This window comes from Artemia sp. Qi Xiang Cuo, chromosome 20 (assembly GCF_049724085.1).
Source record: "Artemia sp. Qi Xiang Cuo chromosome 20, ASM4972408v1, whole genome shotgun sequence".
NCBI lineage: Eukaryota > Metazoa > Arthropoda > Branchiopoda > Anostraca > Artemiidae > Artemia > Artemia sp. Qi Xiang Cuo.
This window is the reverse complement of record NC_142813.1, coordinates 46,027,884-46,164,233: the sequence shown is the minus strand read 5'-3', so window position 1 is coordinate 46,164,233 and position 136,350 is coordinate 46,027,884. Positions and strand designations below refer to the sequence as shown.

The 136,350-nt window shown below is 35.0% G+C and overlaps 2 protein-coding genes and 1 non-coding gene across 3 annotated transcripts; all 3 read left to right on the top strand.

Annotated features, from left to right (window-relative positions):
- The first annotated feature begins 6,814 nt into the window (after positions 1–6,814).
- On the top strand, positions 6,815–36,380 carry Arl8 (ADP-ribosylation factor-like protein 8). The gene is made up of 5 exons (XM_089106375.1): positions 6,815–6,856; positions 13,715–13,858; positions 18,165–18,319; positions 27,074–27,235; positions 30,430–36,380. Exons 2-5 carry the CDS (start codon positions 13,736–13,738, stop codon positions 30,560–30,562), a joined length of 573 nt encoding a protein of 190 aa, XP_088962501.1. The 5' UTR covers positions 6,815–6,856; positions 13,715–13,735; the 3' UTR covers positions 30,563–36,380.
- A 3,039-nt stretch (positions 36,381–39,419) lies between these two features.
- Positions 39,420–112,276, top strand: LOC148940278 (ubiquitin carboxyl-terminal hydrolase 36-like). The gene is made up of 13 exons (XM_089106458.1): positions 39,420–39,629; positions 61,577–61,712; positions 63,913–64,131; positions 67,816–67,929; positions 72,089–72,197; positions 80,235–80,302; positions 89,020–89,164; positions 91,888–91,974; positions 95,386–95,738; positions 100,667–101,550; positions 103,204–103,282; positions 104,684–104,799; positions 110,609–112,276. The coding sequence occupies exons 1-13, from the start codon at positions 39,501–39,503 to the stop codon at positions 110,906–110,908; spliced, it is 2,739 nt and encodes a 912-aa protein (XP_088962584.1). The 5' UTR covers positions 39,420–39,500; the 3' UTR covers positions 110,909–112,276.
- TRNAR-CCG (transfer RNA arginine (anticodon CCG)) lies at positions 107,263–107,335 on the top strand. The gene has a single exon. It is a non-coding gene; the product is annotated as a tRNA-Arg (tRNA).
- Positions 112,277–136,350: the final 24,074 nt, after the last annotated feature.

Sequence of the window (136,350 nt, the reverse complement as noted above, 5' to 3'; positions counted from 1 at the left end):
TTTCCCACAAGTCGAAACCTAATATCTATATGACCCACCAAGACTTCCTGGAATCTTCAAATAGGTTCTCCAAGTCATTCTCTAGATATTTCTGAAAGCGTCTTTTGCTTTCCTTAGGGACAAGTATTGTTTCAAGGGTATTAACCTGGGAACTGGGTACTGATCACTGATCAGACAACCACTTTTGTTGGTATGCAGGTATACCAATTTTTGGAATCACTTGGAACCAAATTCATTTGTACTTGAGATTTAGCAAGTATCTAGAACTAGAAATAATTCTAGAAACTATTCATATTGGTGAAAAAGATTTGAAGATTTCCACTGGAATTAAAATTCACTAGTTTTACAATTGCCAACCCTAAAATCAAAATGTTGTCGTGGAAAAAATTAGCAGAAGTACTAATGAAATAGTTATAAATAAAAAATACGTTTTTGATATCAATATAATAATCGCTATGTTCTAGATTGAAGCTTTTTTTTCGTTTTTAACTAATATGAAATTATCTTATAAGGGAGAGTTGACTTTGCGAAAATCATTATTTTTCTAACCTGGCAAGATTTCCTTTAGTGGTCTGTAATCACTAAAAAGAAGTAACAGCTCCATTGTCTCCTTTTCACTCAAAAACCCTCTTCACGAGTATTTGCAAATATTTTGCATACTTGTAAAAACACTTCCGTACATCTTCAATATACAAAGCAGTAAAAAGAGCCAGAATGGTAGGGCGAATAAATATGGTACAACAAATGCATTATACACACTAGCTAGGATACGGTGGTTATATTCGGATTTTAATGCAACTACTAAACTGTACGCTTTTCTCAACTTCCTGGCAAAAAATTCTCTCAGAAGTTGACGCGTGTCAGGAAGGTTTGATCCAATCGGTACACCAAGGTACGTCAGTGTATCTTGTGCCTTATTGATATGATTACCAAGCTGAACATTTGGCGGGCAATGTGAGTGGTGATTAAACATCAACAACTCGGGCTTGCCTCCTTTAAATTGAAGGCCAAATCGCTTATACTCGCTATTGAGGATTCGAAAATTTTCCTCAGTTCCAATCGCTGGTCTACTGGTATCGAGGATTTTGTCCCATAGTTAACTAAGGAAACATCAATACCTTCAAAAACACACGTGATTTGACCTTTCTCTTGCCGTACAATGACAATATTATTGACTTTGGACATTCTCGCACCACGAGCCGATAACACATGCTACTCAAAATATTTGCACGACTGCTACTGTCATAAAAAAGGTTACGGTTCATGTCACCAGCAAAGATCACTGCCAAGTTTTGTACTTCACAAACTGACACGAAGGAATTACGGTAGTCGGTGGGTAAATATACTGAAACCACCACAGAATTCAGAGTTTTGGCTGCCGGAATAGTCACGGTCTTGAAAGTATTTGGGTATGAAGATACTTCATGCAACGATAGCAGTTCTTTCACTCGGCAGACCAACCCCGACGTGTCTAAAGGCATAATTTATTGCGACAGTAGGAATAACAGTGCTCAACAAACTTTGAATTTTAGCTGTGATTTTCTGTGAAACTTATAAAATTGCCTACGGATTGTTCTGGGTACCCGTTTGACTGACCGTATATACCACTTTCTTGGGCTATAGTGAAACAAAGGCAGAGATGGCTAGGGCACGTTCTGCGGATGAAGGATGACAGATTTTCGAAGATTTTTCTTTTCGGTCCACCGTCTAAGGCTAAACGAAAAGCCGATAGTCCTCGTTTGGGGTGGGAGGATGTCATAAAGAAAGATTTAAAAGAAATGGGAACCTCCTGGGAAGGTGTAAAGATGGAAGCTTGGAACAGATTGATATGGAGAAGGATCGTACGTAGCCTCCTCCTTGTAAAATTGTCTACGGATTGTTCTGGGTACCCGTCTTACTGACCGTATATACCGCTTTCTAGGTCTATAATGAAAGAAAGGATGAGATGGCTAGGGCACCGTGCTGCGGATGAAGGATGACAGATTATCGAAGATTTTCCTTTTCGGCCCACCGTCTAGGGCTAAAGGGAAAGCCGGTCAACCTCGTTTGGGGTGGGAGGATGTCATAAAGAACGATTTAAAATAAATGGGAACTTCCTAGGAGGGTGTAAAGAGGGAGACTTTGAACAGATTGGGATGGACAAGGAGCGTGCGTAGCCGTATTGGCCTCAGGCGGCTCGGTGCTGAGGTGAGTTGCTGGTAGTAGTAGTAGTAGTAGTAGTATAAGTTTCTGTGTGAGTGTAGCTGTAACAAGGGTTTTCAGTTTGCTTGCATAGTGCACACTGCGTTCATTTTGACAGGGGTTGTCCGGCTTTTTTGAACGCCTAGTCTGCGCGGAGCGTCAGTAGCAAGTAAGAGCTTTACAGTTCTGAGCAGTGTATCTGTAAGCTTGGTGGTTGTAGCAGCAAAGAGGGAGAGAGAACGTTTTTTGTTATATTGAAACGGTTCCCTTATGCTGTAAATAATATTAATAATTATAATTTATTTATAACCCACTCCACAAACAAAGTGATAAAAAGTGGAGTAAAGAGAAAAAGAAGAAAAATAAACACACACAGCACTTAAAGTAAAATAAGAAAATAAAAAGAACATTCAGCGAAACAAATAAATAATAATAATAAATTTCTTATCACTTACAAAAGGGAAAAAAGTGAAATACCAGGAAAAAATACAAAAAATTACAAATAAGCAAAAAAATACACGAAAAAGAAACAACAAATTATCAAAACAGGCGAATAAGAGGATGGTTAGGACCAAGACGGATTGGCGCATCATCAATTAATTTCTAACTTAAATTTTCCACTGAAAGAACAATATATGTTGCCTGATAGCCTACTGACTAATTAACCTCCGGTTCCGGAATTATCGCAGTAAATAAAGTAAAAACTTGCAATAGCGATAGTAATCCGTCTTGGCCCTTTTTACGTCACATTTGTTCAGAAGCACATATATACCAGAGCAAAATATCACGGAATGGTCAAAAAACTCGAGTATAGCTTTGTTAGCGCTTGTCGCCGGAAATGTCCCCGATTTCCAACAATTTTAGAATATCCCAGTTTAAGCTTATTCTTAATAGCACGAATTGTCTGAAACCGAAAAGAACTTAGTAAATTGCAGACAGAGATCCCGAGCCGTTGAAAAGAGGTGACTTGAGGTATAGAAAAAGAGATGCAATCAAAAGGATGGGACGAACTAATCCCATTAAAAATTAGATATTCACATTTATCAATATTTAGGAATAAACCAATACTTGCAAATGCAGGGGCGACGGGTCGAGCAGAACGCGCTAAACCAAACTCAGTTCGGCTAATAAGAAGCAAGTCGTCATCATAAGCTAAGTATGATACGTCTCTGAATCCCGTAAGGTAAGAACTACAATATACCAGAAAAAACATGTTCAATAGAAGCAATAAAGATATGGGGAGAGAGAACTCCCCCTTGCCAAACTCCACACTTAACTTGTATATATCCGAAAAAATCTCAACTTCCTGACTTTAATCTTAGATATGAATTTGAATACCAAAACTGTAGAACAAGAATCACAGACGCATTCACACCGAGCTGACTGAGAGCATAAAAAGCTTGGGCACGGCAAATACTATCGAATGCTTTAGATATATCAAGGGTACAAAAATGAAGACAATAACTATTTCAAGTGGCGTCCTTAATAAGCTGCGCTAAAACGTGGTAAGCACGTTGACAACTCAAACCTGACCTGAATCCAACCTGGTTAGCCTCACAATTTGCAAATTCATCAATGTATGGAAGCAATACATACTCAAATAATTTACTTAGAGTACAGGCGACGCTAATCGACCTATACAAATTACATGAATGTAAATCTTTTTCTTTTTTTAGAATAGAAGTAACGCTTCCAAATAAAAATGAATCAGAGACAATAGACCTAGAAACGCACATTTGAAATAAAAACTGGAGATGCAATACTAGTTCATCGGAACGCGGATCAAGATGAGCCGCACAAATACTATCAAGGTCACAAGCCTTAGACTTCAACCATCGAAGAGATTTCACAATATTAGATTTTCAACAGTATTAATATGTCTTTGGCTCAACCTTTTAGGAATAACCTTTGCTAGTAAAGCCGAAAAACGACTATGAACAGCATAATTAATCCTGGAAAAGAAGCGTATGTAGTAATTAATCTACGACAATCTTGGAATAATATCACTGGACAAAAAAATTTTGAGTTTCGACACATTCAGTACACTTTTCCACTGTTTACCATTAAACGGGAATTCAGCGCCCGGAAACCGAACTGCACGAAAGATGACGCTTATAAACCGATTTTGTTTTCTGCTTGATGTTAAAAACTTGCCCACTAGAAGGTCTACCGAAAACAAACCTCAACTTTAACCAAAACTTGGCTTGGTTCTTAACTTTCTCAAGTTCCTGATCACACTTCCAAAAAATCTTGCGGGTGTTAAGTCGCACGCAAATAAACGGAACAGCTATTGCTTCAGCTTGTTTAATTAAAGAGATGATATTTTTATAGTAAGGATTTAGCTGACCACTGACATCACTGACATAACCGGTACCAAGAAGATGAAAAGGCACAGAGATATTGGATAGTAGCAAAGCGAGAGTCGAAAGATAGAGAGACCAATTTGCATTACCCTAACCACGTATGCAAGTCCATCTTTGAGGCTTAGGAGGTGCACTGAAGCTGATTGTAGAGCTAATACATAGATAAAAATAAGAGGGAGGTGGTCATAGTTTCTCTCCTCATCGTCGACATGAACATCAGTGGAATGAAGAAGGGGCGAACACACACAATGTGGTAAATCAGAAACTGCACCATTATTATGGATATATGAGAATCTGCAATCTTTCTTTATAATCTTATGCGCAGCTGATAGAGTATTTAGCAGGGTCTCAGAATGACTGGATGGTAAGTGAATGTTGCAATTCAGATCACCGGCAAGTGACCATGTGTAGCCAAGAGATTCGATGCCACTAATTAGACCTTGTAGCTTATCACAAGACTTGGAAAAGCTCGAGAACAACTGTACCGACTTTTTATCATGCGACAGGTAAGCATTTGTTAGGACAGTGTACCCAAGTCTTACAGCTAGAAAGTGCTCAGATGAGTCGTAGCACACCGGGGATAAATCTGTAAGAGTCCGTCTGATATAACACACGAGACCACCAGTAGGCCTACCCTGACTCCGTCTAGCGTTGGTACTAAACACAATGTGATTACGATTCCTTTGCAAAAAGTTCATGCTATAGGCAGGAAGCAAATGTTTCTGCAGGAAAAGGATATCAAGAGGGCTAAACTTTTCTTCCAGGCTTGGCACTTTATCTTTTGTCCTGTTAATGTTAAACGAAGACACAGAGATTTTGTAACAGTTCATTAATGAAGACACCCAGTAACGTCCTTAACAAGAGCTTAGAGACGGGGGCAGCGAAAACTAAATGCCACATGATCACCTCCACAGTTTGCACATTTTATTGGATTCGTACAAGGGGTTTCCTCGCGGTACTCATGAGGACCGGAGCATCTGGAACATTTATGGGAGGTACTGGGACAGTTAGCTATTAGATGCTCAGGAGACTGGCATTTTCTACAGCATCTTGGGATTTTCTGAAATTCGTAGACACAGATCAGTTCATATTCAACTTTCAGTCCCAATCTAAGAGCCGAAATAGAGATCCTTGATCACTAAAAGCAATCTTGACACACCGTAAATTGCCAATTCAGGTTGCTTCAATAACCCCAGAACGGTTCTTGAACAGAGATAAATCAAACGAGTCACCAATTTCTTTCGCGATTCCGTAAAACTTCTTATCCACATTCTTGACATCCGATCCGCGCAAGACCAAACGGGCTGAATCACAAAAGCCACTTGCCACGACACTGTCAATATTCATTATTATTCTGTCCCCCGAGGCATGAATATACTCAACATTAACATGTACGGCAATTTTATCAATCGCAGCTTTTTGTTTCGACGGATTGTCAAGATCACGCGGTGTCTTCATGATAACGATTGTTGCTTGGTTCTTTTCAACTGGAATAGGAGCACCATCGTCCCTTGGTAAACCAGGGAAATGTAGATCATAAGCAGTGACCTTATCTTTAAAGGCAAAGTCTGTTGCAGAGTATTAATTTTTGTCGTGAGCTTAGAATAGGCTACTACAGGTAAAGATGGAGCCTCTGTGGGGAACGTATCACGAAAACGGGCAGGATAGGATTAGAGTCAGTTTTTTTTTCTCTGAATCAGTTCAAGCACGTCCTTCAGGTGATTCATTGGAGCATTTGGTCCAGTACGTGTAGGACAAGCTTCTGAAATCAACAGCTTTGCCCACAGCAATTTCTTCCCTTTCTCAATATCTGTCAGCTCAAGAAAGTCTACAGCTGATTTCAGAATAACTACATCTTCTGCTCCTCTCTCCAAATTATACTGAAGAAAGTTCAGAACAGGGGAATACCTAATAGCATCAAAATGTAAAACACAAATGTTTTCAAGCTTTTACTGACTCAAAAATATGTGGGAACATAGAGTTAAAATGTTTTTCATCCTCAAGTCAAAAAATTTCAACACAGGGTTAAAATATTTTTCATCCTCTATTCATTCTTAGCTAATAAAAAAGTTGTAATTTGCTCAACTAAATCCAGAAAGTTTCTTGTGTTCCCTTCTGTCTTAAAATTAGGTTTATCTACTGCACTATATGTGGTTATTATTATTGGGGAACTCGATGTGAAGGGAGAAATGAACCGCCGAAAAAGTTATCTAACATGGACGGCAGAAAAGTGCTGTTTGACTGCGTTGCTAAAGAGTATAAACGGTGTTTAAGAAAGAAGTGAATTATAACTAGGCCACTATTTAATTTGGGTAAAATAGTCTCAAGGCTTGTTAATTAAACCAAACCATTGTGCACCTAAGAAATAACTTGTCACCTTTTTTTAAAGGAATTTTATCAGATAGTATTAGGCCTAAACTAAATTTGAAGAATTTTAGTTAGGCTAGGCTATAGCCTTTACTTGACTTCTTAAATTCAGTGACAAATTTTTTGTATTAAAAAAACCTTGTAAACTAGCTGAAAATGTATTAAATAACCGAAAAATAAACATACCATTTGATTTGCCTATTTCATATCAATTTCAAATAGCCTAGGCCAATCACAAGCCTGCCATTATAAATAGCCTAGATCACAGAGTCCTCCCTAAAAAAACTGTTTAATTAAATTAACTCAAAAGATTACTTTTTGGTTCTTCAAATGTGTCTTGGGCCTATTTAAAATAGCCTGTGTTTATATCCTGCCCCCCATTTAGGGAGAGGTAAAAAAAATTGGTGCTTTTATAACACCAATTTGTAGGCAAGAGGTAAATTGCTGATTACAAATAGAATTGGCATATATAGGGGGGGAATTCATTTCCAATAGAAATGATTATTATATTTGTAATCAGCATAAAAAAAAGCATTGAGTAGTATATTCACTTTATGTGTAAGTCAATAATATGATTTGGTAGATATTTACCATAAATGTTTCACATATTGACTTACAAATAAAGTAAACATACCAGTCAATGCCTTTTTTATGCTTTTTCCAAATATAATAATCATTTTTTCATAAGTGAATTTTACCCCCACCCCTATATATATACCAATTCAGGGTATATATTTGCAAATTATGGGGGGGGGTAAGGTAAAGTTTAAACCTACCTCTTATTTACATCAGAAATAAATTTACCCCCACCCCCCCTAATGTGCAAATATATGCCCTTAATTGGTATGTATAAGGGTAGGAGTAAAATTCATATCTGACAAAAATGATTATTATACTTGGAAAGAGCATACAGACTGTAATGGATTGTATACAGATTTACATATATCAAAACCATCACTCCAATAGCAACACCTGTTACAAGAGACATTTTTTTTTTTTTTTAGCCTTTTCACTTCTCTGAATTTCTTCCTTTCCAGGACTATCATGGCAGATGCACCATTTTTCTCACCAGTGATGCATTTTGTCATTGGGGTGTTGGTTAGCATTTCTGACTTCTTAATACTGTTTTTCTTCTTATTTTTTCTAGATATATCTTTTGAGAAGGGGATTATATTAACAATCTCTTAAAACAAATCATCTGCTAACCTTTGCTCCTCAGTTGGAGATGCATCCAGTGCTGCTTCAACATTAGCATCTATGTCAAAGGAGAAGTCTAATATAGGATCTGTACCAGGCATAGAAACTTCATTAGTGGGTGCTTAATTAGGTGTGTTTGACAGTCTATCTGTGATGTGCAACAAGATGAACTCATAATCCTTGAAGATATGTCTGTTTATGGGGTAGATCCAGCTTGCTCTGAATCCACTAATGATATTCTAAGGAGTGAAAGCTTTTGGATAGGCTTTCATCAGCAGTTCAGCAATAGTATACATTGATAAAGCTTTTCATATATGAGTGGTTATAATATTTGTGGCTTCTTTGGTGTAGTAGGCCTTGACTGACCTGTCTAGAGATTATAGTATTTGAGTAGTGTGGGAAGGAGCAATCAGAAGTACAACACAATTATCTTTATCTCAAATTATCTAAATTATCTCAGCCAGATCAATCAATTCAGTTGTGTGTCTGGTTCCCTAGTATCAAAAGTACAGGTGACTATATAGAGGATTTGACATGATTGACAGAAATCTGAAGTAGAGCAGAAAAAGGGTAAAAAATTTCTTCTATAAAAAATGTGTAAAAAAAAAACTTGCATACAATTTCTGATCACTGTTTCCTGGGGAAAATAAGCAGAGAGAGACTATTTTCCAATGGCATTTTCCCAATGCCCAAACTGATATAATTGATCATTCCATTGAAGTGTCATTAATTTGGTGGACACTTGTTCCCAGGTTTGTAACAAAAGGACAAGGAAATAATTGACTTTCCTATGAAGCAATGCATGAACTTACATTGTGAAACTTCTCAAGCTGAAAGTGTATTTATTCTTTTTTAACTTCCTTTTAAAAGTTTTCTTTTTACCTTTGCTTATACCTTGCTATTCTTTGTCTGAAACTTCTTTATACCTCTGTCCATTACCGAAATGCATCACATTTCTGGTGCCATCATTAAATCAATTTTAAATGCAGTTGAAAGGTATGGCACTTGCATCTGGAATGCAACTGTGTCCAAGCCAACAATGATCAATGGAATATCTATCTTCAGTGCAATCTTCTAAGTGCCAGAAACAGGAATAGGATATTGATAGAAGCTTGAGAATACCCCCCTAATGCATAATTTGTGCCCTGTGCCCATTCCTGAAGGTTTTATTTATATAATTCAACTACTCTCTTAGATAGTAACAAAACCTCTCATCAAGATTTACATAGCTCTTAATTTTACAGCTGGAAAAATCTACTAAAATGTCTTAACTTTCTTATTCAATTGTATCTGTTGGATTAACAGTGCTTTTTGACCTCTTAAAGTCCTTGTATTGGCCCTACAGTACATTGCTACAGCTGAGTTCAAACAATATGTTCTTTATTACCAAGCTGAGATCAAACCCAATGTGCCACCACAAGATAACTTTTCTCATTAAAATGTAAAAAAAAAATCTCTTTTGGATTTAACAAGGCTTTGGATTTAGCACCCATTTTTGACCAAATTACAATAAATTGCGCCATTTTCCATAAGCTGTTATATTATTAAATAACAGTCCAAAGTAGTTGTATTTATTACCTTAAATCACAGCTTGGAGCAAATCTAAGGATTTCCCATCCTTGTAATGCTCTGTTATGACTCCTGTAGGTTGTTTGATGTAGTTGCTTGCTACATTTTTGCTGAGTACTAAACAGCTTCCCAGTTGTACAGGAATTCTTGCTGTAGCAATTCTTTGTAAAGATTTTGCTTGAATGCACCTGTTGAATCTTACTCTATATGCTGTGGGACCAGACATGAAGACTTTACCCAGCAATCTAGAAGACTCCTTATGGTTGACTCCCATTTGTTGCAATCTTATGTCAGCTCTTCAGCAAACTGGAGCCAGCAGCTCTCACACTTTGCCAAACTTCCAAATCTACCAATCATATTGAGGTCATTTCTGACAGTTGTCCACCAATTTTTCAAATGAATGGCCAGGCCTCTGTATCAATCTGACAGAGGAGCAGCTAGAAGTACTTGCTTGATGATGTGGTCATGTAAACAGCAGTAGTCAAAAACTTCCAAATCATGGAGATGAAGTGCCTTCAGTGGCCAGGTCTTGACTGCATAGAATAGAACAGACATAACTGCTGCTTTATAGCACTAATCTGTTGAATTAGCAGCCACTGTATCTTCAGCGACTTGATTCCACAAATTTGTTACTCAACTGGCTGAATAAATGGCTTCTTTCTTGGATTAAGGAGTGTTTCTTGAAGATTTTCTTGGAATGTCCTCTTGTCACAGAACATTCTGGGGTGACAAGGAGACTGGCAAGAGTATTTCTGGAAATGATTTGGCAGGCCATAATCATGTTGCCATGTTTTCTCTGGTGTGTGAGAGTGGGAAACTTTAAGTGATGTAACTCCTCTTCATATGGCATTTGTTTGAGGCCTTCAACCATTTTGGTTGCTCTTTGCTGTACTCTTTCTACTGTTTCTTTATCCTTCTTGAAATAGGGACATTCCAACTTCTAGGGGCTGGCTAACTAGTGTCTTGTAGAGCATCATAAATACACTTGGGTACAGATTTTGCATGGGTGCTAAACTTAAGTTGATGACCAACAATGACTCCATGATCTCTTTTTCCAGAGACTGCTCCAGAAGTGGGTTACCTTGGAGACGGTCCTGCTGACGTGTATTATGATTGCCAAAGTTGATTACATGGTATTTATCAGCATTGAAAGAGAGGAGCTTTGTATCAGCTCAAGTCCCAAGAATGTCAAGTTTTTTTTGGATAGATGGCAGGTCAGAAGGTGTAGTTGCTTTACCAATAAGTTTTGAATCATCAGCGTAAAGAGTGAGAAGGTTCAAGAGAAGATTGGGTACATCATTTATATAGAAGTTGAAGAGACTAAGCCCAAGAATGGTCCCCTAGTGGATGCTGCTTAAAACAGTTGTAGACAAGGAGAGAATAGGGACACCTTGAGAGTCATGTACTTTTACAACTTGTGTACTTTCTGAAAGGAAACTCTGTATACACTGGACAATAACATCATCAACAGCTGCTGCTTTTAGTTTGGTGATGAGATATTTATGACAAACCCTATCAAATGCTTTTGAGAGGTCCATGAGCACCATGTTGAAAGGAAAATCTTTGTCCAAAGTGATGTAACATCCTCATATGTCCATATTAGATTAGTATCAACAGACCTTAAAGATTTGAAGCCATGTTGAGTGGAAGTGAGAATGTTGTTAGTTTCCAAGTGCTGAATTAGACTTCTGTTGAGAAATATTTTGAGCACTTTTACAACTGCCATCAACTAAAATTTGCTTATAATCGTTGTCCAGATTTCCAAGTGCTGAATTAGACTTCTGTTGACAAATATTTTGAGCACTTTTACAACTGCTGAAGTGATGCTGATCAGATGTCAATTTTCTGCATGATCTTTGGGGCCTTTTTTTGGATTGGTGGATTGGGATGTTTTCCAATTTGATGGTAGTCTCCCAGATTGTAGGGCCAGCTGGAAGAGTCTACACAGGGGAGAACTGAGAACATTTTGGCAGTCCTTGAGAAGCCTTGGATTTATCCCATCTGATCCTTTGGATTTGTTAACATCAAGTTTATCACCACTTTCCAAATGCTGTCACATTATTTTGCTGTAGAAAACCAATTTAAATGGCAGTCCAAAGTAGTTGCACTTATGGTGAACACTATTCTAATTGTGATTTGCAAAATTATTACCACTTAAGGAATTGTATGAATGCATAAGCTAGTGCACTGGTTCAAACTTTGGTGGGCTTAGAAGTCAAAGTTGCTCCTAAAATGCTACTTACAAAAGCATGCCTCTTTACAGAGTCATACAGCACATAAATAGTGTCACTTTCAGAATATTGAAACAATAAATGGTGTGTTCTGCTTCTCTAAAGATCCCCTTTCACCTTCTTCTAATTTTATAACATTGTCATGCACTCAGGCTTCTGCCATATAAACTCCTTATGTTTTATGTTTTAAAATAATGTGTTTTAAATATTTTTTACTTAAATATTTTTTAAAAACTCTTATGTTTTAAAATATTTTACCTTTTATACAATGTAGAAACCTTGTCAACCTTAAGTTTTTTTTTTTTTTTTTTTTTTTTTTTTTTTTTTTTTTTTATACCAAACAACCCTCTGCACATTTGGGCCACTGGTTTTAATTTCTTTGTAATCTAACCCCCATACTCCTACCTGTGTGCAGGTAAGGTTTTATATATGCATCTCTTTTTGTTGAAGATCATTCAATAAGTTGTGGCCTTGCTTGGCATTTCACCCAAATTTTGAGATTGATGTTTTAATTACAATGTTTGAAAGGTCTTATAACCATACCTCTAAGGGTGGCAGGATGCCTACTACTCTAAGAGCAAGAGCAAAAAACTATGTAAATAGTCTATTGAATCAACTCTTACATTTGGGTTGTAAATCATCTACACTGACAGTTCAACCTTGTCAACCCTAAACACAGAGAGTCAACAAATATACCTTAGACAACTCAAAACACGCAGCTGAAGCTTTGGTAACTCAATGCTTCAAAATTTCTGGGGAAAAAACGAAATCATCAAAAACTCTACCTAGGAAACCTAATTTGAAAAATGCTATATTCATAAATCACAGCATCACAGCACAAATTCAACTCAGGAAATGCAAGACTGTCAACTGATTGCAGAAAACTTGACATAGTCAATACAGCTAACTCAACATCTTAAATATCAAGGCAGTCCACTTTAAATGTGAAAAGCAGCATGTACAACTTAACATAAGAAACAAGAAAGCATTAATGCAGGTATCACAGTGCTAACAATTCAATTTAAGATGAGTACACAATCCCCACATTCTGGTTCCCAACAGGGAATCAAATCCAACAACATACAACTCTAAACAAACAACTAATTAAAAAACAAAAACAAGAGAGTATCAATACAGGTGTTCAGCACAAACACCTCAATACAAAATGAGTGGACAATCCAAACACAACTCATAGGAAACACGAAAGTATCAGTACAGTTATACCAGCATTAATAACTCAATACAAACTGAGTACACAATCCAAACACATACAACTCTAAACAAAATAACTCAATACAAAATGAGAGCACAATTCAAATACATAAAACCAAAAACTAACAACTCAATAGAGACACCTCAAAACATTCTACTTAGCAATTAGGTAATTAAGAAATTAATTAATCTTTATATAATTAAAAAAAATTAATCTTTATGTGATTAAAAAAATAGCAGAGTTTTACATTTCATCTCCTTTTTATTCATAGTATGGCAATAATTTGGAACATGTTTTAGTTTTTTAAGTGGTCAAAAATAGTTAAGGTTTTTTAATACTTATGTAGTCTATAGACATTCCAATTTTTCAGAATTATCCCAAATAAATGTGCGTACTTGTAGCTTGATTAATTTAGTTTATTTTTTACTTTGTTTGTACACACACTTACCTACCAGAAGATTTTGGAGATGATAAGACTAGGGGAATAGTGCTCTCAAGTAGCTTCAAAATGTATTATACAGGTTTGTTGACACCCTGAAGGTACTGCCTTGACATGAAAGTTCAATTAAAGTGCTGTTTTTTTGTTTTTTCAGGACTACTGATTTGAATTCAAGATGCTGGCTATGATAAATAGGATTTTGGATTGGTTTAAGAGCTTATTTTGGAAAGAAGAAATGGAACTAACTCTTGTTGGACTCCAATATTCTGGGAAGACAACATTTGTCAATGTCATTGCAGTAAGTTATTTGGAATTTCTGAATTATTTCTCTCAGTTCTTATAAAACACTTTGCTTATTTTTCCCTTAGAGATTTTCCCTACAAAAAAACAACAACAATAAAGCAAATATTTGGAAAATCTCTCAAATCTGAAGATTTTGGGTAGGATGAGTGCCTCAACTACTTTGCGTTCACCCCTGATTCTAGCATAGAGAAATATTTTTAAATTAGCAAAGTTGTCAAATTTTCAAATTTCAAATATTTTTAAATTAGCAAAGTTGTCAAATTTTCAAATTTCAAATATTTTTAAATTAGCAAAGTTGTAAAAAAAATGTCAAATTTTCATTTCACATAGTGCATAAAACTAGATCTAATCTCCTTCCTTTGAAATTTGGAGTTAATTTTATCACAAAAACGTAATTTGTAATTTAAATCATGCTATAGACCCCCTCCCCCAACACTATAACACTATTTTGTTAATCCCCATGTGTCTTTTCTTTATTAGCAGAATGCACCTTGTAGACCTTAGAAATAAAAAAAAAACATTAAAAAAAATAATGTAGGCTACCCATATAGCTCACTGACAAATTGTGATTCTAGAAAATACTTCAACCATAGGGAATTGAAACCATCTCGTTCTCAAAATAATTTTACTCCGAAATTGAGCTTGGTAACACGAGACAAAACAAGGTTTATTTTCAGAAAATGACCATCACAAGCCTTGATGGCTTAGCACTTGAGAGTCAGTAAATAACAACACAAAAAAAAATGCAAAAATTTTTTAAATATAAGAACAAATAAAACTTGCAGAATTGATAGCAAATCTAGCCAAATAAAAACACAACGACAATTTTGTTGTGTAAGTAAAATAAAAACACAATTTAGTAGGCTATAAAAAGTGAGTTCAAAAATTCAAATGATTGTTGTATGATGAGTGCTGAATAGAGGGATGAGCAGGAAACTCACCTATTCAACATATCAACTATGTACAGTAAGAAGATTCTTCTGTATGTTTCTGTTCGAAGTTTTATTGAGCTAAAAATGGGGACTTTCTGTTAAAGTTGAGCAAGTAAGGTGAGGTCAAAGGGAGGAAAATTGACTAAGGAAGAAGGAATTTGTATGGGTGTTTGTGGAGGACAGTGTTGGCAAAACACAAGGAAACTTTTGTTCCCCTTTCCTTAAGGGTAACTAAATTGGCCCTCAAAAAGAGGGAAGTATTGGGTACCTTACCCTCATTGGAGATAATTATTAATCACCTTTTGGGACTGTCTCTATTTGGTCTGAAAATTCATTATAGATGTCAGGATGCCAGACAAGACAGGTGTACTCAAGAAATGGGCCTACAAATGAAGGAAAATTCTCAGAGGGTGTGGTTTAGGACATATAAATTTCTTAAAGAGTTTAAGAAGTGAAGGTGCGTTACTTGAATGCTTCAAAATATCTTTAATTTGTGCTATATCGACGTCATTTTGAAATTTCATTAGTTTAAACTATTCAAATCAATTAGAATATAATTGATATCTTACCATTAATCATTTTAAATAGTTTGAGATAGGAACACCCAGTAATTTCATAGTACTAACAAACGTTAGGGGGGGGGGGGGTAGAACTATTGAAAGAAGGGCGAGCCTTAAGGAAATTAATTGCTGACTGTAAAAGATTGTTGAGAGAGAGAAATTCATTTATTAAAGACAAAAAAAGAATCATTCAAATAGACCTACCACGTGAAAATCTGTACGGATTTGTTTATGGCAGGACTCAATATTTTACTCACTTACTACATATATATTGGATAAAAACTAAAAAAGAAAAAAAATGCAGTGTCTTATTATTAGAAACAGTCTCATCTGTTCTAGGATATCCGTTGGCCTACTTTTTAAATTTTTGTCACATGCAGTTACATCATCAAAAAATTTGCATCTTACCTAAAAATCAATTTTGATGTTGTTTATTATTGCAAGGTATAAAATTGGACCTAATAAGGCTCCCTAGGGTACATCATTATAAACTGAGAGAGGATCAAAATATGAGTAGATATTTGACATCTTGTGTTCTATCAGAGAGGGAAGACGTAATTATTTTAATTAAACAGGGATCAACTCAAAATTCATCAAAAATATTTTGAGATAATTTCATTAAAGAGTAAGGACAAAGGTTACAAAAGATCGCTGGCAAAGGCTTTAATTCCATTGGAATGTTTTGAGGGCAAGTGCTGCAATGTTTTATGTTCTTAACTTTTTTTTTCTACATGCCTAAGGGGAGAGTAGAGAGAAGTAAAAAAAATGAGAGTTGTCTGGATAGAGTGATGAACCCTTTTTGCCATGGAGGAAAGGAATCTGTTCGGATCTTAGGCTGTATCTAAGGGCTCTTATTGAAGATGGAAATCAGTATTATCTTTGGTTTTCTTCCAAATGTTTTTATTCTATTGTAGAATTTTCTTAGATTAAGAAAATCTTTGACTTTGTGTTTGTAATAGAAAGATGAAGATTTATACATGTCTTTATATGCTTACGCTGTAAGTTGGGCTTAGACATTTTGTCATGCTCAAATAGACTCATTATCATTCTAATTAATTTTTTAATTGCCTGGTAATGTATGGCTTGTCATTAGACCAAGTTTATACTTTTTTCTCAGGGAAGGAGTCTGTATTTTTTTTTAATTAGGTTTTTAAAGCTAGATATTTTGTCTTTAATAGTATCATTTCCCATGATAGCCAGCCAGTTTTCATTTGTGATCTAAGATTCCATCCCGTTGCAAATAATAACTTCTCTTTATTATTTGGTAGGGGCTAAATAATAGCCCCTGGGCAAAGGGGCTGGTGGGCCAAAGAAAGTATGCAGATTTGTGCAAATCAAGGGTAGAATTTCCTTTGGTATTTAATATTTTTATTATGTTTTAAGTTAAAAGTATCACAAGGGGCATTTAACTTTAGTTTAATAGTATTAACCTCAAGTAAAAAACCAGTATTCGTAAATTTTCAGAGGGCAAGGTAAGGACTACTAAGAAGTTGCTGGCAGAATTGCTGTCTTTGTGCAGTGTTTTGATTTGGGGAATAATAAAAACAAAATCAAATTAAAAGGACACGGTAAAAAAAATAAAAGTTCATCGACCACATACATCAGTGGTCGTCATCAGCAGATAAACTTAATTATTACAGTTAAAACAAACTGTACTTAGACAGAATAAAATAATTTCTTCTAGGTCACATATCATTTCTGGACCTCTCTCAGCCAATGAACCGGAAATTATCTGTGACTGGAAGTAATTTTTCATTCTTTATAAATATAGTTTGTTTTAATTGTAATACTTCAGTTTATCTGCTGATGATTTTCACTGATGTATGTGCTCGAAATAACCAGATTTTTTTGTATGTGTTTTTCCCTGTCTAATAAACGGACTTATCCCTTGTTGGACTACCCTGGCGGAAAATTGGCTGAACTACCTAACAAAATCCGGCATAATTATAGGTAACACTTAGATATGGAGTTGAAATGAGGAGGGGAGGCAGGAGATGGTCATAAGGATCTTTTTCAGCGTTTTGCTGGTTTAGTAGGAACCAAGTCATATTTGGGGAGGAGAGCTAATCTAAACTAAAGTTTCAAGATAGTTATTGATTGAAGGTAGACATGTTGGGGATATTTCCGTTAGCAAAGGGGGATTAAATAGAGAATACTAGGGTGGAAAGGAGGAGAGACAAACTGCGATTGGAAATGGGAGGGGCAGATTTCCAAGACATTCTGCTCAGTATAGGGAGGAGAGGTGAGTGGCTGGCGGTAGAACAGTGTCAGATCAGGAGGAGAGGTGGTGCTTTCTATGTCGCACTGAAATATCATTTGATTTAGGCAAGTTAAAAAAAAGTAAAAACTTCAGTGTCAATGAAAGAGATTTTCATCTACCAGGAATTATGTAAACACCCAATTGTGTTTCAAATCTGCAACCCAATATTAGGAAACCTAACAATCAACTGACTGAGCTAATTAATATTTATGTCTTAATGATGAGCTTAAACTGAGTTTAATTAATAGCTATGTCTTAATAAGGTGTTTAAACTGAGCCTAATATATAGTTGGGTCTTAATAATGAGGTTAAGCTGAGTTTAATCATAGTTATGTCTGTAACAAAACCTTAATATGCAAGGATTTAAAGAATTGACTGAAACTTTCAAGGAATGTGAATGAAGTAATGCAATAAAGCCTGAGGCAATGAACTTGTGTTGTTTTGTTCTGTTTGTGAACCACATGGGTTGTTCCTGTCGCGGTTGCCAGATCTGCAGTTTTAGGATAGCACAGGTCCTTGATCAAAAATAATTGTCTTTTCATTTTTCAGTCTGGTCAGTTTAGCGAAGACATGATACCAACTGTTGGTTTCAATATGAGAAAAATAACCAAAGGTAACGTCACTATCAAACTCTGGGACATTGGTGGCCAGCCTAGATTCCGCTCAATGTGGGAACGATACTGCCGGGGAGTGAACGCTATTGTGTAAGCAAAGTTCTAGTATTCATCATCTAAAAGCTGGCCTGTGGTCCTCCTTATACTGTTGCTGTGACCGGGGCCGCCGATTCTTTACCCATAGGAAAACGTCTTTTCATCACCTACTTTCCTTTGGTAATACTGTTCCAAAAAAAGATAAAGGTGTCAGGTCTCAGGGGATCTCAGTGTTCTATTTCATTTATTTTCAGTGTTCTATTACACGTAATTAAGAAGTCATAAAACGTTGTGACCTTTAAAAATGTTTCAATTATAAATTGAATTAAAAAACAGATAAAAATCGAGGCTGAAATTTCTATATTAAGATAATATTCTTTATTAGTCTCACTATGGGTATCTTTGAGACTTAGGTTCCAGGGATCCCTCTCCATATCTTTTCTTTCGGTAGCCTAGATTGTAATATGCACGCAGATCTAATTTATGCCTATAATTGTTAAGTGTCTCTTATTTCAAGTAATTACTTATCTTTAGCTTTGAAAACAGTTGCGTGGCGGTATACAACAGGCATGTGAAGCAAGTGTTTCTTGCACAGTAGCAGGTATGTTCCCATTTTCTGCCAAATTTTCCCCATTCTCTGGGGACAATTTGGTATTGTAGTGTAATTTAATGTGATTTTATATTGAGTGATTATGTCTGCCTTAAAGTATTCAGTTCAGTTTGTCAACAAATCTAAGGAAACATCTTAAAGCCTTTTGATGGATAAATACCACTTATCCATTATTTGGAAAAAACGATATATTCGTATAGTTTGCATTTGGTATACAGTGTGGTCTAAAAATTTATTAACTGCACTAGGTTTCAAGTTGGCCGGTAAAAGTAATCCGGACAGTGTTGCCGGACAAAATATAATTCGTATAGTTCACATTTTGTATACAGTGTGGTCTAAAAATTTATTAACTTCACTAGGATTCAAATTGGCTGGTAAAAGCAATCCGGACAGGGTTGCCTTAGTAAAAAGCCTGATGGCTCCTATGTATTTTTTTTCCTTCATTATTTTAACAATTTGTTCTACTGTCATCATGATAAAAATACAAAAAAAAAAATATTGATTAAGATTGAATATATAGCGTTACAGAATGGTATAGGACCTTCCTTTTGGTTTACCTTACAAAGTTTGTTGTACTAAAAATCAGAGACCATTCAAAAATCTCATGTTTTTTACAATAGAAAATGGATTTCATCTACGGTTTTTAACAAATACCCCATTAAAAGTTCATCTTTTCAAATATTTTCAACTATTAAAACATAAAAATTATACATCAGGAAAACAATTAAAGTTGTACTAATTTGTGGCAAAATATATCATAGGCAGCGCGCTAGTGCTGCCTAAGTAAAGAACGATGTGGGCACAATGTGTTTTTTTTTTCTTCAGCCGGGCACTTCGTATCGAAGGAGTTGTCGTAGAAACTTCGAAAAGGGCTCATTCGATTGGAAATTGGAGTGGCTAGTGCCCTTTTTAATAGTCGAAAGTGATTGGAGGGCAACTGGCCCCCCGCCCCTTACGCCCATCATTCCCCCAAACACATCCAATCAAAATTTTGAGATAGCCATTTTGTTCAGCGTAGTTGATTTCCAGATTGAAAATATGTTTTTGAGGAGGACTTGAGGACACTCCCGCACAACCCTTAGGGCAAGGATTTTAAGTTTTGCCCTGGGGGCATATAAGGTTTTTATTGAAACCTTTGTCGTAGAAACTTGAAAAAGGGCTGATTCCATTAGAAATTCGAAGGGATAGTACCCTTTTTAATAGTCGAAAGTGATTTGAGGGCAACTAACCTCCCTCTCACGCCCACCTTTTCCCCAAACACATCCAATCAAAATTTTTAGATAGCCATTCTATTAAACGTTGTTGAAAGTTTTGAAATTTAGGTCCTAAAGAATGACAACCATTCCCCCACAGCCCTCAGGGTAAGGGTTTTAAGTTATGCCCTGGGCCATATAAAGTCTCTATTGAAAGCGTTGTCATAGAAACTTCAAAAGGGCTCATTCAATTGGAAATTGAAAGGGCTAGTGCCTTTTTTATTAATTGAAAGTGTTTGGATAGCGACTAACGCCCCTCTCACGCCCACCATTTTCCAAAACACATCCAATCAAAATTTTGAGATATCCATTTTGTTCAACGTAGTTGAACGTTCTGGAAATTATGTCTTTTAGAATGATAACCCCCTCAGAGCCCTCAGTGCAAGGGTTTAAGTTATACCGTGGGGGCATATAAGGTTTATATAGAAAGTTGTTGTATAAATCATCGCGCTGCCTAAGTAAAGAACGGGGACACTCGAGAACTAGACAAGAAACGGGGACTAAATAAAGAGGAGGACACTCCCCCACAACCCTCAGGGCAAGGGTTTTAAGTGAAAACAAATGAAATATACGTATACTGATATTAAGTAATCAAAATGTTAATATTATTGGATTTATTAAAGTTATAAAAGTAAAAACATTTATTTTTTTTCAGTAAAGTGCAAATTTTGTTCCGGCCTTGGGAAGACATACGGATTTTGCGCCCAACAAATATTAATTTCTGCTCGTTTTGAGTTTGACTCGGTTAATTATTGTAATTTCTGTTCGTTTTGGGTTTCATTTATTTATCATTGCTGATTTGTGGTATTTTCACGCTTTTGATTTTATTTTTGCTCATTTTTTGTTTAATGGAGTTCTTTACTTTTAGTTGAAAAAACTATTTTGTGGAAAAGGTTTTTTAAATTAATTTCGAGAAAAATTCAACTTTTCACGTTAAAGTTATGTTCAGTGCAAACACATACGCTTGATTTTTTTTTGGGGAGAAAGGGGGCTTATAAATAAAACAAATTTGTTTTCTAGTTTGCATAAAAAAAAAATCCTTAAAAATAAATTTGGTATTACAAAAGGGCCCGGACCCAATCCTCTTTTGTGTACGTCCCTTGTTCAGTGTCCTGTGCAACTTGTGCATTTCAACTTAGCGCGGTCTTTGGCATTATTACCATCAATTGCATTTGAATTGTCCATTAGAAGTAATTTGGATAAGACGAAAAGCTCAGCCTCATTTTGCCTGTTCTCTTAAGTAATTGACATCTTTGGAGAAGAAACTAAATAACTCTCTTAAACTTTTACATATTTTAATTGAAGAAATGGTCACACTTTTATTGTAATATATACTGTGACAGGTCGAAAGCTTACCATTTACGCTAAAATGAAAATTTAATAAAGTAATTTAGAACTTTTATACTTTTATCTCTTAAAAATCTAAATAAATATATTAAAGTGCAGCCAATTCATCAAAAAAGGATTTTGTGTATTAGCGCCCTATTTCCTTTCCCTTTCTATTTTGTGAGCACCCTATTTCCTTTCTCTTTCTATTTCCTTTCTATTTTATGAGGACCCAATTTCCTTTCCCTTTCTATCTCCTTTTTCGTACTGAAAGAAAAGAACATGGAAACACAAAATTGTGTTTTAAGTTTAAAGAAACGGTAAACGATCTAACAGTTCGTGGTAACGACCTCGTCCGCTGAGAGCAATTTTACGGAAAATAACAATTTTCTTGAAACTAAGCTACAAACGCTATGTTGTGTAAGAAAATCTTTCGAATGGCCTGATTGACATTCCTGTGCGAGGTCAGCACTCTAGATACAGCCGATTCTGAGATACAAATGTCAAAATTTTCAGACTCGTTTTTCTCGGAATTTTGGAAAAACGGATTCGGCATAACTGCTCTCAGCAGACGAACGGTAAGCAAGGAACGACGCGGCTCAATAGTAACCGAACCTCTAAAAAACGGAATTTTTATACTGATAGATATATCAAAAGAATTGGCTGATTATGCGGATTCCAAATATGTAAGTTTCATTAAGTTTAGTGTCACACATCAAAGGCTACGAACCGGAAAAAAATTTGCCTGATTTTTCAAAAAGGGGGAGGGGGAACACCCCCTAAAATTTGAAGAATATTCATAAAATCACATCATTAGAATCAGCGTATCAGAGAACATTATTTCAGAGGTTTCAACCTCCTATGTGCAAAAATGTGGAATTTTCTATTTTTTGCCGGAAGACAGATTACGGATGTTTTTTTTTTTTTCTTTCTTTTTTTTTAGGGGTGATCTTATCGACCCAGTGGTTCTAGAATATCAAGAATCAGTGCTCATTCGAACGGAAGTTAAAAGTTCTAGTGCCCTTTTTAAGTGACCAAAAAGATTGGAGGGCAACAAGGCCCCCCGGCCCCTTTTTGCATCAAATCGTCTGATCAAAATTTTGAGATAGCTATTTTGTGCATCGTAGGTGAAGGCCCAATAACTATACCTTTGGGTATAACATGACCCCACAACTCCATGGGAAAGATCTTTAAATTATAAAATTTGTCCTTTGTTTACGCATATATTTATTATTGGGGAGTATGCATACATTTTAGGGTGGGGGAGGTCGGATTTCCTGTTGGGGTTTTTCCATGGAGAGGGAATTTTTCAGGGGGTGAACTAGTCAGGGGAAATTTTACACTGGGGGATTTGTCAGAATTTATGTACAAAATTATTTTTATATGTCTTGCTTTCTCTTTTCCGTCTCAATTTTACGCGTGGGGTTGTTAAGGGTAACTGTCCGGGGTAAATTTTCACCGGGATTGAATTTTCCAGAGGATATTTCTGCGGGAGGGGGATTTTTCCGTGGAGAAGAAGTTTTTTCAGCTGAGAGTAAGGAGCACCTTTAAAACTTAAAACCAACAGAAATTATTGCGTATATGACGGGGGTAGTTCCCTTTTCAACACCTCGCTCTTTACGCTAAAGTTTGAATTTTGTCCTAATTCTTTAAGAACAACACTTGAAACACAAGGGTCGTTTAATTAGAACAATAAGAAACTTTTTTGAAGGTACTAAAAAACTTTTGAGGTGTTGAGGAGGGGGCAACGCCTTCATTGACGTAATAATTTCTGTTCGTTTTAAGTTGTAATGTTGCTTCTTACTTTCACTTGCAAAAACTTGTTTTTTTTTATTTAATGTAAAACCAAAGATTCGCATCTAAACCTTGCTTCTGTGGCAATAATTTCGAAAACTTAATTTGGAAATTCTTAGTTTCGAAAATTTAATTTAAAATTTCATACTTATTTACTTAAAAATCTAAATAAGTATTTGAAAGTGCAGCCAATTCATCAAAAAAGTATTTGCTTTTGGGCTCTCTATTTCCCTTTCGTTTCTATTTTGTGAGCACCCTATTTCCTTTCTCTTTGTGTTTCTTTTCTATTTTGTGAGCGCCCCTTTTCCCTTAAAACGTGAACGAATGAACAGGACTTACGATTAAACCTACGATTCCGTCTGATTAATTTATCTTGACCAGTTTCAACATTTGTGTAGAACTGAATTGAATTGTAGAATTATTTTTGTCACTTTTGACAAGAACGAGTTGAAAGATCGTTATATTCTTTAAAATTTGTTCCCGTTGCTGGGTCGGATAATTTTTTTTTCTTAGATTAACAGTCTTTATTTGTTTTATTTTTTACTTAAATTAACCTAAAATGTGTAGCCTGGATCTAACTTTATTTAGAAATTAACAATAACAACAACAAAAAACCCAAATTTTAGGTTAAACTAACCGTGGAGGACTAACCCACTTGTATCGCTGACCTCGTTTGGGGTGAAATGCAAGCATAACAAATTATGTTACATTGCCCATTTTTTAGCATTCATCACTCAAAATGTGCGTTTTTGCTACCGTTTACGGTTTACCAAATTCAGTTAATTTCAACGGGCCTAGTTTCGGTCATTAACAACAAACAATATCGAGTTTTAAGTTTAAATAAAAACGGTAAATAGACTTGCATCTAAACCAAACTTCTGTGGCAATAATTTGTTGAGAATTTCCTCTGTTTATCACAATTGTATCATTTCAACAAATTATAGATGAAATACATTCATATAAAAATCATACCTGGTAAAAGTGTCCTGAACCAAAATGAATACCACCGTCTTTTATTTAAGTTGATGGTTTATGGTCACAATAATTATGTGCACCTCCGTCTCTTATAATGAGCACCTCCGTCTCTTATTTTAGTTGATGGTTTATGGTCACAATAATTATGTGCACCTCCGTCTCTTGTAATGAACACCTCCGTCTCTTATTTAAGTTGATGGTTTATGGTCACAATAATTATGTGCATATCCGTCTCTTATAATGATCACCTCCGTCTCTTATTTTAGTTGCTGGTTTATGGTCACAATAATTATGTGCACCTACGTATCTTATAATGAAAACAACAGTCTCTTATTTTAGTTGCTGGTTTATGGCCACAATAATTATGTGCATATCCGTCTCTTATAATGAACACATCCGTCTCTTATTTTAGTTGATGGTTTATGGTCACAATAATTATGTGCACCTCCGTCTCTTATTTTAGTTGATGGGTTATGGCCACAATAATTATGTGCACCTCCGTCTCTTATAATGAACACATCCGTCTCTTATTTTAGTTGCTGGTTTATGGTCACAATAATTATGTGCACCTCCATCTCTTATAATGAACACCTCCGTCTCTTATTTTAGTTGATGGTTTATGGTCACAATAATTATGTGCACCTCCGTCTCTTATAATGAGCACCTCCGTCTCTTATTTTAGTTGATGGTTTATGATCACAATAATTATGTCCACTGTTTTATCTATTGTCCCTTTGTTTTTCTCTTTAGTGGCGTTTATTTGAATTATTTCTTTTTTAATCTAGTCGTTTGCGTAATACTTTCCTTAATTGTAAATATTTCTTTTTGTCATTTATTTGACATTTTTATTTCAATTGTTTGTATTTTTACAGTATTTGAATTGGAATAGAAATTCGGCTATTTCTTTTTCTTTTCCTTTTGCCTGTGATAGTTGTTTGTCATAATGTATTATCATTATATTCCCCCCCCCTCCTTCTGTCTTTTTTTTTCTTTGGCATTAATTAAATGTTAGTTTTTGGACATTGATTTTTTTTTTAATACTAATTTGTAAAAAAATACGTAAAGATAAATGCTTATGAGCGTTTTTACGCTTGATTGATACGTTTAACTTTTGTCTTGCTGTATCTATTGTTTTGATTTATTTTACCTGACATATGAAGCGAATTCGGCTCTAGTAGAGCTTGCGACAGCCTTTTAAAAATACGTAAAGATAAGATAAGAATAAAATACATAAAATAAATAAAAATAAAAAGATAAGATCATGTTATCTTAAATACATCGTATGGAATACATTCGAACCGATATATATATATATATATATATATATATATATATATATATATATATATATATATATATATATATATATATATATATATATATATATATACATATATATATATATATATATATATATATATATATATATATATATATATATATATATATATATATATATATATATATATATATATATATATATATATATATATATATATATATATATATATTGATTTTCTGCCGTACGAAAGTATATTTTTTTAAAAATATATTCTATTAAATATATTATAGAATATCTTTTTTCTTTTTTAGTATTTCGTTTGCTTGTTTGACTCCGTTATTTATTCTTTTATTGTTAGCAAATTATAAAAATAAAAAAAATATTTTCAGGGAAATTCTGTTATTGTTGAATCTGATGATGTTCATTGATATTGTACAGTTTTGTTACATAGAAACCGCTTGGCTGTCCTCTTGCCAAATCTAATATCTACGCAAAAAGATCGATTTTGAATTAAGGTTGAACTTCTACTAATCCCATCACCGTGGATTCAGTGTTGGAGTCAAAACTTTTTATCTACACAAAAAGATCGATTTTTGAATTAAGGTTGAACTTCTACTAATCCCAACACCGTGAATTCAGTGTTGGAGTCAGAATTTTTCAGTCTGTCATACTTTCCTGCAATTTGGTCTAGGAGCTGTGGGGGAAAAATTTTCACATTTTTTCCATGTCACCACCTACTAGTTAAGCCCGGCTGAAAACGGACAGGCAAAGATGGGAAAAAAACAGAATTAGAGAAAAACTTGTTGACAAAAAATTCGGCATCTTTATCCATTTCTAGCCCTCCAAAAAAAAAAAAAAAAAAAAAAAAAACTGTTTTGTGATCTTCTCCAAAAACCTGTAAAATACACATGCTAGGTTTTGGCACGAACAGCCAAGCTTCTCTGCTTGCTTTTGTCTTTTTTTTGGGGGGGGGGAGGGGCTTGTAAGTATTGCTTATATATGAGAAACTACGTTGATCAGGCACGTTTCTAGCATTTATTACTATCTTACTGTTACCACAACGCAGAAATCTTTTGCGTTGTCCTGCATCAGCGACAAAAACCAGACGTTTTTAATATAATTAAATATTTTTTAGGCTTCTAAATGATAGCGCAAAAGTCCCTGCGTAAACTAACATAAATGTTCTGGTTCTTTTATATTTTGTTTTCCTCAGACAACTTTAAAAATTAATATTGAAGTTATTTTATATTTAAATCAGTTATTTAATTACATATTTAACCATATTATATTTATGATTTTAATTTAAATTATGATTTTAGTTTTAAATTTATTTTGTTGATGAGTTCTTTTCAGTCATTTTTTTTATTATATTATTTTTTATTGTACTTCTCTGATGACAGTTGTAGCATATATAGCTGAAATACCGCTTAGGTTGTATACACTGTGTTATTCGCAAATTTCCTCGTCGTCTTCTCTTGTTTTGTATTCTAAATCTTGTAATTTTTTGGTGCTAAGATGTATCTAATAATATTTAATGATTAATTAATTAAATATTTAATGTTTCACAGATATATGGTTGACGCAGCAGACCATGACAAGATAGAAGCCTCGAGAAATGAGCTTCATCAGCTGTTAGAGAAACCTCAGCTCAGTGGAATACCGGTGCTGGTTCTCGGAAACAAAAGAGACCTTCCAAACGCTCTGGACGAACATGGACTCATAGAAAGAATGTAATTTGGCTTTTTATTATCTAATCCCTCTTTTCAATTACCTCAATTTAATTACAAATTGCTTTATTTTGAGTGCTGAACAAAAGCCTTATTAGACACAATACAAAGCCTAAATTACACCTCAAACAAAGCTTCAGACAAACTAGGATGAGTTAGAATTAATTAGGATTTTTATTTGGTAGTAGAGAAGTTTCTGAATTTGAGAAGTTACATGACCATTATCTATTTCCAATGACCCTGATTGAAAATACTTCCATGAATGAATGAATGAATGAATGACATTTTATTTACAAACTAATTTTCATAACATTAAACGTCGTTTTTTTTTTTTTTTTTTTTTTTTTTTTTTTCAGGTACATTATAAAAACAACGAGTAGATATTGAAAACATAACGGGCAGGATTATTCCCGAAATTAATGCAAAGAGTAACATGTCGGGCTGCCAAGGTTGGGAGATGGGATTCCTTGAGGTGGAGAATGTAAGGCACTTTGCTCCGCCCTTAAATAGTACTCAGGACTCTGTTCTGGATAAATGGTTATGGTTAAGCTCTGTGCCAGTTTGAGGCGTGACAGTGACACTTTTCATCGTTCTGAGAAATTGCGGTTGATTGTTGCTAAGATTGGGTTTGTGTTAGGTTTCTGTAGCAAACGAGGTCAGTTTCAGTTTAAAGATAGACAGTGACACTTTTCATCGTTCTGAGAAATTGAGGCTCAAGGTTTGCGGTTGATTGTTGCTAAGATTGGGTTTGCTCTAGGTTTAAGTTACAAACGAGCTCAGTTTCAGCTCAAAGATTGACAGTGGCACTTTTCATCGTTCTGAGAAATCGAGACTCAAGGTTTGCAATTGATTGTAGCTAAGATTAGGTTTGCGCTAGGTTTTAGTAACAAACGAGCTCAGTTTCAGTTCAAAGATTGACAGTGGCACCTTACGTAATTCTGAGAAAGCGTGGCTCGGCGTTTATGGTGGCTTATTGCTTAGATTCTATTTCCGCATTGTTTTCATGGTGGAAAAGCTCAATATCAGCTTAAGGCTCGAATGACAGTTTTCATTTTTCTAAGAAATCCTGGGCTCAACGTTTATGATGGCTTGTCGCCTAAACTGGATTAGCACTTGCTAATTCTGGAATTTGATTGAATAGGGGTATGAAAATAAGTATTTACAATCAAAAGGATTCTGTATTTGTTAGTTGAGAAGTTTCTGAATTTGAGAGGTTACATGGCCGCTCTCTACTTCCAATGAAGCTGGTTGGAAATACTTTCACGATTACGGTTAAGCTCAGCGTTAGTTTAATATTTGAAAGTGGCCCTTTTCATCTTCCTGAGAAATCATGGGTTCAACGTTAATGGTGGCTTATTGCTCAGCTTGGATTTACGCCTGCTAGTTCTGGAAATTAACTTTGTAGGTAAATTATAATAGAGATATAGGATTTGTAATGGATTTCTCATTCGTTATTTGAGAGGTTTCTAAGCGTTGTTATTGTGTGTTGACAGTAATCTTGTGGCACATGATAGCAGCAACAGTTTTCTTGTTTATGATAGCAGCAGCAGTTTTCTTGTCCTGATAGCAACAACAGTTTTCTTGTCCTGATAGCAGCAACAGTTTTCTGAAACGCTTAGTAGCTCTCTTGTTCAACTCAGCAAAATTCTTAAACAGGTATAATGGGTGTTTATTGATCTTTTCATCAAACAAAAGTCATCTGAAATTTGCCGATGTAAGTCATTTATAGAGAATTTAAGCAAAGGAACTGAAAGTGGTCCTTGTGGAACTCAAAATTTTGTTTTGCGAGAATTTGATGAATAATCATACAGCAGAACATATTGGCTCCTATCAGATAGAAAACTTCTGCCATTGAAAATTATTTCTTCGGATCTCATATACAGGAAGCTTAGATAAAATAAATAATCAAGCACGTCAACAACCTTTTACGTCTCAAAGGGTGTCTGCAGGGAATGCAATTATTAAAATTAGAAATCAGATGACAATCCTCCGACTTATTTAACTGCTGGTTCGTTTTGTTTTGAGTGAATGAATTTTTTCTTTTATTCTCAGTTATTCGCTAGTATCCGTCGATGGCAGTTCTAATTTTTGGATTTTGTGCAAATCGCGGATATTGGAGAATGACTCGCTTTATGGTTGTTAGTTATTTGGTTCTAATTCTTATAATATTTGGCTTTTATTGAATCTTATTTATCTTTTAATTTTTGTTTTTTTCATTGGTTTTTTCTTCGGCATTTTCCTTAATTATATTATTTTGTACGCGCTGAAGAAGAGAGGCGGTTGTCCTCTCGAAATATTCGCTTTGTGTGTTTTTACAGTATTCTCGTTTGGCCTAAAACCCACATTTTTGATCGTTTTCTTTCTTTATAATAAAAAAATTCATGACTAACCACATCAAAAGCCGTCATCAAATTTACTTATATTCATTGTCCAGATCATTGTTAATAATAACAGTCAGATGGATCAGTGCGTGCTTTGCCTTCTTTTTCTCTGTAACTAAAATGGATAATTTGTAATTTATAATTTTTTTAACTTTTCTTTAGAATGAGTCAGTATATTTTGTTGTAGGGTCGTTCATCAAATTACGATAATACATCATTTAGAGCTCCACAGGAATCACTTCTAGTTCCTTTGCATTTTCGACGCAATATCTTAAATTAGGTAATCTTTTCTAAGACCACATTGCCTTTCTTAAGGCAGTGTGAAAATCATGGAAAGGCAGTATGGTCTTAGAAAAAATTACCTAATTTAAGGTGTTATGTCGAAAATGTGTCGCATATATCATCAACCCTGTTGATAAATTCTCTTAGCCAGATCTAGTCTATAAACCGGAAACTATTTCTGACCCGAAAGTAATTATTTTGATCTGTATAAATACGGTTGTTACAATTGTAATGCTTTAGTCGAAATATCCGGATTTTTTGTATCTGTTTTCTCCGTCTAATAAAAGGACTTGTCCCCGTTTGAATTTTTATTTGTTATTTCCTTTGCTTTTCATTCTCTGTAAATGAGTTACATAGACCTTTTTTTCGCAGATTTTCTTGCTCTGTCCTCTTTTTTCTATAACTAATTTGGATATCACTTATTAAATTATGATTTTCTAAGAGTTCATAGGTCATAGCACAAAAAAAAATATCTAATAATCTAGACTGGCCTGTAATATTGGTATTAGAAGACTGTATCTAATTTTTTTTTAGGAATTTATCAGCCATTCAAGATAGAGAAATTTGCTGCTATTCAATATCGTGTAAAGAGAAGGACAATATTGATATCACCCTCCAGTGGCTCATTGCGCATTCCAAATCTGGCGGTACAGGAATTGGTCGTTAACGATCTTTTTTTACGACTTTTGATTTTTAATTTTAGGTTTTTGTTTAATTTTGAGCGTTTGTGATTTGTTGTCTTTTAATAGTTTGACTGCATTTTATTGCCTTATTTTGACGATTTATAAACGGTTATTTGATTATATATGTCTTTGTTTATTTTGGTTTATTTTCTACGATTATAATCATTGTTTTTTGTCTTTTAATCAGGGTTGCCATTGGCCTTTAAAAATCACGTGAAAATTCGTCCAAAAATCACTAAACTGGGGAAGATACACTAAACAAAATGCACTAAAGCTGTTTCTTAAGTATGAACTTTTTTCAACCAAAAAAATAGATTTCCAGCAGTTCAGAAGGCTTTAAGTGAATTTTTTTGTGGATGGGGGCTAAATTGTAACTCTGATAATCTTCTAATCTAAAAAGTGTGAAGTGCTTCAAATTCAGAAAAAAGCCCCCTTGGCAGTGATTTAGTTACTTTATGGTCACGGATATGGTTTCTCGTGAAAAATGCGTTTTCTTGCACAACGTTTTGTATGACATGAAGTAAAATTTCTCTGACGAATAACACATTTTTCTGTTTCATTGACACATGTCGGGTAAATATAATATTTTTGTGTCACTGACGTATTAGCGAAAGCCAAACAAAAACAGAACCAATTGAGAAAATAAAGAGCGTTATTCCCAAGCTTGGTTCGCTTTCTATCTGATATTCCTGACTAGCAGATAGATATTCGCAAGAACACAAAAATTACCTAGCTTTTAAAATGAATTCTTGCTACTAAACCGTTCCCGATTAGGTTTTTTTAGCGCCAAAATCAAATCACAACACTCATGGCTTTAAAACAGCCTATAAATTTCACTGTTTTTTATGTTTTGTAAATCATTAACTTCATAAAATGAATGGTATTTTTGAAAACCTTGCGGAATCATAACTGCGACAAATTATTCATGCCAGTTTATTGAGAAAATTTGATTGATATTCGAAGCTTGGCCGATTTTCAAACATCTTGTTTGTCAGTCGATATTCACGATTGTTTTCACTAACCAGTCTGATAAGAAGTGGCATCAATTGGGCCTTGCCCCCCGCCAGCGGTTTCTTGGGGTATTTAAATTGAAAAATACCCTTTTTTCATTTCGTCGAAAGGCTAAAAACGACCCCCCCCCCCCCCCTAGATATTGAAAGTAACTCTTGTTAACGGGGGTAAGTTCACTAGAATACCACTACTAATAGGAACTTGGCACAGCACCAAACTGCCTGAAGCCAAAACAGCTGCGCATGCTCCTCCTCCTCCCAAGTCAATTCAAAGCCTCATTCTTAACCCTCCCATGAATCCCTAATTTTCTTTAAATGCTTCCCTACTTTCCTAATAAAAACGGGGCTTTGTTCACTAGAATACCACTACTACTAGCAACTTGGTGCAGCACCAAACTGCCTGAAGCCGAAACAGCTGCGCATGCTCCTCCTCCAAAGTCAATTCAAAGCCTCATTCTTAACCCTCCCATGAATTCCTAATTAGCTTTAAATTCTTCCCTACTTTCCTAATAAAAACGGGGCTTTGTTCACTAGAATACTACTACTACTAGCAACTTGGTGCAGCACCAAACTGCCTGAAGCCTAAACAGCTGCGCATGCTCCTCCTCCTCCCAAGTCAATTTAAAGCCTCATTCTTAACCCTCCCATGAATCCCTAATTTGCTTTAAATTCTTCCCTACTTTCCTAATAAAAACGGGTCTTTGTTCACTAGAATACAACTACTACTAGCAACTTGGTGCAGCACCAAACTGCCTGAAGCCAAAACAGCTGCGCATGCTCCTCTTCCTCCCCAGTCAATTCAAAGCCTCGTTCTTAACCCTCCCATGAATTCCTAATTTGCTTTAAATTCTTTCCTACGTCCCAACCCACTTGGGGCTTTTCGTTTGGCCCCAGATGGATTGCCAAAAATTATAATCCTTGGCAATATATGAATCCTCAGGGTTGCCGGCCGTTGAAAAAAATCACTAGATTTTAGTGATTTTGTGGATGATTTAGTGATTTTCTTCAATAAACTATAGATTTAGTGATTTTTTACTTTAGGCAATATGAAAAATCTCTAGAAATAGTAATAAATCACTAGGGGTGGCAACCCTGGCCATCCTTCATCCATAAAACCTGACCTAGCCGTCTTAGCCTTTCTTTTATTGTAGCCCTAGAAAATGGGATCGAACCCTATTTTTTGAACAGTTTACTGTTTAATATAAAGCCGATTCAGAATAAGATTTTACTCATACTGAGAATTAGCGAGCTCTTATTTGAGTTAATCAGAATTTTTCCGCTAATCAGAAAATTGTATGAAAAATATGATTGGCTACGTTTTACACCATTATATTGTTGTATGTGTGGTCTAGAATTCAATTATTGTTAATGATAATTGATTATTTGTAATTTTTCTCGTTCCAAGTTAACGAATGAAACAAAATAATAAACCTGTTATTATAATCGTACAACGGCCTGCACTGTTATTTCCTCTTTATTATAATCATTTTAGCGGCTAATTCTGTTTTAACTGTCATTTTAGGCTGGATTAATTAATGATAATTTAGTTTTGGAAAACAACCTCTGTTGCTGTCGTAAGCATGAGGGCATATAGTCTCGACCCCGGTAGGGATTCAGATTTTTACAAGGATTGGGGTTTTACGGTTAAAGGGTGTATTTATTTACCTGAATTGTTTAAATTCTCCTAGGCAATTCCCCTTTTCTTTTTTTGTACGTAAGGCTTTGAAATTCACAAATTATATCGTAAAATAGAAAACATATTCCACATCCTTAAAAATTATATGTCAGGTATGTTATAACACATGGCCAAGCCTGATGCACCAGTATGACCGAAGGGCCCTAGAAATCGATAAAGGAAAACAAATCGCTGGACAAAAGAATAACCTGCTAAAACTGATAAATCACTCAATTGGCAACCCTGGTTATAACTGGATAAGTTTATGAATCAAGCATAGGTGCTTAAGAGATTGATTTCAGAAATTAATAAAATTTAGTTTATTGAATTTAGTTTTATTTATCTATTCAAAGTAGAGCTGGTTTTTGTGCTGTTTAATACTTAGTCGGTTTAAATTCTGAGCTTCTTAGTTAATTTAGTCTTTCTTTTGTTTTATTTATTCACTGTTCCATTATTCATTCATTGGCTATTATTTATTTATTGATTTTATCTTCTTTGCGGCAACTATTGACAAACTTCGGCAAAAATTTCTTATCATCTTAATTAATTAATAATAATTAATGACAAGAAAATTGTATTAATAATATTATTTAAGTATATTAATTAATTATTAATTAGTCATTATTAATTATTAGTAAACTATTTAATTATAATAATAATTTTAACAAAATTCTCAGTAGTGTTCATAATACCGAGAGCATACATAATAAAAACATTTTTTTTAAGCTCTGTCAAAATTAAGAATCTTATGGCAATACCCCTTTTCTCTCAGTGTTGTCAGGCGCCTGAATATTAATTGCCGATTCAAATATTTCAAGTTGAAGCTTAATGTTTAAATGAGAAGTTAAAAAATTCATCAAGGAAGATGCTCAGGATGAACAGAGTACCAAGGACATCAAAATAAAAACCTTTTGCCCTTTGGATCTATTTCAGGCTGTCCATGCAAGAAAGTCTCAACTTTCTAAGATTTTTCTTTTATTTGTTTCCAAATTTTGAACCTGTAGAACATTTCTACATTTACATTTATACTAATAACGGGGGAAGAGGGTATCTAAAGGCTGGATCCAGGGGAAGGGTGAGAGGGGCGTCCCCCCTAACATAGTCTAAAGTAGTGTAATTTACTTAATTAACGCAAGTTTGTGTTAATTAAATTTGCTCCTAACGCAAGTTTATCGGATCAACCTATTTTGCGCCCTCCCCGCCCCCTAAAAAAATCCTGGAACCGCCATTGCAGCCATCCTTCCTTGGCTGTTGCCTCCCCCGATAATATAACAAAATAAATTGAATATAATGAGCCTAAATGTAAAAGGGGTAAAATTTATTATTGTACATTCTATCCTTGGTATATCAATTCTTCTTGAATGTGCTTGAAATCAGGGATTCGTCAAAATCAAAGTGAGGCCTTTGGCCCCATGTGCATGACTATGTTTGAATTAATTTTGACTATTTAACTGTTTTAAAATGAAGTTGTGTGCTAATAAGTCATTTTAATACTTTAATTTCATCTTCTTCATGTATAAGAAATTGTAGGTGATGTATGGGTCTTAACCCTTTTGTATTTCAAATGCTGCGGACCCTTTTGCGTTTCCTAGGCCGTTTTATATTTAAGATAATTCTTATTTTTTGTGCCCGTTTTGGGATACTGGATTGATCTCTGTTTGGAAATTTGGAGCCCCCGGTTTGGTCCCAGGACTGATGCAAAGATCTTGGTAGTCAAGAACTGCCGTCAATCCATGGACTAGACTCTAAGAAAATTTATAAGCAGCGATAATAAAACATGTTATGGTATGCTTTATGCAAGGTTTTAGCTGAGGGATTTATGTTTTCTTCGAAGTTTTTGGGCAAATTGGAAATTTTTTAGGAAATTTTGTCGAAAGCTTAGACATAAACCTTTGTGCTGAGCCCAGAAAAATTGAAATACTTGAAATTTGTCAAATGTTGTATTTTTCCTTCGATAATAAATAACAAATTTTGTGTTGATGCAAATATTTTCTTACTGCAGTGTATTACGTATTTATTTTTATTATTTCTGAATTATTCAATTATTTCCGAAAAAGTATGCAATATAGTAAACGCCCTTTATTGATGTCCCCTAGTTTTTTTTTTTTTTTTTTGGTTTTACTATACGTTTTTTATAACGCATGTTTTCTTTTTAAAAATTTCTAAGCCATAATCTATGGATCACAGAACGTATTCAGCTTGGACGATATGCTAGGATGTTCGTTGTGTCAGAAATGTCTTTTCCTGAGCGGGGGATGGGGAGGGGGGGGGGATAAAATAATAAACTTGCATATTGTAAGTGTGGCTGAATTTATTTCAAAAGGCTTCAGGGTGGCATTTGTAAGTTTTGTGCATGCTTCAGACAGAAAATTCATTTCAGTGAAAAAGGTCACACAAGATTCTCTTCTTTTTTTAATTTCTTGCTTTAAAGAACTTTAGAAGAGTTAGGAACCAAGGGTGTATCCAGGATTTTTGTTCGGATAGTGTATTTTTTCGGAGGGGTTTTACAAAAAAAACGCATTAAAAATTTGTTAATATGCCTTTTTTGTTATGTGTTTGAGTCAGACAAAAATTTCAGTGCGGGATGGGGGATTCCAACCTGTTAGTCCCCCTCGCCCCCTGGATAGGTCCTTTGTAGGAACACAACCTTTCGGGATTAGTCCCACTCTTTGAGGATGTTTTATGAAAAAATTATCGTTAATAGTCATATTTTATTGGGTACTAAATTCCCCCTCCCCAAGATCAGCAACTTGCTAATTTATCTACTTTTTTTCTTGGAAAGAGCTCTTCTCGTTCCTCCAGTGAAAGTTTTGTTTTTTGTTATCTTTGGACAGCTTGACCGTTCAAATTATTGAGAAAAGGTCGTGAATTAGTAATGGTTAATTACATTGAATGCTTAATAATCCCTCTTTGTAATAGGTGGGTGATTAAACCAAAATAAGCCCATGTCTTTACTCAAAATTCTTACTAATGACGCAAAAGGTTTTGTTTGTTTCTCGGGCAAGAACTTTAGAAACTAAAAATATCTTATTGTTCTTTTTAAGCCCAATAATGTCATGTGTTTATATGTCGTGTTTTTTTTTTGTTTTTTTGCCTGGTTAATTTCAAATAAATAAGCTTTTTAAAAAAAATGCTTCATAAAATTTGTTCGAGATTTCTTGTGCTGTAGGATAGGAGAATTTCAAAAGTGTCTTCAAAAAATTGACTTGGCGATCTTTGTAACTGGGATCATAAAGAGATGCAGGCAGAGCATCCCCTGGATTTGACGTGCACCCTTGCTGAATAAGAGGGAATTCCGTATTTTCCCTACAGTAATAGGAGTCATCCCGACATCATTTGATAATTTCTGTAACTTAGGAAAAAGGCAAAAACTAGGTGCATGAACCCAGAGGTGCCAATGGAGGGGGGATTATTCCTCTTAATTTGTTCCCCTGATTTCCTACCTCCCCTGACTTTGAAAAATATCTTTTTTGCTATTTTTACTTGAAAAAGATTTTTTTTATTGTTAAAATGTTTTTTTCTGCCCCCCCCCTCCTATATTTCACGAATTGGAGTCTTTTGACGAATCCAAAGACCCCATCAAATAAGGAGAATAAGAAATCATATTTCAAGTTGAATGTTTTGTCATATGTTGTTCCCTAGAAAAATAAAATCGTTCCGTGGTGATACAAAAACGGCTCTTTACCTAGACTGAATGATTCCTCTTAACTTGAAGGACTTTTTTCGCTAAAAAAAATAACTTTACAATAATAAAATAGATCCTATAAAATTAACCAAGATAATTTTTATTTTGGTAAATATTTAATGTGATAAATCCTATTTAGTAAATAAAATAAATAATAATAAATGAATGACAAAAGCTTTTAGTCTTAAAAAAATTAGATTTTTTTTTATTTATGTGTTTTTTGGAATCGTTTACTTAGTCATCTCCTTGTTTCCTCAGTTAGAGAAATCCCCAGGTGTTTGAATGACTTACTACTATAATAAAAAATTCAGATTTTGTTCTTCGTCTTCAACGAGGGTGCCACAAAGAGCTCAGGGGATTCACTATTAATATATCTTAGTCAATCTGTACAAATTATTAATACCGTTTCAATGTACTTTCGTTTCGATTTGAACGGGAAAATTTCAATGTGAAGAGACCCAAGTAAAATTTCGTACCTTATGCTACTTAACTTAGGCTACTTAGAGCGATTTGCATCCGGTATCATACCGACCAGATTCATTTGAAATTTTGCTGTCAAACAGAGAGTCCCTTAAGAAGAAAAGAAAGGAGCATGTAGATGGTTGACATTTGGCCAAAGTGTAAGCCAAGTTTTAAATTAAATGCAGTTGGTAAACATTGTTTGTCCCTTAACCATATGATAATAAATGCAAACATCCGACATTTTAAAAAGACATCGGAGGTGTTTTTAGTAAATGAAGTGGGAGGGCATGTCTAAAACCCTTATAATTCAATTTTGAGTCCTAAATCTTTGAATTTTCTCGGAAACGCTTTCTACCAATCAGAGAGACTGACTGTCTCGTCCTTTCTTATGGAACATAAGAAAGGAGGTCTCCGGACTGTCTCCTCCTTTCTATGCGGAATATTTTTTTTGTATTTTTGAAACTACGCTTAAACATTTCATAGCAAGCCTCTAGATTTGTTCCGCCCTTCCCGAGATTTTGCACACACCCGCCTAGATTCTGAAAGCTTTCTTTTTATCGTGTTTCTGCCAGAAGAAATTTGAAAAACGACAAAATTGTCCTAGAACAGTTGATCCTTCTAAAGTTTTCGTTTTCTTAGTGAGCCCTTAAACCAAGGAATAATTCTTTTTAAAAAGGAGAAAAGAAAGAAAGAGAAAAAAGTGCGCTTGCCTTGCTGCTGGTCGCAACAATCCCTCCCAACGACAATGCATTCCACTTGCCAACTCATCCCAAAAACTCTTATTTCCATCCAACACAAAAATTAAATAATTTATTTCCTTTTTTTCTTTTTGTGGGAACTTGAGAGTAAATGAAATTCAATTTGACTGTTTTTCAAAAGTCATAGAACCGGAACAAACTGTTTTAAGATCCTTACGAGAATCAGACACATTTGCCGAATTTTTCAAAAATTCAGACAATTTATTGTAAACATTTAGCCCAATATGACGTATTGACAATAAAGATCTGGTTGTAACAAAATAAGATGTCTTTACGTCCTGTAGGATAATTGTGTATTTGATCACTTGAAGTAAATAAATTTAGGAAACACTAAGGAACTAGTTTGGAATTATGCTTATACATACTAGTATACGAAAGTGTCAAAGGCAAGATCAGCAGCAATATATATTCAATAATATTTTGATCCTTTGATCTGCATTGCCGATCCTCCCCTAAGCCTTCAGAATTGAATAAGATCTCTTATGCTTAATATTTGATGAAATTTAAAAGCTGAAATCTGCCTTTCAACTGTCTCCATGTTCTTTTCTTTCACAATCCGTAAGCGTTTTAACCGCTTCCTTTGGATTCTTTCAACGCATACGGGTTGCGGAAAATCGCACGGATGCGCGGCAAGAGACGCTTGCGTTTTTCCACAAAAAGCAATCCAAAGCGGTTTTTGGCAGATCCGTGCTCTGTGTGAATAGTGAGTTAGTTATATTTGAGCACTACTTTAGCAACCCTGAGCACGGGCTGCAGTCTACACATAATAAAATAGTGCTAATATAGCACTTCCGTGCTACCAGTGGCACCCTGTCCACAACTGATCAGCTAAAAATAATCCAACAGTCAGAATCAAGTTGAAATTCTTGCAGACCTTAAGTGAGTCCGGGCAATGGACCTAGCCACAGACAAAAAGTAGACGATACAGTTGTCTATATATCCTATTTTTCAGTGTTAAAAAAAAGGTTGGGTATCCGGGTGCCTTTTGGCTGTATACTATATGATGAGGTCACTGTGTGCTAGAAGCTTGAGAAATCAAAGATAGACAATCCACAGTATCAAATTGATTGGTACCAAAAAATTATTTCAGTTGGACGTCTGCATTACATACATTTTGTCGGTGTCATGGAATAGTTATGATTTGTGCTTTGGTTCATTTCGGTCATTGAATTTTAGTACCTTGAAAATAGCGAAAAACGCTGTCAAAAATAACCGGTAGATGAAAAGAACAAACAACACGGCGTGACTTGTTTTCCCTTTTTAAAAATATTTTACATGTGATATATTTTAGAACTGAACCGTAGCTAAGGGCCAATTGAAAGAGATTATCAAATGCCAGCTCTTATGAGCAATAATGATATTCTTGGTTCAGCCTTGAAAAAATCATTTGGAAAGAACAAAAAAGAGGAATTTAGTGATGAGCAAATTACTCTTTCTAGCAAGCTAATTTTGAACACAAAGGTAGTTTAGATAATTGCCGGTTATTATCAAGTTTTTTGGGTAAAATTCTAGTTTAGGGGCTTCTTTCTCTCTTGAAAAGTAGGCTAAGCTAAATTATTTTTATCACAATTCAGACAGGAAGTGCTTTGACACCTATAATTTCTGCTATCTAGGCTACTATGCCCTAGAAATAAAATAAGCATAGACAGTAGCTTGGTAAAACCTTTGTGGGGGAAATTTTCAGGTCACCTAGCCTACACCCATGTTTGACCCTGGATTCATTCCTAAAAGTTTCATTAGGCCTACCTCAACTAGGCTAGGCCTAATTTAACTTTAACAAAATGGATCTGGTAAAGTTCTACAAAATCATATTATTGAGTTAGGAATAAAGTGAATACACCATTTGATGCCTTTTTTTATGCTGATTACAAATATAATAAGCATTTCTATCGGAAATGAATTTCAGCCCCCCCCCCCCTATATAGGCTATACCGGTCAATATCTACAAAATCATATTATTGAGTTAGGAATAAAGTGAATACACCATTCAATGCCTTGGGCAAATTTTGTTTCTGATGTAAATAGGAGGTAAGTTTAAACTTTACCCCCCCCCCCTAATGTAGAAATATATACCCTGATTTGGCATATATAGGGGGGGGGGGCTAAAATTAATTTCCAATAGAAATGATTATTATATTTGTAATCAGCATAAAAAAGGCATTGTATATTCACTTTATATTCACTTTATATTCAAAGTATATTCACTTTATGCATAAGTCAATAATGTGATTTAGTAGATATTTACCATAGTAAGTTTGAAATCAGGTAAAATTCTACTTTAGCTACTTTTGACTAGCCTATCTTGGAAAGGGGTTAGGGGTATTTGTTTAGCCTTGTGTCATCTCATAAGGAGACATGTTAAGAAGACAATTCTTACTTTGAAATATGTATAATTATCCTAGTTCTTATATTATCTAACGGGAGAACCTTTATCATCAAGTCTGTCCTCTAAAAATCCTTTATTTTTCAAGCTTAAAAGAAAATGTTTCCAAAACCCATGCTAAAAGTACCACGTTGCTTAAGTCTTTTTAAATTGCCCCTATAAATTGCCACATAATAAGTTGTTTTATAGAGAGCGTTCATGTCGGTCTTTTTAAAACTTTTTTTTTAAATAGTAGTGGCGGTGGGCCAAAATCAAAATATGAACGCTTAAGAACGGCATGAACGCTCTCTAAAAAACAACTTATTAGGTTGCAATTTATAGGGGCAATTTAAAAAGACTTAAGCAACGTGGTACTTTTAGCATGGGTTTTGGAAACTTTTTCTCTTAAGCTGGAAAAAGAAGGATTTTTAGTGGAAAGACTTGATGATAAAGGTTCTCCCATTGGATAATATAAGAACTAGGATCATTATACATATTTAAAGTAAGAATTGTTTTCTTAACATGCCTCCTTATGAGATGACACAAGGCTAAACAAATACTGGGTTAGGTTAGAATAATGAGACTTTCAGGCATGGGTCTAGAGGTAAAGTATGTCCCGGGAAGGCATTATGAACTATCTACCTCTACTCCTTCTCTCTGTAGAGGATCCTGACTTTTGATGACCTTTAAAAATTATTTTGTTGTAAAAGTGCAGCCATGCAAAATAGATTTTTTGATTCAGGGAACTAAAAAAAAGTTGTTTTGACCTCCACAACTTGGCTAAGTTCAAATTCATATGGTTTTAAAGACATACAAATAGCCTAAATTTCCTAAATTTTGAAAATAAACACCCATATGGCTTAAAATTCTACTCAAATAACAGAAATTGTATTTTCAGAACTAAACCTAGAGAAAAAGAAACTGGTAACTGAAAATTTAGGTAAAATGTTGTTTTGTCAAAATTTCAAATTTCAGGACCCTCTAGAGGGAGAAGGAGTGGAGGTAGGTATTTCAAAATATCTTCCCAGGCAAGCTTTAGCCTGTAGACCCATCCCTGAAAGTTTCATTTTCCTAACCTGACCCCTTTCCAAGATAGCCAAAAGTAGCTAAAGTAGAATTTTACCTTGAAATCATTGTTTTAATCCTTTTTTCGTACTAAAAATTATAGACAGAAAGTATGATTTTCAAGGGTCCAAAAAGGGCTTAAAATTGAATTTGCTCCAAAAGTGATTATTATAATCAGAAAGAGCATAGCCTAAAAAAAGGCATTGAGTGGTATGTTTACTTTAGGGCTGTTGTTTTGCACTACACTAAGATCTCACATCTTTCTGCAAATGTTTCCATTCATTTAACTCAGCTTTGTTCTAAGATCATACAGCTCACTAATGTTAGCAAAAAGTGTGAAGGATGCCATCTTTCTGCTATACAGAGCAATGATGAGAGAACTTTGATGATATACTGATCATTGTTTTTAGACATCTGATCAGAGCAGAAAGATGAAAGACATTTGCAAAAGAACACTAGAAGATGTAAGATGTAAGATTTCACTTTTAAGAATTCTTTGTCAAAAGATGTAAGATCTTAGCACAAAGATGAGTAAAAGAATAGCCCTTTTATTTGTTGGTCAGGGCTGCTCCATATTTACCTTCAAACCTTATAAATAGAGATTAGGCTGAGCAAAGATATGAGGCTCAAAACATGGTAGCCTAAATATTAAGCAGTTCATTATATTGCTCTACAAATAATGTGGACATTCCACTAAATGCCAATTATTAGGTAAATTTTTTGCAAATCATATTATTGACTTACAAAAAAAGTAAACATGCAACTCATTGCCTTTTTTATGCTCTTTCCAAATGTAATAATCATTTTTATCAGAAATGAATTCCCCCCCATCACCCCTATATATACCAATTCAGAGTATATATTTGGACATTAGGGGGGGGGGTGTGGTGGTGGTAAATTTTATTTCTGGTGTAAATTGGGGGTAAGTTTAAGCTATACCCCCACCCCCCTGACTTGCAAATATATACCCTGAATTGGTAAATAGGCTAGAGGTGGGGGTACAATACATTTTCGACACAAATGAATTTTACGTTTGGAAAGGGCATAAAAAGGGCATTAAGTGGTATGTTTACTTTATTCATAAGTCAGTAATATGATTTGCAAAAAATTTGCCAATTTTATGCTCTTTCTGAACATAGTATTTGTTTTTCTTGCAAATTTGAAAATAGTAATTTTATCCTATATTTATTTTTTTTAGTAAATTTCTAGGTGGCACTATAATTTTATTATTAATCAGAAATGGAGTAAGCCATAGGCTTGTCTCATACAGCACAAATTACATACCATGAGCAACACTTGTAAACAATGAAAACAAAAACTATAAACTTCCTAATTACCTTAAATCGCACTAGCCAGCGATAAGGACAAATCCTGTAGACGCCGGTCAATGATGATGGTGGCTCAGCTCATCGGGCGCATCCCAAACTGTGCGCCATGGCTTGCTGCACCAATCTCTATCAACAGCTGACTTGAAGGCTTCAGTATTAGGGGACATGACTGCATTCTGGCTAAGGGAATTCCATAAGCCAACAACATGGTTGGAGAAAATTTTTTTTTGCAGCCTGGTATTAGCACATTTCCGGTAGAGCTTTAGGGGGTGCCCTCATGTTCTTGACAAACTATGTAACTGGACTAAGTCAGGGATGATATTGTGGTTGCAGATCAATTTGCATGTCATCAATACATCCCTCGCTTACGTTGGTATGTGAGAGATGGTATATTGAGCCTCTGGAGTCTGGTAGAATATGGCAAATTTTGAAAACCCTTCATGCACTTTGTTGCTCTCTGCTCCACCGATTCCAGAATCGATTGGTCAAGCTTGTTAACTGGTGTGGTAATGGACATCCTAAATTCTAATTTTGGTCGGATCAGGCCCTTTAGGAGCTTAGTAATCACTGCTGGAGATCTACTTCAGAACGTTCTCTTTATTATACCGAGAGTTAGGTTGGCTTTGGCTACTGCAGACTGCGTGTGTAAGTTGAATTTGAGCTTGTTATCAACCAAGACTCCCAGATCTTTTTCGCAGTGACTGGTTGTAAGTGGCTGTTTAAAACCACAATTGGATTCCATAAAATACTGGCTGAGAGGGTTGTTTGCTCCAAAGTGTATGACCTTGCATTTCTGGATATTAAATTCTAGTCGCCAGGTTTTTGCCCACGTTGAGAGTGCGTCGAGATCTGCTTGGATGTTTTTGGTACTTTGGGGGTCATAAATCGGACCTATTATTTTGGAATCATCAGCATATAAGCAAATCTTATTCTTTATGATTGAAGATGCATCATTAATATAGATGTTGAATAGAGTTGGGCCCAAAACCGTGCCTTGGGGTACTCCGCTTTCTACATCTGCTGATTCTGAGAAGAAAATTGATCCACCATCCCCAAATACTCTTACCGCCTGCTTCCTGTTGGTAAGAAATTGCATCGTCCAATTTATGACTTCATCGTGGAGGCCTATTGCGTGAAGTTTAGAATTTAGCCTCCTATGACATACTTTATCAAACGCTTTCGCTAAGTCTAATAATATCATATCAACTGGGGATCCCGTGTCCATAAGTTCTGTGACATGCTCGTAAGCATCAATGAGGTTAGTATCAACTGATCGACTGGGGCGGAAGCCATGCTGGCTAGGAGATAGTAGCTTGTTCGCATTTAGGTGTTCAATAATGGCTGAATTAACTATGCCTTCAAGAAGTTTTCCCACTCCCGAGGTGAGCCTAATTGGTCGATAGTTGCTGGCTCTCTCTCATCTCTGCTGCTTCCTTTATGAACAGGTGTAATGTAAGCTTCCTTCCAGTCTTGTGGAATAGATTTAGTATTTAGGGACTTTTGGAATAGTAGGGTGAGAGGATGTGATAGTACTGCATACGTCTCCTTTAAGAGGTGAGGGGGCACTCCGTCAGGTCCTGTTGATTTATTTGGGTTAATCTTCTTTAGTCGAGTCTCTACATCTACTTTAGTAATATTAATGGGCGGCATACTTTTTTGAATTTCGTACTGTGGGGGGTCTGGAAGTGGGGCATTATCTGCAACTGTGAATACTGAAATAAACTGCTTATTTAATGCATTAGCTATCTTCCTTGGGTCGCAGATTTTAGATCCATCTTGTGCAAGTTGAGTGACAGAATGCCTTCCAGGCTTACCCGATGACACATACCTCCAAAATTTCTTAGGGTTAGTTTTTGTTGCAGCTGCCACTGATTCCTCATACTTCTCGGTGATATTTCTGGAGAGACTTCTAAGCTTGTTACGCGCCTGCTTATATTTTGTGTAATAGTCAGCCTGGTTTTGATTCTTTGTGTACAGCTTCCAGTATTTCTTTTTTCTGTTCCTAGCCATTTTTATTTCTTTTGTAATATACAGGAGGGTTATTGGTTTCCTTTTCCATTTTGTAGAAGAGTGATTTTCAATAGCCTTCAGTAATATTCTTTTCATAGTTGTCCATGACTCTTCCACATCTGTATTCTCAATGAAAGACCAATCACATTGAGTCAGTTCCTGACAAATTAGACTGTAATCAGTGTACACATGTTTTGTAAATTCTAGTCTTTGGAGATACAGTCTAAAACTGCAACTTATGACAATGTGGTCACTAGCTCCAAATGGTGGTAGGGGCTTGATGCTTATTATAGACTCTTGGTCTTTTGCTAGTAGTAGATCAAGTAGCGAAGGGTTCTGGCTATTTCTATATCTTGTCGGGAAGTTAACTGCCTGGTACAAAGAATGATTAAATAGGCACTCCAGGAATGGTCTTATTAAACTATTTTCAGAAAAACCAAATCCGTTGACCCATTGAATATTTGGGAGATTGAAATCACCAACAATAATTATGTTTCCTCGTAGCTTCATTTTAATATCAATTGAAATACTCATAGCAAGTAAAGAGGATTCAAGGCTTGGGGAACTGGGGCTTCTATACATGCAACCAATGTAAAATGGCCCACAAGGCAGGAGGACAGATATCCACACTTGTTCAATATATGGTTCATAATCTGAATTAATATCTATGCTTCCTACCTTCAAAGAGCTTTGGATGTACACGGCTATTCCTCTTCCTCCTTCTCTAGATAAGTTGGTGACCAAGGTATAGTCGGGTATCTGGATCTGGGTATCTCCAAGAGGAGTGTTGGTCCATTTAGGTTTAATCTCTCAGAAAGCGTAAACGTCTGCTTTTTCCGTCGAAACGGCATATTTTATCTCATGGAGCTTTGACATTAAACAATCTACGTTACTGAAGACAACTTTCAGACCATTGTTCATCCAATGCGTGCAACTTTTATTTGGGCTATTATCCAGATCATTACATTCCCCAGACTCTATGCTGCTGTGGTTTGAAACGTCACTCATGAAAACAGTCTGCTCGGAAAGGATACAGCTTACTGATCTCGCACTGTAAAAAGATTCACTTGATTCATCAATAGCACTTATTTCAACATTAGAAGACACAGGGCTATTTACACTACTATCTATTTTTCTTTGAGAATCATCTAGTTCGTTTCTATTGAAGCCGGTGCTGCAGAGGTGGGCACGTTTTTTTGAACAATTCTGTTGCCTTAAATGACTTGGTTTTATTCACCATTAGCTTGTTTCACATGAAGTACTTCATACAGCTTTGTTCTGTTTATATGGTCGGCTTTTGAAACATCATTTCTAAACTGAACTTGGCTTGTTCCTTTTCTCTCATATGACTTTTGCAGGATCACTTTCTTAATTTTTAATTCATCAACCGAAAAAATAATGGGGCTCGCCTTACGCGAATCATTTTCATTCCTGGAGTTATTGGGACTGACGAGGCGCCGAACATTTTTTACAGCTATCCGCTGTAGTCCGTATTCGTTACATAAGAAGTCACTAATGAATGTCTCATCATTGGGTAGCGGCAATACTCCGAATGCTAGGATATTTAATTTGCGTCTTTGTTTGTCTCTATCTTCAGCGATCAATTTTCTCACGTGGCTCTCGAGTTGCTGGTTCATTTCATCTTTAAGAGATTCTACTTGAGATTTGATTAGCTTTTGTAACAGATCAGGATTACTAGCAGCCCCCGGGGCTTCTTCAAGTGAAGTAATACGAGTCTCCACATCCTTGAACTTGGCATCAATGTCTTTCTTGAACTCTTCTTTAAATTCATTAAATGACTGTTTAACTGCATTCTTGATTTTAATATCTAGGTCCTGTACAGCAGTTATTGCAGGTTCAAGTGGTTCAAGCGTTTTGTTAACTATGGCTTGTATTTCAGCTGCACTAGCGCCACTATGGGCGTTACCTTTACAAACAGGACACTTCCATTCGCAGCCTATTCTCCTTGTCATTTTTGTCAGAAGATTATACTCGGGTTTGCTAATTTCAAGGCAATCAATGCAAAGCCATTGTTTACAAATGTCGCAGTTCATTGCACTAGATTCTTCATCCAGACTCTCATCACAAGCAGCGCAAATGTCTTTGCCTTTTTTGGGCTTTCTCGAAGCCTTTTTGGTGGCAATCTGCAACTTTGCAACTTTCAGGCACTGATATCAAGGCGACACCAAATAAAACGCAACTCAGGTAACAGGTAATAGAACGCAACTTGGATAACAGAATGCAACCAGGAACACGAGAATGCAGCGCCGCTAGGTAGCGTTAGTGTAAAGTCCAAACTTTAGGATAAATTATTGACAAAAATCGAAATAAACTTGACACAATTTGCTGCAAATGATTTGCTCTTGGACAAATAACTCTCGGCAGATACCACTAGAGCACTTGCCACAGTTACTTTCAACTCTTCTGCTAGCTTCTCCTCTCCTGGCGCTCAAATGAAAGTATTATATCTCGTCGATGCTCAGAACGCTAAATTTATTGCCTTGACAATTTTCGAAGTAGACAGAATGTGGGAAGTGCAATACACAAATCACCTATTCCCAGCAGTTTAAGGATTAAAATCCCGCTGGTACCAATTGGGCCTCTTGTTTGTTTGCTATTGCTCCCTTCTGCTCAAATTATCCACTAAAAATACGCGAAAACGGACGAGCCAACGTAATCACTGGTGGTTTTAGTATTTAGCGTTTGGTAACTGCGCTTTATTGCTGGCTGCAAATTTGGAAGAAGAAGAACACTAAATTCAGCCTGGCCTTATTTACAAACAAACAAACAGCTGTTTATTAGCAGACAAAGGACAAGTCCCTTGGGAATAGAAAATAAAAATTTTCTAACACCAAAAAACAGGTAAATAAGTGAAACACCAGGGAAAAACCTTTTAAAATGAAACTTAATATCAAATATAAGCAGGTATGGTAATATATGGGTAGAAATAAATGTTCTTTCTCACAGATTTGGTCAATAATCCTTTATTCACTTTCACACCTCCCAGTTGCTAATAAAACAAAAAAGACAAAAACAAAGATACCCTACCACAAATATACACTTCATGGTCCTAAGTACTGTCTTTCATAAAATGAGGTCTCAACTAATGCTGTTTTGAAAGCTGCAACATCATTCACCAGAACTACTTGGTCAGGCAACGTGTTCCATGATTTTACTGAATGATTTACAAAGGAACTCTGTCCAACTTTCCTTGATACCCTTGGCTGGTACACTTTTAAAGAGTTCTGCCGTGTAGATGGATAAATGACTAAACTTCTGAATTGCAGAGATGGTAAGCTCAGGCTACTCATTCTCTGCTCATAAGGTAGGTATTTCAGATAGGGGACAAATTTGGATGCTTGTTATTGCACCTTTTCAATCAACAGTGAATCAGATTTTCTAGTTGGATACCACACAGATGAACAGTATTTAACAACAGGGCACGTCAATGTCTTATACAATGTGGTAAAACGTCTCAGATTAAACCTTCTGAAAGCTCTTTTGATGCAAAGCAAAGCATAGTTTGCATTATGCAAAACAGCTGATGCTTGCTTGTCAAACCTCAGCTGATCATCAAAAATAATACTGAGATCCCTAACAGAGTTAACAGGGCACACCAACACGTCACCAATGAAGTACTGGTATGCCACATCCTTTGCAAAGTAATGCATCACATGACATTTCTTCTGAATTTAAAAGAATTTAAATTACACCATTCAAACAATACTTCCAAATCTTCCTGTACAAGTGTCACATCAACCGGGGAGGTGACACCTCTGTACAGCTTTGCATTGTCTGCAAACATTTTAATGGTGCTGTGTTGGATTTATAAATGATTTACCTGCAGTAAATCATTTATAAATAAACAGAATAAAACTGGTCCCAGGCAGCTACCCTGTGGGACCCCACTTAGAACTCCACACCCTTCAGATAGTGCCTCACCAACCTTCACTTTCTGTGTCCAATTAGTTAGGTAATCCTTAATCCAAGTCATGCTTCTACATCCAATCCCATACTTTCGATATTTTTCCACCAGCAAGGATATTGAAACCTTGTGAAATGCCTTGCAAAAATCAATATAAATACAATCAAACTTTAGGCCTGAATCAGCCATCCTTTGAAAATCATTGACTACATCCATTAACTGCATGTTACATGATCAATTTTTTTGAAAACCATGCTTTGCTGTGCTCCACAATTTATTTTTTTCAAAATAATTTTGGATCCAATGCACAATTACTTTCTTTTTAATTCTTGAAAAAATTGACATGTTTGAGATAGGGCAATAATTCATGAAATCCAACCTTGGTCCACCCTTATGAAGGGGTTTTATGACTGCCTTTTTCTGCACAGCAGGGCACTCACCAGACTCCAAACAATAGATTAAAAAGAAATGCAAGTGGAGCCTCTAAAGAAGAAGCCAGTTCTTGCATAATAACATTTGAGACACCATCTATATCAGGGGCTTTATCAACAGAAAGCTCATGGATAATTTTTACAACAAGCTCAGGGGCTACATCAGAGTCATTATATTGTGACTCATTCTGTAACACAGAAGCTTCTGGTGCCAGTGAAAAAATTAGATATCTTATGGGTAGCAAGATTAACAAAAACAGATGAAAAGGTTTCATTAAAAATAGCTGCTTTTCTTTTATCATCATCAACAGTTTCACCAGTGACTGGGTCATTGAAGACTGTGGACAATGGCGACTGCTCTTTTTTGCCCCTGTTCACATACTTCCAATACCTTTTTGGACAACTTTGTGTGCAATTAATTATTGATGATTCCACTGACTGAGTGTGTGACTGCAGGATCATCATTGCCCTATGTTTCACCCTCTTGTAAGCATGCCAAGATTCATCGTCCCCAGCTGATAAATAAGCTCTCCAGTGTCTATTTTTTGCAGATATTGCTTCAAGGACAAATTTTGGCAGATTATTAGGTTTCTTCAGACCCTCTCTAATAGTATACCTTGGAATAAACTTCTCACATGCTTCTTCTACTACTTCATGGATAAACTCAAAAGCTATATCTACATTTACAGAACTACGCTGAAGCTCACTAACAATATCATCATAGTGTACACAATCTCTAAATTTGTCATAACTACCTCTAGAATAATCATATAACAATTTTGACTTGGGATTTAACGGAATGCTCACTTAACACAGAAAGACAATACCAGGTGATCACTTTTACCTAGAGGAGGCAGAAATTCTAAATTCTCTAGGTCAGCTGGGTGCTTAGTTATAATAAGGTCTAAGGTAGATGGATTTTTTCCAGTTCGAAACCTAGTGGGGTCAGTAACATGTTGATGGAGAAAGCTATCACTAAGTGTCTGTACTAGTTTATGCCTGAAACTCAAATCAGATAACATTGTACTGTGTGATAACCAATCTATATCAGGAGTGTTAAAGTCACCAATGATCACAATTTTAAACGAAACTGACAAGAAGGTAAGTAAGGTAGCTGAGTAGGCCCTTGTCTTTAAAAGTACTATCAATACTCTTAGACGGGCTCTGGTAAACCGCTACTATACACACACTTTGGGACCAACTTGGGTTTCTCAGCTCAAAACTAACTACCTCATGTCCTTGGCTTGTAAACTCAGAATCAACTTCTTTATATTTTAAACTTAGGGAAGAACAAACATAAACACAAACTCCTTATTCATAATTAATATAATGCACAGAATTGTATCCACTTAGTTGCCTAAAATGGACAAAGGGGTCAACACAATTCTTGGGCAAAACTTTGGTCACAACAATTACATGGGGTTTCTGGCTTTGAACAAGTGCAACAAATTCATCCCACTTTGACAGTAAACAATCTGCATTTGTATATGCCACAACTAACTCTTCACTATGACATCTCCAATTTGTTTTGGGGACAAAAAAGCCTCTCTTTGTGCACTAGTTCTGGCCCATTTTTCTGCATTTTGATTTTCCAACCAGTTTCACTTGCAGCTACTTTCCCAGTGAGCTCTTTTCTAAGTTCATCATACTACTTCTTCCCAGCCAACTCTGCATCACTTCTGTCATGTGCAACACGGAAGTTTGGTATGTTAGCCTTAATATTCTCAATCCTGCTCACAAGGAAAAAAGCTGCTATATCACAATTAAAGGGGGACTTGAAAATCACCTTTGCTGGTCTACTTCTACTGCCTTGTTTTCGTCCAAGGCGTACAGAGAATGCACACTTAGCTGGACACTCATTCAGCAGAACTTTATTGGCATACTTAAGATCACTTTTTTTCTGAGCTTTCTGGCTTAACGCACTTGTCTCCTCCAAGCCAAACAAAATGGGGTTTTTTTCTTTTTGTACTAAGTCACCAAGTCCATGCTGAGTTACTTGACTTGCAACTACAGAAATCTGCTGGTCCAAAACTGAACCAATCTGGCTAGAAAGTTTGTTGAACAGGTCAGTTTTTGCTTTAGGGATAACTTGTGATACTGCTAAGGTAACCTTGTTCTTCAGATCTGACTGAGAACACTTTCCCTGTAGTTCAGTTTCCAAGACCTGAATTTTTTCACTTAGAGGTTTAAGAAGCACCTGAAATTAAGTGTTCAAGTCCAACTGGAATTTTGCAAAAGAGTGAGTAACAATTCTCTGAATAACTTCCGGCAAAGCAGCTGTTCCTTTTTGCTTACATATAGGACAATACCAGGTTGATCCTAAGTGACAACTCATTTTCATGAACAGTTTGTCTTTGGGGTCTGACATACTCAAACATTCAGTGCAAACCCACCTTTCACAACTGTCACATAGAAGTGCATAGCTTTCATCTTGCAGGCTAGCATCAAAGGCTGAACAAAGATCGACTCCTTTTTGGGGCAACTGACGAAGTCTCTTTGAAGCAGCACTCATTTTTTGGCAAAAAATTTTTAGTCTGATTTGGCTATATTATGGTAACTTTGTAAAAACCAACATAGCAACACTGCACTTCTAATTTTGGCATCAGATAAGATATGCACAGAAATGGTTGCTGGCAACCCTGCGCATGGGAGAAATTCTTTGGAGCTTTTATGTCAAGGAAAACAAGGGAAGCGTAGAGCCCCGCTACCTATTCCCTGCAGTTTAAAAGTCAAAAGACCCAGCAGGTACCTCAATGGCCATTGCAACAGGTGCCCTCCCCTCTTCTGCTCGTTTTCCTCCCAAGAAGAGCCTCAAATCCTGCTAATACAATAAAATACTGGTTTGTGCCTTGACCTCTAGATGGCGCTCCGACATAGGCCTTTGTAGGAGAGGTGTACCATAGGTGAATGAAACAGGAGTGATATTGATGGGGAAGAAAAGTGCTTAAAGTTGTTATTGTTTGGTGTTTTACAGATACTGGAAATTTTGGTTAATGGTGGGGATTTTAATTTTAAACAACAGAGAACAGTGTCCTGAAGATGTTTCTTTACTCTAGCATCAGATCTTCACTTTAATTATAGGTAAATTTCACTATTCAAAGACTATATATATGTATCATAATATGAACGCACTCTAGAATCCACTATTGAGATTATTATAGATGACGCTGTTTTGCTTCCAAGCAAAGACCATAAATTAGTAATAATGTTATAAGGCAACTCCAGTTAAATAAATCTATTCTTTAACACAAATTATATGAGAAGAATTGAAAAATATATGTTCTTACTGTTCCTGGGATCACAGAATCCAAATTGAGCATAACCTTGGTTAAAGAATCAAACTATTTCCATATAAATTTGACTTATTTCAAACTTGGTATTTTATTTGCTTCCACTGATTAGAAAGTTACTCAAATTTAATTTAGATAGTTTTATCCAATATCTTCCAAGACCAAGTCACATTACTCTCTTAACTATTAGCTTTCCACTTTGGATTACAAAAAGCATCTTGAGCCCTTAAAGGGGCCACAAAGGTATTAGTTTTTGTAACCACGCAAAGACATTATAACCTAACCTTCAAAATACTTGATTTTCAATTTAAACCATTTTCCTACTGTTTAAAGTTTTTCAAAAGCCATCAACAAAAATAGCACTGAATTTTGTGATTTGAAGTGTTGTCAACAATTTAGGGTATATTCCAATTCAGGGTATATATTTGCACATCAGGAGGGGGAAGTTCAGGGTGAATTTGCAGTGGGCCAAATACTTCAGCTAGGATGAAAGTGAAAACATCATTTGATGCTTTTTTATGCTCTTTCATAATTCATATAAAATACCTTCAGGGCCCCTTTAAGGGCTCAAGATGCAAATAGCAACAAAAGTGATTGTTGTATTATGAAAGAGCATAAAAAAGGCATCAAATGATATTTTCACTTTAATCCTAGGTAAATTATAGTGCCACCTTTCATCTGTTTCCTTAAAAATTCTTGTTTTTGGTGACTTCAAAGCACCTGATATTAACTTGTCATCCCAAGCTACATCAGGGACAGACCAGAGTTTTGTGTTTAAGCTTGTGCAAACCTTACAGGATAGTTTTCTGTACCAACATGTTGCTGATCTCACAAGACTCAGAAGTGATTCCACTCCCCACATACCAGACTTGGTGATCATGAAATCTCTAGATGATATAGTAGGCCTTAAGAGGCTGTCACCTCTAGGTAAAAGCAATCATGTAGCTATGTCTCTAACAATGAATGTAAGTGCAGCAGTGAACTCTAGTTCTAAATTTTATTATGATTACAGTAAGGGTCATTACAATGAAATTCAAGACTTTATCCATTCTGTTTCTATTGTTGAGGAGCTTTAGTCTATTAATGCAGATGTAGATGTTGCTTTTGAGTTTATCCAAAAAGTTATAAAAGAAGCATGTGATAGGTTCAATTCATGTTATTACATAAAAGAAGACAATTGTCAAAATTTGTACTTGATGCTATTAGTGATAAAAATAAGCAATGGAGACAGAATATATTAGAAAAAAACAAAGACTCATGGTGTGCTAGATATTTGAATATTTTGAAGCTAGTCTCTTTGACCTTCTTGGATGCAGTTCATTAGTGTTAAATGAACTAACACTTGGACAGAGGTTAACTACATTGGGTGAATTGAACTTTACTCTATCAGATTTTAATAAATCATTGTAGATAAAGTTCAAACCAAATTCACCTCTGTCAGGATTTAAAGCTATATTCTTGAATAAAATTTCTTAATTTCAAGAGTTTCATGAAAATTTTGCTTTAAACCCCAGTCCCTAGAAATCAAAGAGACATAATTGAATAAAATAAAATGGTTTGGAAAATTAAAAATATGTTTCAAAAGGTTAGAATATTGCTTTAAAACTGATGAAATAGTCTTTATGCTGTAATAATCTCATTTCCAAATTCTGGTTAGTATGTCCCACATATGAGCTTCTGCAAGTACATGGGATCTGATAGACCCCACTTAGTTGCCCCTATGAAGTTACATCCTTTCAAGAATTTAGAAAACTACCCAAAATATTATTACTCTTTAGAGCTACTTTTAGACCATTACTCTGTAAAATTCTTTTAAGTTTTTCACTTAGCCCAGGTACATATGGTAAGGAACAAAAAACAGCCTTCTCCTGAGTTGTCTCCAAGACTTCCTTAGAAATCCCCAGAAACTTTTTCCTTCTTTTTGAAAAAGTCTGGTTAATTAACCATTCTGGATACATATTGTTTATTAGTATTTTTCTTAGAAAAGACAACTTCTCCTCAAAAAATTTTGGAGAGCAAATACTAAAGATCCGGTCAGTTAAGGAAATGATCAAACCAATTTTTACTTGGCAAGCATGAACAGAGCTATATGACAAAAATGTATTGTAATTTGTCGGTTTTCTGTAAATTTTAAAATCCGGACTATTTTCATTTTTTGAAAGAAGAACATAAAGAAGAGAAAGTTTCCCTTCCTCTTCTAATTCAACAGTAAACTTTAAATCCCCCCCTCCAAAAAAACAATTACAATGTTCCAAAAATCCTCCCCATAATCCCATACTGAAATTATGTCTTCCATATACCAGCCCCAAAAAATATATAAAAAAATGTGAATCTAATGCAATTGTTTCAATATTTTCCTCAAAAATACTAGCTAATAATGGAGATAAAGGGGCCCCCATTGGTAAATCATTTAGACTTCTTGTTCAAAAAATTCTCTTCTGAATTGAAAAAAATAAGAGAACTCATTGCACAACCTTACTAAATACATAATTACAGAAACTTCCAAATCTGTTTTGCCACTAATCAAGTCCAAATTTCTTAATCTGTTTTGCCACTAATCAAGTCCAATCAAGTTCCACAAAATAAGTTTTTCAAAGGAAAGTAAAGAACTCCATTAAACCAAAAATGAGCAAAAATAAAATCAAATAATCTACCAAGCATGAAACTACCACAAATCAGCATTGATAAATAAATAAAACTCAAAACAAACAGAAATTACAATAAATAACCAAGTCAAACTCAAAACGAGCAGAAATTAACATGAGTTGGGCTCAAAACCCCTATGCCTTCCTAAAGCCAGAACATAATTTGCGCTTTACTGAAAAAATATAAATGTTTTTACTTTTATAAATGTAATAAATCAAATAATATTAACATTTTGATTAATAAATATAAGTATATGTATATTAAACTGACAATGCACATTCATTTATATTTTTTCAGTAAAGTGCAAATTATGTTCTGGCCTTGGTAAGGCATAGGGGTTTTGAGCCCTACCCATGTTAATTTCTGCTCGTTTTGAGTTTCATTTACTTATCGATGCTGATTTGTGGTAGTTTCATGCTTGGTAGATTATTTTATTTTTGCTTATTTTTGGTTAATGGAGTTCTTTACTTTTCTTTGAAAAACTTATTCTGTGGAAAAAGTTTTTTTTAATTAATTTCTGGTTTTTTTTTATATTGTCTTTTCAGGGAAAAAGAAAATATTTTTTAAAATCTTCTTTGTTTTTTAAGACTTTATAGTTTGGCCAGCTATTTGTATGCTGGAGAAAAATTTTCAGCAATTTTTAACAACATACACCCTTTTAAAAATCTGGACAGAAATAGTGGTGTTTAATTTAGTTTCATACCTCCTCTAGTTGACCTGAAATAGAAAACTGGATACCATTTAGAAAAAAAAAATCTGTTTACTTTCTTTAATAGCTTGGATACACTTATGCTATTTTAATTTGATTAAATTTTAAAAGCAGAAGTAGCCCCAAAAGTTAGAACATAATAACCTGGATCATTCTTGCGATACTGCTGAGGTGCCTTATTGGGAATTAGCATTAACACAGTGCATTTTGATTTAATCTTAAGGCAACATTTAGTTTTTAAACATAATGGGCAAATGGGAGGGTGAGCGTGGGAGGGGGACCACTTGCCCTCCAATCACTTTTGACTATTAAAAAGGGCATCAGCCCTTTCTATTTTCAATTGAATGAGCCCTTTTCAAAGTTCCAAAGACAACTCCTTTGATACGAAGTGCCCTAGTCTAAGCAAAAAAAAAAGAAAAAAAATAATAATACATTGTACCCACATCAATCTTTACTATAATAATGTCAAGCTTCCAATCACTTTCGACTATTAAAAAGGGCACTAGCCCTTTCAATTTCCAATCAAGTGAACCCTTTTGGAGTTTCTACAGCAATGCTTTTTATTGATGTGGATGTGTTGGGGAAAATGGTGGATGTGAGAGGGGCGTTAGTTGCTCTCCAATCACTTTCAACTATTAAAATAGGCACTAGCCCTTTCAATTTCCAATTGAATGAGCCCCTTTGAAGTTTCTACGACAACTCTTTCTATAAAAACCTTAATTGCTCCCATGGCACAATTTACAACCCTTGCCCTGAGGGCTGGGGGGGTGTCATCCTCAGAAACCTAATTTCCAGAACTTTCAACTACGTTAAAGAAAATTGCTATCTCAAAATTTTGATTGGATGTGTTTGGGGAAATGGTGGGCATGAGAGGGGGGTTAGTTGCCGTCCAATCACTTCTGACTATTAAAAAGAGCATTAGCCCTTTCAATTTCCATTCAAATGAGCTCTTTTTGAAGTTTATACAACAATGTTTTCTATAAAAAACCTTATATGACCCTGGGCATAACTTACAACTCATGACCTGAGGGCTGTGAGAGTTTGTCATCCTCAAAGACATAATTTCCAGACCTTTCAACTACGTTGAACAAAATGGTTATCTCAAAATTTTAATTGGATGTGTTTGGGGAAATGGTGGGTGTGAAAGGGGGGTTACCTGCCATCCAATCACTTTCAACTATTATCTACAATTAGCCATGTTTTGATGCAACCTACCAAAAAATACTTGATAACTTCAATTCAAAATCATCAGACTTTTTAACTACATCAAACAAAATGGCTATCTCAAAATTTTGATTGAATGTGTTTGGGGAAATGGTGGACGTGGAAAGGGTGTTAGTTGCCTTCCTTTAACTTTCAACTATTAAAAAGGGCACAAGCCACTCCAATTTCCAATCGAATCAGCCCTTTTCGAAGTTTCTATGACAACTCCTTTGATACAAAGTGCTCCAGTCTAAGACCAAGAAAAAAAAAATACATTGTTCCAACATTGTTCTTTACTTATGCAGTGCTATTGTGCTGTCTATGATTGAAACATATTTAGACATTTCCTCTTTTATAATTACAACTTAACATAAATGTTAAGATTACAAGGAATTTATGTTGTTATATGTTAAACAATCGATGAAATTTCATCAGTTCTTTCTAGTCATCTTCATTTTTATGTTGATATTTTTATTGATAAAAACCACATGGCTTAAAATATATCTTGTTTTTAATAAAACTCAATAGACCCTCAGGCTCAGTGGTATTATTATTTTGTGGTGTAGTTGTTGATGTTGTGACAGATAAAGAAAACTACACCAAATAATTTGCAAAAAAATATTGGTGATCAAAATATGGTGTGCTGAATATTAGATACTATACTACTGGGGGGGGGTATGTAAATTTGGGTTACTTTGGGTTTATATGTGAATTTCATTAAACATCCATGAAAACAGTAACAAAAATTGGATTGATTCCTGTAGGTCAAAGCAAAGAATCTGAATGAAGAGTTATTCTATTTAAGATCAACTAGACCATGTTAACCATAGTCTGAAACTTTGTAAGGTTTTTCCTTTCATTGATATAAAATAATGTAAAATTTTAATGTATACTTAGGCCCAAATTCATGTATATGGATTACTTTAAATGTATATTAAGTCGTCTTCATAAGAAATCATACCCTGCCCAAGTTAGATTGTAAAAAAACGCATTGTTTTGCTGTAAACCTAACAAGATAGATAAAGTTTTATCACCATAATGGCTTTCATAAGCAAACAACATTAAACCTACATTTCATGTTGCAAAAGTGTGAAAATACAGTAACTTAAAAAGGGGGTAATATAAAGTTGATCAATTAAAAATCAATACAAAAGAAATTTAAATCAAGTGCAGAGATATAGAACTTAAATTGATTGTGACATGCTGGAACTTTCTTTCTCTGCAAGACTACTTAAGGTGAAACTCCCAATCAGATATGCAAGAACTTACAAAACAGCCATTAGCTGAACTTAACAAAATTCCTAAAGCTGCCAACAAATTTCAGGATAGTAGAAGCACTGGCATTTTTTAACAAAATCTGCCATCAAATTTCAGTAGGCCGTGAAAACTGCCAAGTAGCATGACTACCATCTTACTCCACTGTTTGCATGTCAACTCCCAATGCTTTTGTATAGGAGAAATAGAGGTGATGCCATTTTAACCTACAAGCCTACAATGAAGGCCAACACTCAGCATTATTTCCTATTGTTGGTTCTGATTCAAGAATTAGTGATCATTATCTGAAACTTGTAAAGCAGTCTGCAACAACCAGGCCCTATGCACAATTCTTTTCCTATAGGATTGTCACTGATTGGAATATATTTTATGGAGATATATTTACTGCTGACTTTGTTGGCTTTTTCAAACATAGGCTGGATTTTTCAAACATAGGCTGGATGCTGAGTGGTTCTTTAGAGAGTGGTAAACTTGACTGGGAAGCTATTGATCATTCAACTACATATGATCACTAAACAACATATTGATCATCAACCTATTGATTGTTTTAGTGATTACACAGCTATTGCACTAACACATGAGATAAGGTGATACTTTACTGATAAACAGCTATCATAAGCTATATCCTAAGCAAATTTGTATATAGGTATATAAGAATGCTGTTATTGATGTTAAAAGTAAAGATCACCATCTAGTAGTGTCAAGGGTTAATTTAAAGCTGAAATATTGGAAGGGTAACTACCTCCCGGGAAGTTATGCTGTTGGTAGACTCCAGGATGAGAATTTGAGGGAAACTTTCCAGGAACAGAATACTAACTTCAGAGTTTAAAATTTGATAATTTGGAAGATGGTTGGAATAATTTTAGAAAAATATTTGTGAAGTTGCTGAAGGTGTCTTAGGGAAGAAAGCTAGAACTGCAGCTAAGAATATTAGTGAAAAAGCTTTATGTTTAATAGAAAGGAGAACGGACTTGTACAAGAATTGTCTGAGTAATAGATCATATGAAAACAAAAGGAATGTAAAGAAAGTGGAGAAAGTATTAAAACATGAACTAAGGAGGTGTGAAGTGGAGGCCATGGATAAAATTGCCGAGGCTCTGGAAGATGCAGCTAGACGGCATAATAGTAAGTTGTTGTACTGGCATGCTAACAAATGGAGAGGGAGTAGTCAATCCAGACTTGGCCCAGTTAAAGATAGGAATGGGGCTGCAATTAGCAATAAGAAATAGGAATGGGGCTGCAATTAGAAATAACTAAAGAGAGATGGGCTGCACATGTTGAGAATTTGCTCAACCAAGATAGAGTTGCAGGAAAAGGTATAGAGGAAAATGAAAAAGCTTGTGATGCATTGGATGTGAAGGAAGATTTATTTTGTGAGGAGGAATTAGCAACAGTACTAAAAGATTAAAAAATAATAAGGCTCCTGGTGCTGATAGGGTGGTAAATGAGTTTAAAAGATGGTGGGAGCAGTGAAGACGTTAAAAGTAGAATAGCCAAGGCTCAGGGTGTTTTTTTCACAGTTAAAAAAAAGTTGGGAAGAATAGGAAGATAAGTCTGCAAACCAAGATTAGAATATTAGAAGCTACAGTGATGACAGTAGTCAAATATGGCTCTGAAGCATGGACATTCCGAAAAGCAGATGAAGATTTGCTAGATGTTTTCCGGAAAAATTGCTTAAGGATTGTTCTGGGTACCTGACTGACTGACTGTATTTCAAACATTAGGCTATACAATAAATGTGATTCAATGCCGCTCTCTAGGGCTATAATGAAAGAAAGGTTGAGGTTGCTAGGGCACATTGTGCGGATGAAGGATGACAGATTGCCAAAGATTGTTCTTTTCAGCCAACCGTCTTGGGCTAAACAGAAAGCAGGTCGTCCTTGTCTGGGATGGGAGGACGTCATAGAGAAAGATTTAAAGGAAATGAGAATTTCGTGGGCGGGTGTAAAAAGGGAGGCTTTGAATAGATTGGGGTGGAGGAGGAGCGTGCATAGCTGTGTTTGCAAGCGTTCAAAAAAAAAATGTCAGCTAGAGTGCAGAGTGTGCTGTATCAAACTTCACTTGCAACAGTGCTACGAGCAATTCCAAGCCTAACTTGGATTCATCTTTTATACTGATTTTCAATAAACATGACAAAACATATGTATCCATATATTTCCTTCAGTTCCAAAGACAACATTACCGCCCAACGTTCCCATATTGGAACATAGGACCATGGTTACACCGTTGGTGCAAAGAAATTTTTGGCACCACAAATCTTTAAGTTAGAACCCTATTTCACTGCACTAAAGCAAGCACCGCAAAATTTTACCGGTAACTAGTCTTGGGCATTAATGGATTAAACAAGGAACAAACATAAAGAGATAAAACAATGAGATATAAGTAAAAATTAGGCAAAGAGACAAAATAGTAAAATAAATAGTCATATTAAAGGCTAAAATTAAGTAAATAAAGAATCTGGGAGGAAAACAATAAATGGGAAAATTATGATAATTGGCTATTAATACTTTCTGTTATCTTCATGACAAAAGTTTCCTTCATGAATCTTGAGCTAAGGCAAATGGAGGGGAGAGGTGAGTAATATAGGTACAGACTGAGAATTACTGCAAGGAAGACAGATTCTGAGGGGTAATGTTTACTGGGGAGATATTTTAGCCCAAGGTTCAAGTTCTACATAAGATGCCTTTTAACCATTAATAAGGTTCTTTTTTTGTTCAATAATGATTAGGATTCAGGCACTTTAAGTGGGGAAAGGCGGAAATAGGCCCCTAGATTCCCTCTGTACATTTTGAAATATGCTATTTTTTTTATTTTTGGTTGAAGAAATAGAAAAACCTGCAAAACTGGTTTTTAAAAGTGCAATTATCCCCCTCCCTACATTTTCGTTAATTGCCGCCCCTGTTAGGACTGCAGTCCAATTAGTATTTTGGTTGAAATACATAACCTGTTGGATATTACCTTTAAACCTACTTTATATGGGATTTCACTGGGTCTTGCCACTGAAGGTTAAATTAAGCAACACTTTTTATAATAGGTAAAATTTTCAGGTATATTTTAGACCTTCAAGTGAGTGTTGAAGTTTACTGAGGTCTTTGGGTGTTCTGTATAAACTGTGTTTATAGATATATTAGTGGATATATTTATTAAAGTTTTCAACTTTCTAGGTTGAATATGTTGCAGCTAAGTCAAGTCAACATTCAGTTTTTTCAAAGCAGCTAAAAGCAAAATATATTGTTCTTGGCAAGTCTGATCTTCCTGACAAACAGTCAAAAAACATGACACAAGATGAAGCCTCGTCCAGTAAGCTTTATTATTTATCACATTGTTTATTATCATTATTACTTTTACTATTATTGTTACATTATTATGCAATTTGTATAATTATTATTATTCATTTATTGCCCGTCGAAAAAAAGGTACATGAACGGAGTAATCACTAAAGTAACAAAAAGATAAAAAAAAAAAAAAAAAAAAAACACAAACACACATCAAAACCCAAATATATCACACAAAAAAAAATCATTACATACATTACATTAATACAAAGAAGCTATTGTGAACAAGTTGGTGACCAAATTAGTGACCATGGATGATTAAACTTACTTTGAAAATGGGATAGGGATTTATTAATACTAATGTTAGGGTCAGCTAGCTTATACAAATGAATGATTTTACTGTTTCTTAATGAAGGGGGCAAATGTAAAAGATATTTAGCAAATCTGAAGGAGTTTGATCGTATTAATAATTTAATTATCGTATTGATAATTGTATTCTTATAATTTTACTATTTATAATGGTATATATATATATATATCTATATATATATATATATATAGGCTATAAATAAATTATATATAATTATAAATTATTCATTGTTATTATAACATCATTATTAACATTACTTGTTATATTATTATTATTTATGCTATTATACTTATTGATATCTTATTATCAATATTTATTATTATATTATTATTTATCATATAGTTATATTTTTTACGAGCATCATTCAGTAAGTATATTTATTATTTAAGTTATTTTTCTGCAGTCCTAACAAAAATTGTTTTTGCATTAGCTCTGCAAGCTAATAGAAAATTCTCACAAAAACAGCTGGGGATTTTTTCAGCAAAACAAAAGGTTGGAGAAATAGTCTATATGTTTTGTACCTAAAAACAAAAGCTTCTTAGAAGAAGATCAAGATTTTTTCTGCATTTTCTGAGTAATGCTAGTTGGCACTGGTCCCTCTTGGAGACAGAGGTGCCAATTGGGAGGGGGAATCGCTTTCTATATTTATCACTCTATACTCTTTGGAATTGGTAATATTACCCATCAAACGCTACAAGCCTGGGAAAATGTGCCGGATTTTTAGGAAAGGGGAAACAACACCAAAACGTCAAGCTATCTTAATAAAGTACACACCATCAGATTCAGCATATCAGAGAACCGTGTTGTAGAGGTTTCAAGCTCCTATCCACAAAAATGTGGAATTTTGAATTTTCTCCAAAGATGTCCAACCAAATTTTTGGCTGCCATTTGATTCAGCAAAAGCTCCAGTAACTATGCCTCTGGGGATGACATGACCCTCCACAGCCCCTGTGGAAAGGGCTGTAAGTTATGCAATTTGACTATTGTTTCCAAATAGCATTTTTAATTGGGAAACATACGGAATTGTTTGGGGGGGATTCACAGAGTGGGAAGAGGAGTTTTCCTGCATGGTTTGAAAAACAATAAGAAATTAGATAAAAAAGCAATTTTTTTTAATTGAAAATAGGGAGTTACATTAAAACTTAAAACGAATAGAAAATATTCTGTATATGAGGGGAGTTACCTCCTCCCTACCCTTTGCTCTTTATGCTAAAGTTTGACTTATTTTTCTATTTCTTTAAGAATGACTGCTGAAACACAAGGCCTTTGAATCAGAATAATGAACTCTTTAAGTCACTGAAGAGTTCTAAAAAAGGAAAATTTAATAACTACATAAACACTTCAAAACACTTGAACTTTAAAGTTTAACAAAATTAAGCTTAAATTAAAAAGGAAAAAAAGTTGATCCATCAATCATATTATTAGTTCTAGAAATTTTAATCCATGGTCTCTGGAATAGGAACATTTTATTTAGATGATTAGAAATACTTCTTCTAAAAATGTAGATGGCAATCCTTGTAATTTACAATTTGGCTCTTTGACATGCTTATTTGAAAAAAAAAACAAAAAAAAACAGTTGATCATTTATTTAACTTAGGAATAAAAAAAAACAACAACAAAAAATAAAAAACTCGCAAATATTAAAAAGAAAATATTGATAATCTCTTTGAATTTGTAGTTCAACGAAATTGGGCTGAAACTAAAAATGAAGAAGATTAAATCACCATTGATTTTGTTCCTATGGGAAATTTTAGTTCATGCTCTGTTGAATAGGAGCATTTTAGTAGAATACAGTGTGTACACAGTGTACAAAAAGTGTACACAGTGATCCTTATAATTTGTTATTATAACACAGGTGTAGCAGAAGGAAGTTTGCCCCCTCCAAAAGTAATTTTGCATAACTGGACTGATATTGAGCTCGGGTGGAAAAGGAATATGCCGGTTGGAGCAGGAATGATCAATATGGGGAACACATGCTATTTAAATTCCACACTTCAGGCTCTTTTCCATGTCCCATCATTTGTAAACTGGATACTCAATGAAAAGAAACACAGAACAAGGTGTAATCAAAGAGGTGAGTTTTTTTCTATTGTATGGATTTTGTGTTTTCTGTAAAGTACTAGTAGATAATTAAGGGCAAAGAGATTTAAACTACCAAGAACATGAAGATAAAACTTCCGATGCTCCCTTTCACCATTTTAGGTCTATTCATGCCTGAAATCCTAATTTTTTAAGATTTTTCTTATGGTTGTTTGAAAACTATGAAATTATTAGGGTACTGTCACATTTCAGTCAGTGTTGCTACGTCAAGTCGTGAAAATAAACAAGTAAAACTAATCAGCTAAACTTGTCAACGCTTTTTGTTTGTAAGAATTCGAGATTTAATAATCTGATGATCCTAAACACCTTCAAACAAATTTTCACCTTCTAAGGCTGTGATGCCATATGTTTATAGCTTATTTTTTTGCTGATTTTTAGACGCCTTTTCTTTTTTTTCTTTTTGTTAATTTGCCACTTGGCACTGCCAAGAAGTGCCTGATTGCAGATGGAGGTCTTCTTCATTAAAAAATGAGGTCCCATTATTTTGTGAATTTTTAAGATATATGTGGTTGTATAAATTTTCACTTAACCAATTCCAACTATCAGATTAAATTTTCACTGTCCTTGGTACTTAAGAACAAACAGATTTTAACAATAGAAGAAAAATCGAAAAAGCAAACAATTCCTTCCTATATTGATTAAACAGCAAACATGTGCTTGAATGAGGGTGTACCATTAGGTGATTACACAACTCATTTTTTAAACCACCCGTTGCTCTAGATTCAAATGAGATATAGGAATGTAGATTAGATTAATCTGTTTTTAAACACACGTGGTATGGGTCTACAGCTATTATAAGTTTCATTTTTTTTGCTACCCCAAAACATTTGAAAACATTTTTTCACATTAAAGCCATTTTCAATCCAGGTTATAACCTCATCAAAATTTTCACATTTCCCTAAGTTTTCTTCCCAGCTTTCTATTCTAGTTGACAATGTACCAGCAGCATATTCACTTCTGTTCAGTAATTTTATCTCTGGTAAATTTGACCGTGTCGATGTAAGCAAATTCCCCATATTACGTTTGGGATATACAGGATGTCTTCACCCACCAGAAATCATCCATGGATCCCTAAAGAAAATGACAAGTTTTTGTCCAAAAATCAATATGAGTGCTCCTTCATTATAAAGAGACATTTTTAATCTTGCTTCCTTAGTGTCTACTAATCTAACAAGACACATTTTCTTTTTTCGAGTCGAATTGCAACAGTTTTTTTTTGGAATAATAGTAAAATCCCTTTTTTTATTATTTCTTTCTTTTTTATATTTTTTGATGTTGAGATAAAGCAGTGGCTCCTAATCGATTTTGGGCCATGCCCTACCTAAGAAATTATAAAGTCCTGATGGCCCCACTCGTAATATTTAAATTTATTTTTTATTTATAAATTTTTTTATTCAAGATTTTACATATATTCCCCTGAAGGAAGCGTTGGGAATCACAGAGATAAAGTAACTTAATGCTAAGTTTTAATTAAATTAAAACTTAATTAAATTAATTAAGTTTTAATTAAATGGTAAACATTACAGTTACTTTGTGTAGTTTACTTTTGGTAATCAATAAGCCTACCTGATTATTTATTTGTATGTTGATATTCAGAATATGTAGAAACTAATCACAGTCTGTAATGACTGAATAAATTGTGAGATTTAGAACCTATAAAAAAGTCTAAAAATAGGTTTTTGAAGTTTTGATAAGATGTATAATAAATATTGTGGTAGTGTTCTGAACATATGAATAAATAACGATTTTCTGAGCTTACGAATGAATTACGATTTTCTAAATATACAAATGGATTATGATTGTATGAACGTTTAAATGAGCCACGGTTTTCCGAGCATACGAAGGAATTATGATTTTCTTAGTTTACAAACGAATTACGAATTTTTAGACAGGCTGAGCATTCTGTTTTCTGAACGTACTGATGAATTATGATTTTTGAAAATGGCAGGTTTTTGACAATACCGTTGAAAATACTGTTGACCTGACAATACCCCCATTAAAAAAAACATATCACTTAAACTCCATTATTTTGGCGCTTCTCCATATTGATAGTAAAAAAAAAAAAAAAAAAAAAATTGTGTGTTGTGTAGCCAGAGTTAAGTTTTCACTCTTTTTTTTGAAATTGTATTTCTATTTATGATCTTGATCCCCAAATAAGCTATAAGAACGTAAATTAGGTAATTGTTTTGTCAGTTTTACCTGATTTGATTTCGAGGCAGAGTCACTCCAATGAAAACATTAGGTGTAACTTGGAGTCTTCAAAACTTTTGAATACCTTTTTTTTTAAGATGTTGTTCAATTTTCTGAACATCCAGTTTTTTTTTATGACCTTGATGCCACAATGATATATACTAACGCAGTCTTCTCCATTTAATAATTTGTTCCCTATGGAGAAGTTTTTCCTCAGGCATTATTAAGTCAGTGAGAGTCAATAGGCTCTTTGGAATTTTGAGTTACAGAAATGAGAAGCTCGGACTTGAATTTTTTTTTTTTTTAATAAAGGTGTTATTTAAAATCTAGTAAAAGTATACTTAGTAGTACACAGTGACGAGTTTTAGTTAGAGTAAGTTTATTAGAAAAAAACTAATAAAACTTTTTAATTAGAGACCACTTTAAGTAGTCCCTAATTGGGACAAAAATTATATAAAAATAATATTAAGTAATCTACTTAATATGATTTTTATATAATAAGTCAATAAATTTTTCAATAAAAAATCACCCAATGGATGCCAAAAAGGAAAATATTCAATTTAAGCCTACCAGTGTCAAACATAAATATATAGGTCCTCTTTTTTATTTTAATTTTGCCGGTTTTATTTAAATTTTTATTAAAAAAGTCTAACTTTTTATAATTTCCTTTGTGTACATTTTAGTATACTGGGTCCCGAACTGGGGCACTCTCATAGAGCACCCCCTCTCCCCGGAGAAAGCTTGTGTGACAAAGTTATCCTGAATATTACCAAAAAACTTGCAATTTACGGATTGCTTTACTCTTTGTGAAAATAAATGCTCATGTGTTGCAGATTTTCTTTTATATGATGCATATCTGTGCAATTGTCGACGCCTTTGTGACATTTATCTTACCATTTTGGAAAAAATAAGTGAAAACTGCACAATAGCAACTAGAAGTCCTCCCTGAAAGCACCCTCTCCCCCTCCAACAAGTATGTCCGTTTACCCTAAATATTTGACTTGAAACCATAGACTTAACATCTTGAAAACATTAAAAAAACAACAACAAAAAAACATTGAAACTTGAAAACATAAACATAAAATTTGACAATTCTGTAATTTATTAATTTTTATTATAAAATAAACTTATTTCATTATCTCTCTATTTTATTAGTTTATTTTTCTTTTTTGATGACGTAATACAATACAGATTTTTTACTTAGAATGCACTTATGCAATTTCTGCTACAGCGATGAATTTCTTATCAGCAGATTTGTGGAATAGAACAGAGATGCGCCCTCCCACTGTTCTTTTTTGCTTGTGCTTGTTTGCCCATTTTTGTTTGTTCTTGTTTCTCCTTTTGTTTGCCCATTATTGTTCTTGCTTGTTTTAGTTTTGTTTCTTTGTTTTTTCTTATGTTTCTTCAATGTTTTTGTGAACATATTGTTTAATATTAATTTGTTAATGCATAATTAAAATATTATTAGGCCCAGACGGCGCTCCCCAATGCGTGCTGTGTGCTGTTGAAATGACGCTAAAAACTAGTCACGACAAATCAGGTGGTACCATAAAGCCATCATATGTCTATCGGCGACTCAACGGTAAGTACCTAAACAAAGATTATTGTATTGATTATTACTTATTATTGCAATAATAAAAATTATTATTGTATTGTTGAGATTATTGTAATATGTATAAGTATTCATGAAGTTGATGGTTTACAAAGATAGGGTGATAAATATTGCTTCACTCCACAAACAAAATATATACACACACACACACATATATATATATATATATATATATATATATATATATATATATATATATATATATATACATATATATATATATATATATATATATATATATATATATATATATATATATATATATATGTATATATATATATATATATATATATATATATATATATATATATATATATATATATACACTATATATATACTATGTACGCTATATATATGCTATAAAAAGACATTAAATTACTTAAACAGCAAAACATTGGTAATTGCAAAAACATTTGTGTTACATTTTTATTTAACAAGGGATTACAACAATTCAAAAACCCTAAAAAAGTAAACCAAAAGCTTGAAGCTTTGTAGATATTGTTGTTAGAAACCGGACTTGCTTTAATAATCAAATATCCTTGAAAAGGCAGCCAATTGTCTCAAATTGTCTGCGGTTAGAAGACAAGCGACTATGAGATTCCATATATAGAAGCCTGCCGCGTGCCGAATGCCAGGGTCCAGCTTATTGAAGCCGCCCGGTGGCTTCAATAAGGACAAATCAACAAGATCAGTCAATTGCACCAGGGACAATATTCCCCTTTCAAATACCAGAGCTTGCCCTGAATCAGTTGGTCGAGCCCTCATTGTCGGTCCGCATATAATATGTTGTTGTTGTTGTTTGTTTGTAGCACTCCTGGGCAAGCTGCCCATTGTGCACGTCTCCATGACGCATATAATATTACCGGTCTTGATATTATTTGACGATGAGACTGCCATCTGTTAAAGAAACCATAATACCACCTAACCTTCTACAGGAAGTCTCTGTGGACAGAATCGAACGCCTTCGGAAAATAAATGTCAGTGGCAATAATCTCAGTTAGAAACTTGTTCGATTCATCAGTTAGTATTCTCAAACTGAATATCAAATCACCACGAGATCTACTCAGCCTAAAATCATGCTGATCATCTCTTAGTATTGCATCCGACTGAAGACTTTTCTTCCTATGGTGTGTAGAGTGATATCCCATCAGCTATTGCAGCTGATTGACCTACCTTTTTTTAAACAGCTTCAACATGATTTATTTCCTCCTGACAGTAGGGATATTTTCTCCAATGAGAAAGGACCGGTAAGTTCTCAATTCTGAGAGAGAACTTTGTGAAGCAGTTTGTTCAAAACTTGGGCTTTATACTTAAGCAGGTTTCACCAAACGTACGTACTTCTATGCTGAGTGGTCAATTTATGTTACGTTAAGTGTAACCTTTCACACTTCAACAAGTCCTTTCACACTAGGCTGACATAAAAATCCGTAAAACCATCATAATTATCATATAATATCCTCACTATCGTCATAAGCAAACTTTAAAAAAATCTAAACGTGGAACGGAGATGGACATTAAAGGTCTGGTCAAGCGTGAGGCTTTTTTAAAAGGCTTATCAATTTCTTATGTGAATTTATTAATTGCTCATTCAGTCTTCACACTAGACTGACATAAAAATCCATAAAACGATCATAATTATCATCTAATATCCTCACTATCATAAGCAAACTTAAAAAAAAAAAAATAATCAAAAACGTGGAACGGAGATGGAGATTAAAAATCTAGCATGAGGCTTTATAAGAAAGGTTATCAATTTATTTTTTTGGATTTATTAATTGCTCATGCAGAAATTCCATTTTATTGCTGCTATATTGAACTTTTCCCTAACCTAACGTAAACTTACGAACGTAAAATTCTTGGTAGAACTTGAGTCTACTCAGTACTACCTATGTTGTGGACTAGATTTCCTCTGTAAGATTCACACTTTCTTGTACTTGTTGCACATTTAAGTCGCATCCAGGCTCATCGTGGCGCCCAGCAGACGACGACATGTCTCCTTCCAGAGGTTTCGCTCGAAGGTGGCAGGATCTAAGATCTCCAGCCACTGACGATCCTAGCGACGGCCGTATTTGCTCCTAACGACGGCCGTATTTGCTCGTAATGACGGCCGTATTTGCTTCTAACAACGACCGTATTTGCTCCTAACGACGGCCGTATTTTCTGAACCCTCCGATTGGCTCCAGATCAAACTTCACTGTCGCGAGCAACGTCTTCTTTCAGCCTCCTGTTTTCTTCCTCCATGCTAGTAGTGGTAGACATTAGAAGCAAAGATGTATAAAGTAACATAAAGTCTTAAATTATGCTAATGGAAAGGTTTTATTGGGTAGTGTGAAAGTATCATTAGAAAATTAAGGCTACAAGCCGCCAATTCCTGCGACTTCACTGTTTTTAAACATATTTAATGTTGTCTTTAATTCGAGCAAGCTATGGGTTCGGTCCTTATACCAAGCTGAAAAAACTGGAAAATTCATTCGGAAAACCTAGAGGATTTTTCGGATGCGGGAAGTTCAGCACCTCTTTAAAGTACTCCTTAATCCATATCTTCTTTAAGTCTCTAAATGCTTGCATACAAATCAGGTGGATATTTTGAAATGTTGCCGTGTAACGACATCTATGATGGAAATGTCAAAATATGTTGCCATCTAATAAAGAATCTCATTTTTATCTCAACACTAGCAACATTCACAGAATATTGCAATTCTTTGTAAGCGATAGATGCAAATCAAAACTTGACAAATATTTTCGTATGTCGACTCTTCAGAACCTCAATACTTACGGTGAGTTTACTTTCATTATCTATTTAGATATTGTTTTAGTGCTTCCACAATCCATAAGAAAAGATTGTAGAAGCTATATCTTCTACCATCATTGTCTATATCTTCTTCTTTTTGTTAATAGTTCCCTGTCTTTACCCTCGATAGTAGAAACCGGCTTTCGGAGCTCCAGCAATCTCTTCCCTGATACGATCCACTGTCCTTTTATCTCCTTTAGTAGGGTATAATAGTATACATTTGAATAAATATGCACAAAGTGTGTGATAAAATGTCCACAAATATTTGTCTCTTCTTGTTTTTGTTACTACTATATTTCGGCTTCATGCGTAACTTGGTTTTCTATAAAGTATTATTATTTGATATACATATGAAACATCTGAAAGCTATTCGCCAGTGATTTACATTGTGGAACAGTGCTGTTTCTGACCTCTCTTGTGGTTAGTGCAAATTCTTGATTATTCCCCCCCCCCCCGCCCGTGTCTCCCACAAAATTTTCAGGCCAAACTTTAACAAAGTTTCCACTTATTAACAACATTGTTTTCAATTTATTAATTAGCTAATGATTTAATTTTGATTATTGTAAATTGTTATTCAAATTATATCATTACTATTAATTGTTTTAATCATTATTATTTAATTATTTTCAATTATTTTTTATTTTATTAATTAAATAACAATTTATTAATTATTTTCATTTATTATCTGCGCCCTCTACTTTATTTTAATAAAAATAGCATTTCAAAAATTACTAAATGATTATAACCGCTAGATTATTTATTTGAGATTTTGCGCCCCTAAAATTTTTGCGCCAGGGACAAGTGTTCCCTCTGCCACTCCCTAAAACCGCCTCTGTCCTGGAGTGCCTGAGGGCATTCTAAATGTCAGGAGGTAACACGTCTGTGAATAGCTTCAATTGTAAAATTTGCTGTTGATCCTTTGTCCTCCTTTTTAATTTTGCTTTAGTCTTCTTTTCTTTTTCTACTTCGCCTGTTTTAGTCTTTGTTTTGGTTATAGTTCTTCTTTCCCCTTCTTTTTGGTGCTCTTATTACTTCAGAAAAAATGAAATACACTGATTAAATGAGCCGGAAAATTGGTTTAGCAGACTCTTTTATCTATCGTAAAGCTTGTGGAATAGGTTGAGTAGTATGGGTGGATTCACAGTTTAAAATATTTGCCATTTCTCGTGATGTTGGCCTTATCCTTTCGTATTTATTGTAAATTCTGAGATTTTTTTGGTGTTTTTTTTTTATTGCAGGAAATACACTCACTAACTCATTCTTACAGGGGTGATACTAAGCTTAAATATTGTTGGTTATTTCTGACATTTTGGAATTATTTTATTCCATCACTTTTAGCTATATGCAAACACTTGGTGCATGGTCGTCAAGAAGATGCTCACGAATTTATGAGGTATTTAATTGAAGCAATGGATAAGTCATACCTCATGAGTTTAAATGTCAATAAGTAAGTCTCATTTTTTTCTTTTTCTATTTTAATTTCTTTGTTTAGTTCTTACTGTACTTTGATCTTCTATTCTACTAATGCTCTTCATCTACTGTTTCTGTACTCTACGCTTTATCTACTATTATTTTTTTCTTTACTCTGTGTCTTATTCTATATCTGCCTTTTTTATGGTTATTGGTTGTGAATGACTGCGTAAGGGCTTTGGTGTAGAGAGCCTAAAGTTCTTTGTCTGGCGTTGCTTAGGGATTAGCTTGAAAGCTTGTCTGACTGCCGTCAAGACTTCTGTCGAAATCTTCATTATTCCTTTTGAACAAACACCTATTCACCGAAGTACCTTTTTCCCCTCTTATCAGGCGACAGAACTTTTCCCCTACTACAGCCAATTTAATTGCCACTTTGGAAGTGCTAGTTTTTTTCTTTTTTCATTCCTTTCTTTTTTATGTTTCTTTTGGACGGCTATGAGACATGAGTGACTGCATAAGGGCCTTAGTTATTTCTTCTAGGGATCCTAAGGTTCCTTGTCTGGAGTTGCTTAGGGACTAGCTTGAAACTTTGTCTGACTGCCATCAAGATTTCTATCGAAATCTTGATTATTTCTTTTATACTCACCAATATTTACCGAAATATCCTTTCCCTCTTTTATCAGTCCCTCAGACCTAGACTCTTGCCTAGCGGCAGCACTTTTTCCCAAACTACAGTCAATTTAATTGCCACCAAGTAAGTGCTACTGATTTCTCATTCAATTCTTTTTTGTGTTTTTTTTTACGGTTATAATGCGTGAGTGACTGCAAAAGGGCCTTGGTGATTTCTTCTAGGGAGCCTAAGGTTCCTTGTCTGGTATTGCTTAGGGACTAGCATGAAACTTTGTCTGACTGCCATCAAGTTTTCTGTCGAGATTCGGATGATTCCTTGTGTTCTCACCCCTATTCACAGAAATATCCTTTACCCCGTTTATCAATCCTTCAGACCCAGACTCTTGCCAAGCGGCAGTACTGTTTCCCAAACTACATCCAGTTTAATTGCCACTAAGTTAGTGCTAGTTTTTCAATTCCATTCTTTTTTTATGTTTCTTTTCCCTGGCTATGTGGGGTGAGTGACTACGTAAGGGCCTTGGTGGTTCCTTCTAGGGAGCCTAAGGTTCCTTTTCTGGTGTTGCAAATTAACTTTAAGCTTAAAACTTTATCTGACTGCCGTTAAAATTTCCACCGAAATTCGGATTATTCTTTTGGACCACCCTATTTACCGAAACATTCATCCCTCCTTTGATCAGTCTTTCAGACCTACTCACCAAGTGGCAGCACTTGTTGGCAAACTAAAGCCAATTTAATCGCCATATTTTAGATATGAGCAAAGTTGTGTTCCCGCTTTCGTTTTAATTCTGGAGTATGAGCGGAATTATGCCTTGTGCTTTTTAAGCAATATAGGTTTAATATCGAATTGAGTGAATGAGTTAGTTGCTTTGCTTCTTTGCTTTACTTTGTTTTTCTTTGGATCTCATTACTTTGCTTGTTTGTTTCTTTTTTATTCTAATGGGTGAATATCACTGAATGGGCTAGTTATAATTCTTGAGTTTAAATGCCACAACTAATCGCTAGTTTTTTCTTCTTCTACTTTAAATACTCTATCTATCTACCATTTCGTATTTTTCTTTTTCATGATTATGTGTGACTATAGAGTGTGACTGACTGCTTAAGCCTCTTAGTGATATTACATCTAGTGAGCCTAAGATTCCTTCTCTGGTGTTGCTTAGGGACTTAAAGCTTGAAAGTTTGTGATGCTATCGTCCTTTTGAGCCACCCTATTCATCGAAATATCGTTTCCCTTTTGTCAGTTTAAAGCAGCGTATTCACCGAAATATTCTTTACCACTGTTCTCAGTTCCTTAGACTTGCACTCTTTCGGCAGCGGCAGCACTCGTTTCCAAACTACAGCCAATTTGCTCGCTGCATGTGAGATACAAAGTGTTGTCCCCGCTTCTATACAGTTTTATAATTCTGAAGTGTGAGCGTAATTATGCCTTGTGCTTTTGTAAGCCATATGGGTCCAATATCGAATTGACATAGTGGGTTAGTTAATTCGTTTTTTTCTCTCTCTTCTTTGTACATCAAGCATTTGACGAACAAAATTAGTTTTGGCGTATGACTAGTTTTCGTGATTTTATTGTGCGTTTTGGGTATTTTTCAAAGATTTTCCATATTAAAAGGAAATTAACTTTGTCAAATGAAGTCTGACCAAACCCATACATCACCGTATCCACAACGAAGGTTGATATTTTATAAGAAACGAAATTCTAAGATCTAACAATATCCAAGGCTTAGCAACTAAAATCTATTTTCCTAAAAATAAGGACTATGACGAAAAATAACAAAAGAGTTGCTATTGTTCTGCTAATATCCATCTTCAATAAGATCATTCTACAATGAACTCATGAGCATTCACATAAAATATATGCTTTCCTGTTGTTTATTTATGTCTCACCAATGATCGAATATCGAAAGTTGCGAATATTCAAAATATTCTTTAAAGTATGTATTTTTTTGTTCTTTTCTCAGTCCTACGAGGATACTTCCAATCATTTAACTTCTTTGGAAATGAATTGACAACTCATTATGAATGAATTGGAAATGACCAATTAGATTGGATCTAATTAGATCAATTAATTGAAAAAGAATCCAAATTATTATGGGCTTTAATTAGCTAACTAACTTTAATTAGCTGGTTCTTCCTCCCTTTTAAGACAACTTACTAAATAAATCAACTATAATGACTTTATATTATTATAATAACTATGCATATAACTATGTTGAGTATATCTACTATATATTTGCAAACTAAATTGTATTAACTTGATAGAATGCCAACAGATTCTTACTCCAAGAGAAATTTGTTAGCGAGTCAAAGTGATCAGGGACAAAAGTATTTTGACCTATTTTTAGACGCCCTAACGCCCTCCTTCCCAACAAAATGTATGTTCCTCTTGGCCAAGAGAACGATCTCTGGAATTTTTTTGTCAATTGGACGGCTAATATGTTAAAATTTTGCATAATTTAAGGCCCTCACCCTAGTGGCTGTGGGGGTCAATTTGACACCAGAAACATGCTGTAGTTCCTTTGTACAAGATTTTATTCGTGATTTAAAATTGCAGTCAACAATTGTAGAGAAGAGGTTGTTTCCCACTACCTTCTTGTATTGTATCAGTCAACAAACGAGGTTATGAAATATATTATCATCATTATCATCATATATCATAATCAGGGACGTACGCAAGGGAAGGGGCTGAAAGCCCGAAATCCTAAATTTCCCAGATTTCCGGACCAACATTGCTATATTGAAAATAGCAAATATGTTCTTTTTGCTATTAGACCCCCTCCCCTCCTGAAAAATTCTTGTGTATGTACCTGATTATAATCACATTCTTGATTTTAAGATTTGATTTTATTACTTGATACCTTCTGTTAAAAACCAATAGTGCAGTCAATCTAAGTTAATTTTAGGGTTTACCTTGAACAAATTGTATTAGTTTTGATTTTGGTATCATTCGAACCGGAAAAAAATTCTCTACGACGTATAAAAAATCGGTCGAGGCGAAATTGACGTTTTTTCGTCTTTTCTTCTAAAATAAGGACTTTAAAAATTAGTTAACTTGCACTTTTAAAAAGTCGGTGATAGAAAAATCTGGTACATAGATCACGAATATGGACTCGGGTCAGTGTTTTGACCATCCCTGAGTCGTTTGATCCCCCCCCCTCCCTTCCATCCACCCACACACACGCGAGATAAAGCGTGCATTAATATACGTTGGATATTACACGAAGTCGGATCCACGGGGAGAAAATTTACACTTCCTTTGCCAAAATGCTAGGAAAAAATCATGTCCTAGTATCTTGCATATTTTGTCCCCCCCCCCATGCACTCTCAATCAAATAAATGGTTTTGAAAACAGATCAAAATTATCCCGTATCTGCAATGTTCTTCAATGCTCTTGGTGAGAAATTATTCAATAGATGCGGTGATGTGCAAGAACAAGCTGGCCAATTTTGCCGACATTCGAGTTTGAAAAAACGTGTACGCTGTATGCTTACTGATCAATTTTGACTTTTAGTTAACTTTTTAGATGCATTCAAGATCCAAGGTAGCCAAGCTGAAATCGGGGCATAACTAAATAGTGAAAGAACGTGATGGATACATTTTACTTTGAGCCATCAAAAGTAAGGATACATCTTATTGTCAATAAATACTGCTTCTCTACTAGAATGATTGAGATGTACGGGGGATAACCACAACTTTATAATTATACTTACGGGTATGACAAAAATGTCTTGTGAAGTTGTTAAAAGCATCTGAAGGGATTGGTGTTATTCATAGTATAAAGCGACCAGCTTCCAATGCACGTGAAAACCGGTTTTACATAGGGGGGTTGGAGTTGAACCGGAGGTGGATTGAGCCAGAAATTCTCAATTATTCAGACACTATTTGGTGAAAAATTGTACAAAAATTAGTAAGTGTGTCATCTAGCCTTCATGTCTCAAGGAAGAAATCCTATTTTGATTGATTGATCCTTTCAAAAGTTAAACATAAAAAACTGTTTTAGGTAGGTCAATTTTTTTCTGGCAAACATTGGTGTTTGGAAACTTCATTTGCAAACAATTTCTGAAATTCTCCCTCACCTCGCAGCAGCTGGTCACAGCAACTACACAAAGTCGGCAAGATTGTACCTACAGCAGATGAACAGACTTGAACATACAAGCCCAGCACTTTTCCGGTCTTTCGAAAAGGGCTTACACGTTGTGAGAAGATTAGACAAATTTTGGGTCGGCTTATCTACAGATTTGGTCATAGAACAAGAACTGATGAGAAGTCTGAAAGCGGCAACCGGATCGACTAGAGGTAGAGGAATGACGGAGGTACAGAGACTTCAATGGGAAATAGGACGTTCAGCCTGTGCTCATGTTAATCTTCTGATACAAGAATTCAGGGATGTTTCGAATCACATAAGCGACAAACACAAAGAGTCAAAGACACACAAATAGTTATTGACTTGGTCGAGCCGTCGTCTCCTTTCGAGGGTGATCTACAAAGACACACAAATAGTTGTTGACTTTGTCGAGCAGTGGTCTCCTTTCGAGGATGATCCACTATCGCTTCGAAGTCTTGCTACTGGCATGACTGCTGCAGAAAACGTGACCACCGACAAAGCATTGGAAATCAGGAAGAAGATTCTTGACGGAATGGTAGGGAAATCTCCTAAGGAGCATTCGTTCAAACGGAAGGATCAAGCATTCCTTGTGATGGCGAAGCAAAAAAATGGTGGAGAAATCCATCGTTTAGACCCTTCGTTGCTGTTTCAGCGTCTTATTACTATACCCAAAAGACTGAATATGGAGGAAGAATCTTCATTTAAATATGAACTTTGCTCCTATCCTGCGTCGCTTTTAATGATACTGGCACGTTCCGAAAGCAAAATAAACCAGAACTAGCAAAAGCTATCAAGCGAATTTCAGAAATTGATACTATTAGATAAAAACATAGGCTGAATTGCACCTCCGTCTTAGAAGAAGGCGCTTTGCTTCACAGGATTCCCTGGGCGAAGAAAGAAACATATTAGGAGATTTTAGACCGATGTTGGAACAACGTTTTGGCAAAATATTCAGACACTATTAATGTTTTGGTGGCTACAACAACGCTACTTCGACAAAAGATATGACTCATCATAAGCGAAACCGTGTCACTGGACGGGAAGCACTTTTTAGCCGAGAAATAAGACCGACCAACGAAAAAGAGGAATTTCTTTCGTGCAAAAAAATAAAGGCCGTTTCGTCAATGTACTTTCTATATACGAGGCAAAGGTCTTAGAACCATACAAGCTAAAGCTGATGCTGACTTGCTTATTGTGCTTACAGCGTGTACGAAGACTTGGGACACTGTAGTTATCGGTGACGATACCGACTTGTTCGTGTTATTACTTTATCATTGTATTCCTGAGCACCGCAAAGGTCTATCTGCACCAAAGAGATTGCGCTTAAGCGGCTGAGAGACAACGAACAGTTTAGGGAAAATCATTCACCGTTTTCTAAGATTGATTCTTCGAAAGAAGAGAATAAAGTAGCGGGAGAAGCAGCACTTTCTATATCGTACGGTGGGAAATCTACTGACAATCTTGACAGTTTCCGACACCGAGTCTTTCAGCAGAAAGTAGCAACGTCTACAACTTTCTTCCGTCCCGAAGATCTACCTCCTATTTCAGTATCAGTGAAATTTCACTCTTTTTGACCCTATCTTTAAGTACAAGATTAGACTGGGCTTCAAAGCCCTACCCTTGATCCTTAGAATTGGGGATGGAGACTTCAGAACGGCATGCTGTACCCTATAATCACGGATCTTCCAGCTATACCTAAGAAAATTCTCACCGTCGTGAAACGTGGTTGTAAGGGATCCTGTCAGCGCGGCTGTCATCGAAATGGCATCGAATGCGACATTACTTGCGAATCTTGCAAAAGGACTAGTTGCTCTAATGCTCAGGTACGAATCGAAGATAAAGAAGACACGTGATTAATTAGATAAATGTAATGAAGCTGCAGTCCTTTCGCAATTTCAAATTATCTGTGATCTTCTGTTCAAATTAAAATCAAGGATTTAGCATAGTTATGAGAAGATGATTATTGGATTGTAAGAATTGAGGGTGGTCACGTTTAGAGTGGGGGAGAGGGGGTAAAATGACATGGAAACGACTTATTTTCTGCATTAGCAGTCCATTTTTTTGTTGTATAAATTCACCTTCGCGTCATGTTGTTCTCAGACCAATATCGACGCCTGATTTAAGGGTGGTAGGGGGGGGGGGCTGAACATCAGCGTTCAAAACAAAAACAAGATGCTTATTCGTTATCTACGTACCAGATTTACTTATTGCCGACTTTCTGTACGTGCAAATTAAGTTGTTTTTAAAAAGTCGTCATTTTAGAAGAAAAGACGAAAAACCGTCAATTTTGCCTCGTCCGATTTTGTCCTGGTGCGTAATTTCGTCAAAATCCTGGGGGGGGGGGGGGGGGCAAAGTTTGAGGCAACCTTCCCAAATCAAGTGAAAATGGCAGTAAAAACTAAAAAATATAAGCCGTTTGGTACCATAAATGTACTATTTAGTACTTTAAAAGTCTTATAAAGATACTTTATAGTACTATATAAAGGTAACTTATAGTACTATAAAGGTAAATATGTACTAAAGTACTGATCTGTTTCCGTTGATGCCTGAATTATGCAGGTTTATCTTAGTGTTGACAAGGTTTTGGAACAAACTAAATTTCAGCTGGGGGGGCAAACTGGGGTCTGGGAGGAACAGTTGCCCCCACTGCCCCATAGCAAATTATGCCCCTGATTTTGGCCGATATTTTTATGTTGTAGAAAATTTTTGGCGGTTCGAATGGTACCAAAGTCAAAACTATTGCAATTTCTTTGAGGTTAAACCTTAGAGGTTAAACCTTAGATTGACTGTATTACAAAGAAAGAAAGGGCACAGTGATACCCATGCAAAAAATTGATTTTCATTTTTGTTTAAGGTGTGGGGCTGTAACTTTCTTGTATGGGGGTTTCAACAATGGCTATTTCAATGGTTCTGTTCTCATCTCGATCTGACACCATTTTTTTTTAAGGTTTTCAGGCTTTCTTTCGAAATTCCTATGAAACTGTTCTCGCAGTAAACTATTGATTAGTCGAAATCATAATTACCCTACTTGAATCAGCTTCAAGTGACAATTTTTCTCACTTGATTTGTCACCAAATTGGGTTTTAGTCACTAAATTTGTCACCAAAGTCACTTGAAAGTTAGTCACTAAATTTTTGGTTACTATGGGCTGAACTTTGTGCTTTACTGAGTTGCAGTGATCGCTGCTCGCTGCAACCATGATCTAATTGCGTTGACTTAAAAGCAGTGCTTGTTATTTTTGGATATTGTTTTTGGCTCATCTTTGTTTGTTTGTTTTTTTTTGTGTAAATTGACATGTTGGTTTTCAGTATTTATTATGCATTTATATTTATAAATTTTTAGGTTAGACGCCAGAAGTAAAGAAACCTCGCCAATTAACCAAATTTTTGGTGGCTACCTTAGACAAGAAGGTAAGAATAGCTCTTATAAAAAAGAAAAATGTTAACCTGGGTTTAGGTTTCGGGTTTGGTAACTTGGGGTTTCGGTGGACATATGCGTGAAATGATACTGAACAAAGATTTTTATAAAACTTTGAAATAAAGTCCAGGATTGAATCAGTTAAAATTGGCTTAAGTTCGACAGAACTGACAGGCAGCTTAAAATAAGAAGATGAAATCTCAATTTAAGCGCTTTTCAGATAAGCGAGTATTTATGGAAAATTGAAATAATAACTCATTTGGAAGCGCCATACACGTGGCCAATCAATTTTAATCGTTCTAAAATTTATTCCGCACCAGTCACGCTCCGTGAACAAATTAGAAATACAAATTTAGCGGGACGGAAAGTCAATATTTTAGGCGTTTAGAGTTTTCAACTTTTCAGCTATACCCTATATTAGGTACGTTAGGGTACGTACGTTAGTGTACTCTACGTTAGGCTATGGTTCAGCTTTATCCTACTAGTAGTGCTTAGAATATTTCTTAAGGCCATTTGGCACCTTGAAAATCATTTCGTAAATCTCAGCGTCGGCTGACCGTCTCAAAGTTAAAGGGCCTATAAGCGAATTTTCCCAGCACCACAGGGGACTTCCAAAGCAATGTTTGTAAAGATTTATAGGGCATTTTAAATGTGTCAACAGTTGGAAAAGCTAACGAGAGGCTTGTTTAAAAAAAAAAAATATATAATCTACTAATTGTTAAGCAAAGTGCTGTCTATTCAATGTACCTACAACATAAATAATACCTCCAATCGAAGCAGGTAGCACCACAGGGAACTCCCAAAGCTGTCAGATTACTCGATTGATGCTTCTTCTGAGCTGATTTTTAATATTTCAAGCAGAGTATCCTATAATTTTTATAGAGACTCCCCTTTTTTTTAACTTCAAAAGACAATTCTGCTATATTTAATCGAAAAAAACAAAATAAAATAAACAGATAAAAAATCAAGATAAATTTCACACTTTCTAAAGATGAAAGTTTCATTAAATCTGAATATATTTATCTATAAAATGGTATATAAATAATATAAAATGTTATACCTTAAATGGTGTTTCTAAGATATCCAGGGCAGTAGATGTCGGCTTTTAGTTTTCTGGCGTTTTATTCAAATCAAACAGTTCGTGGTAACGAACTATAAGTAAGGAGCGACCCGGCTCAATAGTAACTGAAACTCTCAAAACCGGAATTTTGATACCCATAGATACGTCAGTAGATTTCAGATTTTTATGCTGATTTCAAATATATAAGTTTCATTAAGTTTAGTTTTACCCATCAAAAGTTACGTGCCTGAGAAAATTTCCCTTATTTCCGAGAAAAGGGGGAAACACCCCCAAAAAGTCATAGAACTTTAATTAAAATCACACCATCGGATTCAGCGTATCAGAAAACCCTACTGCGGAAGTTTCAAGCTCCTATCTGCAAAAATGTGGAATTTTGTATTTTTTTTTTTTGTATTTTTTGTCAAAAGAAAGATCACGGATGCGTGTTTATTTATTTATTTTTTTCTTGATTTTCTCAGGGATGATCGTATCGATCAAGTTGTCCTTGAATATCGTAAGAGGGCTCATTTGAACGGAAATTAAAAGTTCTAGTGCCCTTTTTAAGCGACCAAAAAAATTGGAAGGCAACTTGGCCCCCTCCCACGCTCATTTTTTTCCCAAAGTAACCTAATCAAAATTTTGAGATAGTCATTTTGTTCAGCATAGTTAAAAATTTAACTACTATGTCTTTAAGGATGACTTGATCTCGCAAATTTTCAGGGAGACGGGCTGGAAGCTATGAGCTTTGCCCATTGTTTACATGTAGTATTGGTTAATGGGAAGTATAAGGATGTTTCAGGAGGGATTTTTTTCTGATGAGGGGGGGGGTGTCGGAGGAGGGGGTGACGGGGGAGAATCCTTCCATGGAGGATGTTTCCTTGGGGAAAGGGACATTTCTATGAAGGGGGTGCCGGATTTCCCAGCATTATTTTAAAAACGATCAGAAATTAAATAAAAAAACTAATTTTTTGAATTGAAAGTAAGGAGCAGCATTAAAATTTAAAACAAACAAAAATTATTACTATATGAGAGGGTTTGCCCCCTAGTCAATGCCTTGCCCTTTTCAATAAATTTTTTTTTAGTACTTCCAAAAAAGTTATCTATTCTAATTAACCGGCCTTTGTGATTCAGGGGTTTGTGATTCGAACAAAATTCAAACTTTAGCGTAAAGAGCATGGAATTGACTAGGTAGCAAACCCCTTTATATTGGGCTTACATAATAAAAACATTTGAATATAGAAGTTCTTTAAGTAAATTAATTTCTGAGTTACGTCAGGGCAAAATTTCGAGAAAGCCATTTATCCAAAAAAAGTAAAATTAATATGCAAATTTTGTTTTAATTATTCCATGTACGGTGAGCCAAAATCAAAGTTGCATTCACTCAAAAAAGTTCAGAAATTGACTAAAAAAACAACAGTTTTTTTTATTTGAAAATAAGGAGCGATATCAAAAATTAAAACTAACAGAAATTATTGCATATATGAAAGGGGTTGTCCCCTCCTCAACGCCTCGCTCTTTACGCTAAAGTTTGACTTTCTCACAACTCTATTTTTTTAAGCAATAAAAAACTTTAGCCTAAAGAGCGAGGCGTTGAGGAGGGGGCAGCCCCTTTCATACACGGAATAATTTCTGTTCGTTTTAAGTTTTAATGTCGTTCCTTACTTTCAGTTAAAAAAACTTGTTTTTTTTATGTAATCTCTTATTAAAGCAATACTATTCATAATAAAATCCCCAGCCAGGGAAAGATAATGCATTTATTAGTGTATTAAAATATGGTCGCACTGTCTTTCTGTAGGGATAACAATACTAGCATTTGATTCTTCACTCCTCGAATGTTCGAAAAATTATTATCTGCCCCGTTTCAGAGGCAACGCTGTAGTGTTGCCTATAGTAAAGGCCATACGGCTCCAATGTTTTATTATTATTTTTTTTCCCCAGAGGCACTTCATACGGAAGGCGTCGTCGTAGAAACTTCAAAGGGGGCTAATTCGATTGGAAATCGAGAGTTCTAGTGCCCTTTTTTATAGTCGAAAATGATTGGAAGGCAACGATAGCCATTCAATGCATGGCATGGGCAAGATAGCCCATTCAATGCTAAATAGTTTGGCTACACAAACTAAAAAGTTTTTTAATCGACGAGATCGGGTAATTCTTTATGGTACTCTTAAAGATCTCATCCTTAAAGATCTCAGCTTAGAAGATCTTTAAAGTCGAAAGTTTTCAAGACTTCAAGTTTTAAACGTGTCTATTTTCTAATTATTCTATTTTTTTAATGATGAAATTTTATGCGTATAGATCAGTTGAGAATAAAGTTTGTTTTCAATTTTTTTGTCTTTAGCCTATAGTACTGGTATTTTATGAATAAACTATGTATGAATATACTATATAATGAATACACTTCTTTATGAATATAGACCATTTATGGCTAAGTTTATATTTTAAAATAAATTAAGTTTGGCTTAGCGTAGGTTTTCCTTACACATAACCCATGCAAATTTCTTATGTAAATGGCGGGTATCGGTCCTATATCTAAAGATACTTTTCATATAACTCGTCGTTTTTCCGTGTTTTTTTTTTTTTTTTAAGTCAAATGACCCCCAAATAGATCCCTGAGTATATGAGATAAGATTTATTCATATTTAATTTTTCGTGCAATGAATACATGGTACTAATCCCCCCCCCAAAAAAAAAAACTCTTAGGCCTGGAAATGTGGGGGGGAGACATGCGATTTAATTAAGCACTAAATCAAAAGAAATAATAAATATTGTTTACAAAAATTAAAACATCACTCACTTAATAAAAAGCAAAAAGAAAGGTAAAAAAATGAAAATAGAAGACAACATTTAAATACATTAAATAAACTGAATAGACTCCAATCCATCGTACACACACACAAAAGAAAAAGCAAAGAAAATAAGAAAAAAAAACTTTTAAGAATCCAAAAAATTGACTTTATTTTAAAATAAGGTTAACGAGTGGCACCCTCGAGCTGATTCAGAAATCGTATTCCATACAATATGACTTGCCGTTATAGCATTAAAAACTAACCTTATGGAGGGAGCAGTAGGAATTTGATCGTGATTTGTACTGCAAAAGATGATAATTATAATGTGTCTGTTAAATGGCAAGTAATAGCTGGGGGGGGGGTATCGAATAAAAAATATTTCTTGAAAGTTTTGGTATCAACGATGTATTTAAAAATATGTAGGCAAATAGGAAAAAAATATGTAGGCTATCTGGAAAAAAAGACGAAAAATCAAGTTTGGCTTAGAGTGTGCTGTTTTCATTTAGGTTATGGTGAAGCTGTTCTCGGAGTTGAGCTGAAGTTTAGGCCTATTCTTTTTTATTTAGCCTATTTTTTAAGAGAAACTTTGAGGTGTTTCTCTAAGTTTGCACATGGTTCGTTAGTATAGGCATTGCTCGTGAATTGTATCAATAAGTAAGTTTAATTCTCGTTATATTTATATAGGATTCTTTTTTGCATAACTGTTTGGCTGGTTTAGGAAAAAATCTAAATAAAAATTAAAATATGTCTGTTGTTCATGCGTAGAAAAATTGTTTAGTTACCCCATTAAAGTCAAATCTTATCAATTCAATTATAATTGCTAAAAATAAGAAAGCAAGTAACCAAGAGCTACAAGTAAGAAAGGAGAGTAGGCTGCAGATTGAACACCCGTTCCCTGAACATGGCTTAGTGGTTGGCACAGTGGTTTGAGAATTTTTTGTTCTAAGGGGCTCGGGTTCGATCCCAGGCAAAGCCAATTATTTGGCTTGGGACGGAGGTCAGTGGTGTGACTCTGTAAGCTCAGCCTGAGTCGACCCAGCTCTAAATGGGTACCTGGAGAAATCTGGGGAAGGTAAACAGGAAGGGTGTGCGAAAGCACAGGATGGTTGGCCCCCAACCCCCGATGCACTTCCTGGCTGAAGAATTACGAAACGGATATCAGCATCGCCGGTTTGGACCTTAAGGGTCCATTGCCATCTTACTTGCTACTTACTTACGTTCCCTGAACCAAATATGGGCAGTTTATCCATGGGTTTAGAGCTTTGTTTTTCCCATTGCAAAAAGATTCACGCAAAGCAGCTGCGACAAAAATGCAAAACTGATCATGTCAAGACAATTCAATCCATCTGATCAACCATAAACAGCTAAGTGCAATGCAATTTTTAATGGATCCCAGATGATTGAAATATTTTCAATGGCTAGGTTGAAATATTACAAAACAGCTGTTGAACCTTCATGACGCGTATAGTTGCAGCATAAAACAGACGAAATAATTACGATAATCGGAAAAAAATTGTCGTTTTCCAGGAGGACACAGCTACTTTTTTCCCGGCGCAAAACGGTTCACGCAAAGTAGATGCGAAACTCATATTGAGTCGGTTCAATCCATCCATTAAACCGTAAACAGCAAAAAGCGATGTGATTTTCAATGGCTTCCAGATGTTTGCGATTTTTAATGATGAAGTTGAAATATTTCAACGCAGTCGTTGAAAATGTCATGACGGATAAACTTACAGCAAAAAACGGACGATATAATGAAGAACATCGTAAAGAAAGGCTGTTTTCAGGAAGACAGTGCCGTTTTTTTTCCCGACACAAAATGATTCAAACAGAGCAGCAGCGACTTAAATGCGGAACCGTTTGTATCGAATTGATTCAATCCATCTATTAAACCATAAACATCTAAGTGCAATGCAATTTTTAATGGCTCCCAGATGGATGAAATATTTTCAATGGATTAGTTGAAATATTTCAAAAGAGCTTCTGCAGCATACTTGCAAAGAGATTGCAAAAGAGATACTTGCAGCATAGAATGGAAGAAATAATTACGATAGTTGGATAAAGTTTTCGTTTTTCAGGAAGACACAGCTGCTTTTTTCGCGGCACAAAACTATTTACGCAAAGCAGCTACGAGAAAGATGCGAAACTGATCGTATCAAGCCGGTTCAATCCATCCATTAAACCTTAAAAGCAAAAAGTAATGTGATTTTCAATGGCTCCCATTTGTTTGTGATTTTTTATGGTGAAGTTGAAATATTTCAATGCAGTCGTTGAAACCTCGTGACGGATGAACTTTCAGCAAAAAACAGACGAGATAATGACGAAAATCGTACAAAAAGATGCCATTTTTTGGAAGACGCTGCTGTTTTTTTTTTTTTTTTTAACGATTCACGGCGAGCAGCAGCGACACAGATATGGAACTGTTTTTAGCGAGACGGTTAAATCCATCTATTAAATCATAAACAGCGAAATGTGGTGCGATTTTTGATGGATCCCAGAAGGGTGCATTTTTTATTGGCTCGGTTTAAATATTTCAACGCGCTCGTTGAACCTTCGTCACGCATAGGCTTGCGGCAAAAAACGGATGAGATAATGACGAAATTTGGAGAAACCGCCATTTTTCAGAAAGACACAGCTGCTTTTTCCCGGGAACAAAACGATTCACGCAGAGCAATAGCGACACAAATGAGGAACTGTTAAGTCCATCATATCATGTCGGTTAAGTCCATCTATTAAACCGTAAACAGCAAAATATAGTGTGATTTTTAATGACTTTTAGATGTTTGCGATTCTCAGTGGCGAAGTTGAAATAGTTCAACGCAGCCGTTGAACCGTCATGACGGATGAACGTGTAGCAAAAAAAAAAAAAAAAAGACAGATGAGATGAGTGACGAAATTTGAAAAAAATAGCCGTTTTTCAGAAAGACACAGCTACTTAAATCCGGGAACAAAACGATTCACGCAGAGCAGTAGTGACATAAATGAGGAACTGTTCGTAGCAAGAGCAGTAGTGACATAAATGAGGAAATGAGGAACAGCAAAATGTGGTGTGATTTTTAATGACTTCCAGATGTTTGCGATTCTCAGTGGCGAAGTTGAAATAGTTCAACGCAGTCGTTGAACCGTCATGACGGATGAACGTGTAGCAAAAAAAAAACAACGAAAAAACAGATGAGATAGTGACGAAATTTGAAAAAAATTGCCGATTTTCAGAAAGACACAGGTACTTTCTCCCGGGGACAAAACGATTCACGCAAAGCAGCAGCAACTAAAATGCGGAACTGATCGTATTGAGTCGGTTCAATCCATCTATTAAACCATAAACAGCGAAATGTGGTGCGATTTTTGATGGATCCCAGATGGTTGCAATTTTCATTGGCTCGGTTAAATTATTTCAACGCACCCGTTGATCCTTCATGGCTAATAGACTTGCAGCAAAAAACGGGTGAGATAAATGACGAAAATCGAAAAAAATGCTGTTTTTCAGAAAACACAGCTGTGTGAACCTACGAGTCTGTCCTGAAGAGGAGAGGTGGAGGTAAGTACTTGGTAAAGTCCTCCCTTATTTTAGTTTAGTGTTAAAATCAATTTCTTAGAGTCTAACTCACTTAGTACTTTAACTGCTCCGTTGACGAAACGTGCAACAATTGGTATTTAAAGATTTAGCAATGGGATTTCCAATTACAATTGGTATCAATGGGCAATAGATTTTGGGTTATACTTGATTGGTAGCTAAGATCCTCGCTGAGTTTTCAGATTTTGTTTTATTAGTCTAGTAGTATCGTGAATGAGTGTGATAATTATAGATTAGAACAGAATCAAGATGTTACTATCTAGTCCGTTTTTTTTCTCTGAAGTCCAATTCACACGTATGCTTTTCTAGACATATATTTAGATGTAATCATTATCTACCGATAATAATTCGCTTCGTCTTTTAAAAACTATTCTGATTAGTTGAGGATGATGAGGGTTTGAGATTGATGCCTAGCAGCTACGCCCATTGTGAACAGGGTAAAATCTGAAAGTTCTTACCTTCATGCCCTGAAAAACTGAACATCGTTTTTTTTTTTTTTTTTTTTTTTTTTTTTTATATATATAAAAAACAACGAAGCAACATTGCTTTGTGAATTCTGATTGTTCTATCACATAGGAAATAAATTTTCATGTATTCCTAGAGTAAATCTTAAAAAAGCTTCCTGTCTAACTAAAAAAAATACTAATGCTAGGTACTTACAATGCATAACAATGAAGATTTTTATTTTGAAATAGAATAATGTAAAAATTGATATTAATATTGTTTTTAATTGCTGAAATTTATTGCAATAAGGGCATTTATAGTAAAGATTTATCAGTGCATGAATAAAATTCTTTAAAAAAAGAATATAAAAGAATATTGTGCTCCTTTAATTATTGAAACTAATAGTAGTTTTGAAATAATTATTTAAATTAATTGTAAATTGGTGGATTTTTGTATTTTTCCAATGAAAATATCATAAAAGGCATTTTTCAGTGAGAATAACCCCAAAAAATCTTCCTAAATCTAGTTGGGGAGAGGTAAAAAAATCCTCGGTGCATAAATAAAGACATTTTGTTTTTAATTAAAAATAAAAAGAATATTAAAGATTACCTTTGAAACTTATTTATATTATTGACAGTAATAATAATATTTAAAGTGGTAGTAAGTATTTGACATTATGTAAATAAGAAGCTTTTCAGTTTGAAATAAAAATAAAAAGAATTTTGAAAATAATTTAATACGAATAATAACATTATGAGCATATCTGGTCTTTCCCGAAACAGAAGCATACCAATTGCTCGTGGATGTGAAGACGTGTTCGTATTTGTAAGATGTTTTTTATTTCAGTCAAATGCCTTAAATGTCACTATGTTTCTGTGACGCATCAACATTTTCAAGATATAGCCCTGGATATTGCCCGTGTCTCATCTCTTGATGAAGCACTATCCCTCTTTTTCAAGAAAGAAACATTAGAAGGGTCTAACCTGTATAAGTAAGTATAATTAATTTATTTTATATACACACATATATATATATATATATAGGGGCGGTGGGGGTCATTTTTCAGACTGGGCATCCAGACACTAGCACATTATTTTTTCTCTTAAATTCCATTAGAGAAAGGGTTCTGAGGGCGAGCAACTTGTCAACTTGTTCTTTAAATCGAATTTTTTCCACTAAAAAATGTTTTCCTTTTTAAGGGGGCTTCTCTCCGTGGGCCCTTCAAAGAATCTTCGGGGAGCGGAGTTAGAAAGCTACAATCGCTAATTATGGTAAATATAAAAAGAACTGTATTTGAGCCAAAAGCTTCTTAGCTTTTCTAAAACGGTGATAATCTTTTTTATAAATTGAGTAAGGTGGAAACCCTGAAAAAGGGTAGAAACTCTGGTTAGGGTTGAACGTAGTAGGATTTGTAGCGCTCGGGGGAAAACTACCCCCCCCCCCCAAAAAAAAAGTTTTTGTGTAAATTTTGTAAATGACTAATGTAATCGTTTTGTTCCAAAGCTGTGGTCATGACCCTGCCCCGCATATCCTGGGTGCCCATCCCTCCCTTACCCCGACCCCCCTCCCTCCGTTTGAACAGCCCTATATCTGATATAAAAGTTAGTTTTTAAATCTTGTTTCAAATAAAACATTTATTATTTGTTCGAATAGCGTTTCCTTTTCGAGGGGGATTTCTTTTTCGAGGTCCACCGTTATCGTTTCAGACGGTTTTCAGGAGCAAAGTTAGAAAAGTGTAATTACCTTGCATGGTACATTTCAGCTTATCCCTTCTTCTAGCCTATCCTTCTATCATTTCAGCCTATATCTTCTAGCCTATCCCTAAAAAGTTGCTAGTTCTTCTTGTAAAATCGAATCTGGTGCAGACTGTGAAAAAGCAAAAACAGGATCCTCTCGCTTAGAATTTTGTTTTTCAATTGCTTGGTTGATGGACCTTTAATTTGGTAAATTAAATATATAAAAAACTAAGTTTTTTCGACTGAAAGTAAGGAGCAACATTAAAACTTAAAATGAACAGAAATTATTACGTATATGAGGGGGGCTGTCCCCTCATCAATACTTCGCATTTTATGCTAAAGTTTGACATTTTTGTATTCAATTATTAATGACTCCTGAAACGCAAGGGCTGTTTTATTAGAATAATAAACTTTTTTGAAAGTTATAAAAAAAATTGTTTGGCATACCGCACCAAAAATTTTGCGTACCGATACTACTAAATACTGCACATGAAGTTATGTTTAATTAAAAGTTGAATTCCTGTTTTTTTTTTCCCTATTTTTTAATTTATTTAACCACCTTAAAAAAAGAAATAAAAAAAAAGGCTGAATTCAAATCTCAAAAGTCAACAAATGAAAACATGACTAACAAAGAAACGCAAAAACTCAAAGAATGAAAACGTAAAAAAAAATTTGCTATGAAGCCAATTTGCTCCGTTAGTTGTAAGCAAATCTCTTAGAGGAATCGTTCTGTCTAATTTGCTTTTTAAAAAAAAGTATGAGGTATGCTTTTCTTTTGACTAAACGATAAATCCTAAGATTGGAGGTTTTCTTCCTCGAAGAGGGAACGATGGAAAATCAAATCAAGAGAAAAATTTTACTTCTAGGCGGTTATGTGATAAAAATATACCCATTAACGCAGTATTCATTGCCTTATTGTATGCTCTTTCCAAATATAATAATCATTCAATCGCATATGCACCCGCCCCTTCCTGGTGACCCGTATATAGCCCTAATCAATATATTTCCCTGTTGCTTTGCATCTGAGCATGCTTTGTTTTTTCTGTAAACGGGTTCTTTGACCCATTAAGTTTATTAGACCTAGCCTATATTTGATTGTAAATGAATTTGAGATCTGTTGAATTATATTATTTAAAATAATTTATGAATGTGGATATTAGTGGAAGTATACATGATACTATGATTAATGGAAACATATTGCATATAATGAAAACAACTTTGTTGTTTTATTATTTTTATTTAGATTTTAGACAAACCTGTATCCGAGGGGTAAGTATGGAACCGTCAGGGGGGGGGGGGGTTCATTTATAAGTGAAATGATTTTAAGTTGAAAAAGAATGTAAAAAAGGCATCGAATAGTGCGTTCGCGTTGTCCCTATGTCAGTATTGGATTGTCGTATTTACTTACCAATTATTTTTCCAGAGGAGAAAGATTTTTCCAGTTTTTTCCAGAGGCAGTCTTCCAGAAAGATCTTGCCGTTTAATCTGAGTCAATCTTCTGCGCATTATGAGCCGTTGGCCCAAATATCAGCAGTCAACAGTCCCTTCTATGGAGTGGATTCGCTTTTGCAAATTTGATCCTATAAATTTGATAGAGGGAACTTTCTCGCTATTTAACTTGATTTTGGGAAAGAAGTTGGGTTTTCTTTTTGGAAACGACGGTAAATGTTTTCTATGGTTATTTTTATGGCTGATTTTAGAGAAGTCGGTTTTATAGAGACATGTTAAACTATGACTCACAAGAGATTGGGTTGTCAAAAAGTCTGACAACGATGCTAATAGTGATGATTACATTTTAGGTAGGATTAATTGCACTGCTTTTTAGAAAGGCCTCCTAACGTTTCCAATAAAATTAGTTTGGATGTGGATGGAAGATTTTACAAAAGATAATTTCATAGATACGTCTTAAATTGAATCTAAAAAGGTGATGGGAAGGGCTGCTAAGAGAAGGATACTAATAGTGATGATTATATTTCAGGTGTGATCGATGCAAACAGAAAGTACCAGCTACGAAGCAATGCTTTCTAGAAAGACCTCCTCATGTTTTATGCATCCAATTGAAAAGGTATTACAACCCCAGAACATTTTTAATATGTTGCAACTTGTTTTTCCATTTGCATTTTAGGTGTATTTTTTTTCTGTTTGCAAAGCAATGCTTTTAGAAAGACATATTCTTGTTTTATGCATCCAGTTGAAACTACTTTCAAACTTACAATCTTTTAAATTGTTGCAGCTTGTATTTCCATTTCTGTTTTTTCTTTTAAAGCAATGCTTTCTAAAATGGCCTCCCCATGTTTAATACATATAATTGAAAACATGCTAAACCTTACACCCTTTTTAATATGTAGTAACTTTTTTTTAATGTATTCTATGAAATAGATGATTGTTGGTGTGGCTTCCAGTGAATCTGTTAGAAATCTGAATTAAATCTATTTAATTAATTTATTAAATTAATTAGTTTGTCAGGAGGTTTCTAATCTAATGGGTGTGTATGTCCCGGTAAAATATCACTTTTCGGCTAGCTCATTCAGTTATTTTGTTTTCTTACACATTAAAAGAACATTAATAATTGTATAAGTTTTTATAATTCTAAGGGTTGGTTTGTTAGTAGCTCCGTTTGTTAGGAAAATGAAGAGTAAAACGAAATTGCAGTAAACCCAAGTAAGAAATTCTTATATTTATTTCTATTAAAATATTACATTATTATAAATAATATAATGTATTATTTCTATTAAAATATTATTACGTATATTATTATAAATAATATAATGTATTATTTCTATTAAAATATTATTATATTATTATAAATAATATAATGTGTTATTTCTATTAAAATAATACAGTTGAAATTAACTTTAAAGTTTACAGTAGTATTGTCTAAAATTTAAAAAAAAAAAAAAAAATATTAAGGGATTAACTCTAGCAGGTTTTAAGCCGTTATTTCTTTATTGTTTTACTCATTTAACCTAAATTTCTGGGGTGATTTTAAATTCTATTCAGTTTAAGCAGTGGAAATTTACATCACTTTCCTTTACAGGAAATTTACAGTCAGACTTGGTCAGTTTTTAATGTTTTATCTGTATTTAAAAAAAGCAAAAATTAATATTATCTTGCAGTTTTTAATGGTTTAATAAGCAAGGATATTACGACACATACAAAAGGTTTTTTTTGAGGGGGGGGGGGAGGATAATAAAACATATTTTGCATATTTGACTAAGAAGTGCCAAGAAAACAAGGGAAATTTAGGATTTCGATGGGAGGGGGCAGACCCTCTTCCATACGCCCTTGCTCCTCCCCCTTCGAAAAGACTGCTTAGATACAGTAAAAAAGTTGTTCACGCTTTTTATTTAACATAGAGCAAAATCATCGCTGTTCGGACAGTTCTTTCCTTAGTATTTTATTGATTTAAAATTTAATTAGTACCTAATTTAATACTTAAAACTCCTACAGCAAACCAAATAAAGTGAATGGGAAAAAGATCTGCATACTTCTCACTGTAGCCTCTAAAACCCGCTATATCGTATAATATTTTCCTCTAACTCTTTTAATAAATAATGTTTAAAAAAGTTAGTAACACCTCACTGATATTTTAACGCACTATAATAATGCATCGATAGTAATTCGTAATTCGTTATCGTAATCGATAGTAATGCATTTACGTAATTCGATAGTAATTCGATAATTCTTAGTGTGAAGTGATTTCATTTATGTGTGGAATGCGGTTCAGAGTGGCCAAATGGGGCGCATTTGCGCCGTTTCGATGCTTTTTTGAGGCGGTTTTTCATTGGATTTTTAAATCGGCGCATTTAGGGGGGGGGGGGAATCGTTCATTCGGCGCATTTCCACTATAAAAATGGACTTTCGGGCCATTTTCCCTTTTATGGCTTTAAACTTTAAAATACACATCTGGTTACGCTGATGCGGTTACGTCTAAGATGCGAGTATTTACCTCTTATTTGGTTGATTGCTTTAGTCCAAAGGGTCTCTAAAATTTTAAACTATGACGTTAAAATATAGTTTTAAACTACGTTTTAACTCTAAACTTATCAAGAGGAAAATATATCATTGGTCTTATCGGAGATGAAGAACTGGGCTAAAGGCCTGCGTGTTTGAATTACTTCGTCACTATAAAAATCTGCAGAAAAATTAGGGAAAGCTTTTAAAGTGACTTAGTCTAGTGTAATATACTAGATCTTTGGTTAATTATTTTACTCGTTCCCAAACTAAAAAATTAGTCTTTCTGGAAACTTTTTTTTTGGGGGGGGGGGGGGGAGCAAGATATTTTTTTGTAAATCAGGATGCTCTTGGCCCTAGGACTTTCAGCATTAAGTTTCAACCTGATCAGGGACAAATGTTTTGGGCTGTTGTCGGTTTTATCTCTGTCATTTATTTTGTCTACTATTTAGTCAAGGGGGTCTCTAAACTTTCAAATTATGGTTGGATTAAGGGGAAAATATGTCTTTGGCCGTATCGCTCGGTCCCTTTGGTAATCCACAGAGAGAATACAAAATGCTTTTTATGTGAACTCTAATCTAAATCATGGATAAAAAAAAAATGTTCATTGGGACTGCCAGTGCTAAATCTAGATTTTTGGTTTTTGAATTTACTGGTTACTAAATGCTAGATTTAGGTTTTTGACCATTTTTAGGCTCTATTATTTTTAGGGTTACTATTTATTTGGCTACTAAATGCTAGATTTAGGTTTTTGACCATATTTAGGCTCCATTATTTTTGGGGTTACTAGTTATTTGGTTACTGAATGTTAAATTTAATTGCTTTGAATGCCATTTTAGGCTCTATTATTTTTGTGGGGAGGGCTGTAACAAGATTTAATTTTTGTTGTACGTTGGATTTATCTTGGCCGAATTACTTAAGGCCGTAAGTTTCAATCTGATCAGGAACAAAAACTGATCAGGAGCACTGATAATAAACATGTAATAAACAGTATAAAATATAATAAATAGACAAAATAGAAAAATAAATAAAATATAACAGATACAAATAATGGATATTATCTAAGCGAGCCGATAATGAAACTAAATTCTAAAGACCACCAGTCTAACTAAAACATCTCTTCTTTTTTTAGGTTTTCTGGCTTTGTTTTTTATTGTTTTTTTTTTTTTTTTCGCGGCTCAACTAAAATATTTCTCCTCTTTTTTTAGATTGTCGTGGTTGTCTGAATTCTTGGCGGAATTAAAGTGTTTCTTCTGCTTTTCAGGTCTTTTGGTTGCGTTTTGTAGTAGTTTTATGAATTTGTGGCTTAACTAACACGTTTCTTCTCTTTTTTAGTTTTTCTTTGCAATTTTTGTAATTCTTAGCTCAGCTAAAGTGTATCTTGGCTTTGTTAGGTTTTTCGTGGTTTTATGAATTCTTCGCTGAACTAAAATATTTCCTCTTTTTTTAGGTTATCAGATTTTGGGTTTTGTCAATATTTTTTGAATTCTTGGCTCAACCTAAACATTTCTCCTCTTTTAAGGTTTTCTGGCTTTGGTGGTAAAATGAATAAACCCATTCACTTCTCTCAGTCCGTTAGTTTAACGCGGTTTCTGCACGAAAGTCAAAGATCAAAACTTCCTATCACGTATAAGTTCACTTCACTTGTCAACCATCTTGGCTCTTCTCAAAATTGTGGCCATTATACTGCAATAGCTGTGGCATCCAATGGAAACTACTATTGTTTTGACGATTGTTCAGTCCGTTCAGTATCAGTTAATGCAGCTTTTAACTCCGGAGCTTATATTCTGATGTTTGAACGGAGCCAGGCTTCCTCAGACATTAATGGCTCTTTCTCGTCAATAACAAAGAGTATCTCTAATCACGAGGCATCTCGTAAGTTTTGTTATTTTACTCTTTTAATTGATAGTTTGTGATTAAATAACAAAAACAAGTTTTTCAACTGAAAGTAAGGAGCAACATTAGAACATAAAACGGAGAGAAATTATTACGAATATGAGAGGGTTCGCCCCTTTTTCAATACCTCGCTCTTTACGCTAAAGTTTGAATTTTGTTCCAATTCTTTAAGAATGACCCCTAAATCACAAAGGCCGTTTAATTAGAATAAATAGCTCTTTTAAAAGTACAAAAAAAAACTTTAGTGTAAAGAACAAGTATTGACGAGGGGGTGAACCCCTCATCTACGTAATAATTTCTGTTCGTTTTAAGTTTTAATCTTGCTTCTTACTTTCCGTCGAAAAAACTTATTTTTTTATTCAATTTCTGATCGTTTTTTAAATAATGCTGAGAAATCCGGTGCACCCTTCATGAAAAATTTTCTTCCCCCATGGAAAAATCCCCCTGAAAACGTCTGTATACTTCCCAATAACCAATACTATTTGTAAACAATAGGGAATGTTCATACCTGTAACACTTCCCCTGGGGACTTTGGGGGATTAAGTCATCATCAGAGACATGTTTATTATTATGTTTTTCGACTAGTGCTGAACAAAATGGCTATCTCAAAATTTTGATCGGGTGACTTTGGGAAAAAATGAGCGAGGGAGGCGGCCTAGTTGCCCTCCAATTTTCTGGTTAGTTAAAAAGGGCACTAGAACTTTTAATTTATGTTCGAATGAGCCCTCTCGCGATATTCTAGGGCCGCTGGGACGATACGGTCACCCCTTGGGAAAAACAACAACAAATAAACACGCATCCTTGATCTTACTTCTGGCAAAAAATACAAATTCCACATTTTTGCAGATAGGAGCTTGAAACCTCTACAATAGGGTTCTCCGAAACGCTGAATCTGATGATGTGATTTTCATAAGATTCTATGACTTATAGGGTTTTGTTTTCCCCTTTTTTTCGACAATAAGGTAGATTTTTCAGGCTCGTAACTTTTGATGGGTAAGACTGAACTTGATGAAACATATATATATATATATATATATATATATATATATATATATATATATATATATATATATATATATATATATATATATATATATATATATATAAATCAGTATAAAAATCCAATTCTTTTGATGTATCTAGTGGTATCAAAATTCCGTTTTTAGAGTTTCGGTTACTATTGAGCCCGGTCCCTCCTTACTTACAGTTCGTTACCACGAACTATTTGATGAGCTATCAAGTTAACAGCTGTTTTGTGTTATGATGTGGTTACCTTGGAGCTACCGCTACTCAATTTGATAGTGTATAGGCTACCACTCTTTGATCTCTAACGCCACGCCAGTGACGCTAGAGTATAATAACGCAATAAATCGGTTTCACAAGGTTTTTGTTCAATTTATCCCCGCATTGATTCTACGACTAGTGTTGGTTTGCAAAGTGTGCTCTCCGTGGTATGTGAATGTCACTTTAAATTGCTCAAGACGCCACGAGTGTCACGCTACCTAAAAAACTCTTTTCCTAACGGAAAGTTATCTTGCTTAGTGCAGGGTTATCTCCCTGTCCCAAACCAATCTAATCTCAGCCTTTCTCTAGCCTACCGACCCTAGTCTATACTTAGGCGAAAATAAGTCAAGGGTAAAGTAGAAAAAAAACTTACTATTCACAACACATCCTTTCACATTCAAAACAGAAACAAGGTTAGTTTAAAATTGCACAAACACCTTGCGGGTAACATTTCGAGCCGAGGTAAGCGCCTTGCTGTGACCCTCTGGCTGTGAATGGCCGAATCAAATTGAAAGTACTTAGTATTCTTTGCTGATGTATGAGTCATCCCCTCGATCTTTTTCAAGCTGGGATTAATTAACGAATTCTTTTAAGACGTCTCATAGTAACAGCTTGGCCAAGGGTTAAATTGAAGATAAATGAAGTTAAATTTACAAAAAGGACATTTTTCTAATAGAAGGGCCAAAGGGTTCCAACATTTTGTCACTAGGGAAGTTTGGCCTTGTTTTAATGGCTGAAAACCCAGCCTGCATGGCACCCCCCCCCCAAAAAAAAAAAGAAAATTTAAGTTTGATGACCAAGACTGGGCCTACAAGGCCAAAACCGAAAACAGCAGGGCATAACAGGCCAAAAACTACAGTTCATGGTTCAGCCGAAAACTAAAGGCTGGTGAACAAACGTTTGGCCTTCGAATCTGAAACGAAGAGTAATGCGGTAAAATTGAGCCAAAAAACCATGGTTCACGAGTCAACCAAAATCTCAAGTTTGATGACCAAAAACTGGCATTACCTAGTCCAAACTTAAAACAATGATGCAAAACTGGCAAAATACTATGGTTCAACCGAAAAATTAATCTTGGTGACCACAAAACTGGGTTACAGGACCAAAACAAAAAATAAGGGGGTAGAACAGGCCAAAAACTATAGTTCATGATTCAACCAAAAATATAAGGTCGTTGAACAAACATTTTGTCTTAAAATCCAAAACGAAGAGTAATGCGTAAAATTGAGCCAAAATACCATGGTTCACGAGTCAACCAACATCTTAATTTTGATGACCAAAGACTAGGACTACCGACTCCGGACTTAAGACAATGATGATCCAGTGGGATTAAGTTTGATGACCAAAAACTGGGCCTACAGGGCCGAATAAAAGCAATTGGGCAAAAAGCCATGGTTAATGGTTTAACAAAACCATGATTTTTGATGACAAAAAACCTGGCCTAGAGGGATTAAACCAAATTCTGTGGGGCAATACTTGGCAGAAATTATGGTTCAGTTAAAAACTTGGGTTTGATTACCAAAAACCGGGTCTACAGGACCAAAACCTAGAAAAGTGGAGCAAAACTGACTCCAAAACCATGGTTTGATTCAACCAAAATCTTTAGTTTGATGAACAACAACCGGGTGTCTAGGGCCTCAACAAAAAACAATGGGGCAAGATCCTGTCTAAAACAAGGGTTTGTTGCTCAACCAAAATCTCAAGTTTGATGAGCAACAACCGGGTCTCCAGGGCCTCAACAAAAACAATGGGGCAAAACCCTGTCAAAAACGAGGTTGGTGGTTCAACCAAAATCTCAAGTTTGATGAGCAACAACCGGGCCTCCGGGGCCCAAACAAAAATAATGTGGTAAAACCCTGTCAAAACGAGGGTTGGTGGTTCAACCAAAATCTCAAGTTTGATGAGCAATAACCGGGTCTCCAGGGCCTCAACAAAAAACAATGGGGAAAACCCTGTCAAAAACGAGGGTTGGTGGTTCAAACAAAATCTCAAGTTTGATGAGCAACAACCGGGTCTCCAGGGCCCAAACAAAAAACAATGGGACAAAACCCTGTCAAAAACGGGGATTGGCTGCTCAACCAAAATCTCAAGTTTGATGAGCAACAACCGGGTCTCCAGAGCCTCAAAAAAAAAAAAAAAAAAAAACAATGGGGCAAAACCCTGTCAAAATCGAGGGTTGGTGGTTCAACCAAAATCTCAAGTTTGATGAGCATTAACTGGATCTACAGGGCCCAAATAAAAAACAATACGGCAAAATCCTGTCAAAAACGAGGGTTGGTGGTTCAAACAAAATCTCAAGTTTGATGAGCAACAACCGGGTCTCCAGGGCCCAAACAAAAAACAATGGCGCAAAACCGTGTCAAAAACGAGGGTTGGTTGCTCAACCATTTTCTCCAGTTTGATGAGCTTTTTTTTCATATTTCTCTTTGCACAAGAAATCATATTTCTCTGCATAATCATAAATCATCTGCACATATTTCTTGCGGCTCAGCAAAAAATCGAGTTATTTGAGTTTTGGCAATATCTTTTAGTATTTAATCTCATGGATTTGTTGCTATAACCTTGGGGGGGGGGGGACCACGATAATGCCAATTTATATGCTATTAGAAGATAGAGGATTTGTAAGGAATCTCCCGGCGAGGGGTTGAATTCAATTTTTCTCGCTAGGTTTCAACTCATAAGTACCTTTTCACACCTTCTGTTGAAATTTCTTCTAGTAATATTCTGGTTCACTTTTATATTGTTATTGTCTATGTTTCATTCTTCTTTTCCCCTGGTTTTCTTCTTCTTTCTTATCTTTCATTTTCAGTAATTATCATTGCTTATGTATTTTAATTTTAGTTTTTATTTTTGCTTATGCATTTTGTAGCGATGAAACAATAAACAAATTAAATTGAAGTTTTATTGTCCAAAATCAAAATACATAATGGCGTGCACACGATTCGTCAACGCGAGCATAGCGATTTAAAATAAGTTTTTTTTTTTTTTTAAGACAATTCTCACAAGCGGAAATGCCGAATAAAAGTATTTTGATTAGCAAAATGTACAATATTAAAATATAGATATTACAATCGGACATGTCAGGTTTACAAATTAAATGGTTGGGTTAAAGGAGAGTATCACATAATTTCTAAGAAACTAAAGGACATTTTATAACTACAGGGACTATGTTCTGATTTAAGTTGTCAGCACAGATAAAAGGGCCGAGAAGAGCTTCACAAAAATGAAGGGGCGAGGATATGCTCAATTTTACGGAAGATGCACAAAAGAAGAAATTTTAAAAATATACTTTTTTTTTAATCGTAATATCAAATGTTATCTTTCAAAATGTAGGGGGAGGGGCAGATATCTGCCCCCCGCTCCCCAATTGGTGCCCCTGGCGTCGAGAGTTACTTGTTATACATAGTTCGCATTGTTCATTCAGTGTAATTATCTCCCTTCCTCTCCTGCCTTCTCTCAATTACTTCCTAATGAAACCGTAAGCAATGATACTTTTGCTATTTACTGTATTGAAATACTTTTCTGTGGAGTATTCAACGGTTAAAGAAGACCGAAGATAATTTTTTTTATTCTTTATTTAATTTGATTTTTATTTAAATTTTAATATTAATATTTTTTTTTAGCTAAACCTGTGGCCAAAATTGTCACATTACCCAGGCCTGTTCCAGTGATCAAACCACTCATAATTGGAGTAGATGGCGTTGTGAAACAGCCTTTAACGTTTAGGAATGGAAACTTACCTCAGGCTAAGGAAAGAGAAAAAATATCGTTTTCTTTAAATCAAAATTCAGAAACCAAAGAATCCACAAAACCTAGGTTGGTGATGAACCCAAAGTTAAAAGGACCAGTCCCTTCGCTACTCAACGGATCTACTAAGGTAATTGTGAAAAAACCTGAGGGTGAAAAGTTAATAACAAAAAACGAAGAACCTAAGAGTCTTGTTCCATATGAATCCGATTCGGATGACGACAAAAACACTGCTAAAACAGAGGTGAAAGCCACTGAAAGGAAGTGGGAGGTCACTAATGGAACAACGATCCCGCCTACTGTTAGCGTGTCTACCTCTGATTGGTTAATTTCTGAAGACGACGGTAGAAGTAAATGGGAGAGCATGAAACGTAAATTTGTTGATTTAAAGGGTAAAATTTTCAAACGTGCTAAAAGTGAGGAGCGTAGCACCATACCAACAGACGCTAAAAACTCAAAATTTAGTTCAGATACAGAAAGTTGTTTAAACTCACCAGTTCCCAAAAAAGTGAAAAAAGAACGATTGACAGCTTGTGATGAAAATGAAGAGACTAGAAAGCAAAGTGATAAAAATGCTACAATAGAAGAACTTAAGATATTTAAACTAAAACACGAAAAAAAATTGAAAGAAGCTGTACAAAAGTCAAGTGAGAATGATTTATCTGAATCGTTGAAATACGACGTTTGTCCAAAGAAGGAAAGAGCCAAGACTCCTTCACCGACGTCAAGGGAAGAAGAAGAAGATAATAAAAAGCAACTGGCAAGTCTCATCCTCATTTTTTCCTTTCTTATAAATATAGAGCAGATTGCGGTTATTTGGATGTACATACCTTTAATTTTTCTTCAGAAAAAAATTATATATATAGTTGTATCTAAATAAAGTGGTTAGTGTATCGAAGACAAAATATTGTTGACCACTCACCCCCCTCCCCCCTCCCCCCTCCCCTCCCAAATTAAATTTGAAGCTTCCTTGGAATTTCACGGTGCGAAATGGGGGCATTTCGCTATTTAAGGGCGTGATACGACAAAGATAAAGTTTGGAATATGCATTGCCACCCTAATCAACAAGTTGGGTCAATTGCCTTACCAGTCAGTGCAAGACTGGGCAAAAAAATGTCCCAAGGGGGTTAAAGATTCATTTATGTTCACCCGGCTTTAAGAAAATAAAATACTATCCCTCACGAACTTTTGTTAAGGAAAATTATATTTTATGTATATAGAATATGTAAATTTTTTTATTGTTATTTAAAGATTCGGTATATATTTCAAATTTGTGCTCTCTTAGTAAATAACAAAACAGTATATAAGTATATAAATATAACAGTATATAAATAATAAAACAGCATATAAATAATAATCAAAGTTTTTTTTTATTTTTTTCATAATAAAAAACACTTCTTGTTAGGTCCGTTCTTCTCATTTAATGAATCTGTAGGATATAAAATACCCACAGTAGCTTTTATGTAGGGTATTATAGATGGAGTGAGTTTCTTGTGATAGAAAGGGGCTTTGTTCATCTCGGCACTAGGCCTGTATATATCCTATTCTTTCAGTTAGTGCTGAATATTTGAAAAATAAATAAATAATTAACTACTACCAGGAGTGCCAATTCATAAAATTATTGTGGGGGGATAAGAATTGTTTTCTTTTTTTAATTAAGAAGCAAAGAAATATGCTTTTTCAGATCTAGGGTGTGTTTTGTTTTCGTTTTTCGAAGTATTTAAATGAAAATATTAGCAAACGGCAATTACCTCCTTACTCTATTCTTATGGAGTACACGGCAAAAGCCCCTTTGGCTTTTGATGATTCTTAAATATTTTTTAATATGCCGGAATGACAGAAAAAAAAAATTCTGCTTGAATTCTTTGATGTTGCCCTGATTATATTTTAGTTAACCACTTATTTTTGTTGGATCCCTTTCTTCCTTAATTATTGACTGTCATAAGTTATGAATTCCATTTATTAATCATTATAACATATCGAGTTTTAAAATCTAAATTATCTACAATTTTGTCTTTTACAGGAAGAAGGAAAGGATTAAATGTTTTTTATAGCGACGTTTATCGTCTTTTTTTCTTTCTTTCTTTCTTTCTTTCTACAGGAAGAAGTAAAGAATTTCAATTTTACCAACTTTTTTTTTAATAACGTTTACCGACGTTTTTTTTTTTTATAAAAAATTCTTTTACAGGAAGAAGGAAAACATTCAAGTTTTACTGATGTTTATCATGGTGAAGTTTACCGGCTTTTTTTTTTTATTCCTTCACAGGAAGAAGGAAAGCATTCAAGCTTTACCGACATTTTCTTTTTATAACAACGTTTATCGACGTTTTTTTTTTTGAACAAAACTTTTACAGGAAGAAGAAAAGCATTCAAGTTTTCCGACGTTTTTTTTTTATAATTTTGTCTTTTACAGGAAGAAGGAAATAATTCAAACAATACCGACGTCGTATCAGAGCTCAAAGACATGTCGTACCTAGGATTCGGCAATCAAGGTAACTTGATCTTTTGTCTGTTTATTATTACTTATTGGAAAATTCTTCATTATCATAGTTAAGTTTATTGTGAAAAGGGGAAATGTTGGTTTAGGAATTCCTAAAGTTCTGTATTTCTTTCATATCCTAGGATACATATTTAGATTTTGAAGAGAGACAAGGGGGAGGTTTATAGGCCCAAAGCCCTCTCTCAATTATTTACAATTTACTTTTGCTCCCTGATAAGAATTTAATCTGGATCCTATTTTAGAACAAGGGTCTTATATGAAAAGCATCTATATAACTGTCATTGGCCCTACGATAGTCCTTATTTATTTGTTAATACTTCCAAAGAGGAGCCCCGAAGGACGCTTCTGCGCCCTGGGTCCCTTTCTTTCTCCATAAGCTAAGGGCATAGGTTAGATTATTGTTTGTTGAAACGTAACGATTGGAACGTTAGAGTTTGATTTGGTTGCTCCCCCCTCCCGTTCACTGGGGTTAGGATTTTAAATTTTTGCAACTTATACAGAGCAGCTTTGAAAGTTCTGAATTTGATGAAGTACTTGTTATGGTTTTTTTTTTTTATATGCCAAAGCTGAAGTCTTAACGGAATTGGCTCCAAGCGCCTTTAATTTTTGAAGGCAAGATTTAAGCCAGTTCTGTTCTAGGGGCAAAGTTAGTTTCATCAGGACAGTGAGTGTCTCCCCAGTCCAGGGGCGGATCTAGAGCAAAATATTGGGGGAGGCCCAATGTGCAAAGGGCGCCAATGAGCAAAATCTTGGGGGGGGGGCAATGTGACAAATGTGCCAATAATTGATTAAATTGACAAATTTATTCTAAAAAAAGAGTAAAAAAAGAAAAAAACAGGATAAGAGGGCGCCAGAATTGTTTTTTTTGGGGGGGGGATCCCCCTGGCCCCTCTGTATCTGTCAGTGAAGTAAAGTAAAGAACAAGGCTGTAACTTGAAACAATTAGAATTTTCGCGTCTCAATCCATGGTGTTGTAAAACTAACTGATGACCCAAAAAAAAGGCTTTGGAGTATGTTGAAAAACGGCTTGAACTATGCAAAAAAAAGAAGATGTATACAAATAATAATGTAAGTCCCTATAATTCAGGCTTCAAAAACTGAAGCTTTTATCAGCGGGAAAAAAGGAAGAAAAAAGGTTAAACTTACAATTGGCACAAAAAGATGTAAAAACGAAAATATTATACGAAAAACAATAAGAGAAGCTACAGAAATTCACATTTAAAAACTATTTTTGAAACAAGTATGGTATGATAATTCATGCAACAAAACACAGGGCAGTGTGACTGCTATATGGGTATGAAGGTTTGGCTTCTGATTGTTGTATGTTATGTTCCAAATGTCCTTTTTAGGAAATTGCCATGCTAACTTGCCTTAATTTTTTCTCCTTTTTTAGTTCAAAGATGGGACGGTACTAAGTCTAAACTGGATGTTGAAAGCGAGAATTTGAGGGCGGAGTCAAAAAAGAGATCAGCTGATGAACTTTACAACGAAGAATTCGACACTGGAAAGGTAATCGGTTCAAGTCGAAGTTAAAGCGATGCGATACCTTAAAGGATCACCCTATCTCGGCCATTATAAACTTCTTTCAGTTTGCGTGGCCAAATTATTGGGTGGTCTTGCCATAACATGCAGAGCTTGGATAAGAGATCCGAGGGAACGACAGAAAACTAAAAGCCGATATCGACTTTCCCAGAAATCTTAGAAAGACTAATCAACTCCCCTGTTTGTTCCGGAGATAGAGATGTTCAGTTTTAATGAAACAAATACATCATCAAAAAGTGTAAATTTATTTTTCCGTTTAAATGGACATGAATTTTCTTTTTACATTTCAAGAAAGGGACAGGCCCTAAAAATAATCCATCATACATGCTCGGAAAACGCTAAAAATCAGCTCAAAGGAATTATCCTTTGAGTAATTTGTCCGTTAGGGAGCTCCCTGTGATGTCCCCTGCTTTGATTGACAAGCACGTCGACAAAAGGGATGTAAAAATCCAAAGTTACCGCACCCTTTTAAAGTTATCACCTCGTGTTATTTCCAGCACTTGGGCTAGATTCTCGAATTTCGCTTCGGCTGCCCGACTCTACGTCGTCTGATGAAAAACAATTGTCTTCGCCTAGGCGAATGTTCGGTTCGTTTCTATTTCGAATAAGAGCTGACTAATGAGCTTCTCCTTTTTCTAGCGCTTGAGCTAGATTCTCGAATTTCGCTTCGGCTGCCCGACTCTACGTCGTCTGATGAAAAACAATTGTCTTCGCCTAGGCTAATGTTCGGTTCGTATCTATTTCGAATAAGAGCTGACTAATGAGCTTCTCCTTTTTCTAGCGCATCAGCTAGATTCTCGAATTTCGCTTCAACTGCCGTATTTCTTCATCGTCTTACGCCAACACCGTCATCGCTTAAGTAGATAGATAGATAGATTTATTTTCATGTAAAAATACAATATTAACACTACAATCTACGAATCTCCACAAAAGCTCCATGGCCTGTGGCCAAGTGAATGTTCGGTCCGGTTCTGTTCCGAATAAGAATTGAGAATCTAGTTTCTCCTTTCTTTCTCACATCTAGCACTAAGGCTAGATTCTCGAATCTCCTTTTGGCTGCTGCAGGTCGTATGATCAAATCATATTAGATTCATATTATCATGATTATTAATCATATCATATCTTGGTTGAGGCCACTTGGCTTCTTTACTTTAATCGCGTTTAATTGTTAACTCTGTTCAGAATGAGGACGGTATAATTTGTCGATGGACGACTACCAAGCGACGTCGTTAAGCAAAATTCCGTCGATAATAAATTCTGTTCTGTAGATTTTGCTTATCTAAAAAAGATATTTTTTAGATATATATTTTAAAAAGAGTACAAAAAATACATTTTCTACCATGCGTAAGCAGAAAGATTTATTTTTTTACAAACACAATTTTTATGGTTGGAGAAACTATTTTTTTCAAACTCGGATCAGAAATGGAAGTAAACAAAATATTCGTCAATGTGAAGGGATTCTTTTCAGAGGATGGGCGTGAAATTTGCTTACTGAAGTGAAGTTAGACTCCTACCGGAACTTAACTTGACTCTCGACCTTTCCAGAAGTCTAAGCGATGGCGTACCCAGGATTTTTATTCGGGATGGGGACTTTTTTCATGGGGGTGGGGTGGTATGGGGCTATAAAAAAAACTAACAAAACACATAAAATATTTGTTCATATGCATTTTTGTTACGTTTTTAAGAGTCGGACAAACATTTCGACGGGGGGGGGGGGGCAAACCCGGTAAGCTCGTCCCGGGATACAGCCTTGAGTCTAAGTTTTACAAGTCAAAACAAATATGTAGCATTTTTTCTTGGTAATCTTCACAGAAACCTACTATTAAATATTAATTTTGTTGCTGTTAATTTGCTTCTGTGCTGCTACCCATTTCACACGGGGCATAAACTATATATCCTATAATGGATAACTACTATAGGATAAAAAACTATATATGTGGCATAAAATTTTGTGACAACCCTATCAAAAGCTTTATTTCACCGTGGGGTTCCTTGAAGACGACCAGGGCAAATCCTCAACTAAAGAGTGTAAATTTAAGACACTTAATTGAAGCTTAAGTTTGGATGTCTAAAGAGAACCTTTCTCAAAAGAGAAAGCTAATAGAACCTGAAAGAAGGGTGCTTGAAAGTCGAAGTGCAATTTGACTCTTGTCAGAATTTAGCTTAACCCTCAACCGTTCCATAAGTCCAAGCTTAACTCAGGGGAAGAGTTGAAGCCCTTGGAGCGAGGAAAGATACCCAATTAAGTTAACTATTACCAGCGCTACCATTTTGGAGAGCTAGCCAGAATTAGTGGCTTATTTATATATATTTTAATGCTATAGGATCTGGAATTTGATTCTGGTGATGAAATTATGTGAAAGCTTCTCCATGATAACCCAAAGAAGAAGAATAATTAAAATGTTACGTCAGCATTGTCGGTAAGGTAAAGGCCACGTGGCCTAATGGATAAGGCGTCGGATTCCGAATCCGAAGATTGCGGGTTCGAGTCCCGCTGTGGTCGAACTTTTTTCCCTGTTGGGGTGCGGGTCCGGATCCGAAGATTGCAGATTTGGGTCTTGCGGTGTTCGAACTTTAGCCCGATAATGGCATAGTGTGATTCATCTCTGCTTCGTTATACTGGGCCCGGAGTTCGATCTCACCTACAGCAACCCACAACAGGGCATGGGATTTAATTCTGGTGATAAGATTATGTGAAAGTGTTTCCATAATACCACAAACAAGAAGAAGAATAATAAGAAAGTTACCTTGGCACAGTGGCAAAGGTATTGACCGTGACCTAATGGATAAGGTCTCGGATTCCGGATCCGAAGATTGGAGGTTCGAATCGTGCCGTGGCCGAACTTTTAGTCCTATGGGGGCGCAGATTGATTGATCACTGCTTGCTAATGCGGGGCCCGAAGTTAGATCTCAGCTGCAGTAACCCGCCCAGAATTTTATTCTGGTGATGAGAATGTGCTAAACCGTCTCCATAATTAGGCAAACAACTAGAAGAAAAACAACTTTTGTTGAAAAGGAAAGAAAACGTGCTATTTGAATATAAAACTTAGAAGAATGTTAGATTTACAAATATTAGAGTGTCTTGCATTAGTTAAATCTTTTCTTATCTTATAGCCGTTTTTCTAATGAATATTTTTTTTTCTTTCACTACTTTCTAATTAATTGTTTTTTAATTAGTCGTGTCAAACAGACTAAGGAGGTACACATGCCGTGTAAAAAGTAGAAATTTGAATCCGAAAGAGAAACAATCCGAATATTCGCCCATATTTAGACATTTTTTTTTTCAAAGGATGGATTTGAAATCTGTCGCCCGAAGCGAAATTGGACTCCCGTTAGAAGTTTGCTTTAGCTAAGGGTCATTTTTTTTTTTTATCTGATATGACCTTTACCCTTATGGCCTTAAAAAGAGTTCTGTAAAAAAAATGTCTTAATTTCTTGTGCTATTTTAAAATTTGGATTTTTGTGCGCATCTCCTCGTCGCAAGGATGAAGCACGTATGACGAATGAAGGATGGCAGATTGCCAAAATTTTGTTCTTTGGCCATCCATATAGGGCCAAACGAAAATTAGATATATATATATATATATATATATATATATATATATATATATATATATATATATATATATATCGGCTTTCCCGTCGAGCCCCTGCCCAGCTACGCGGCAGGCTTTTATATATTGATTCTCAACCGAGCATGTTGTCCCAATGAATCAGCAGGCAGGTTGATTTACATCATCCCCCAGTTCCCGCATTTTCATGCAACCTTTTGCATAGTTTGTGTACCGCAATATTTCTTCCAAGAGATCCATTAAGTTACGAGAGATCCCATAATTTAAAGGATTTGCAAGGCTTTCTTCAACAGCTTCATCAGGTCTAAAAAGCACATTTGGCTATATGAAGGTGGTTCAAAATAACATTCAGGGGTCTATGATGAATGTGCCGCTAAATTGATTTTGCGGTAAAATTGTCGAGCTACTTTGAAGCTGAAAACATTACGACTATTGATGGATCGATCATCGTTAGTGCTGATTGAAGCTAAAGCAAAATATAAAATCAAGTTTCGAATTTGTTTGGGGAACTCTTTAGAGAGCAAGTGACGTCCTATGAAAGGCCAAAGGTGGCTACTCTTTCCTCGGGAGTCCGGAGGACTCCACTGTGAATACATACAATCCTGAAGAGTCCAAATGACTTGTAATTAACACTTGCTTCGTGTACAGCATCTTTGTAGGTTTGTACTGAGTTTTGCGCCGCAGTTTGTTGGCGTTTAAGATTGCGATGGTGTTGTTCTTCTAACGTGATATTTCTTTCTACTTCACTTTCATTTTTGATTCGTTTTGATTCTTGCACTCGCTGTCGCTTGTCTGCTAATCGCGCTATTCGTTCTTCACTTTCATTTTTACACGTTCTGATTCTCGCTGCCGCTTATCTTCTTACCGCATTTTTATTTTCTTAGCTGTCGCATATCTTCTAATCACATATTGTTTTGATCTTCAATTTCATTTTTGATTCGTTCTGATCCTAGTCGTCGCATGTCTTGTAATCGCACATTTTCTTGTTCTTCTCCGTTTTTATTTCAATTTGTTCTTCAATTTCGTTTTTGATTCGTTCTGATCCTCATTGTCGCATGTCTTGCAATCGCATATTTTCTTGTTCTTCACTTCCGTTTTTGACTTTAATTTGTTCTTCAATTTCGTTTTTGACTTAATGTAATTGTTATTTTTCGCAAGTATTCTAATCACATATTTCTTTGTTCTTCATTTTCCTTTATCATTACTTCAGACATTTTTTTAAATGCCCTTTACCTTTGCTGCCCGGATTGGTCTTGTCACATTTGACGTTCTAGGTTGTTCATTTTCACCCTTGAATTTACATTTCTCAGGTCGTCCTCTTGATCTTGTCTCATTTGGGTCCAGTTTGTTCATTTTGAGCAATTGTCATCTAGGTATTATAAAACTGCTTGAAACACCTTCTTTGTTTTTAAATTTTATTTCTGAATCGTTCCGATCCTCGTTGTCACATGTTTTGTAACTGCATGTTTCTTTGTACTTCCTTGGTTTTCGTAGTAACCGCACATTTGTTTGTTCTTCACTTTCGTTTTGACTCGTTGTAACTGTCATTTTTGCAAGTATTCGAACCGCAAATTTTTGTTCTTCATATTCGCTTATCAGTACTTCAGATATTTTTTCAATGCCCTTTGCCCTAGCTGCTTGGATTAGTCTTATCACATTTGATGGTCTAGGTTGTTCATTTTCACCCATTGAGAATTTAAATTTGTCGGGTCGTCCTCTTGATTTTTTTCATTTGATGGTCCAGTTTGTTCATTATAAGCAATTGTTAGTTTACATTTTTGTCCTCTAGGTATTAGGAAACTGCTGAAAACGCTTTTTGTAAGCAGACTCATTACACTCTTTATTTTATATTTAGCTAAGTTTCTTGTGTAATTTTTTCGTGCGTCATAGTCACTAAAGACGATACAACCACCCCTGAGGCAAAAATAACGTATTTATGCTCATAAATATGACGTCACTAACGTGAATCGTTTTTTTCTTCCAAAATTAAGGCTCTTAACGAATTTTCTCAAACTCTTGACCTATCTAGATCGTTTTTACAGGAGCCATTTCGAAAAAAAAATATAAATGTATAACTTTTGCTCATTTAAAGAGACAATATATATATATATATATATATATATATATATATATATATATATATATATATATATATATATATATATATATATATATGAACATTAATAATGTAATTACTTTTTTAGGAGAAAAAAATGAAGAATAAGTCTCGACATTCTTGGTCAGGCCAAATTAACGGGAACCCGTTTCAGTCCTATCAAGAAGCTAAAAGGCAAAAATATGAGTACAGTGCAAGCAACGGACATTCGAACTGGTATTCCCGAGATAATGGAAAATGGAATTCATCACGTAGTTGGAATAATCGAGGACGGTTCCCGAACAATCAGGGTGGTGATTATAGGCGAAGGTCCTGGTACTCGGATAGTAATAATAGATATAAAGGCGGTCGATATAATTGGAATGCCAATTCCAAGTACAATAGATAGTGATTTGTTTATTTTTTATATATTCAGTTTTGATTATGTTAAATATTTTATGATTGGGCTTTTTTCATTGTTTGTACTAATGTGCATATACTATTGTATTTCTTCATGTGTGAATGTTGGTATATGTGAAAATGTCATTGATACTTCAAATTCGAAATGAAAATATCATGTTTATTTCCTATGATAGAAAATTTCATAGTATTTATGTCAAGTCTTTTTATTTCGCTAGTTTGGTATATTTAGAGAGTATATTTGATGTGGAGATCGTGAAGAATAGAGATCTTTTTCTTGATTCTGCAGCAACTTGAGAAACTTGACTGCAAAAATACCGGCTATCAAAATTGCCCATCTTGGTTGGATTGTAAAATGTACTGTAAAAGCAAAGGCTGTCAAAATTTTACTGAAAACTCATTAGGATGACGTGATGTATATGAGTTTTTCTTGCCGCATTGGGTATTTTGCCTTATATCGTTTGTAAAACATGCAATGCTAAATTCAAGTATTAGTTCACGAATGACAGATTCTTTGATGTAATTTTTGAAGCTTTGCTTCAAAAATACCGACTAAGAAAATTGCCTTCTTGGTTTAGTAGCTAAAGGTAATGCCTAACCAGAGGCTGTTTAATTTTAACTGAAAACTCATCATAAGATGAAATCATTGTTATAGGTTTTCCTTACAGCATTGGGCATTTTGCAAAGTGTGCAATGCCAAGCTCAAGCATTGGCTCTTCGTTCTGCATTAATGGAATTCTTAAAGCTTCGATCCATAAATACTGGCTATCAAAATCGCCTTTCTTGTTTTGGTAGCAAATTCTATCGCGCAAGCAAATTTGTTAAATTTACGCTGAAAACTCATCAAAAGATGACGTCATATGTAGTGTTTTTCTTACCGCATTGGCCATTTTTGTTTACCATGTAATGCTAAATTTCATGACTATTACACTGTTTATTTTAAAATCTTTTGAATATTATCTAAATATTCAAATTTGAAACGTAAAAAATTCCTAGAAAAAAAGAAACGTAAAAATTAAATGTTAGTGAAAAACGTTTGAGGATATTACTTGTATTTGTTTGAGGTTTTTAGTCACTGTATATAAATAACATAACAGTAAGATCAAAGCTTATTGATTTTTGGCACTACATCCTCGGCGCATATAAACAGCTCCTCCCATTTACTCTGTCATTAGTGGGTCAGTGTAAATTTGTGAGTCACTGAATAATGGTGCTCTCATTTGATCTGCTATCAGCGGTCCAATTACCCTGGAACACGTATTTTAGCAGAAACTTTCTCAAAATGCCTTTGAAACCTACTCGAGACTTTGCAACCTATTTGTAATTCCTAAAAACGTGTAAACGTGTAATGACATGAATTCTCTTTATCTTTGAGGCTTTTTCTGCATTTTGTTCCCCTTGTTTAGACATATTTAAAAGCCACCTGGTCTGTTTTATTAATTGGTGACATACATTCTATACTCCAGTCTTCGTCTCACTAAGCTTTTTTAGAGTTTAGTAACTATTGCTGGGGATCTACTGGACTTTGGGTAGGCCCTTGCTACTGTAGCTCAAGTGTCGGAGTTGAATTTATGGTCTTCATCTACAATAACCCCCAAATCTCTTTCTAAGTTGTCTCTCACCAGCATTTGATGACACTGAGTATTGCCATCATAAATTATTTTGTCCAAAATGGAAAACCTTGCACTTTTCAACATTAAACTCAAGCCCCCAACATTAAACTCAGCCTACATGTCCCAGAAAAAAGGACAGCCTATATACATGCGGACACAGCCGCATGTAGCCTATATATATATATATATATATATATATATATATATATATATATATATATATATCGGCGCATACAAACAGCTCCTCTCATTTGATCTGCCATCAGCGGTCCAATTACCCTGGAACACGTATTTTAGCAGAATCTTTCTCAAAATGCCTTTGAAACCAACTCGAGACTTTGCAACCTATTTGTAATTCCTAAAAACGTGTAATAATAACATTGTACTACTAATTACCGATTTTTATAACATTTTTACTAATTACCGATATGTATTGGAATAAATTAATTTAAAATCAGATTCTTTAGAATTTAGTGTTGCAACGTTGAAACCAAGTTTTGCGTTCAATAGAAATCTGACTTGTCTGCCCGTTAAAAAATCGAATGTCACTTATGTTTATACTTGTTTAAATGTTCTCCGGAGCACTTGCATCTCGGTCCGGGTTTTTATAATGGTTGAGATAGGGAATGATTCTACTGCCTTGTATTTATATACAGTGTTTTAGTGGACAATAGACTAAATGGACCAAATGAACACGAACACTAAGTGAACAATTTATTCCTAACGTTTTTTATTCTAACATTTTTAAGCTGAGGACCAAAATTTCAAGATTTTGGGCAAAGCTTTGAGGAGCAACATTAGTCCTAAATTTTGAAAAAAAGAAGAAATATTAAAAATGAAAATTAGTGTATATACTTTCTGATGGTAATATTTTGATATATTTAATTTCTCCGAGATCTCAATCTCCGGGCTGCAATTTCAACATCTTGGGTAAAGTCCTAAGGAGTGGCAACACTGTTCTTATTACCTTTATCATAAAATATAAAAATTAACTTAGTATATTTTGACTGAATGCCGTAATTCCGGAATTCGCCAGTGTTGCCAGATGCAGCATTTATTCGAGTGCCCAAACTGAGAATAGTAATCTGGGACACTAAACTTTACATTCTTAGACCACACTGGCTATACATGACAAACGAAAACTCAGAGAAGAGAGAAAGTAACAAAATGAAAAATAAAGTCAAAAAGGGTTAAAAAACGAGGATTTTGTGAGCAAGCTAACCATGAAGATGAAAAAATATAAGCAAATATTTCGACAAGGACCTCCGCCAAGTCGTCCTCAGTGCTAAAAAAAAATAAAAAGAGAAAAAAAAAACACAAAAAAAACGAGAATCTAACCTTTTGAAGTTTCCTGTACAGAGACAAGATAGACACTGAATAAAAAACTAGGCAGGAATCAATGAAAACGAAACTTACCAAGACGATTGTGCAAGGATCTTTCGTCTTTCAATAATTTTGGCTTGTCTACAATTTGGGTTTTCATTAGATATTCATATTGGTTCTTTTGAGTTTGTTCGTGTGAAAAGATTGATTGAGTACTTAAAGATAAGAATGTCTTAAAGTGTTACCAATTAATTCTATCAATTCTATATTGATAGTTATATAGAATTGGGCATAGATTTTTTTATTTCAATAATATACTGATATTTGAGTGTGAATAACTAAAAATTTTTGATGCAATTTTAATATTAAATAATTCAGATAGGTGTCTTGTTTTAGAACAAATTCTAAGACAATTACAAATCAAAGTTATAATTGTTATTTTTTTATCTCAGGGACTTATCTATTGAAATTTTGTGCTCATGCACAAGGTCACAGCGGTGTTGATTGGTTCTAACACTGTAAAATTTACCACAATAACACTGGATTCTGTGTACACCACTACACAGTAAAGGGTCTGTTTTATCCTTTCCTGAGTTAAAAAAATGTTCAAAATTTTGTTCTGTTCTGAAAGAAACATAGATATTATTTTTATTTATAATTTTTCTAATTTTATCGCCAAGTGTCGTGATTTATGTTAAAACGATGAAAGTTTTTTTATAAATATCCGGTGTAACTGAATCAAGGGGACCAAGCTCCCTATTTTTTTATTTTATCTTTTTTAATCTTATATATATTATATATTCAATGAGTTTGATTGTGTAACCCTTGCAAAAAAGAATATCCTTGACATAATTTAGTTCAGAAGTTATATGATGACTGGACCAAATTTTTAAAACTCTGTCGACTAAAGAGATTATTACCCCTCTTTTTACATACGGAGGGTGATGGGAAGAGAAATGTAGATATCGATCATTATGGGTCGGCTTTCTATATATAGAAAATTCAAGACCAGGATTAGTTTTTATAATCAAAACATCTAAGAAAGGCAGCTTACCTGAATCTTCGAGTTCAATTGTGAACTGGAGATTATAATCAAAAGAGTTCAAAGGTGCCAAAAAATCTCTTAGAGAGTCTTGTCAATGGTCCAAAATATAAAAGAGATAATCAAAAACAAGACAAACGCTTGATTATTTTTATTTTAAAATATTAACATAACACTTTTATATGATCTAAATTTACATATGTTACAAAAAAGGAGACCCGATAGGGAAACTTTATTATAAACGTAGGTGCCGAATTAAGTTTTTTAGTACTATAATAGAATTTTCGTAATTGTTTAACATAATGACACTTTTCAGTATTTTCTCACTTACAAAAGAGTTTTAATAAGAAAACGCTGACTTTTCCTCTAATTTTCTTTGTAAATCCTGCTCACATTTATGAACATTGCATGAAATGTACATATAAACTTAATCAAAACTAGATAAAATTTTATTTTCCATTTTAATTTGATTTTTTATCTTTTCAAAAAAATCTATTGAATTTTTGATGTAGTATCTCTGTGTACTTAAAAGAGGCTTAAAAATGGTGGCTAAAAAACTTCCTATACCCGTAGCTGGAGAACTATAACATGCTACGATTGGACGTAACGGAATATCTTTCTTATGGATTTTAGGCAGACCATAAAACTTAGGGGCTGAACAGCCTTTGGGATAAAATTTTCTGTACATTTGAGGGGTAATTAGTCTAGTATCTTTTAAAATTCATCGGTCCTTTCTCAACTTCTGTGTGTATTTGTCCGTGTGATCAAAATTTATTTCTTTGTAAAAATGTTTATCAATTAAAAGGGTATTAACTTTCAATTCATAATCTGCAGAATTCATAATTACAACTGTGTTTCCCTTGTCCGCTTTCGTAATTACTGTGTTTTTGTCTTTTTTTAAATTTCGGAGGATTTTAATTTCTTCCTTTGATTGAGTTGAAAGTGACAAAGATGGCCTATAATCAAGAATACTCTTTACAATTTCACCTCTGATTATGTCTGCATTTTCGACTTCACCCTGAGAGCTCAAAAGAGTAGACTCCATGCCCGTAATAATGTCTGAAGTATTTACGTGCGTTTGAGACATTGCAAATTTTGGTCCTTTTGAAAGAATACTTAGTTCCTTGGATGTAAATACCTTAGAGGATAAATTTTCCAAAGGAGGACCAGGACAAAATCTAGGAAGGAAAATTCGTGTTTTTTGAAACTGTTGAAATTCCAGTTTTGAGAATTTTTCCGATAAACGAGTTTTTGCTAAATGGAATATGTGTCTGAAAGAAATATGTGAGATTTGTAAAATCTGGTGAAAATCATGAGGGGACAAAATCTGAGATAATAAGGATTTTAAATTAAGTATTTTATTACTAAGGAATTATATTATGTATCTATGGTCTTTTAAAATATGTGTTAAAGTTTTGAAAACCATTCTCTGAATAAATGGGCCTTCAGAAAGTGTGCCTAAATGTAGGTTGAAACGTAAAGAAGGTGGAAGAATTCGATGTCTTTTACAAGTTTCTAAGAAATTAAACTTAAAAATAAGATTTGCATGTTTCTTAACACAATTTAAAAAATCTAAAACAATATTGGTCCAATGCTCCCCGTAAGCTTGACGCAAATACATTCTTAGACCACACTGGCTATACATGACAAACGAAAACTCAGAGAAGAGAGAAAATAACAAAATGAAAAATAAAGTCAAAAAGGGTGAAAAAACGAGGATTTTGTGAGCCAGCGAACCATGAAGATGACAAAATATAAGCAAATATTTCGACAAGGACCTCCGCCAAGTCGTCCTCAGTGCTAAACAAAAATGAAAAGAAAAAAAAAAAAACGAGAATCTAACCTTTTGAAGTTTCCTGTACAAAGACAGAATAGACACTGAATAAAAAACTAGGCAGGAATCAATGAAAATGAAATTTACCAAGATGATTGTGCAAGGATCTTTCGTCTTGCATTAATTTTAGCTGGTCTACAATTTCGGTTTTCATTAGATATGCAAATAGGTTCTTTTGAGTTTTTTCGGGTGAAAATATTGATTGAGTCCTTCAAGATTAAACTGTCGTAAATTGAGCTTAATGAAATCTCTCCAGTATCTCTATTTATTGCTAAATTTTGGTTCCTATATTTTTTTATTTCAATTATCTCCTTAAATGTTTGTGGTACTCCAGTAGAAGTTGATATTAAATTTTCATAGTAAAACATATATAGCTGTGTAGTGATCAAAAACATATTTTAAGACAAAGAAAACTCAACGTTGTCATTTTTATTTTTCAATATTAGGGACTAATATATTGAAATTTTGTGCTCATTAAAACTTTCACCTAGTTTTTGATGTGTTCTCCCAATGTAAAATTTTCCACAATAACACGGGATTCTGTAGACACCACTACCCCGTAAAGGGTCTGTTTTATCCTTTCCTGAGTTAAAAAAATGTTCAACCTTGTGTTCGGTTCTGAAAGAAACAAAGAGATTATGTTTATTTAAAATTTTTCTAAGTTTATCGCCAAGTTTCGGGATGTATGGTAAAACGATGAAAGTTTTTTTCTCAATAGCCGGTGTAACTGAATCAAGGGGAACAAGCTCCCTATTTTGTTCTTTTATCTTTTTTAATCGTCTATCTATTATATTTTCAATGAGTTTGATTGGGTAACCATTGCAAAAAAGAATATCCTTGACATAATTTAGTTCAGAATTTATATGATTACGGGAACAAATTTTTAAAACTCTGTCGACTAAAGAGATTATTACCCCTCTTTATACATAAGGAGGGTGATGGGAAGAGAAATGGAGATATAGATTATTTTGAGTCTTATTTATCTATATATAAAAGTCAAGAACATGAGGATTTGGTATACTCAGAACAACTAATAACGGCATCGGAACAGTAGATTATAGATAAATAGATAAATTGATACTATACTCATCATTTTCAAGTTTTTACAAAAAAATCTATGCTAGAGTCTAGTAAGTTTTAACACATAGACGAGATATAATCAACAAAACGAAACCAGATAGAATGTTTTAAGTGGAAACTATTCAAAGCATACTGTTCTAAGAAATCAATGTAAAAATTTGCCAACTAAGGAGACAAGACAGTGCCCATGGATAAGCCCATTATTTGAAAAAAAATTTGTTTCGGAATTTAAAATACGAGGAGAACTTGTTGCAAAGACGGACAAAGGGTCATTATTATATCAATTTCCAAAGTTTTTTTAATCCGACCTAGATTAATTGTACTCTAATTTTCTTTGTAAAGCCTGCTCACACTTATGAACATCGCATGAAGTGTACATATAAACTGCATCGAAACTAGATAAAACGGGATTTTCTGTTGTACTTTGATTTTTTAACTTCTCAACAATATCTATGGAATTTTTAATATAGGATTTTTGTGTGCTTAAAAGAGGTTTAAAAATGGTGGCTAAAAAACTTCCTATACCCGTAGCTGGAGAACTATAACATGCCACAATTGGACGTAACGGGATATCTTTCTTATGGATTTTAGGCAGACCATAAAACTTAGGGGCTGAACAGCCTTTGGGGTAAAATTGTCTGTACATTTGAGGGGTAATTAGTCTAGTATCTTTTGAAATTCCTAGTTCATTTCTCAACTTCTGTGTGTATCTGTCCGTGGGATAAAATTTTATTTCTTTGTAAATATTTTTATCCATTAAAAGGGTGTTAACTTTCAATTCATAATCTTCAGAATTCATAATTACAACTGTGTTTCCTTTGTCAGCTTTCGTAATTACTGTGTTTTTGTCTTTTTTTAAATTTAGGAGTATTTTAATTTCTTCCTGTGATTGAGTTGAAAGTGACAAAGATGGCATATAATCACGAATAGTCTTTACAATTTCACCTCTGAGTATGTCTGCATTTTTGAATTCACCATGAGAGCTCAAAATAGCAGACTCCACGCCCGTAATAATTTCTGAAGTATTTACGTGCGTTTGAGCCATTGCAAATTTTGGTCCTTTTGAAAGAATACTTAGTTCCTTGGATGTAAATACCTTAGAGGATAAATTTTCCAAAGGAGGACCAGGACAAAATCTAGGAAGGAAAATTCGTGTTCGTTGAAACTGTTGATATTCCAGTTTTGAGAATTTTTCCGATAAACGAGTTTTTGCTAAATGGAATATGTGTCTGAAAGACTTATGTGATATTTTTAAAATCTTGTGAAAATCTTTAGGGGACTACATCTGATATAATAAGGATTTTAAATTAAGTATTTTATTACTAAGGACGTATCTTCTGGATCTATGGTCATTTAAAATATAGGTTAAAGTTTTGAAAACCATTCTCTGAATAAATGGGCCTTCAGAAAGTGTGCCTAAATGTAGGTTGAAACGTAAAGAAGATGGAAGAATTCGATGTCTTTTACAAGTTTCTAAGAAATTAAACTGACAAATAAGATTTGTATGTTTCTTAACACAATTTAAAAAATCTAAAACAAAATTAATCCAGTGCTCACCATATGCTTGACGCAAAAACATTCTTAGACCACACTTGCTATACATGACAAACGAAGCTCAGAGAAGAGAGAAAGTAACAAAATGAAAAATAAAGTCAAAAAGGGTGAAAAAACGAGGATTTTGTGAGCCAGCGAACCATGAAGATTAAAAAATATAAGCAAATTTTGATAAAAGTCAATCAGCACATAATTAAAAATGGAAACCAAAAATTAAAAAGAGAAAAAAAAAACAAAAAAAAACGATCCAAACCAATTTTTAATGGTAATTTAACGATAACCGATCGCACATTTTAACAAAAATATTACTGCCAACAATACAAAGACAATTTAACCTAAGATGTTTACCTTAAATGTATGCGTTGCGTAATTTTGATCGTTTTACCATACATCCCGAAACTTGGCGATAAACTTAGAAAAATTTTAAATAAACATAATCTCTCTGTTTCTTTCAGAACCGAACAAAAGGTTGAACATTTTTTTAACTCAGGAAAGGATAAAACAGACCCTATAATGGGTAGTGGTGTCTACAGAATCCCGTGTTCTTGTGGAAAATTTTACATTGGTAGAACCCATCAACAACTAGGTGAACGTTTGCATGAGCACAAAATTTCAATAGATAAGTCCCTGAGATTAAAAATTAACAATAACAACTTTGATTCGGCATTGGCTTCGCATATTTTCGTAAACCCGGCCCATCTAGTTTTGTTTGACGAGGCAACCTTAATATCAACTGTTAATGGCATACCAAAAATTCTTAAAGATGATATTAAGATAAAAAAATATATGATCCAAAATTTAGCAATGAATAGAGGAACTTGAGGTATTTCAATAAGTTCAGCATACGACAGTTTAGTCTTTAAAGGCTCATTCAATATTTTAACCCGAAATAATTCAAAAGAACCTATTTGCATATCTAATGAAAACCGAAATTGTAGACCAGCCAAAATTAATGCAAGACGAAAGATCCTTGCACAATCATCTTGGTAAATTTCATTTTCATTGATTCCTGCCTGGTTTTTTATTCAGTGTCTATTCTTGTCTTTGTACAGGAAACTTCGAAAGGTTAGATTCTCGTTTTTTTTTTTTCTCTTTTTTTTTTTTGTTTAGCACTGAGGACGACTTGGCGGAGGTCCTTGTCGAAATATTTGCTTATATTTTGTCATCTTCATGGTTCGCTGGCTCACAAAATCCTCGTTTTTTCACCCTGTTTTACTTTTTTGTTATTTGTGTTATTGTCTATCGTCTCCTAGTTTTCTTTTGTAATTTATATACAGTGTTTTATAATAATTTATTTTATACAATATAAATGGGAGCATATTCACTATATTTATATATATTTTTTAAATTTTGTTAATAAAAATTAAAATCTTATCTTTCAGTTTAATTTATTATAAGCTTGTAAAAGACATCGAATTCTTCCACCTTCTTTACGTTTCAACCTACATTTAGGCACACTTTCTGAAGGCCCATTTATTCAGAGAATGGGTTTCAAAACTTTAACACATATTTTAAAAGACCATAGATCCATAAGATACGTTCTTAGTAATAAAATACTTAATTTAAAATCCTTATTATATCAGATTTTGTCCCATCAAGATTTTCACCAGATTTTACAAATATCACATAGTTATTTCAGACACATATTACATTTAACAAAAACTCGTTTATCGGAAAAATTCTCAAAACTGGAATTTCAACAGTTTCAAAAAACATGAATTTTCCTTCGTAGATTTTGTCCTGGTCCTACTTTGGAAAATCTATCCTCTAAGGTATTTACATCCAAGGAACTAAGTATTCTTTCAAAAGTACCGCCATTTGCAATGGCATAAACACATATAAATACATCAAAAACTATTACTGGTGTGGAGTCTGCTATTTTTAGTCTCACTGTGAATTTAAAAACCCAAACTCACTCAGAGGTGAAATTATAAAAATTATTTTTGATAATAGGCCATCTTTGTCTCTTTTAGCTCAATCAAAGGAAGAAATTAAAATCCTCCGAAATTTAAAAAAGACAAAAACACAGTAATTACGAAAGCGGACAAGGGAAACACAGTTGTAATTATGAATTCTGCAGATTATGAATTAAAAGTTAACACCCTTTTAATGGATAAACATATTTACAAAAAAATAAATTTTGATCCCACGGACAAATACACACAGAAGTTGAGAAATGAACTAGGAATTTTAAAAGATACTAGACTAATTACCTCTCAAATGTACAGAAAATGTTATCCTAAAGGTTGTTCGGCCCCAATGTTTTATAGTCTGCCTAAAATCCATAAGAAAGATATTCCGTTACGTCCAATTGTAGCATGTTATAGTTCTCCAGCTACGGGTATAGGAAGTTTCTTAGCCACCATTTTTAAGCCTCTTTTAAGCACACAGAAATCCTATATTAAAAATTCCATAGATCTTGTTGAGAAGTTAAAAAATCAAAGTACAACAGCAAATACCGTTTTATCTAGTTTCGATGTAGTTTCTATGTACACTTCATGCGATGTTCATAAGTGTGAGCAGGCCTTACAAAGAAAATTAGAGAAAAATTCTGCTTGGTCAGATTACAAAACTTTAAAAACTGACAATTTTTTATTGCCTCCTTCCTTAATTGTAAACAAAAACCAAAAGCCTACTGTATCATTGGCACTTAACTGAAAACGAATTATATTATAAACATTTATTTTTCCATTTCTTACAGAATTGAAAATAAAAATAAAATTACAGTGCAATAAATCCTTAAACGGATGAATCTTTCAAAAATTAATATCATTATACATCAAATAATGAATTTTAAGTTGTATATGCTTCCCAAGACTGTTCAAGGCGCATATAGTTTTCAGTAAAGCCCCAATGACGCAGTAGGTTTTAGACTTTTACAATGAGAGAAGGAGGTGATAGTAGGGTGTATCTATGGAATTTGCTTGGTGCCATAGCAATTCCCATGTTATTTGCTTGGCTTATGTTCCTTCCATGCTATTCTATGTCCCTTCCATTGTTATTCTATGGGACCTCTACGCGTGATTAAACACGTTATGAAGCTACGTTCTATTTGCTTATGCCCCGTTGGTACAATTCCAAACGAGCGGGGATTCCCCTCCTGTTCCTAAACATTGCAAAAAAGATAGCAGTATGAACGGGGAATCCCCACACAAATTTGTTTCAACTCCAAGTTTTTTCAACCAGACTGGTTTTCGAGCCGACATCTGTTTTTTAGGGAGCCAATCAGAGAATTGCTTACATATGATTTTCCCTTTGCATAACAATTCGTCATTGAAATTCCGTATAAAATGTTCATGCACTACAATTTAATTTCCATTATGTTTTAACATATCGAACATAGTACACTGAATTTTATTAACTTTGAAACAATGGATATTTCATTTGTCAATGTGAGTATAGTTTACTGAATTTCTTAATGTATTTCCAGATAAAAAGCATTTTACCAGTAAATTCAAATTTCAGCGGGACTTAGCCCCCTTCCAACAATACAAACCCTAAAATATGACGAGTATACTCGCTAGAAAAAGCAAAGCATGCTTTTTTTCTATTATGTAAAACAAACACCCCCTCCTCCTTTGCTTTTTTACGAGCATAATTCTGTAGTTTTACTTATCCCGTTCAAAATGTTCCTTTTCCAAATTGTGTATTTAAGATATTTCGTCTTTTTCCGGTCTAAAACCGCATGTGTTTATAATTAGTGAAAAGGGTCATTTTGGTGCGAAACTTAACATGACTTATCGCAAAGATTAACGCAACATGTCTTTGTTATTCAACACACATTCACAAATAGATTGTTTTTCGGCCAAATTAGAGGAGATATATTTGATGAAAGCAAAAGGGTTTAACAGATGATTAAGAGGCTTTTATAAAAATATAAGACGGGGGCATGTATTTCTAAAACCATCGTTGCAAGGTGAAAAAACAAACTATTTCATCGCATGGAAAGTAAGGGGGGGAGTTCTTTGTGCAGACACGTATATCCTTTGACAAGAAAACTAATATGGTCATTCCGACACACACCACTGAAGTTTAGTGTTTGATTAACTTTTAATATGGTTGACTATTTCTTAGATCTATATTTTAAATCATTGTATTGGATTTGATGTAGTGGGAGGGGAGGGAGAGGGGGATTCTTTGTGCAGACTAATTTTTCTTCTGTAAGAAAGGGAATCGTTTTTTTCCATGCTAAATTTGTCTTCATTTTAAGGAAGAGGATTCCTACAATTACCCCCCTCAAGAAAAGAGACCAAGACGGAATGCTACCTCATCGATGCAAGCTACACGACCATCCATTACAAGTTCTCTGGACCGACCAGGACCCTCTCATGCCAGTGCCAGCTCTGCACAGACCACTATGCAACCTGGTAGAAAATTCAAGAGGGAATGGATGCTTTCTCATAATGCGTCGGTCTTGTCTGCTCAAGATCGGGAGGAGGCCACCCTTCATGCTTTGCCAGGGACTTCAGATGTACAAGTGCAGTCTGAATTTGTAAATGTACGTATTTTAGCTCTAACTTATACGTGATTATTTACTTAAAAATGCTAGGAGGAAATGGGTTTTGTTGGATGGTATGGAAAAATGGTATGTGTTAAATATTCAGGAAACATACGAGTAGAAAAATGCTTCACTACAGATAAGGCTATTGTGTTTTTTTCTGAACTTTCTGAGGGAGGAGGGGGGTAACTTTTTAGTTTTAAAAATTAGTTTACGACTAGAAAAATGCTTCACTACAGATAAGGCTATTGTGTTTTTTTCTGAACTTTATGAGGGAGGAGAGGGTAACTTTTTAGTTTTAAAAATTCGTTTACAATTAGAAAAATGCTTCACTACAGATAAGGCTATAGTATTTTTTTCTGAACTTTCTGAGGGAGGAGGGGGTAACTTTTTAGTTTTAAAAATTAGTTTACGACTAGAAAAATGCTTCACTACAGATAAGACTATTGTGTTTTTTTTTCTGAGCTTTCTGAGGGAGGAGGGGGTAACTTTTTAGTTTTAAAAATTAGTTTACGAATATAAAACTGCTTCACTACAGATACGACTATTTTGTTTTTTTCTGAACTTTCTGAGGGAGGCGGGGGTAAATTTTTATTTTTTAAAATTAGTTTACGACTAGAAAAATGCTTAACTAAAGATCAGGCTATTGTGTCTTTCTGAACTTTCTGTGGAAGGGGGGTGGAGGCAGGTGTTTAGTTTAAATAATTCTAGGAGGAATTGAGTTTTGAGGATGGGGTGAAAAAATGAACATGTTTTTTTTTTAACTTTATAAAATAATCGCTATTTCACATAGAAAATAAAACCTTTTTTTCTATATGTTAATGAATTAGCCTTTTCGCCATTTTTTCAATACTGTAAAAGTGTGTGTGTGTATGTTTGTGTGTGTGTGTGTGTGTTTGTGTATGTGCATGTGTGTGTGTGTGTGTGTGCATGTTTGTGTGTGTTTGTGTGTGTGTGTGTTTGTGTGTGTGCATGTGTGTGTGTGTGTGTGCATGTGTGCGCATGTGTGCGCATGTGTGTGTGTGTGCGCATGTGCATGTGTGCTATTAACAAAAATTTTGATTCATTATTCACTTGTCTTATAAATAATGCTATAAGAAAAGATTTTTAATTTATTATGCATTTTTTTGATAAATTCTAATCCAATTAAGAAAAAAGAAAAGTGTGCTATAATTGTGATAAAACTTTCCTCAAAGAAAAAAAAAATTTAATCCATTCATTTTCTAGTTTCAGAGGGGAAGCTATGAAAACCGCTTCCCTCTCTGGCCTGGGACTTCAAAGTATCATTGGTAATTGTCTCCTCTTGCCGGATAATGTTAGTCAAGGTATGTCATTTAATATCCCCCTGGATTTTCAATGTACAACTGAAGAAATGGACAGTCTTATGCAAATTGTTGGACCTAATTTTTCCGGGGACATTTTTTACGATAGTTTTATAATTAGTGAATGGAGTCCTGTGCAAATAGGCGCAGGACATGAAAATAGTGTCACGTCCCCGGAACTACGTGAATTTTATTTGTTAGCGTCTGCTCTAGGTCACTTAAAAACATATAGGGTAGATTTCAACCCTCCCGAAGAAAACGTGATTGACAGTGGGGGCGTTATTTTAACAGGCCCTGTAAATGTTCTTCAGGGCTACATCGCCCTAAGTCGAGCACTTATTGAGAGTCAGAGTCAGAAATGGGGGAGTCAAGGGGGGGTTAAAGCATCAGTAAATCAATAAGTTTATTTACAAAAGGGGACATCCGGGGATATTTTTTATTTTCATTTTTCAATTGGCAATCCAACTTTTTACCCTGGTCTAAATGAATTTGAGAGCAACTTTTTCAACTGGGTTAATCAACTGATTTCAACGTTGGACACGTTTAATGAAAGGGGAAGCAGTTCCACAATTTTATACATTGAACACATGGATTTGAATCTCAGTAGATTTAAAAATAAATTTCTTCTAAGGGGAGGGTGGCGTAGTTGACGACTAAAATGCCACCCAGATTTGTCAGTTATGAGAGGGGTTCAAGGTTTCGGTTTTGACACAGGATTGCAATGCTTTAAATATGCATTTTTAGCACCAGCCCATAAAACATTAAAAGAAGATTCATCAATGAAAAATCTCGACAGCCTTGCTCGTAACGGTGGAGAAAATTTCCCTAAAGTAAATTTTGACTGTTTAGAGGGGAAGTATCCGGTGTCCTTGAAAGAAATAACCATATTCGAAAAAGCAAATGAAAATCTTGGGTTGGGGGTGGTTGTTCTCCAGTATGACTCGGAATTCGCAGAGAAGAGGAAGAAATTAAACGAACAAGGAGTTTTATATGCAGTGAGGACACTGATGGTAGATCTTTTAAAAAATTGGGTTTGGGTTTTTTATAAGCCTCCCAAAGATGTATAGTCCCCCGGTCATTTTTTCCCCGTCACAGCAGTAGGTCAACTCCTATCCCAAGTTAAGAACAAGTAGTCAGGCATCTTCTATTCATCAAACCTGCCTTCACTTAGATGCTAGAAAATTGATAAGGATCATATAAAATAGTGTAAAAATACTGGCACCCGCCGACTAAACCTGCCAGCAGATGGCAAAGATATTTCTCACGTTAAGGATATCCAAAAGTCCCTGCTACGAGTTGATGAACTATCTTTGGATTGTGAATCAAAACCGGTGGAGGTATATGACTCATTAAGGCCAAATTTAGTCAATGAACACTAAATAGTAGCGTGTTCTTTCGCACATACTCGTTAATATTACAACTATAACTATCAGTGGTAATTGTTTTTTTTTGGCATTGGAGTTGTTGTGCAGTAAGTAAAAGTTATTAGTGTACTTAAAAATAAAAAACCCAGCATAAGTTCACAAGAGTATCAAACGAAATCTTAGAATTTATTGTCAGATAAAGAGCGACAGGCACTATAAAAAGGAGAGGTTTGCTGGGGTTTTAGGGGGGTTCTTACCCCAAAAGACGCTGTCCAGGATCATAATCACCTTATTGATCCCAATTCAACTGTAAAAAGTAACTTTCGGGGGTGGGCTCACAATTCATGTAATTTAAAAATTAAACAGCAACTCTTTCTTCCGGTTTTTATACATACTTCTAACTACGATCTGATGTTTGTGCTACCAGCAATGGCACATCTTCAAAGAAATGAAACAGTGGATGATGCATGGGTGATAGACAACTTTTCCTATAAAATCATTCCTAAATCATCGGAAAAGTTGCTTGTTTTAGAATTCATGTGGAGATTTGCTGAAGCCACCATTGAGTACACGAATAAAATTCGCTTTTTAGATTCCTACAGTTTTTTCCCTAAATCATTGAGCGAATTAATTCAAGTGCAGAAAAACGATGACGGCTGCAACGCTTTCCCCCTTCTCAAGCAACAATTTCCAAATGATTTATATGATTTGTTGACGGTCAATGGCATATATCCTTATGATTATTACTGCTCCATGTCAAGATTCGCAGAGGAAAATATTCCCCCGATTGAATCCTTTAACGACAGTCTACACGATCGTAGGTGCACCCTCGATGAATATAGTTTTACCAAAAAAGTGTGGGCAGAGGGAGGGTGTAAAATTGGCGTTGACTACTGCGAGCTGTATTTGTCAAGTGATGTGCTAACTCTGTTAGACATTATATGTTAAAAATACGTACAAAATATATGAGGAATTTGATCTTGATTTAGGATATTATTTTTCTTCTCCTCATCTGGTAATGGACCTCATCCTAAAAATTAGCGGGGAAGAATCGGGCTGATCAAAGACATCGATCAGCACCTGTTCATCGAGAGGGCAATGAGGGTTGGATACGTTTTTCACGGGGATCGTATCTTGGAAACTGATCCAACTGGAGAGAAGACGGGGACCAAATCAGATGCAGTTTTCCTTGGTATGAATTCCCTCTACCCCTCGGCCATGTCCCATTATGCGCTACCCTGTGATGGCTATAAATGGCTCAATGACCCTCAAGCCCCCCATTTCCCCAACATTGACAGTGATGAGGAGAATGGGCCGGTTGGATGGTTTTTTGAAATTGATGGGGAGATACCAGTTGAGCTTCACGATTCGGTAAAGGATTTTGTTTTTCCATGCATCAATAAACATGTGTCTAGGGACTCTTTGAGCCCCCACAACAGACGTTTGGTCGAGGTGTACGAATTGCATTGGTCACCTTCAAAACAAAAAATTATTGCCGACCTGCTGCCGAAGAAAAATATTGTTGTACATCGTGTGGCTTTCAAATGGATGTGCAACAACGGGTTCCATGTCACAAAGCTTCACAGAGCCCTCCATCTCAGTCGAAAACCCTATCTAAAAGCGTTTTTTGACACTTTCGTCAAGACACGTTCCGAAACACAGACAAATGCCGAAAAAGAAATCTATAAGCTCATTTTAAATTCAGCTTTTGGTAGAATGTGTGAAAGTGTTCGCAATAGGAATGGTTGTGACGTCGTGACCGATCCCGAACAATGTGCTCGAATTATTGCCGATCCAAATTACACTTCCTGTACAATCATTGGCCTGGACATTGTACTATTGAATAGAAAAAAAAGGATTGTCCTGAATAAAAATATTGCTGCAGGCAGTGCGATCTTGGAGATTTCTTAAAGGGTCAAGTTGGATTTCTACTACAATGTGGAAAAAAAGAAGCATTGTATCAAATAAAAATATTGCTGCAGGCAGTGCAATCATGGAGATCTCTAAAAAGCTCATGTTGGAATTCTACTACAATATGGCTAGGGTACAGTGGCTGGAAAAGGGGCAAGTAGAGGTCTGCTATGGGGACACAGATTCTCTACTGTTAAAAGTAAAAACCCAAAATCTAATTGATGATTTGGCGCACGGTGAAATTATTAGCTCACGGATGGACTACACCAATTGGGGTGGTCTACACCCAGTGCTAGTAAAATGTTGGGCGCCCAATCTACTTTTTTTTTTTTAATCAGAACGGGTACGCGACATGATTTCCATTGGTATGTTTGTAGGTTTAAAGGTGTACTTTATACAGACACATGGCGAAGACATCAAGAAACGATGCAAAGGAGTGCCCATGCGCTAGGTGAATAAGAATTTTGACATGGACATCTATAGGAATTGTATTGTTTAAAATACAATTCCGCGAGCCAAATTGCTGACAATTCGTTCCCTCAACTACAGGAACTTTACTGTAAATATAGAAAAAATTGCCATGAGTACCATTTCCGACAAGGTCTTTGTTTGTCAGGACGGTATGACTACCCTCCCCCTTGGACACTATTAAACTTCAGACTAGGCCGAATGTGTTACCCGTCGGGAAAGTCTCGGTTTGATTAAATTCCAATAAAATTTTCTTAAAACCTTTGGACGGGGGGCTTGCGGCCCGGGGGGGGGGGGGCGACCACCAGTGGAGGGGGGCCGGCCGCCAGCTGGGGGCGCACCGCCAGCTATTACCAAAGTTACCTTTTTTTACTTAGAGCAGATTTTTTTTCTGTGCTTTTGTAAATGTTGCATTCAAATTAAAAAAAAAGTGATATTATTTTAAGTGCTTTTTCTAGTGCATTTCTTATAAATAAATTTAAAAGGTGTATTTTTTTCTTTGTTTTCTGTAAAGTGCTGTTTATAATACAATAAATATGATTCTTTATTGATTTTGTTCTTGAACGGAGTAGGGAAAATTATTTAGTCATTAGACAACTATGGTCTACAGTTAGTTGTCTAGGTGAACTATTGAAGGGAATATGTACCAATTTAAAACACCATTCAGATCGGTTCTGTGTGGGCCGTCAAAGTCAGGCAAAACAACACTCTTAATTAAAATAATTAAAATTGTGATAAAATTTTTGTGGAAAAGCCGAAAAAAATCTACTATTATAACAGTATTTGGCAGGAGTCCTACGATAAAATAAAAGAAATTGCCACGGCGGGATTGGTGCAGGTACAATTCATACAAGGACTCGATGTGTTCAACATTATTGAAGCAAACTCTTGGCTGATTATTGACGATCTGGCTGAGTTTATTGAACAATGGTCCCAGGAAATGCTGCTATTGTTCACCATTTGCTCTCATCATGAAAATATTTCCAGTACTCTGGTTCTACACAATCTCTTTTATCAGAGCAAATTCATGCGAACACTTGCATTGAACTGCATCTACTATATCATCTACAGAGCTGTTCGTGATTCCAGCTCCCTAATAACTCTCAATAAACAAATCAATCCAGGCGCCCCTAAATTTCTGCTCTCAGCATACAATCAGGAAACTAATAAACCCTACGGCAATATCCTATTGCATCTTAATCAAAATACATCCGAGGGACTGCGTGTAGTCACAGATATTTTCGACAAAGAAGTTACAGTATTTCTTCAGGTGAACACTAAAAGGACCTATTAGTTACTATCATGACACTGAAGAAAGTACAGAAAAATTGAAATCTGTTTTTAGTTCTAAGCAGTTCAAAACCCTCACTTAGGAAAGCCTTGCTCAAACATGGTATTGGCAGTCATTTTATTAATATAATATATGAACTTGTTTTGAATTTAATGGAGGTCGATGGTCAACGAAAAGTATTAGTAAGGCAACGGTCAAAGCAACTTCGTACCACCGTACTTGCAGTAGCCTATACCGGCTAATTGAAGGATTTAATAAGGACACGACATTTTCAGGCAGGTAGTCACTTTTTCACACCTCTAATACCAATACTTAAAGGACTTGTAAACATTTTTTACTAGATGTTAAAATCCTATAAATTGTCTCCAAAGGAAATTACTCTCTGACCTGGCGAAAACTACTAAGGCATGCTGAATAGAGCTATCTGAAATAGGGCCACCAAAGATTTTAAGAAACTGCGTTCAGATCAATATGTATTTTGGCGAGTTAACAATCATAAATCGTATTACTCCAAGGTTACTGCTGCTGCTATTGGGTATATAACAGAATCGTCCCCTCAAATGTCTGCTGCTGGCACAAAATTGAATAAGGTATAATGGTATTAATCTTTTACTAAATTTGGAAATCTAATCCCTAAAAATCATGTTGACCAAATAACAGGGCTAATAATCTCTCTCTAGTAATTTGACCTCATTCAAGTTAAGAGCTATTAGGCAGGGACTGTAAGTCAACGCAAGAGCTATATGCTACTCGCTGTATCATATAGCCTGGCTACTAATCGTACAGGACGACAATAAGTATGCACTCATTCATGAAACTGTACTGACGAATCGAACTCCCCTAAAAGCCTTATTGCCGTTATAATAATTCTAAGAAAAGTAAATGAACATGTACCATTGTCAACGCCATCAAAATATGAAGAAGAAGAAGAAGATTTTAAATCAATTTCGGAAAATACTAGCACACCACTGATAGCTAGACAAAACACCGCTGATAGCTAGAAAAAAGTGAAGACGCATCAAGTCAACGTCACCACCACCACCATCACCACCAACCGCCAGTATACAAAAGGGTGGTGGACGTTACACAACGTGTTTACGTTCAAAATGGTTGAAGTTCTGATAGGTGTTTATGAAAATATTGGTGAAGTGGGGAGTTTAAGTTCACCCACCACTCTTTCCAAGGTCACTGCTGTTCACACTAAAGGTGTACAAGACTATCTACAAAATGAATCCAGTTAAACTTTGCATAGAAATCACGAACTTTATGCTGATCAATCTCAAAAAACTAGAGTATTTGACCCATTTTATATAGTTGAAACAAATCTCCTGACTCTAGCTTAGGTCTAAAGACGTCGAATTGCAGCGTATACTAACGTTCATCTCGAAATCAATGTTGTTAGTTAATCGTTATACGCAATTCCATTGCGATCAAAGAGAGGCGTTGAAGTTGCTCAGGCCATTGAAAGTATTCTCGAACAGGATTCATATTAAAAAATTCAAACGGATCGCGGTAGTGAATTTGTTAACCCCCATGTTGCAAAAGTACTAGTGAAATATAATACACTGCTCCATCATAGTCATAGCCCTATAAAGGCTGCATTGGCCGATCGATTGATAAGAACTATTCGACTTTTAATTTCAAGATATTGTACATTGAAAAATACATCTGTTTTTATTCGTGATCTAGATAAAATCATGTTGATTTATAATCAAAGACCTTATCGATCATGGTCCAACTCAACCCCAACGAGAAGTTCATCATTCTAATCATGATACAATTGACATGTTTTTTAAACAACATTCCACTGAAACGATTGCCAATAAGAAAAATAAATTCAATGTTGGTGATACTGTTAGAATTAATAGAACAACTAATGTTTTTGAAAAGGGTAATTACTTGTGGTTCACCGAACTTTTTATAGTGGCAAAAATCCTAGAAACAAAACACATAACTGATAGTTTGCACAATGACAACGATGAAGAGATTTACGGCGGTTTTTATCACTATGCTTTAAAAACGGTTAAAAATAATGGTAAACTTAATCTAATTTTAACTGTATTAAAGAGTCGTACTAGCAATTTTTAGAAACAGATAATTGTTCAGTGGCTACGAAACAGATTTGAAAGTTATTCTGGAATCAGTGTTGAAGATATTGACAATGTCCAATGATTTCTATGTAACATTTATGTCCAACATTTCCGATCCTCTCTACAACGACTTGAATACGACAAGTGATTTTTGGACGAAACTCTCCCCCGCCATCAAATTTGACAGTGCATATGAAGTGGCTCTTGTCGACTGTATTCTCAAAAATACCTATGAAATCCTGAGAAATGATCGTGTGTATAATATAAAAGTTATACCATTCGATTGAAAACTCTTTGTCGACTATGAATGGGTTGAAGCATTTAAATATAGAGAATATACCCATGCCAAATTGAACTATATTGAATACGATAATAGGGAAGATGTTTTTCAGAAAGTCAAGATGAATAACTCGTCTCGCATGTACTTAAATTTATATAATAATTAGCCATTTGAACATAATAGAATAGATCATACTTCTCCCGTTTACATCCATATGTTAGTTCTTAATGATAATCTGAGAGACATTCTTGGCTTTAAACTAAATACGATCAAAGGAGGAAACGCTGGCACCGTTGACGGGATGGATCAGGTTATTTTTGCTGATTATCCACCTAGTTTCGCCTCGGACTCTTGCATATTTCTCTATGCATCCTTTTTGAAAACATCAAGAGTCGGTAATTCAAATGTACCCCTCCTATATATTCTTGAACAAAAAACAACTCATGAGCTTGTTCATCACTATAATATAAAGCAGCTTCTGTATGTTCCTATAAACACTTCGTATTTGGAACTCTGTCAGTTAACATTAAGAACTGAATTAGGTGATCCTCTAGCAATATCAAAAGGCTTAGCAGTGATTATATGTCATTTTCAACCCATTGTTGGCGAGAGCACAATCGCCTAAAATAAACAATAGAAGAATTCCATTTGTCTGCCCCGATATCGATTGCTATGTTGGTGCTTTGATTCCACATCAAATAAGAAACGGATTGGACTACTCGAAGGGTCGTACTACAATGTCTGGCTATGGTCTCGGTAGCTGGTTTGCTAGGCTATTTCGTTCTGCACTACCCCTTGCCAGAAAATATCTTGTGCCTGCTGCATCAAATTTTGGTGCCCCAACAGTACAGAACTGGGGATTGGAAAAGAATGTCAAGGAGAGTGTTAAGGAAAATATTAGATATTCAGCAAGAGCCGTTGGTGAGCAATTAAAATCTCGACAAAATGGGGAGGGATTGAAAAGGATGCGTGCGCCTCATTCACTCATCAGTCTCTACCCATGCGGGAAGCGAAGGACATCAAAAAGGTCTTTGAGGAATAAAACGAGGAAGACCAATAAGTAGAAGAAAAAGAAAAAGATTTTTAGATCAAAGAAGGATTTCTTCTCTTAAGATGACTTATCTCCCCCACAAGGAAGCATATCCATCAATTATTTACTCATTGAATCTATTCAATGCTGAAAATGTTGATGTTAGTATCAAGTAAGGTTACTATGAACAATTTCATCCCCAACAACCCCTCTCGGAAAATATACATTTTCAAATATTTTCCAATGAAGACTATTTCATTGATTTGTCATCAACATTTATTGATTTAAATGTTGCGGTGAAGAAAAAGTCAGATAATACAGCTCCAAATGCTGGCGATGGTTTCTCCTACGAAAATTGTATTCTACACAACCTATTCAAACAAATTAATGTATTTATTAATGGAACATTGGTGAGCACTAGCAATAATCTATCAAACTATGCAAGCTACTTACAATTTATGATGATGACACCAAAGGCATACAAGGAGTTGAGAGGACAATCATTGGGCTATGAATATCGATCAGATGTTGATACTGACGGTGAGTTGACTAGTGCAGTGACCCAAGAATATCATCTGGTTGGAAAATTAAATCATGAGATATTCAATATATCCCAATGGCTACCCCCCAATGTCAATATTGACATAAAGTTACAGCTGGCCCCATCGATTTTCATTTTGAGAAAAACACTTCCAGTAGCACCCGATGCAAATGTCATTATCACATCGGCAATTCTCCACGTCCTAAAACAACAGGTTATGAGCTCTGTTGCATTGGCAGCGGAAAAGCTAAGAGCCAATGGCAACACCATTAAACTTCTTGTCCCCCATACGATCACCAATCAACGTCACATTGCCACCGGCTCTAATAGCCGGTGACAAAATATCCTATTGAACTCTGTACGAGTTGACCATGCAATCCCTAGATCATGACTCTCAACTATTTGAAAATGGAACAACCGATTCAATGTTTTCAAAAAATCATGGGGTAATTGTTTTGAACTTGTCAGGGACTCAGGATATGAGCATAGTACGAATAGGGAATGTACACTTAGAGTACACATTTTCCGATGCTTTGACTGGGAGCATCACGCTAATTTCACGGAGCCAATTTGAAGACTATGAGTAGATCACACCCAACGGCAGTGTTCTACTAGACCTAGCACCATGAACACAAACCAAATAATCAATGCATTTAGTATGGATCCATATATGTTCCAGTACAAGTCCTACTGTATACCATTGGACTACATTGAAAAAATTCCAAGTCTTTACAATACCCTTATCATTGTCAATGGCAGGCCATCGACATCGAAGACCGGCCATTGGCTATGAATCTCTCAAACAGCGAGGAATATTGAATTTTTTGATCCTCTTGATCCTCAGGATTTAACGACTAAGACATGTGGCTTTCTTGCACTACTCTTTTTCATGTTCAGATGTCGTGGCTAAACCTACAAACAGTTTCTCGACATCTACGTTGACTTACCTCGATTGAACGACTTTCTAGTGGAAAATATATTTACAAGCTTATTTAATATTTATTTTGTTGCCCAACGATAACAATCTTATAGGATCATGATTTAGATTGTTTAGTATTAAATGACAAGTAATTATGCACGCACTAAAATGAATGTTCTACTCTTGAGATCTTATATTTTATTAGGTCCTTATTGACTACAGATCATATAGATCTATCTTTTAAATTCACAGTGTACTGATCCTGACGAAGTACAATACCGGAGTCACATTTTCTACAGTAGAGCGTAACTTCACTTTTTACATATCTCTTTTTATAGTCAATGATACTATTCTCACTCATTGTATGGAATTCAAACGTTTCAATTTGTTTATTTGAAATAATATCACAAATAGTGTCCTCAAGCGGTAAGTCACATTCCGTCACAGCCAAGTAAAAATCAGTGGATTTACAATCATAATAGTCATTGTCTTCACAACCATGACACAGAAACCAAATTCTTTTGTTGTTCCAACAGTTGAATCGCTGACCCGGCTCCTCCTCCCAGAACAATCTAAAACCACGACGATACCAATCTCTTAGCAATAAACTAAAATTCCGCTTACGATTCTGTCCAGTCATACCTAAATATGTATTATCCCACTTATCACATTTATCATAATGAAACTTGGAACAAAGGTGACATCTAGGATGAAAGTCAAACACATTTTTAAGACAAGAATTACAACATTTAATTTGTACAGCATATCTTCTATGCAATTTAGACGAGTTGCACAATCTATACTTTTCATCATACTCATCAATCATTGTGCAATTCTCACATGATGACCAGCTGCCCAGTCTGTACATACATAGCGGACATGTATGGAACATTTTTTCATGTGTTGACACTCTCACTGCCACAATGAAACTGAGCTATCAACAACAACAAATTGTCCGAGATAGAGAGAGAGAGGAGTAAATATCTCCGTTGTCTCTGATTGGTCCTCTAAAAAACAGATGTCGGCTCGAAAACCAGTCTGGTTGAAAAACTTGGAGTTGAAACAAACTTATGCGGGGTATCCCTGTTCATACTGCTATCTTTTTTGCAATGTTTAGGAACCGGAGGGGAATCCCCGCTTGTTGGGAAAGGTACCAACGGGGCATAAGCAAATAGAACGTAGTTTCATAACGTGTTTAATCACGTGTAGAGGTCCCATAGAATAACAATGGAAGGAACATAGAATAGCATGGAAGGAACATAAGCCAAGCA

Bases quoted from the DNA above. Each gene is read 5' to 3' on its own strand.
- LOC148940278 (XM_089106458.1), top strand. From the start codon at position 39,501: ATGCCAGCTCTTATGAGCAATAATGATATTCTTGGTTCAGCCTTGAAA. The intron at 80,303-89,019 runs GTAAGAATAGCT...TTTTTATTTCAG, and splicing joins TGGCTACCTTAGACAAGAAG to TCAAATGCCTTAAATGTCAC. The intron at 103,283-104,683 runs GTAACTTGATCT...CTCCTTTTTTAG, and splicing joins CCTAGGATTCGGCAATCAAG to TTCAAAGATGGGACGGTACT.
- Arl8 (XM_089106375.1), top strand. From the start codon at position 13,736: ATGCTGGCTATGATAAATAGGATTTTGGATTGGTTTAAGAGCTTATTT. The intron at 13,859-18,164 runs GTAAGTTATTTG...TTCATTTTTCAG, and splicing joins CATTTGTCAATGTCATTGCA to TCTGGTCAGTTTAGCGAAGA. The intron at 18,320-27,073 runs GTAAGCAAAGTT...AATGTTTCACAG, and splicing joins CGGGGAGTGAACGCTATTGT to ATATATGGTTGACGCAGCAG.